Source organism: Bufo bufo, chromosome 2 (assembly GCF_905171765.1).
Source record: "Bufo bufo chromosome 2, aBufBuf1.1, whole genome shotgun sequence".
Taxonomy (NCBI): Eukaryota; Metazoa; Chordata; class Amphibia; order Anura; family Bufonidae; genus Bufo; species Bufo bufo.
This window is the reverse complement of record NC_053390.1, coordinates 247,013,239-247,157,417: the sequence shown is the minus strand read 5'-3', so window position 1 is coordinate 247,157,417 and position 144,179 is coordinate 247,013,239. Positions and strand designations below refer to the sequence as shown.

The window sequence follows — 144,179 nt, the reverse complement described above, 5'->3', positions numbered from 1 at the left end:
TTTTTAGGGTAACCGCTGCAGAGAAAGGAATTACAATAGCATGGTTAGGTAGAGCAGACACTAGCAGATCGCTAGTGTCTGACAGCTAATTAGGTCAAAATGTGGTGGTAGAAACCCTTTAAGCAGTTGGAGAACCATTTCTGAGGCCAGAATTCTGCAGACCTATTTTGAAAAATTACACCATAACCAACCGATCCTGCTGCATCTGAGAACAATTTTAATGCGTTAGAATGAATAAATTCCTGTTGCCATATAGTATGCCCATTAAAATTGTCCAAGAACATCAACCAGGTTTTGAGATCTTCTTTTAATTCATTATTTATACGTATGTGCGAGAATGGTGATGTTTTACCTTTAGTAGCCATATACAAATGTTTTCAAAAGACTCTACCTATTGGAATCACACTTGAAATGAAATTTAAAGAACCCAGTAAGGATTGAAGATCCTTCAGAGTAGTCTTCTTCTTAGTAATTAAAGTGGAAATAGCGATTCTAGTGTTTTAAATTTTTTCGGATGAAATGCTAAATTGCATGTTCCTTGTGTCAATATCGATACCTAAAAACGTTAGGTATTTTGTGGGAAGAACCGTTTTTTCTTCTGCAAGTGGGATATTAAATTCTTTTGACATGTTTAAAAAATATTTAAGTAGAAACATGCAATCCTCTGAATCGACTTTTCCAATAAATAGAAAATCATCGAGATAATGAATTGCTTTTCTTTTAGAGGGAGGTTGATATAAAAATCCAATTTAGGAAGGTGGAGAAGGCTTTGAAATAGAAGCATGATAGTGTGAAACCCATCGGTAGAGCTTTGTCAAGGAAAAATTAACTTTGGAAATGAAATCCGAGGGAATTAAAACCACTTGGGTGTATTGGCAATAATCTGAAAGGAGATTTTATGTCGGTCTTGGCTAATAATGCATCTTGACCCATATCGTTCAATATTCTTAGAGCTGAGTCAAAAGATGCATATGAGACAAAGGCAACATTTTTATCAATTTCCTCGTTTAATGAATAACTTTTTGGATAGGACAAGTGGTGAATTAAACGAAAAGAGTTAATTCATTTTTTAGGTACCAAACCAATAGGGGATAAACAAAAATTAAAGAAGGGGGGAGCGGAAAAAGGACCCGCTACCCTACCCTCTTCTATTTCTTTGAAAAAAAAAATCTTTAACCATTACCGGATTAATATTAACCGATTTTAGGTTCTTGACCCATTTACAACCTATGCCTTTGTATTTTGGAACAAAGAAACCTTCCGAAAAACCAAAACCTAACATCTCAGCCATGTGCTTGTCTGGATACAAGCTTAGTCATGGGATTAATTTTTGGATTTTCACCGGAGTCAATGCTTTTTCCGGGCATCTTTTGAGTTGGAGTTTTCAGCGAATCCTATCTTTTTAAAACATTTGAATACTGAATAGGTTCCATTACAGAAGGTGCACTCGTGACGATATTTGCACTTGTATGCCCAATTCCATTGGTTCTCATTAAAGGAGAAGCAGATGCCTCTTTTAGTATATAGTTGGCTGTTAGTTGGCTGTCGAAAAAGATGTGATCTATTAGGCAGCATGAGGTTAAGCCATAGGCCTACATCCTTATTGCCCCATTGAAGATGTGGGTAAACCGCCAGTTTCTGACAAAACATTTCGTCATATGAATTCCAGGCGTTACCACCGACATTTCGGTAGGCTTCCAAGACAGAATCCATATGGTAGAAAAGTCTACTGCAGAGTTCCGGATGCTTTTCACCAAGAACTGCTGAGTAGAAAATGCTTGAATCCAATTGAATATAGATCTGTTTTTTTAATTTTTGGGTTCTTTCTCATATTATGATTCTTTTTTGTCAGATTTACCCGAATCTTTATTTGACGGAAGGAGAGAATATAAATCCATATAATATCTCTTCCAAATTTTTTCTTTAGTGGATAAATGAAGATGAAAACCTATTGATGAAATGTGACACACCATAGCTTCCTTAAAACATGTGTCAGGAAGGCCTTCCAAAAGGTGTACTGGTTTGCCTGTTATGGGAACAAGGGGGGTTGAAGATTGCTGACTAGTCAACATCGATGAATTGTCATTATGTTGAATTCTAGGCTGTTCCCATATATTAACTATACTATCCTGCTTTTCTCTAAGAGATAAGAAATTTACGAAATCATTAAATAAATAGATTTTTTTCTGATGAAATGCTAGTGTTGGTGGTAACTGGTGGGGTGCGCAATGGCGCGATCCGATGGACGTTGATGGAGGGGGGTGGAGGAGGAAAGGTGATTCTTTTGGAAAGTGCTTTGTGGGGCTCCGGAGATCGCCTAAATTTTCAAGCTTTTTTTGGATGGTGGTGGCTGAGGTGAGTATATTACTCTATCCCTGCGATTTCTCTTTCCACCCTCCGATACGCTCGTCTCCTCACTGCGCGTGTCGGTGACGATTAAAGAATCCGTCAGCTCGGGGCTATCGCAGGGGACTGCGCTGAAGACAGCATCAGAGGATGCTGGAACGTCATCGGAGGGTAAGTAAGATAGGGATAAGCATTTTCTAAGCCACTCTTCGCCCCCATTAGATTCAGCTTTGTAAATTAGCTCTTTTAAAAGTTCTTCCATGGAGCTGAGTGTAGCAGGTCCTTACAGATGCTTCTCTGCACCGTGAATGCGCAACTAACGTTTAACTGTTTTTTTTACAGGTGTCCTCCCGCCTTGACTGTTAGGCTGCCATCCAATGATGGTGAAGTTGAAGATAACTGACCGAATTTGCAGTTGATCCTCGTGGATGACACCTATCACCAGGTAGGATAACTTTATTAACATTAATACAATGAACGGGACTAGGCCACCATGTGTTTCCTTCATTGTATTACACAATGATATAGGGCCCAGTGAGTATGTAGGAATAAATAACTTGCCTCCCTTTGAACAGTCTCAGTAATATTACCAGTAGTCAGCTCCTGGCCTTGGGCAATATGTGTCCCTGTCAGTTTAAGCAAATAAACTATTTTGACACCTTTGTCATAGAGGGTAAAATATTTTCCTACCATGCCAAGCAGCCCGCTCCTAATGTGCTAGGCTGCTATGTTTCTGTGTAGCAAAGCTAATGAGCTTTAAAATGACCACGCTTGGAAACGTTTAGATTTAATGTCACTCACCCCCTAAGCAACTGTTTTGTAATGTCCTGCTAGTGTTAAACCCAGATTAATACACAGCAACAGGCCCTGGCAGAAATATGGATGCAACAGCTGGCATTCAGCTGCCTGGCAAACAGACAACCATTTTCCGTTTCAGAGGTGGTCATAGTACGCTCTGCAAGACATCACCACAAAACTGACTGGATATGTACCTGTATAGGCTTCAAAGAATTCTTTTAGTGACATGGAGGATTGTTCTTGCATTTAAAGGAGCATTTCACCCACAATTGCCCAAGTTTCTATATTTGAGGTAACCATAGAAAGCTAAATATATTGTATGTTTATACATATCTAAAACAAGCCATTAGGCAATTTGTTCCATCCATGGGAAATTCCGCAGCATTTTTCACCCAGTGAAATGCTCTTGATTACTTAATGTTTGCAATAGTATCCTTTTTCAGGTCTAAACATTTATAACATATAATTAGAGTTGAGCGAACACCTGGATGTTCGGGTTCGAGAAGTTCGGCCGAACTTCCCGTAAATGTTCGGGTTCGGGATCCGAACCCGAACCGAACTTCGTCCCGAACCCCATTGAAGTCAATGGGGACCCGAACTTTTGGGCACTAAAAAGGCTGTAAAACAGCCCAGGAAAGAGCTAGAGGGCTGCAAAAGGCAGCAACATGTAGGTAAATCCCCTGCAAACAAATGTGGATAGGGAAATGAATTAAAATTAAAATAAAAAAAATAAAAATGAACCAATATCAATTGGACAGAGGTCCCATAGCAGAGAATCTGGCTTCACGTCAGCAGAGAATCAGTCTCTTCATGCCATAGCAGAGAATCTGGCTTCATGTCAGCGCAGAATCAGTCTTCATGTCATAGCAGAGAATCAGGCTTCACGTCACCCACCACTGGAACAGGCCACTGTCACATATTTAGGCCCCGGCACCCAGACAGAGGAGAGCGGTCCCGTAACAGAGAATCTGGCCTTATGTCAGCGCAGAATCTGTCTTCATGTCATAGCAGAGAATCAGGCTTCACGTCACCCACCACTGGAACAGGCCACTGTCACACATTTAGGCCCAGGCACCCAGGCAGAGGAGAGAGGTCCCGTAACAGAGAATCTGGCCTTATGTCAGCGCAGAATCTGTCTTCATGTCATAGCAGAGAATCAGGCTTCACGTCACCCACCACTGGAACAGGCCACTGTCACACATTTAGGCCCCGGCACCCAGACAGAGGAGAGCGGTCCCGTAACAGAGAATCTTGCCTTATGTCAGCGCAGAATCTGTATTCATGTCATAGCAGAGAATCAGGCTTCACGTCACCCACCACTGGAACAGGCCACTGTCACACATTTAGGCCCAGGCACCCAGGCAGAGGAGAGAGGTCCCGTAACAGAGAATCTGGCCTTATGTCAGCGCAGAATCTGTCTTCATGTCATAGCAGAGAATCAGGCTTCACGTCACCCACCACTGGAACAGGCCACTGTCACACATTTAGGCCCCGGCACCCAGACAGAGGAGAGAGGTCCCGTAACAGAGAATCTTGCCTTATGTCAGCGCAGAATCTGTATTCATGTCATAGCAGAGAATCAGGCTTCACGTCACCCACCACTGGAACAGGCCACTGTCACACATTTAGGCCCAGGCACCCAGGCAGAGGAGAGAGGTCCCGTAACAGAGAATCTGGCCTTATGTCAGCGCAGAATCTGTCTTCATGTCATAGCAGAGAATCAGGCTTCACGTCACCCACCACTGGAACAGGCCACTGTCACACATTTAGGCCCCGGCACCCAGACAGAGGAGAGCGGTCCCGTAACAGAGAATCTTGCCTTATGTCAGCGCAGAATCTGTATTCATGTCATAGCAGAGAATCAGGCTTCACGTCACCCACCACTGGAACAGGCCACTGTCACACATTTAGGCCCAGGCACCCAGGCAGAGGAGAGAGGTCCCGTAACAGAGAATCTGGCCTTATGTCAGCGCAGAATCTGTCTTCATGTCATAGCAGAGAATCAGGCTTCACGTCACCCACCACTGGAACAGGCCACTGTCACACATTTAGGCCCCGGCACCCAGACAGAGGAGAGAGGTTCCGTAACAGAGAATCTTGCCTTATGTCAGCGCAGAATCTGTATTCATGTCATAGCAGAGAATCAGGCTTCACGTCACCCACCACTGGAACAGGCCACTGTCACACATTTAGGCCCAGGCACCCAGGCAGAGGAGAGAGGTCCCGTAACAGAGAATCTGGCCTTATGTCAGCGCAGAATCTGTATTCATGTCATAGCAGAGAATCAGGCTTCACGTCACCCACCACTGGAACAGGCCACTGTCACACATTTAGGCCCCGGCACCCAGACAGAGGAGAGGTTCATTCAACTTTGGGTTGCCCCGCAATATAATGGTAAAATGAAATTAAAAATAGTATTGAATGAGGAAGTGCCCGGGAGTAGAATAATATATTGTTAAGGGGAGGTAGTTAATATCTAATCTGCACAAGGGATGGACAGGTCCTGTGGGATCCATGCCTGGTTCATTTTTATGAACGTCAGCTTGTCCACATTGGCTGTAGACAGGCGGCTGCGTTTGTCTGTAATGACGCCCCCTGCCATGCTGAATACACGTTCAGACAAAACGCTGGCCGCCGGGCAGGCCAGCACCTCCAAGGCATAAAAGGCTAGCTCTGGCCACGTGGACAATTTGGAGACCCAGAAGTTGAATGGGGCCGAACCATCAGTCAGTACGTGGAGGGGTGTGCACAGGTACTGTTCCACCATGTTAGTGAAATGTTGCCTCCTGCTAACACGTTCCGTATCAGGTGGTGGTGCACTTAGCTGTGGCGTGTTGACAAAACTTTTCCACATCTCTGCCATGCTAACCCTGCCCTCAGAGGAGCTGGGCGTGACACAGCTGCGTTGGCGACCTCTTGCTCCTCCTCTGCCTTCGCCTTGGGCTTCCACTGGTTCCCCTGTGACATTTGGGAATGCTCTCAGTAGCGCGTCTACCAATGTGCGCTTGTACTCGCGCATCTTCCTATCACGCTCCAGTGTAGGAAGTAAGGTGGGCACATTGTCTTTGTACCGGGGATCCAGCAGGGTGGCAACCCAGTAGTCCGCACACGTTAAAATGTGGGCAACTCTGCTGTCGTTGCGCAGGCACTGCAGCATGTAGTCGCTCATGTGTGCCAGGCTGCCCAGAGGTAAGGACAAGCTGTCCTCTGTGGGAGGCGTATCGTCATCGTCCTGTGTTTCCCCCCAGCCACGCACCAGTGATGGGCCCGAGCTGCTTTGGGTGCCACCCCGCTGTGAACATGCTTCATCCTCATCCTCCTCCACCTCCTCCTCATCCTCGTCCTCCTCGTCCTCCAGTAGTGGGCCCTGTCTGGCCACATTTGTACCTGGCCTCTGGTGTTGCAAAAAACCTCCCTCTGAGTCACTTCGAAGAGACTGGCCTGAAAGTGCTAAAAATGACCCCTCTTCCTCCTCTTCCTCCTGGGCCACCTCCTCTTCCATCATCGCCCTAAGTGTTTTCTCAAGGAGACATAGAAGTGGTATTGTAACGCTGATAACGGCGTCATCGCCACTGGCCATGTTGGTGGAGTACTCGAAACAGCGCAACAGGGCACACAGGTCTCGCATGGAGGCCCAGTCATTGGTGGTGAAGTGGGTCTGATCCGCAGTGCGACTGACCCATGCGTGCTGCAGCTGAAACTCCACTATGGCCTGCTGCTGCTCGCACAGTCTGTCCAGCATATGCAAGGTGGAGTTCCACCTGGTGGGCACGTCGCATATGAGGCGGTGAGCGGGAAGGCCGAAGTTACGCTGTAGCGCAGACAGGCGAGCAGCGGCAGGGTGTGAACGCCGGAAGCGCGAACAGACGGCCCGCACTTTATGCAGCAGCTCTGACATGTCGGGGTAGTTGCGAATGAACTTCTGCACCACCAAATTCAGCACATGCGCCAGGCAAGGGATGTGCGTCAAACCGGCTAGTCCCAGAGCTGCAACGAGATTTCGCCCATTATCGCACACCACCAGGCCGGGCTTGAGGCTCACCGGCAGCAACCACTCGTCGGTCTGTTGTTCTATACCCCGCCACAACTCCTGTGCGGTGTGGGGCCTGTCCCCCAAACATATGAGTTTCAGAATGGCCTGCTGACGTTTACCCCGTGCTGTGCTGAAGTTGGTGGTGAAGGTGTGTGGCTGACTGGATGAGCAGGTGGAAGAAGAGGAGGAGGAAGCTGAGGAGGAGGAGGAGGAGACAGGAGGCAAAGAATGTTGCCCTGCGATCCTTGGCGGTGGAAGGACGTGCGCCAAATAGCTCTCCGCCTGGGGCCCAGCCGCCACTACATTTACCCAGTGTGCAGTTAGGGAGATATAGCGTCCCTGGCCGTGCTTACTGGTCCACGTATCTGTGGTTAGGTGGACCTTGCCACAGATGGCGTTGCGCAGTGCACACTTGATTTTATCGGACACTTGGTTGTGCAGGGAAGGCACGGCTCTCTTGGAGAAGTAGTGGCGGCTGGGAACAACATACTGTGGGACAGCAAGTGACATGAGCTGTTTGAAGCTGTGTGTGTCCACCAGCCTAAATGACAGCATTTCATAGGCCAGTAGTTTAGAAATGCTGGCATTCAGGGCCAGGGATCGAGGGTGGCTAGGTGAGAATTTACGCTTTCTCTCAAATGTTTGTGAGATGGAGAGCTGAACGCTGCCGTGTGACATGGTTGAGATGCTTGGTGACGCAGGTGGTGGTGTTGGTGGTACATCCCATGTTTGCTGGGCGGCAGGTGCCAACGTTCCTCCAGAGGCGGAGGAAGAGGCCGAGGCGGCGGCAGCAGCAGCAGAAGAGGCCGAGGCGGCAGCAGCAGAAGAGGTAGCAGGGGGAGCCTGAGTGACTTCCTTGTTTTTAAGGTGTTTACTCCACTGCAGTTCATGCTTTGCATGCAGGTGCCTGGTCATGCAGGTTGTGCTAAGGTTCAGAACGTTAATTCCTCGCTTCAGGCTCTGATGGCACAGCGTGCAAACCACTCGGGTCTTGTAGTCAGCACATTGTTTGAAGAAGTGCCATGCCAGGGAACTCCTTGAAGCTGCCTTTGGGGTGCTCGGTCCCAGATGGCGGCGGTCAGTAGCAGGCGGAGTCTCTTGGCGGCAGGTGTTCTGATTTTGCCCACTGCTCCCTCTTTTGCTACGCTGTTGGCTCGGTCTCACCACTGCCTCTTCCTCCGAACTGTGAAAGTCAGTGGCACGACCTTCATTCCATGTGGGGTCTAGGACCTCATCGTCCCCTGCATCGTCTTCCACCCAGTCTTGATCCCTGACCTCCTGTTCAGTCTGCACACTGCAGAAAGACGCAGCAGTTGGCACCTGTGTTTCGTCATCATCAGAGACGTGCTGAGGTGGTATTCCCATGTCCTCATCATCAGGAAAAATAAGTGGTTGTGCGTTAGTGCATTCTATCTCTTCCACCCCTGGGGAAGGGCTAGGTGGATGCCCTTGGGAAACCCTGGCAGCAGAGTCTTCAAACAGCATAAGAGACTGCTGCATAACTTGAGGCTCAGACAGTTTCCCTGATATGCATGGGGGTGATGTGACAGACCGATGGGCTTGGTTTTCATGCGCCATCTGTGCGCTTTCTGCAGAAGACTGGGTGGGAGATAATGTGAATGTGCTGGATCCACTGTCGGCCACCCAATTGACTAATGCCTGTACCTGCTCAGGCCTTACCATCCTTAGAACGGCATTGGGCCCCACCAAATATCGCTGTAAATTCTGCTGGCTACTGGGACCTGAGGTAGTTGGTTCACTAGGACGTGTGGCTGTGGCAGAACGGCCACGTCCTCTCCCAGCACCAGAAGGTCCACTAACACCACCACGACCATGTCCACGTCCACGTCCGCGTCCCTTATTAGATGTTTTCCTCATTGTTCCCGTTCACCACAATTTTGAGAATGGCAAATTTGGGAATGCTTTTTCAACCCAGAACAAAAAGTCTGCTTTTACGGTCACTACAAATAACTTGACCAGCTAAAACTGTGCAGATTTGGTTGAATAGAGATGTGAGACCTGTTTTTTTTTTGCGCTGTGTGACAGTTATAGGTTTAATCACAGAATGACACTTCTATCAGCACGCTAGCGTGTGTCTTAGGTTTTTCTGAATGACACTATCAATACCTTCAATGTAAGATTTTCTTTTTGGGATAGATTTCAAGTAGGCCTCAAATACCACAAACTAGTTATTTTCAGAATGGCAAATTTGGGAATACTTTTTCAACCCAGAACAAAAAGTCTGCTTTTACGGTCACTACAAATAACTTGACCAGCTAAAACTGTGCAGATTTGGTTGAATAGAGATGTGAGACCTGTTTTTTTTTGCGCTGTGTGACAGTTATAGGTTTAATCACAGAATGACACTTCTATCAGCACGCTAGCGTGTGTCTTAGGTTTTTCTGAATGACACTATCAATACCTTCAATGTAAGATTTTCTTTTTGGGATAGATTTCAAGTAGGCCTCAAATACCACAAACTAGTTATTTTGAGAATGGCAAATTTGGGAATGCTTTTTCAACCCAGAACAAAAAGTCTGCTTTTACGGTCACTACAAATAACTTGACCAGCTAAAACTGTGCAGATTTGGTTGAATAGAGATGTGAGACCTGTTTTTTTTTGCGCTGTGTGACAGTTATAGGTTTAATCACAGAATGACACTTCTATCAGCACGCTAGCGTGTGTCTTAGGTTTTTCTGAATGACACTATCAATACCTTCAATGTAAGATTTTCTTTTTGGGATAGATTTCAAGTAGGCCTCAAATACCACAAACTAGTTATTTTGAGAATGGCAAATTTGGGAATGCTTTTTCAACCCAGAACAAAAAGTCTGCTTTTACGGTCACTACAAATAACTTGACCAGCTAAAACTGTGCAGATTTGGTTGAATAGAGATGTGAGACCTGTTTTTTTTTGCGCTGTGTGACAGTTATAGGTTTAATCACAGAATGACACTTCTATCAGCACGCTAGCGTGTGTCTTAGGTTTTTCTGAATGACACTATCAATACCTTCAATGTAAGATTTTCTTTTAGGGATAGATTTCAAGTAGGCCTCAAATACCACAAACTAGTTATTTTGAGAATGGCAAATTTGGGAATGCTTTTTCAACCCAGAACAAAAAGTCTGCTTTTACGGTCACTACAAATAACTTGACCAGCTAAAACTGTGCAGATTTGGTTGAATAGAAATGTCAGGTCTATTTTTAGGCTCTGGGTGACAGGCTCAACTTGCCCCTGATGTAATATATGGCCAAAAAATAATAAGACTGTTGATGGTTAAATGCACTTGGGTGACACAGGCTCAGCCTGCAGCTGATGTAGTATATGGCCAAAAAATAACCAGACTGTTGATGGTTAAATGCACTTCGGTGACACAGGCTCAGCCTGCAGCTGATGTAGGATATAGCACAAAATAACCACACTATCGATGGTTAAATACACTTGGTGATAGCTCGTGCTGGCGCACCACAAGTCACAAAATGGCCGCCGATCACCCCAGAAAAAAAGTGATCTAAAAACGCTCTGGGCAGCCTCAAAAAAGTGAGCAAGTCAATAATAGCACTTCAATGATCCACAGCTGCAGATCGATCACAGAATGAAGTCTTTTGGAGGAGTTAATCTGCCTAATCTCGCCCTAACGTCGCAGCTGCAACCTCTCCCTATACTGATCATAGCAGAGTGACGTGCGGCGCTACGTGACTCCAGCTTAAATAGAGGCTGGGTCACATGGTGCACTGGCCAATCACATCCATGCCAATAGTAGGCATGGCTGTGATGGCCTCTTGGGCCAAGTAGTATGACGCTTGTTGATTGGCTGCTTTGCAGCCTTTCAAAAAGCGACAAGAAAGCGCCGAACACCGAACCCGAAACCGGACTTTTACGAAAATGTTCGGGTTCGGGTCCGTGTCACGGACACCCCAAAATTCGGTACGAACCCGAACTATACAGTTCGGGTTCGCTCATCCCTACATATAATCTCTCTAGCACATTGTATGCAAATCGGCAGTAAATCTTACAAAAACGCAAGTATACAAACAGACCCTCAGCATCAATATCACAAGATAGTACACAAGATGTCTCTTTTAATTAGTGATGATCGGCATGGGCAATATTCGAATTCACAATATTTTGCTAATTTTTGGCCGAATAGTCGCCATAAATTCGCAAATTTAAGAATTTGTGATCTCCAGTCATTGTTTACTTGATTGCAAAAATCGACAATCTAATATATTCGCGATAAATTCGTGATTAGAATATTCAACACTATTCGTGAATACGAATATATAGCACTATATTCTAAATATTCATGAATTCTCGAAGTGGCGATATTTGCGATTAAAATTTGCGATTTGAATATTCGCGCTCAACACTACTTTTAATCTGTCACTTATTTAAATAAAAAACATTTCAGTTTATATAGTCTTGTTTGGGCAAAATTTACACTGGGGCAGATTTATTATTGAAAATGTGGCATTTTTGGAACAACTTGTAACTGTAACTGGGAAATGTAAGTCAATGTTCAACCTTTTAAACAGGCTTCAAGACATGACTTGGATAATAATTAAGCCAGCATCTCATCTGCAGACAGGCCTCAAGACATGACTTGGATAATAATTAAGCCAGCATCTCATCTGGCTCATCTGGGGTGATTGCCCCTCATTAGTGCAATGCAGAGAGTACTAGCTTAATTATTATCTATGTCATGTATCAAGGCCTAGTTAAAAGGTCAAACATTGACTTATAGGATAGCTACCTTACATCTGGTGGCATCAGAGGCAGAGCTTGCTAAGAGCTCATTTGCATACCCTCTTCCCAGAATTCCAGAGGAGCGCTGCCTGGCCTATAAGACTCCTTACTTCGTTTAGGCACTTTACATAGGGAGATATAGTTTCCCTCAAATCCTTACCTAGGCCTCTCCTCCAGTTAAGCCAGTACTCTCTGCACCGCAATGATGGCACAATCACCCCAAAACAGCTGTCTGCAGATGAAGTGCTGACTTAATTATTATCCAAGTCATTTATTAAAGAGGTTTTCCAGAATTTTAATATTGATGATCTATCCTCAAGAGCAGGTGTATTACAAGCCGTCTTATTCACTTCAATGGGATGGCTCCTTCCTATACAAGTGTATAAGAACAAGCCATCCCATAGAAGTGAGTGGGATGGCTTGTAATTACACCTGCTCACCACTGCGATGCTGATGGCGAGTAGGTAAACAATGAAGGGAAGGCAACGCTCACACAGAGCATGGCCGTCTTTTTAACCAGCTGATCGGCAGGGGTGACGGGTGTCAGACCCCTGCCGATCTGATATTGACGACCTATCCTGAGGATAGGTCATCAATAACAATATCTTGGAAAAACCCCTTAAAGTCCCTATTACACTGCATGATTTTCAGGCCAGTTATTGGGAATAAGTGTTCATATAGAAACGCTGGTTCCTCATAACTGACCCATATACAGTTGCAAGAAAAAGTATGTGAACCCTTTGGAATGATATGGATTTCTGTACTGTAACGGTCACGTCCACACTCACACAGGGGGAAGGATATTGACCACTGCGCTCCACCCTCACCCCTGGCCCTGCCTACTTGCCTCACGAGTCCTGATGACAGGGGACAACTGGACGACAGTCCCTAACTTAGGATACGTGCAGGGAAGACAGACAAGACAAAATACGGAACATGAACGGACCGGGTCAGAACCAAGTGAGCTACGCAGTACAAAGGGTTAAGCAAAGAATGGTCAGGAGAAGCCGGGGTCAAATACCAGGAGAGTAGAGAAGTACAAGAGGAGTCCTAGGAGAGTAGTCAGGTGGAAGCCGAGGTCACAATACCAGGACGGATGCGCAGTACAGGAGGAGCAGGCAAAAGGATCGTCAGGGAACGGAATCAGGTGTGTATTCAGTAGTCCAACAAATAGCCAGGAACCTAGAAATTAACAGGCAACCTGTGGCTAGCAGGCTGCCTGTATTTATAGTGGGGAGTGAGGGTCATGTGACGTGGCCAGCGTCACATGACCGACAGACCAACCAGTTGAGCACCGAGTGATCAGCTCGGCGCTCAAGGCAGACTTAGGAGCAGGGAGCTACCCAGCAGTAAAGCCGCCCTGGGAATGAGGTCAAACACAGATCCTCATTCCAAAAGCTTAGCAACAGTTCTGCGGGCAATGGGGGACCGAGTGCACCTTCGGAACCCCGTTACATGTACAAATTGGTCATAAAATGTGATCTGATCTTCATCTAAGTCACAACAATAGACAATCACAGTCTGCTTAAACTAATAACACACAAAGAATTAAATGTTACCATGTTTTTATTGAACACACCATGTAAACATTCACAGTGCATGTGGAAAAAGTATGTGAACCCCTAGACTAATGACATCTCCAAGAGCTAATTGGAGTGAGGTGTCAGCCAACTGGAGTCCAATCATTGAGATGAGATTGGAGGTGTTGGTTACATCTGCCCTGCCCTATAAAAAACACACACCAGTTCTGGGTTTGCTTTTCACAAGAAGCATTGCCTGATGTGAATGATACCTCGCACAAAAGAGCTCTCAGAAGACCTACGATTAAGAATTGTTGACTTGCATAAAGCTGGAAAGGGTTATAAAAGTATCTTCAAAAGCCTTGCTGTTCATCAGTCCACGGTAAGACAAATTGTCTATAAATGGATAAAGTTCAGCACTGCTGCTACTCTCCCTAGGAGTAGCCGTCCTGTAAAGATGACTGCAAGAGCACAATGCAGATTTCTCAATGAAGTGAAGAAGAATCCTAGAGTGTCAGCTAAAGACTTACAAAAGTCTCTGGCATAAGCTAACATCCCTGTTAGCGAATCTACAATATGTAAAACACTAAACAAGAATCGATTTCATGGGAAGATGCCACAGAGAAAGCCACTGCGGTCCAAAAAAACATTGCTGCACGTTGACAATTGAGATGCTGTGGCATGACCTCAAGAAAGCGATTCACACCAGACATCCCAAGAATATTGCTGTACTGAAACAGTTCTGTAAAGAGGAATGGTCAAGAATTACTCCTGACCGTTGTGCACTTCTGATCTGCAACTGCAGGAAACGTTTGGTTGAAGTTATTGCTGCCAAAAGAGGTTCAACCAGTTATTAAATCCAAGGGTTCACATACTTTTTCCACCTGCACTCTGAATATTTACATGGTGTGTTCAATAAACACATGGTAACATTTAATTCTTTGTGTGTTATTAGTTTAAGCAGACTGTGATTGTCTATTGTTGGGACTTAGATGAAGATCAGATCACATTTTATTACCAATTTGTGCAGAAATCCATATCATTCCAAAGGGTTCACATACTTTTTCTTGCAACTGTATCCTGAGTATAGGTCATCAATATTAAAATCCCAGAAAACATCTTTAAGGCTTGTTTAAAAGTTCAAACATTGACTTATTGGATAGCTACAGTACCTTACATCTGGTGGCATTAGAGGCCGAGCTTGTTAAAAGCTCATTTGCATATCCTTTTCTCAATACATGGATAATGCACACAGTGATCTCACAGTACATGGATAATGCCCATAGTAATGTCACACTACAGCAGAGCTTGCTAAGAGCTCATTCACATCCCCTCTTCCTAGCATTTCAGAGGAGCATTGCCTGGCCTATAAGACTCCTCAAGCCGTTTAGACACTTTCCATAAGGAGATATAATATCCCAAAAAAAACTGACATACAGACTCTGTGCAACATTTATCAACTGTTTTACACAGGGGTGTGGCTTTGTTGGAAATGGGTTCGGTTTAAATGCGCCTCAGTGAGCCAAAAAATGCATATAAATTTGTTGCATTTTTGCAATTAAACTCATCAATTTATAGGTGGCTTAAACTTAAGGTGGACTTGGGTGGATTTTCTGCCCATCTAAAGGTGTAGCCAATCACCTTATGAACAAATGAAGCACTTGTTCATCGGGTGAAACTGTCGTTAGTGCAGGCACGTAAATTATCGTTTCTGGCAAAGCAGATCGTGGGTCTAAACAGAGATCTGCTGCCCACAAACAATGCAGCTGTATGAGGACGAGGGATCACCTGTGGAGTTGGTCGCTGCATGTAAATGCAGCACTTCAACCCCACAGAACAAGCAGACGACTGTCGGGAAGGAACTCTTCCTTCCCAACAATCATCAGCTCCTCTGCCCCTCTAAATTCTTCTTTAGAATAGTCTAAAGATGTGGCAGATTTACTGTATCAGGCATCATCAGCTGCTGTATAAGTTTACACTGTCTTACTTACTGTCTCCTAGTAAGTGGCAAAAGTACCATAGTTCGAAAACTCTGACAAAATTTTGGTTCATGGACAATTTTAGTTTTTTGTCGCATGGACAGAATTCAGTTGTAGGAATTAGCATACTAAATATATAAAGGTCTATTTGTCAGAATAGCAAATTTGTCTAAAATTACTATTTATGATTGGTATTATTAGGGTACTTTCACATTAGCAGCAGGGGATCCGACAGGCTGTTCACCCGCCGGAACAGCCTGCCGGATCCGTTCTGCCGCTAGTTCACATGTGCCCCCGGACTGCCGCTCCGTCCCCACGGCGAGAGGCAGCCGACTAAAAGTACTGCATGCCCCCGGCCACTAGTGTGAAACTAGCCTAAGACAGTGCAAAGTGAGACTAATAGTAAATCTGCCGCACTGTGTCTGAACACCACATTCACGATATATACGTCCAGGCTTGGACTGGCCCACAGGGGTACAGGTGACTCTCCCTGTTGGCCCCTGAGCAATATGGGCCCCTAGTCACCCACCCCCTGCAAAAGTGGCACCTAACCCAGTAGACTTACTGCACTATATACAAACCGGATTCCAAAAAAGTTGGGACACTATACAAATCGTGAATAAAAACTGAATGCAATGATGTGGAGGTGCCAACTTCTAATATTTTATTCAGAATAGAACATAAATCACGGAACAAAAGTTTAAACTGAGAAAATCTTTCCCCATTTTAAGGGAAAAATATGTTGAATCAGAATTTCATGGTGTCAACAAATCCCCAAAAAGTTGGGACAAGGCCATTTTCACCACTGTGTGGCATCTCCCCTTCTTCTTACAACACTCAACAGACGTCTGGGGACCGAGGAGACCAGTTTCTCAAGTTTAGAAATAGGAATGCTCTCCCATTCTTGTCTAATACAGGCCTCTAACTGTTCAATCGTCTTGGGCCTTCTTTGTTGCACCTTCCTCTTTATGATGCGCCAAATGTTCTCTATAGGTGAAAGATCTGGACTGCAGACTGGCCATTTCAGTACCCGGATCCTTCTCCTACGCAGCCATGATGTTGTGATTGATGCAGACTGTGATCTGGCATTATCTTGTTGAAAAATGCAGGGTCTTCCCTGAAAGAGATGACGTCTGGATGGGAGCATATGTTGTTCTAGAACCTGAATATATTTTTCTGCATTCATGGTGCTTTTCCAGACATGCAAGCTGCCCATGCCACACGCACTCATGCAACCCCATACCATCAGAGATGCAGGCTTCTGAACTGAGCGTTGATAACAACTTGGGTTGTCCTTGTCCTCTTTGGTCCGGATGACATGGCGTCCAAGATTTCCAAAAAGAACTTCGAATCGTGACTCGTCTGACCACAGAACAGTCTTCCATTTTGCCACACTCCATTTTAAATGATCCCTGGCCCAGTGAAAACGCCTGAGCTTGTGGATCTTGCTTAGAAATGGCTTCTTCTTTGCACTGTAGAGTTTCAGCTGGCAACGGCGGATGGCACGGTGGATTGTGTTCACTGACAATGGTTTCTGGAAGTATTCCTGAGCCCATTCTGTGATTTCCTTTACAGTAGCATTCCTGTTTGTGGTGCAGTGTCGTTTAAGGGCCCGGAGATCACAGGCATCCAGTATGGTTTTGCGGTCTTGACCCTTACGCACAGAGATTGTTCCAGATTCTCTGAATCTTCGGATGATGTTATGCACAGTTGATGATGATAGATGCAAAGTCTTTGCAATTTTTCGCTGGGTAACACCTTTCTGATATTGCTCCACTATCTTTCTGCGCAACATTGTGGGAATTGGTGATCATCTACCCATCTTGGCTTCTGAGAGACACTGCCACTCTGAGAAGCTCTTTTTATACCCAATCATGTTGCCAATTGACCTAATTAGTGTTAATTGGTCTTCCAGCTCTTCGTTATGCTCAAATTTACTTTTTCCAGCCTCTTATTGCTACTTGTCCCAACTTTTTGGGGATTTGTTGAAAATTGGAATCAACGTATTTTTCCTTTAAAATGATACATTTACTCGGATTAAACATTGATCTGTCATCTACGTTCTATTACAAATAAAATATTGACATTTGCCATCTCCACATCATTGCATTCAGTTTTTATTCACAATTTGTTTAGTGTCCCAACTTTTTTGGAATCCGGTTTGTACATATATCCAATGTACAGCACCTCAACCAGCCTATGTTCATATAAAACACTTGATAGATTATTAAAGAAACTCCCCAGTTTATTATTATAGACACGATCAGAGCTGAGATGACTTCTAGGTGTAGAGGAAAGCTACCAGTGTCCTCTTCTCCCCAGGACCTACCTTCTCAAAGTTGCTGCAGGGACCCCCATATTCAATCATCTGGTAGCATCTTGCTGCTGTGTCAGCAGGTAATATTTGAATGTATCCGTATGGTGGGGCCCCAAAATAAATTTTACTGGTGGGCCATAGGCACCCCAGTCCGACACTGTATACTTCTAACTTGTCCATAGACTGTATCCATTGGCCACACAAAGGCATGTAGTGGTGGGTGTACCCCAATATGCATTTACCACAATTAAACTGAAAACGCAGTTCACTACATATATACAGCAAATATATACAGCAAGGGGGGTGTTCTGGCAGTGGCACACATATAGTCACATATTTCTTGGGAATAGGTTCGGCCAAACATTAAAAGAGGTTCAGACGAAAATAGTGTGAAAAGACATTGTAAAACTACCTTTAAATGTACATCTAGACCCTTTAGTAATGCCAGTGGCGTACCTCTAATAGAGGCATGCCACGCAGCTGCTATGGGGCCTGTGTGGAAAAGGGTCCCGCAGTGAACCAAAGGCCTTGTCCCCTGTCCAGCTCCAGTATAATATGCCTATCATCAGTGGAGAAAGCTAAAGGACCTGTCATGATGTCATCACAGGTCCTGTACATCTAGTAAAGGAACTGCATGATGAATGGTGTAGTTCTCAGGTTAGATAGGAACATCTGCCAGGACCTGTGATGACATCATCTTTAGGGTTCATTCACACATCCGCAAATGGGTCCGCATCCGTTCCGCAATTTTGCGGAACGGGTGCGGACCCATTCATTCTCTCTGGGGACGGAATGGATGCGGACAGCACACAGTGTGCTGTTCGCATCCGAATTTGCGGAGCACGGCCCCGATCTTCGGGTCCACAGCTCCGCAAAAGATAGAACATGTCCTATTCTTGTCCGCTGCTGCTATCAAGAATAGGCATTTCTTTAGGGGTGCCGGGCGGGTGTGTTGCGGATCCGCAATTTTTGGGTCCGCAACACACCACGGACGTGTGAACGGAGCCTTAGAATGACATGTCCTGTACATCTAGTAAAGGAACTGCACAGAGCATGGTGTAGTTCCCAGGTTATATAGGAGCATTTGCCAGGACCTGTGATGACATAATCTTCAGCATCACAGGTCATGTACATCTAGTAAAGGAACTGCACAGAGCATCATCACAGGTCCTTCAGCCCCCAACAGCATGGAGAAGAACAGCAGGATGAGCTCTCCACTGAGACTAGAATGGAGTGGTAAGAGGAGGTCCTCCTCCTTTCTCTTCATTTGCACCCCATTCCCTATTTTCTTATCTCTCATCTCAAATACAGTATATAGTGCTGCAGACAGTTACACCCACTATTACCTCATGTACCTCACACAATAACCATAATATATAACTGACCAAATATATCTGTACACACCGCACTATTATACCTTATACTTCTTCAGTACACTGCTCTCTCTCACTATATATATATATATATATATATACATACAATAGATGCAGTGTGTTAAGATATATAGTATATACAGCAGTGTACTGATTTGTGAGGTACGAGCTAGAATTTATACCTCATACCTCACATAAGCTGGAGCTTTTTCCTATAGTGTGCAAGCACAGCCACTGATGGTGGATAGCAAGGTGGTCGTAACCACCGTGTGCTGTCTGCATCTGTATGTCGGTTCCGTGGCACCCACAAAAATATACATGTCCTATTCTTCTCCGTATTACGGACAAAGATAGGACTGTTCTATTATGGGCCGGACATTTTACGCAGAATGCGAAATATAAACGCCTGGTATCCGTGTTTTCTGGATCGGCAATTTGCGGACCACAAGACAGACAACTGTCGTGTATATGAGCCCTTAAAGGGGTTTTGCCACTTCAGCAAATAGCATTTATTATGCCGAGAAAGTTTCCATGGTTATGACCACCCTGCAGTCCAGCAGCATGGCTGTACTTGTACACTCTAGAAAAAAGCACCAGCCTGCTGGATTGCAGGGTGGTTGTAACCATGGAAACGAGCTGTGTATAATGTGATAGAAAAATGAACCAAGCCAGCGAAGGAGGCAAAATGGATAATAAAATATATTAGTGCCTTGTATTAACTTCCTCTACATGATAAATGGATGCGGACCGCACACATATAACATTCGTGTGTTGTCCACATTTTTTTGCAACCCCATAGAAATGAATGGGTCCGCATTTGATCCATAAAAAAATGCATCCCTGCTATGCCCCCTTCATATTAATAATGCCTATTGTGCTCCCTTCACAGTAATAATGCCCATTGTGCCCCCTAATAGTAGTAACGCCCACTGTGCTAGTAATGCCCTCTGTGCCCCCTCCATAGCAGAAATCCCTATTGTGCCCCCTTCACAGTAATAATACCCACTGTTCCACTTTCACAGTAATAATGCCCTCTGTGCCCCCTTCATTGTAGTAATGCCGTCAGGCTCTGTGACCCCTCCATAGTAGAAATCATTGTGTGGATTCATTTTTCCATCACATTATACACTGCTTGTTTCCATGGTTACAACCATCCTGCAATCCATCAGGGGTGGTTGTGCTTGCACACAATAAGAAAAAATGCCCTGGTGGCCAGGACTGTGGGAGATCATGTAAGCTGGTACTTTTTTCTATAGTGTACAAGCACAGCCATGCTGCTGGACTGCAGGGTGGTCGTAACCATGGAAACTTTCTCTGCATAATAAATGCTATTTGCTGAAGTGGCAAAGCCCCTTTAAGCCAAGGGTGCATGTGATTTCAGTAGAGAGAGGAGAGTAAGCCTCTGCCAGACACCTCTGGCTACAATTTATTGTGCGCGAGACCAAAGTATGCTGAAGTTCAACATTCACAACATTCAAAATGCCCAATCCTTCCTTCCTTCCACAAAATTTATGATTTTATTACCGGCCCACTGACTTACAGTATGTGAATGGGTAACCTTTAGGCCCTCAAGGTCTCTCCATAACTTCGGCACATCCAGTGCCAGATCTAAATGTAAGATAGCTTCCGAGCTGTCTTACATTTAGATCATTTTCTAGGCCTAAAACAGGCGCAGAAAATGATGAATGAGATGGGCCTGCCTTCCTAACCATTGCACAGCCATCAGCACCAGAAATACAGTACGTCTAAGGCTACTTTCACACGAGCGTTCGGGTGTCCGCTCGTGCGCTCCGTTTGAAGGGGCTCAGGAGCGGCCCCGAACGCATCCGTCTGGCCCTAATGCATTCTCAGTGGAGGCGGATACACTGAGAATGCATCAGCCTGCCAGCGCTCAGCCTCCGCTCCGCTCAGTGAGCGGACACCTGAACGCTGCTTGCAGCGTTCGGGTGTCCGCCTGGCCGTGCGGAGGCGAGCGGATCCGTCCAGACTTATAATGGAAGTCAATGGGGACGGACCCGCTTGAAGATGACACCATATGGCTCAATCTTCAAGCGGATCCGTTCCCCATTGACTTTCAATGTAAAGTCTGAACGGATCCGCTCAGGCTACTTTCTGACTTAGAAAATTTTCTAAGTAATAATGCAGACGGATCCGTTCTGAACGGATGCAAACGTCTGCATTATCGGAGCGGATCCGTCTGATGAAACATCAGACGGATCCGCTCCGAACGCTCGTGTGAAAGTAGCCTAATTTAGGCGTATTTCAGAATAGTATATGACCCGCATAGTTTTCAAGTATTTCACAGAGTAGGCTTTTCCCAAAGGCTGTTTACAGGAGGTGGCTATGATGGTGGTCCTACCTGAGTCTCTATTTATAGATACTAGCAATCTTTCCAATCATCCCAGGGCTCCAGATGGCGACCAAAACGGTCACCAATGCGCCTTAAAATTTGCAGATGGCGACAAGACTTTTTAGTCTTGTCGCCATTTGCGACTGTACCGCCGCGATCCTGCGCAGCCTAAGTTCTCTTCACTAGCACACCGCACAGTGGAGAGGGAAGGAGTCCCTCCCTCTCCACTGTGATGCGGCTGCCACTACCACCAATGGGGAGATAGCAGGGGAGGAGGAGGGGAGGAGCTGTCGCCACTGCGCCACCAATGAATGTAAAACATAAGTATAGGCAGCGGTATCACAGACACGGCACCCGGCCTCAATAACAGGGCATGCGATCCGCGGCCATTAACCCCTCAGGTGCCCCAGATCGCATGCCCTGTTATTGAGGCCGGGTGTCGGGTCTGTGATACCGCTGCAGACAATTGTATGAAGGAGTCAAAGAGGACCTTTCATGGGTCCAAAGAATATGAACTTATCAGCAGGCTGCATAGAGCGGCGCCCAGGGATCTAAGTGCACTTACTACTATTCCTGGGCGCCGCTCCGTTCGTCCGCTGTGGCCCCCGGTATTTTCAGCATTCAGAGGAAGGAGGAGGAGACGCCAGTGTGTCTCCGTCTCCATAACAGCAGCGCTGTCCAATCACAGCACAGGACTCAGAGCCAGGGAGAAAAAAAACCTCCCTGGCTCTGCTCTGTGATTGGACAGCGCTGCTGTCAGGGAGAAGGAGAGACACTGGCGTCTCCTCCTCCCTCCTCTGAATGCTGAAAATACCGGGGGCCACAGCGGACGAACGGAGCGGCACCCAGGAATAGTAGTAAGTGCACTTAGATCCCTGGGCGCCGCTCTATGCAGCCTGCTGATAAGTTCATATTCTTTGGACCCACGAAAGGTCCTCTTTAAACATTCATTGGTGGTGCAGTGCGCTCTCCCAAAGCCTCCCCCCCCCCCCCATTATCACTGGCCACAAGTCGTCCCCGTCTCCCCCCCCCCCTCATTGTTATATGGTGGCCACAGGGTTCCCATCCCCTTCATTGGTGGCAGTGGCAGATTACACTGCTGGGGCTCAGATCGTTACCATGGCAGCCAGGACGCTACTGAAGCCCTGGCTGCCATGGTCAGCTCCCTGCTGCTGTATGCACAGAGCACCAGGGAGAGTGTGAGCTCCTATTCACCCTGATAGATCTCTATCAGGATGAATAGCACAAGGGATGAAACGACCCAGGTTCTGGTCCCTAAGGGAAGAAATGGTTATTAAATAAAAAGTTAAAAAAAACAAAAAAAAACACCAAAATACTAAAAGTTTAAATGGCCCCCTTCCCAGTTTTACATATAAAATTTACAAACAATAAAGAACATATTACATATCGCCACGTCCCAAAAAGTGTGAGCTATTAAAATATTTAAAAATATTTCCGCTCGGTGAAGGCAGTAACAGAAAAAAAAACTATAAACCACGCAATTCGCCATTTTTAGTCATCTTGTTCCCCAGAAAATGTCCCTGGATGTGAGAGGTATGTGGTGCTGTTTTCTCCTATATGTAGTGCACCTGCGTCTCATCTTCTCAAAGTCTTTTTTTTTTTAATTATATGCATTTTAAATTTGGCGACTAAAAAATGTAATTTGGCTCCTACACTTTTTAGTTTAGGAGCCAATGGCTCCTGGTCATTTTTTTTTGTCTGGAGCACTGCATCCAAAGGAGTGCAATCACTCTCAATATTTCTCCTCAATGCCCAGCTGCTGGGTGCAGTGATAGATTGGATGGCCAGTCTTCAGGGCCAGCGTCAGAACCCGGCATTCCCGGGCAAGTGCCGGGGGCCACTGTAAGTTAGGGGGCACACTCGTTTCCGCGGCGCGGCTCCTTTAACATTTTTACATACTGTCTTGTGCATCACTGATGTCACGAGGGTGTCAAGAGCCACGCCTGACTCCGTTATACCCGGGGTCAGGAAGTCGCAGCGGGTGGCTGCACGCTCTATGTATAAAGATAGGGCTGATTCTTAATGGTAGCTTTCTGGGTTTGCCTTGCAACCCTTTTTGGCTCACTCAGGGATCCATAGCTCCTTCTCCTCAGCTGCTTCTTTTCCAGCAATCCCAACCTCCTTATATTCCCCTCTCCCACTTCTCTGGTTGCCAGATATAGAGCTTCCTGCCTGGACTTCTATGCTGACCCACTGGAGCTGTGTAGCTGTGTTCCCTGGTTGTTGTTCCAGAACATTACCCTCCGGATCCCTGTTGGACTTTTGTTGTCTGCTGTTGTCGTCCACCTGGGATTTTATGTTTTGTCTGTGTTGTCTGTCCTCTCCTTGGTGTTTTCCTTTATTGTCAGTGGTGCAGACTAGTGTTCCCACCGCCCCGTTCACTACGTAGTGCTCATCTTAGGGAAAGCCAGGGTTTAGGCACGTGATCAGCGTACGGGTGAGGAACCCGTCTAGGGACGTCAGGGCAGTCAGGTGCCAGCCTCAAGGTGAGTCAGGGGTCACCACCTTTCCCTCTCCCATGGACAGGGCCTTCCCATTTCCCTCCCTTTGCGTACGCCGGTCATGACATTATATCTGGCCCTTATTTTGTGTAGGCAAAAAAAAATTATTATTTTTCTTTCTGCCTATCTAGAATCCAGCATGAATCCTATTGCTGCTTTGACAAGACAACTTCAAGGCCTGTCTATGGAGGTGGCAGGATTGAAGGCGTCGGTCCTCCAGCAACAGCAGCAATTGCAGCAGACCGCAAGCCCAGCGGTTGCTATAGGTAACCAGGTTGCTGCGGAACCCAAGGTTGTTCTTCCTGACAGATTTTCTGGGGGAAGGGACAAATTTGTGATGTTCCGTGAGGCCTGTAAGTTATATTTTAAGCTGCGCCCGCACTCCTCTGGTAATGAGGAACAGCGGGTGGGGATTGTTACTTCCCTGCTTCAGGGGGACCCGCAATCCTGGGCGTTCTCTTTACCCACTGATTCCCAGGCTCTCCGGTCAGTGGATGAGTTTTTTGGGGCCTTGGGTCTCATATATGATGACCCTGACCGACTCGCCCTGGCTGAGTCGAAATTACGGAGACTCAGACAGGGAGAGCGGCCAGCAGAGGAGTATTGCTCAGAGTTTCGTAGGTGGGCTACGGATACCCAGTGGATCGACCCGGCTCTCAGGAGTCAGTTCTGCTCTGGGTTATCCGAAAGGGTTAAGAATGCGCTTGCGCTGTATGAGGCCCCCTTTTCCCTTGATGCTGTTATGTCCCTTTCTATCAGAATAGATAGACGTCTTAGGGACAGATTGAAAAATCCTGAGCAATTGGTAACCCCTCCGAAGCAGCAGTTAGTCTGTACGGACCTAGAAGAGCCTATGCAGAGCCTATGCAGCTAGGAGGAACTACTCGTCAGGTCCGTCCTCCTGAGGCTCGCCGTTGTTTTTTCTGTGGGGGGAGGGGTCATTTTATTAATGTCTGTCCTTCCTTTCTAAAAAAACAAAAGACCATCGGAACTACTAACCCCAGGCTATGTGGAGGATGTCAGCCGGGGGGTATACGTTTCCTCCATTCTTACCTCTCAATTTGTGTTGCCAGCAGCTGTTGTTTCCGGTGTTAAGAAGGAGACTATTTCTTTCTTTCTAGACAGTGGAGCAGGGGTAAATTTGATAGATGCCCATTTTGCCCGCACTATGGGTTTGTCTCTCTGTACGCTACAGAGACCTATTCCCATATTCGCTATTGATTCTGCTCCTCTGTCTCAGAGAAACCTCACTCACATTGTCCATAACTTACACCTTCGGGTAGGGGACCACCATAACAAGTGTCTTTCATGTTATGTTCTGGAGGGGCTTCCCACTCCTGTGGTATTGGGTCTTCCCTGGTTGGTAGCGCACAATCCAGTGGTGGATTGGCAGGCCAGGGAGATATTGGAGTGGAGTGAGCATTGCAGAGAAAATTAAATAGCAATTGCTTAGTTGCTTCCATAGCTACTCTACCTACATTTGTCTCGGACTTTGAGGACGTTTTTTCTGAAAAGGGTTGCCAGAAGTTACCACCTCACCGTCCTTATGATTGCCCGGTTAACCTGATTCCCGGTGCAAATTTACCCAAGACCAGGTTATATAATCTTTCGGGTCCCGAGAGACAAGCCATGAAAGATTATATCTCCGAGAGCTTGGCTAAGGGACACATCAGACCCACTTCTTCACCCGTGGCTGCAGGGTTTTTCTTCGTTAAAAAGAAAGATGGGGGCCTGCGTCCTTGCCTAGATTTCCGCGAACTAAACCGGATAACCATCCGAGACCCATACCCTCTTCCTCTCATTCCTGACCTGTTCAATCAGATTGCGGGTGCTAGGTGGTTCTCCAAACTTGATCTTAGGGGGGCCTACAATCTGATTCGTATCAAGGAAGGGGATAAGTGGAAGACAGCTTTTAACACCCCTGAGGGGCATTATGAAAATCTAGTCATGCCTTTCGGTCTGACCAATGCTCCTGCCGTCTTTCAACATTTCATTAATGACATTTTTAGTCATCTTATCGGCAGGTTTGTGGTGATATACCTAGATGATATTTTAATTTATTCGTCTGATCTGAAAACACATGAGGTGCATGTCAGACAGGTACTGCAGGTCCTACGGACGAATAAATTATATGCGAAAATTGAAAAGTGTGTCTTCGCCGTTCAGGAAATACAGTTCCTAGGTTATTTATTATCTGCTTCAGGTTTCCGTATGGGTCCTGGGAAGGTCCAGGCAATTTTAGATTGGGATCTTCCTGAGAACCTCAAAGCACTGCAACGGTTTTTTGGCTTCGCAAATTTCTATAGAAAGTTCATTAAAAATTATTTGGTGATTGTCAAACCCCTTACTGACATGACTAGGAAGGGGACTGATTTTTCTAAATGGTCTGACGCCGCTAAAATTGCTTTCTCCTCGCTAAAAGAGAGGTTTACCTCGGCACCTGTACTAATCCAACCTGATGTCTCCCAGCCTTTTATTGTTGAAGTAGATGCGTCAGAGGTGGGAGTGGGGGCTGTACTGTCTCAGGGTCCGTCTCCTGGCAAATGGCATCCTTGTGCTTTCTTTTCTAAAAGACTATCTGCAGCGGAGAAGAACTATGATATTGGCAATAGAGAACTATTGGCTATTAAACTAGCGTTTGAAGAATGGCGTCACTTTTTAGAGGGGGCAGTCCACCCCGTCACGGTGATTACAGACCACAAAAACCTTCTGTATCTCGAATCAGCTAAGCGTCTCACCCCTAGACAAGCTAGGTGGTCTCTATTTTTTACCAGGTTTAACTTTTTTATTACCTATCGTCCTGGGGCAAAAAATACTAAGGCGGATGCATTATCTCGTAGTTTCCCTGGAGGGGGTAATGTGAGTGATCCGGTACCCATTCTACAAAGAGGAGTGGTTGTCTCTGCTGTACACTCTGTTCTGGAGGGGAAGGTGTTAGAGGCCCATGGGGACGCCCCGGTCTCTTGCCCCTCAGAGAAATTGTTTGTACCGTTGAACCTGCGTCTCGAATTATTAAAGGAACATCATAATTCGGCACTTGCTGGGCACCCGGGTAGTAAAGCAACCTTGGAGCTATTGTCTCGTCGTTTTTGGTGGCCAAGGTTGCGTCAGGAGGTAATGGATTTTGTGTCTACTTGTTCTACTTGTGCACGCGCGAAAGTCTCTCATACACGTCCTGCAGGGTCTTTATTGCCACTTGTCATTACCAATAGGCCATGGACACATCTGTCAATGGATTTTATCACTGACTTACCTTTGTCTGCGGGTAAAACAGTTATCTTGGTAGTAGTGGACAGGTTTAGCAAAATGGTACACTTCATTGCGTTACCCGCACTACCTAATGCTAAGACTCTTGCTCAGGTATTCATCAGTGAAATCGTGAAGCTTCACGGGGTCCCTTCCGATGTTGTTTCGGATCGGGGAACCCAGTTTATTTCTAAGTTTTGGAAAGCTTTTTGTTCCCGTTTGGGGGTACACTTGTCTTTTTCCTCAGCTTTTCATCCTCAGTCGAATGGACAGACTGAGCGTACCAACCAAAACCTTGAGACATATCTAAGGTGTTTTGTGTCTGAGAACCAGGAGGTGTGGTCATCATATTTACCGTTAGCCGAGTTTGCCATAAATAATCGCCGTCAGGAATCCACTGGTAAGTCACCATTTCTTGGTGCATATGGTTTTCATCCCCAATTCTGTACTTTCAAAGAGGGGGGGTCTTCTGGGGTTCCTGAAGAGGAACGGTTTTCGTCATCTCTTTCATCTGTATGGCAGAAGGTGCAAGCTAACTTGAAAAATATGGGAGGTAAATATAAATGCATGGCTGATAAGAGACGGTCGCCAGGTCCGGACCTAGGAGTGAATGACTATGTGTGGTTGTTTCCTAGGAATATTAAATTAAAGGTTCCCTCTTGGAAACTGGGTCCTAGGTTCATTGGCCCTTACAAAATAGTAGCCATCATTAACCCCGTGGCTTTTCACCTGGAGCTACCTCAGACTTTTAAAATCCATAACGTCTTCCATAAGTCGTTACTCAAGAAGTATGTTCCACCTCTGGAACCGTCACCGCTGCCGCCCCCTCCTGTTGTTGTGGATGGTAATCTAGAGTTTCAAATATCCAAAATTGCTGATTCTCGTCGGGTCCGCCGCTCTCTTCAATATCTGGTGCATTGGAGGGGTTACGGTCCCGAGGAAAGAATGTGGGTTCCAGCGTCTGAGGTAAATGCCGACAGGTTAGTTCGGGCTTTTCATGCCTCTCATCCTGAGAGACCTAGTCCTGAGTGTCCGGAGGCCCCTCGTAGAGAGGGGGGTACTGTCACGAGGGTGTCAAGAGCCACGCCTGACTCCGTTATACCCGGGGTCAGGAAGTCGCAGCCGGTGGCTGCACGCTCTATGTATAAAGATAGGGCTGATTCTTAATGGTAGCTTTCTGGGTTTGCCTTGCAACCCTTTTTGGCTCACTCAGGGATCCGTAGCTCCTTCTCCTCAGCTGCTTCTTGTCCAGCAATCCCAACCTCCGTATATTCCCCTCTCCCACTTCTCTGGTTGCCAGATATAGAGCTTCCTGCCTGGACTTCTATACTGACCCACTGGAGCTGTGTTGCTGTGTTCCCTGGTTGTTGTTCCAGAACGTTACACTCCGGATCCCTGTTGGACTTTTGTTGTCTGCTGTTGTCGTCCACCTGGGATTTTATGTTTTGTCTGTGTTGTCTGTCCTCTCCTTGGTGTTTTCCTTTTAGTGTCAGTGGTGCGGACTAGTGTTCCCACCGCCCCGTTCACTACGTAGGGCTCATCTTAGGGAAAGCCAGGGTTTAGGCATGTGATCGGCGTACGGGTGAGGAACCCGTCTAGGGACGTCAAGGCAGTCAGGTGCCAGCCTTAAGGTGAGTCAGGGGTCACCACCTTTCCCTCTCCCTTGGACAGGGTCTTCCCATTTCCCTCCCTTTGCGTACGCCGGTCATGACAGCTGCTGCTTGCTGCCCTCTCACGGTCTCTCCAGGCTGAGCTTTTGTGCGCGTACGCACCGTGCGGCACGTGAGTACAGTTGGGCACAACAGGCAGCGCACAGACTGTCAGCCTCACAGCCAGGACTCGTCTCGGAGGGAACAGGGGGCGGAGCTGATCAGCAGGAGCAGCTGCAGCCTGCAGAAGAAGATTCAGGACATCATAGCCTCCAGCACAAGAGGAAACCTGGAGGCTGGAGCAGCAGCTGGAGTTGTTTTATTAGAATTCAGGTCTCAGGTGAACTACAGTCTACACAGTAATGTGGGGCTACATGTGTAAAACACCAAAATAAAGGAGCAAGCCAAGCCAATAATTGAATAGAGAACAATTACCATGTATTGCAACTTGCTCAGCTCAATAAGCACACATGCCTGTAAAACACAATAAACTCCTATAAGAAAATACCAGAACGCATGAAATCAATTATACAGTTTATTGGCAAAAATGTAAAAGAGGAACTTTTCCTCTTATGAATTTTTGCCAATAAAGTGTATTATTGATTATTATTTTCTTAAAGGAGTTTATGTTTTAGGCCTCATGCACACGGCCGTTGTGTGCCCATGGCCACACGGCCCATGTGCACTCCACATCACAGATGCGGACCCATTCACTTGAATAGGTCCGCAATCACAGAGATGCGGAACGAAAGCATGGATCGGAACCCCACGGAAGCACTATGGAGTGCTTCCTTGGTGTTTCTGGCCGTGCCTCTGCACCGCAAATAAAATAGAATATGTTCTATTTTTTGCAGTGCGGACGGATCACGGACCCATTGAAGTTGAATGGATATTGCCCATGCATTGGGGACCACAAATTGCGGTCTCTAATGCACGGAATGGATGCAAAACGGCAGTGTGCAAGAGACCTAAGGCATTGCTTAGACTCCATCCCACAGTCTAGACAGTGCCTAATTGGTTACAGTTTAGACCACTTTCTGGTACATGTTGATAATTCCCTTTTAAACCCCAGTCCATGTCCCCTCAGTACTGGGAATCAGTGGGAGTCATATTAGAAGGCAACAAAAGGTTGGAGCACAACTAAAGGTGAAATTCCCTTTTAATGTCCCCTAAAGGTGGCCACACATTAGATAGAAGTTGGTTGATATGTATGTCTCTGTGTGTGTGTGTGTGTGTCTGTCCCTGTGTGTGTGTGTCTGTCCCTGTGTGTGTCGGTCCCTGTGTGTGTGTGTGTGTGTCCGTCCCTGTGTGTGTGTCCGTCCCTGTGTGTGTGTCCGTCCCTGTGTGTGTGTCCGTCCCTGTGTGTGTATCTGTTCCTGTGTGTATTTGACTGTCCCAGTGTGTGTATCCTTGTGTATATGTGTCATTCCCTCTGTGTATTTCTCTCTCCCTCTGTGTGTGTGTGTCTCTCCCTCTGTGTGTGTGTGTGTCTCTCCCTGTGTGTGTGTGTGTGTGTGTGTGTGTGTGTGTCTGCGTGTGTGTGTCTCCCTGTGTGTGTCTCTCCCTGTGTGTGTGTGTCTCTCCCTCTGTGGGTGTGTCTCTCCGTGTGTGTGTCTCTCCGTGTGTGTGTGTGTCTCTACCTGTGTGTCACCATCACCATGCCCACAGTGTTCCTTTCTCTTGACGCAGCTGCATCAGGACGTTCTGTGCGGGGCAAGAAGAAAATAAGGAGGCAGCGCCGCCAGCATGGAGTCCGTGGGAGAGACATAGGAAGGCACACTAAGGACGTAGGTAACACTACCACATAATCTACACTAGTGTTATCTGTGGTTTTACATAGGAATGCAGGTAACACTACCACATTATTAGCACTAGTGTCATCTGTGGTTTTACATAGGACTGTAGGTAACACTACTACCTTTTCTGTACTCAGCCATGACTGTGTTATCTGTGCTGTTACATAGGACTGCAGGTGATATCTACAATATTATCTGTACTCAGAGAGTTATCACTGTTTAAGGGGGCCCACTGAGACTTTATCGCCCAAGGGCCCACATGAACCTGAAGCCGGCCCTGCCAGTCTTTCTCAGTAGTGTGGCAGGTGCCAGAAGCAATATTACCCAAACCATGTGCAATAAAATCTAAAGCCATATCCACGTGTTACCTTTACTGACTTTGTCCAAGCACAGCCCTTAACTGGTCCTCACCCTTCTGCAAAAATTCAGTTATTCTTTCCTCAGAGGTTAGTTCCCAGCAAAGTTGTCTCACAGGAATGGTGTCTTCCCGGAGAAGAGTTCTATCTTGGCTGAATTTTCTGATTTAGTGTACACCGAAAGGTCTTTTCTCTGGCTTGCTTACCATAAGACTCTCTAACCCAGGGAAGTATGATCAGCCCACTACCAGGCAACTATTACTATGGACTACCAGTTAACAATTTCCTACCCACATTCAGCTTTTAGGAATACACTGCACATAGCAGTCATTTAAACTACATGTATCACTAACGGTGCATAGTTAACCCTTTCAGTAAATATTTTAACAACTTTAACAGTGAACCATTCGATAACTTTAGCATTGAACCATAGCATTAACCCTTTAGAAGTGAACCAGCAGGTCGCTGCACAGTAGTCACAAAAATGTATTTCAGTGTAGCTTTAAATGCTCCCACCACCTCTAGAGAAGTATTATTCTTTAAAAACTGCATCAGGAACCTTGAATGTGTGGTCATGCCCTAAGACTTCATTCACAGCTGCATTGGAGGCTCTGTTAGGAGACTGCACACAAATTCTGTTACTAAAGTCAGACAAAATTTTGCACCATGCTGTACTATTTTGTCCAGCACAATGCCCATGACAGAAACATAACAGAGCCTATTATGGTCAAAAGAATTCAACGCTTCTTATTTGTGTTGTTCTACAACAGAGCAGAATAATGAAAATAGCAACATACACTGACCACAAATATAAATATAACACTTTCAGTTTTGCTCCCATTTTGCATAATGAATTCAAAGATCTGAAACATTTTCTACATACACAAAAGACCCATTACTCTCAAATATTGTTCACAAATCTGTCTAAATCAGCTGTCCTTGACGTCCTGAAGAATGTAGGTAGAAGCACCTTGTTTTGCAATGTCATTAGGGAGGCAATTTTTTATTTTGACCAACAACGTTTTTAAGTTTGGCAATCAGTGGTACCGGCAAAGATGTGGTACCGCTATGGGTATTCCTGTATCATGTACTTTTGTCAATTTTTATCTAGCTAGGTTGGAGGACCGTTATATATTTTTCATTAGTAATCCACATCATCATATTTAATTATTTTTATGCTATGTGGACAACATCTTCATGGTGTGGTCGGGTACTAAGGCTGAATGTGCTGATTTTGTTGCCTTCTTGAATGAGGGTAATGATATGGGCATGTTCTTCACTCTTAATTATGGAGGTGGGCGCCTTGAATTTCTGGGTGTGTCTGTGGAGGTGGTGGGTGGGAAGTTGGTCACTAGAGGTTTTCGTAAGCCCACGGCGACCAGTTACCTACTACACCACAACAGTTTTCATCCAGCAAGTGTAAAAAGATCTGTCCCATATGGACAATATGTTAGGTTGAGGCGCATTAACAGCACAAAAGAGGGTTTTGATGAGCAGGCCACCCAATTAAAAGAACGCCTTATAAAGAGAGGCTACCTCATGAGCATGTTGGACACTGCGATGCAGAAGACTCTGAGTTTTTCCCAGATTGATCTACTTTCTCACAGTATTAAAGGTAAAGATAAAAAAAGGACGGAGGGGGACTGCTGGTGAGAAATGCCAAAAGAGATTTGTGTTTTCTTTTAGATTTAGTCCCATGGCCAATGATATATGGAGAGCTGTTTATAAACACTGGGATATCCTGAGAAGGGATGCCTGTTTTGCCGAATACAGGGATAAACCGTTGGTGACATTCAGGAAGAGTCACATCATTAGAGATAAATTGGTCAGGAGCCGCTTCACAGGAGCACTAAAGAGCAATTGGCTATATGAGAATAGACTGAAGGGGAATTTTTAATGTGGAAATTGCTCTTTCTGCTCGTTTAACTCTCAGGGTGAAATACTGGATTTTGGAGGTGTATAGCACAGGGTTAAGGATTTCATCACTTGTAGGAGTACATTTGTAGTTTATTTACTTACATGTAGTTGTGGACACTTTTACATAGGGAAAACTATTAGATGCCTATTTGAGAGAGTGAGGGAACATATTAATTCTGTACAATCAGGAAAAGGCTGCTCTAGATTTATTAAACACATGAAGGAAGTGCATGGCGGTAGCTGTAAAACAGTGAAGTTTGCTGGCATTGAATTAGTCCCTAATCCATTTGTAGGGGGGACAGACATCGCTTATTGCTGCAAAAGGAAGCTAGATGGATTCTACAGACAGAGGCATTAGGGAGGTTAGGTCTGAACGATAGAAATGATTTGAGCGTTTTTCTGTGAATCTTGCATTCTATTATTGATCTAGAATTACCACAATTGGTTGGTTTTATATATGTGCACCGGGGAATGTTTGTTGATATGTATCTATGGCAACCACGCCCAGGTTGTTTAAAAGACAGCGCGATAGTGCGTGCTGACGTCAGTGGCCTGAGGAAGCGTGAACTAGCGCGAAACTACCGTCGCCGCTAAGATGTGTGAGATGTGTACACACCGCCCCTGCCTGTTATCTTGAACATTGTTTCTGATAAATAAAGTTGCTGATTAGACAGCATCAATATTGCACAGGTGTGCCTTAGACTGCCTTAGACTTCCCACAATAAAAGACCACTCTGAAATGTGCAGTTTGATCACACAGCACAATGCCACAGATGTTGCAACGTTTGAGGGAGCGTGCAATTGGCATGCTGACTGCAGGAATGTCTACCAGAGTTGTTGCCAGTGCAATGAATGTTCATTTCTCTACCATAAGCAATCTCCAAAGGCATTTCAGAGAATTTGGCAGTACATCCAACCGGCCTCACAACCGCAGACCACGTGTAACCACACCAGCCCAGGACCTCCACATCCACCATGTTCACCTCCATGATCGTCTGAGACCAGCCACCTGGACAGCTGCAGCAACAATCGGTTTCCATAACCAAAGAATTTTTGTACAAACTGTCAGAAACCGTCTCAGGGAAGCTCATCTGCATGCTCGTCGTCCTCATCAGGGTCTGGACCTGACTGCAGTTTGTCATCGTAACCGACTTGAGTGGGCAAATGCTCACATTCAACGGCATCTGGCACATTGGAGAGGCGTTCTGTTCACGGATGAGTCCCGGTTTTCACTGTTTAGGGCAAATGGCAGACAGCGTGTGTGGCATCGTGTGGGTGAGCGGTTTGCTGATGTCAACATTATGGATCGAGTGGCCCATGGTGGCGGTGGAGTTATGGTATGGGCAGGCGTATGTTATGGAAAATGAACACAGGTGCATTTTATTGATGGCATTTTGAATGCACAGAGATACCGTGATGAGATCCTGAGGCCCATTGTTGTGCCATTCATCCACAACCATGACCTCATGTTGCAGCATGATAATGCACGTCCCCATATTGCAAGGATCTGTACACAATTCCTGGAAGCTGAAAACATCTCAGTTCTTGCACGGCCAGCATACTCACCAGACATGTCACCCACTGAGCATGTTTGGGATGCTCTGGATCGGCGTACAGGGAGTGCAGAATTATTAGGCAAGTTGTATTTTTGAGGATTCATTTTATTATTGAACAACAACCATGTTCTCAATGAACCCAAAAAACTCATTAATATCAAAGCTGAATATTTTTGGAAGTAGTTTTTAGTTTGTTTTTAGTTTTAGCTATTTTAGGGGGATATCTGTGTGTGCAGGTGACTATTACTGTGCATAATTATTAGGCAACTTAACAAAAAACAAATATATACCCATTTCAATTATTTATTTTTACCAGTGAAACCAATATAACATCTCAACATTCACAAATATACATTTCTGACATTCAAAAACAAAACAAAAACAAATCAGTGACCAATATAGCCACCTTTCTTTGCAAGGACACTCAAAAGCCTGCCATCCATGGATTCTGTCAGTGTTTTGATCTGTTCACCATCAACATTGCGTGCAGCAGCAACCACAGCCTCCCAGACACTGTTCAGAGAGGTGTACTGTTTTCCCTCCTTGTAAATCTCACATTTGATGATGGACCACAGGTTCTCAATGGGGTTCAGATCAGGTGAACAAGGAGGCCATGTCATTAGATTTTCTTCTTTTATACCCTTTCTTGCCAGCCACGCTGTGGAGTACTTGGACGCGTGTGATGGAGCATTGTCCTGCATGAAAATCATGTTTTTCTTGAAGGATGCATACTTCTTCCTGTACCACTGCTTGAAGAAGGTGTCTTCCAGAAACTGGCAGTAGGACTGGGAGTTGAGCTTGACTCCATCCTCAACCCGAAAAGGCCCCACAAGCTCATCTTTGATGATACCAGCCCAAACCAGTACTCCACCTCCACCTTGCTGGCGTCTGAGTTGGACTGGAGCTCTCTGCCCTTTACCAATCCAGCCACGGGCCCATCCATCTGGCCCATCAAGACTCACTCTCATTTCATCAGTCCATAAAACCTTAGAAAAATCAGTCTTGAGATATTTCTTGGCCCAGTCTTGACGTTTCAGCTTGCGTGTCTTGTTCAGTGGTGGTCGTCTTTCAGCCTTTCTTACCTTGGCCATGTCTCTGAGTATTGCACACCTTGTGCTTTTGGGCACTCCAGTGATGTTGCAGCTCTGAAATATGGCCAAACTGGTGGCAAGTGGCATCTTGGCAGCTGCACGCTTGACTTTTCTCAGTTCATGGGCAGTTATTTTGCGCCTTGGTTTTTACACACGCTTCTTGCGACCCTGTTGACTATTTTGAATGAAACGCTTAATTGTTCGATGATCACGCTTCAGAAGCTTTGCAATTTTAAGAGTGCTGCATCCCTCTGCAAGATATCTCACTATTTTTTACTTTTCTGAGCCTGTCAAGTCCTTCTTTTGACCCATTTTGCCAAAGGAAAGGAAGTTGCCTAATAATTATGCACACCTAATATAGGGTGTTGATGTCATTAGACCACACCCCTTCTCATTACAGAGATGCACATCACCTAATATGCTTAATTGGTAGTAGGCTTTCGAGCCTATACAGCTTGGAGTAAGACAACATGCATAAAGAGGATGATGTGGTCAAAATACTCATTTGCCTAATAATTCTGCACGCAGTGTATACAACAGCGTGTTCTAGTTCCTGCCAATATTCTGCAACTTTATACAGCTATTGAAGAGGAGCCTGATCAACTCTATGCGACGGAAATGTGTTGCACTGCGTGAAGCAAATGGTTTCCACACCAGATACTGACTGGTTTTCTGACACACACCCCCAGTAAGACAAAACTGTGCACATTTCAGAGTGGCTATTTATTGTGGGCAGTCTAAGGCACGCTTGTGCAATATTTATGCTGTCTAATCAGCACCTTGATATGCCACACCTGTGAGTTGGGATGGATTATCTCAGCAAAGGAGAAGTGCTCACTAACACAGATTTAGACAGATTTGTGAACAATATTTGAGAGTAATGGGTCTTTTGTGTATGTAGAAAATGTTTCAGATCTTTGAGTTCAGCTCATACAAAATGGGAGCAAAACTAAAAGTGTTGCGTTCATATTTTTGGTCAGTGTAAATAAAGGAGAATATGGAACCTCACTAGGCCCAAAAATGAAGCACATAGGGGCATAGTTAGCACTATGGGACACATTTATTAAGACTGGCGTTTTAGACCGCATCCACCAAAGTTTTGAAGAGGCGCAGGTTGCTCCGTCACTTATAAATATAAGACAGCTTCTGAGCTGTCTTACATTTAGACCTTTTTCATTGAAAATGCCAGCCCCTCCCCTTCCTCACCCACGCCACGCCCACTTTTTTTAGACCTGAGAGGGGAGAAGTCGCAGATTACAGTGCAACAGAGGGTTGTAGTCAATGGAGTATATTCAGACCATGGTCTTGTTACCAGTGGGGTACCTTAGGGATCTGTTCTAGAACCCATATTGTTTAATATCTTTATCAGCGAAATTGCAGAAGGCCTCGATGGTAAGGTGTGTCTTTTTGCTGATTACACAAAGATTTGTAACAGGGTTGATGTTCCTGGAGGGATACACCAAATGGAAAATGAGTTAGGAAAACTAGAGGAATGGTCAAAAATCTGGCAACTAAAATTTTATGTTAAGTGCAAGATAATGCACCTGGGGCGTAAAAACCCAAGAGCAGAATATAAAATCAGTGATACAGTCCTAACCTCAGTATCTGAGGAAAGGTTTAGGGGTCATTATTTCAGAAGACTTAAAGGTAGGCAGACAATGTCATAGAGCAGCAGGAAATGCTAGCAGAATGCTTGGGTGTATAGGGAGAGGCATTACCAGTAGAAAGAGGGAGGTGCTCATGCCGCTCTACAGAGCACTAGTGAGACCTCATTTGGAGTATTGTGCTCAGTACTGGAGACCATATCTCCAGAATGATATTGATACTTTGGAGAGAGTTCAGAGAAGAGCTACTAAACTAGTACATGGATTGCAGGATAAAACTTACCAGGAAAGATTAAAGGACCTTAACATGTATAGCTTGGAAGAAAGACGAGACAGAGGGGATATGATAGAAACTTTTAGATACATAAAGGGAATCAACAAGGTAAAAGAGGAGAGAATATTTTAGAGAAGAAAAACTGCTACAAGAGGACATAGTTTTAAATTAGAGGGGCAAAGGTTTTAAAGTAATATCAGGAAGTATTACTTTACTGAGAGAGTAGTGGATGCATGGAATAGCCTTCCTGCAGAAGTGGTAGCTGCAAATACAGTGAAGGAGTTTAAGCATGCATGGGATAGGCATAAGGCCATCCTTCATATAAGATAGGGCCATAGTATTCAGTATATTGGGCAGACTAGATGGGCCAAATGGTTCTTATCTGCCGACACATTCTATGTTTCTATGTTTCTATGTTACTCTGATTACAATGGAAACCATAATTTGCTTGTTTTGGTCATATCCAGATACAGTTCACACAGGTTTGGGAGGACTGAATGTAGAACTTACTGATCTGTTGCTCTGATGCATTCTTTAAACCAGTAAAATATTTTGCACACATATCATTATGGACCTTCTGTATGCTGTGGTATACCTACATTATGCTTATTATAGTATATATTCCAAGAGGGTCATTTATTATTTTGAAATGCAGATGGTGGCGCAACAGTTAGTTGCGCCGCCATCTGCGACTTTGCCCTGCTCACGCCAGTTCTAAAATTGTGGGCGTGGAAGGGGTTGGGCCAGCAGACCCATCTCATTTACCATTTTCTATGCTTGTTTTAGGTGTAGAAAATGGTCTAAATGTAAGACAGCTCGGAAGCTGTCTTACACTTAGAACTGGCGCTGGATGCGCCAAAGTTATGGAGAGGCCTGTGCCTCTTCATAACTTCGGCGGAACCACTGCCAACTATGGGCCTTTATTAAGACCGACGTCTAAAACGCTGGTCTTAATAAATGTGCCTCTAAATGTCTTGGCAAAGGAAGGTGAACTAAATAAGGTGCGTAGCTTTACATAATGATTACAGAATAATTATAACAGTCCCTAGGTAAGAAATTCAAGAGCAGGCAGTGAAAGAGCAGAGAGTCAACTTGCTTTCTAGATCCAGGGGAGCATGACTAATATAATATTGGTGTGTAGGCATCTTTGCTTTTATCATTTTGATAAATGATTGTTTAGAATACCTGTTTGTCTGTATAAGCTCCCAAAGCAACGTTCTACTTTCTACTAAGACATTTCTAATTTGGCCAGGATAGTCAAATGTTACTATTGAAATGAACACTTTACGCAGATGGTCGGTATGACATAGAACTATAATATAGTGATTGCTTCCCTGAGTGAAGTCTTGACAGGATTGATGCTTCTGACTGGCTATCCATGTAACTCTGCCCCTGGGAGTTCATGCTGTTCCCGTGGCCCTGCAATACTAGACATCCCCAACACTAACAATTCTTCACACCCACTTTTGCCCAACACAATCGTTCTCCAGTTGGAATTGCTGAGCATTAACACCACCTTTCAGCAGTGTATTTCAATCTTCATTTTAGATATTGAAAGATGGGCACCATGAGCCTGTTTCAGATGTTTTCTTGCTGGCCGTCTTCCAACTTATCCCGCTGATAGGCCTTTAACGACTGCGAATAGGACCACCATGTACAGGGGTGGGGTATTGCAGCTGCACATGATGCTTGATGGACACACAGGACCTTTTATGGTGATTTTGTACATGTTGGCATTTTCACTATGGGAATCATCTGGTGGCACTAAAACTACATTTGCAGCAAAGCTCTGTTATTGGGGGTTAACACATTTTTAGATAATCCTAAGGTTATTCAGCAAAGAGATTAGGCAGTCGTTCAATTCCATAAAATAGCTTCCTGATGGAAATAGAAATGTAGCTGAAACAAACATAGCAGCAAACATGCAGCTCAAGCCAGATACACAAGAAGAAATTAATCACGTTATCATGCGTACGGACCAATAAAGACTATAAGATGGTTGTCAGGAGAACTGCACAATATCTGTGAGTTAGGACAAGTGTTCATAGAAGGAAAGGTTATATCTTCCTAGATCTTATGCCGTCATTTCTAAGTAAAAGTTTTGTATTAATGATCTTCTCAGTATAGTGTAGTTGAAAGAAAACATCCGTGCGCTGGCTGCTACGTTTTTGCAGTTTTTAACAGTTTCCTGAAAATTCGTGATTAGCAGAGATATCTCTGGCGTAACCCTGGATAGCTAGCCAGCTATGTGATCTGCACAAGGTTAGTATATAAAATTGTTAGGAGATGTGTGGATGGACATTAGTTAAGTTACTGATGATGATGATGATGATGAAGATGAAGAAAAGAAAAGCAAAATAAATTATCAATACGGTCATGGAAAGTTATACAATTTATATTCACCATAGAGTATATTCTTATTCAAAACAGAGAGATTCTCAGAATAGCAACAATTTAGACAAATGTCGGAATGATCAGGTCTTATTTGTGTATCTTACACATATGGTATCCTGTGTCCATGTAATATGCAACAGGCGTCATACCTCACAAACAGGTAATGTGATAGTAAAAGTGAGAAATTTTATAACAATATTAATACCAGTGACTTTATTGATAAGCGCAAGGAAATAAACAGTAACATCTATATAAAAAGTCTGCGTCTTGTACAAATTTGATTAGGAAATTAAAGATTTTAAAAATGTGTTTCTTTTTTATTTCCATTAAATTATAGCTTACCCATCTTTTTTGGAGTGTCACATTATAAAACATTTAGGTGAAATATTTGTACAACTTGTACATAAATACTATTCACAAAAATTAAAACACAGTGAAAAACTGGGTAACTGGTCCGTGTGACTTTACATTTATATATCTGTGTTGTGTGTTTTGTCTTGTTTGCACTTTTACCTTTGTTAGATCATTTAGATTTTTCTTTATAAGTTGACATGTATTAGGTTTTCTCAGCATATTTCATTCTAGCCGCACAGCAGACCTGCAAAAGAGCTCATGTATCTATCTGTCTATGTGAGAAAATCAGGGCAAGGATATATGATATTTATCAAATATTTATATAACTTTGCTCCAAATCCCTGCAGCTCTTCTAGTCATTTATTACACAAAAACAGATATTTGCCATCTCATTACTTCTGTTACATTAAAACCTGTTGTACATAACCCTCTTATCACATATGACTGTGACACATTTATGAAGTGCTGCATTACATTACAAAAATGTGTTGCCTATATGGCCATGTTTGACTACAATGCAATAAAAATATATGCTTCATATAAAAGCTACTACTTTTACATCACAGTGTATTCGCTTATCTACTGACATAATGAGTTCAGGGCAGAAAACACTGAGCAACTCATACTGTTTAGTTGACATTTTTATTTTGATATTTACTGCATATATCAAAATAAATTCTAAAATGGACTATAAAACAATTATATTCTATTATTTTAGGTATGATTTGCCTAAATGGATATACAAGATGAATGTAGTAAAGCTCAATTAAATAGTGGAGCATTATTATTATAATATTATAATATCTCACCTACTGTGTCCTTCCCCCATACCCTGTAGATTGTAAGCCTTCGCGGGCAGGGCCCTCTCTCCTTCTGTACCAGTCTGTAAGGCTTCTTTCACACGGCCGTTTTTTTTTCCCGTTTACTGGCCGTTTTTTGCGGTCCGTATACGGTCCGTATACGGAACCATTGATTTCAATGGGTCCGCAAAAAAAACGGAATGTACTCCGTATGCATTCCGTTTCCGTTTTTCCGTTCCGTTTTAACATAGAACATGTCCTATATTTGGCCGCAAATCACGTTCCGTGGCTCCATTAAAGTCTATGGGTCCGCAAAAAAACAGAATGCATACGGAAGTGCATCTGTATGTCTTCCGTATCCGTTCCGTTTTTTGCGGATCCATCTATTGAAAATGTTATGCCCAGCCCAATTTTTTCTATGAAATTACTGTATACTGTATTTGCCATACGGAAAAACGGAACGGAAAAACGGAACGGAAACGGAAACACAACGGAAACAAAAAACGGAACAACGGATCCGTTTAAAACGGACCGCAAAACACTGAAAAAGACATACGGTCGTGTGCAATAGGCCTAACTCGTCTTGTTCATGCTTAGTTCAATTGTCTGTGTTATGTATGTAAACCCCTTATATCTACAGCGCCATGGAATGAATGACGCTTTAATAATAAATAAAAATAATTATGTTACTTAGAACATATTACATATGAAAGACTTGAAATGAAAAAAGTCAAAAAGCATTTAGCCATATAAAAAAAAATCCAAATACTTTTTTAATTACATTTTGTATTGCTGAATAACTAATCCAATATCAATATGTACAAAAAACATGCTTAGACCTTTAATTACAGTCAGGCTGCATCTACGTGAATTCCTTTGATCTGACAAGCATTTCAATATCTTTCACATTCAGTATGTTGGTTGGTAAAAATGTACATGACAAAATATTTGCAGTGATGAGATGATTGTCCACATGGAAATTCATTTTCATTCTTGCAGATATTGTTTGCTGCCTGTATAGTTTATCATATCAGAGCTGGCTTTAAAAAGCAATGAAAACTTTTAGGCTGGGTTTTACACTTTTTTTTACTGTGTCACCTCCTTTTTTTAATCCACTCCTAGTTTTGGCTTCAAATACTGCAGCAGAAATCCTGGGGGGAAAAATGGAAACCCAGTGTTAAACAAGTTCTCAAATTTTCAATCAGGATCATTTTAGTAAGACATAATACAAAAGAAGTGCTAACCGTTATCCTTTCAGGTCATTTTATTATTAATTGCTGCTGTGTGTATGAAATACTGTTGTGTGAACCTTAAACTGTAAGGATATAAAGAGAACAGAGATCAGTACATCATATAGGAGAGAGATAATGTGTCCCATAGGTAAAGTGGACAGGTCCTCATCTGCCCAAAGTGTAACTATTCGTAAGATAATAGGAAAATGAAAATAATTCAATGAGTGAATGCAGCAACATCAAAATAACAGATGATGTCAAAATTGAATTTCCAGTGTTTTGCCCAACCATGGAAGACGTGAAATGTGTTGTCATATGTTCCTGTTGTTCCTTTACTTTTTCATTTGTTCTGATAATGTAAAGTTTTCAAACTTTCCTGGCCAGATTCGATGATTCCGATTCGATGAGCAACTCAACTATTGTTGAGCTGAGGTCATCATTTAGGTTGGTCACCAATCAATAGTCTTTAGTACTTTTAAGGCCCCCTTCCCATATACCTGGTGATCTGGTTCAGTTCCCCACCAGCGTGAAGTAGAAAAAGCCAAAGGGGAACTGAGCCAGAACTGATCCCATATTTTCCTACGGGATTATTCTCATACATCCAGTGCATCAGTTGTGATGCTGGATGCCAAATAGTGCCGTAGCAAAAAATACTGCATGCTCAGTTTTTCTGTCCATGCTTTCAGTGAATAGATGCAGAATCTGTGCACTGAAGTGCTGAGTACATAGATTAGTTTTGTCCGGCCCCCACCTAAAATAGCTGACCAGACACAACTCATATATGTGAAGTGGGCTTAATATCACCTTAAACATACAGATTTTTGTTGAAAGTATTTTTTTATTAATGTGTGATAGTTTCAAACCTCTTGCCCTGTAGTACTGAGGCATAACATTAATTGTCTAGTATGCTCAACATGCCTCATAGTCAATGCTCAGCCACCACTTCCTCATGCTGCAAATATTGGTCGCTATTATATCAAGTATTAAACCATGGCCTAACAACGCAAATATATGAAATTCATTATTTTCCCCTTTATATCCGTACAACATCCAAAGCAAAGGACTCACTATTGGTTGCATTGTACACCTTTGTATTGGGCCTTCATAGACATGAGGTGTAGAGATGAGCGAATTATTCAAAAATTCTATTTTGCTGCTTCGCCAAATAGGCTACTTCACAGAATCGTTACAAAGCACATTTCTTTGTAAGTAGTGGGTGCAATGACAGGGAGCAGGATTGCGCCCCCCTCCCTCGTCATTGTACCCCTCAGATGGCACACTCATACATGATCGCGACATCTGATATAAATAACAGAGTGTAAAATTCTCCCTTGCTTGAAGATCTGCCCCATGATGACATCATACATCACCGCGCACAGGATTTTGTGCGAGATCTTCAAGCAAGATTGCAGTGGTCGGCCCGTCGCGACCAAATGGATGAGGTAAGTAGGATTTTTTTGTTTGTTTTTTACACAATTTCAGGTAAAAAAAATTCCACGAAGCACGAGGAAATTCGGCTTCACGGTGAATCGAATTTATTCAGAAATTCGGATCAAAGTGGACTTCGATTCGCTCAACACTAATGAGGTTATCAGTATATCCTACCAAATTTGTCTGAACCTACCAACAAATATCTAACGTCTACAGACATGTTAACACTCACCCCCTTAAACCATGGTACTCTGCATGGGAAGAAAGTATTCTAGCAAAAAATGTAGCGTCATACAGATCACATTTAATACTGAGGGTAGCCGGAGTGGACGTTTTTGTGCAGGCAATAGAAATGTACAAGGGATTGACAGAGTAACCTGAAGACATCTTAATGCTTATACTAATAAGCCCATAAATCACCATGCGGCTCAGAAAGCCTTCTTAATAGATGTATTGTTTTTCGCTAAATCAGCAAACCTATTTATACAAGTTTGTGATAAAAATATATGCATTATAGTGAGGCCTGCTATGTTTATTTATGGAGGCAAGACAGGAAAAAATGCCATCTATGCCCCCTCCCTTTGGGACATATTAGTCCCGTCAGTCAATGAACTGATAAATATTACTGTGTCAGAACTTGCTGTGTGATCTCGAAGAAATGCACTCGTTCTTATTGATCATTTGTCTGGCCGAGAGGGGGTTAACTGACTCTCTCTCCCTCTCAGTGTTTTCTTTTCTTCCTTCAATCAGTAAATCTCTCTTTCTCCTCCTCTGTGTTTCTCTTTCCCTTCTCTATGTATTCCCTCTGCAGCTCAGTGTGTGTTCTGCTGGAAAGAAAAATTACATTGGAACCCTTTCCAGCCCATACCAGCTGGGGAAAAAAATGAGCCCAGGCAGAGAGGGCCTAGCGTAACTCTTGCTATGCAAATGTATATTTTCCTTCCTATATTAACTGCCTGTGCATTATTAGCAGAATTTATAGGGAAATGATGATAACTTCTGTTTATTTGCTGAAAAAACTCCAGAGGAATAACATTTGGTCCGTCCGGCTGTTTCTGTCATACTATTCAGTGCGTTTTTCCACTGTCAAGTGGAGACCAGTTTCATACCTATGCTATGTACTAACATTTACCCCTGGATAAGAATAGAACTGTTGTTGCTTACTTTAATTCCAACATTCACTTGTACAAGTTGATTATGCATCAATACAAAGCATTCGGTAGCAGGGATGGACTGGGAGCTTAAAGTGGCCCTGGAAAAAGCCCTAAAAGAGACCCGATGTTGTAGGTGGGTCCAAATTGACAGAAGACAACACAAGTAGATAGGGCCAGCAATACCATAACGCAACACAAAATACCCCCCTAGCAGAACCAAATGCCACAGTGCGGCACAAAATACTCCCACCCAGGGGTGCACCTGTATGTACCTGATGAGCATTGCATTAATTAATTCTGAGAGCATCAGATCATTATGTATCAGCCAACAGCCCCCTGGGCATTGGCATAGGACATTTGCCTGTAGGGTCGATGGCCAGTTTGCCCCTGTTCCGTAGTAGCAGTGTAGGATATATTCATCTTCATAAAGAATAACTATGTAAACCAGACTTAGGGAAAGTTCACATACAGGGGAAGTTTTAAGGGGTTATCCTATGATTAATGTAAAAAAAAAAAAAAGAAAGTTAGACATCATATAGTACCTGACAATTCCTTACTAACAAAGCAAAAACCAGCCCTGTACCTCACATGGATCCAGGGATTTCGACATTCATTACTCCAACCGCTCTGCTAGATTCATTCTAAGCTGGCAGTGCAGGGGGCATGTCCTTTCACAAGGGGGCATGTCCTTTCTCCTGCAGCTCAGGGACTGTATACTTTTTCTCAAGAGGTGTGTTCTTTCTGCTGTAGTTCTCTCCCTGTAATGCCTCATGCACATGACCATATCTATTTTGCAGATAACGGCCAAATGCACACATTTTTCTAATAGAACTGACTATTCTTGTCCACAAAACGGACAGAAAGTAGGGCATGTTCTATAGTTGCAGAATGGCCACACGTATGCGTACAACAAGCAGATGACATCCGTGTGCTATCTGCATTTTTTACAGACCCATAGAAATAAATAGGACCAGGTGCAGTCTGCTGTCCAAGCTTCTAACAGTAGATAGGACTGGTGACAGTTGGAGGATGGAACTGAGCATGTAAGCCCCCCACAGTGAGGTGGACAGAGTAATCAGAAAAAGAACAAACAGCAGGTGGCGATCTACAGATATATTTTTATTAAATAACTCAATGGCTATGTAACATTTTTAACTACATACAAATACAAAAGTATTCAAAATCAAGTGCTGGTTTAAAAAATGTAGAATATTTTTGTGGGACAACTCCTTTAACACTTTATACTTGGAGGAGTTTAACTCTTTGTAATTGGTTGCATTATCCCACTGTCCTATCTAGATGTGCAGTAAGGTAGTAGGGGGCTCAGTGGAAGAATAGTATAGGGGCACCTTGGTCAACAACTGCAAAAAAGTGCTTATCATAGATAAGTGTTGTTCACTTTGGGCTATTCTGACTTGTTAGCAGGGTCCCTTGGCAATAAGGAATGTGTAAGGAATCCTGGTAGTAAGTGCTCAATATCCCTGCAGCACCACCACAGGGGAAAGTAAGCATTACATCGGTGCCCATAGTGATCAGTGAGTTTTCTCTGTACTGCAGAACAGATAACCAGAAACATTCTTTGTAACATTTCTCCACTAATAGCTCATGCACACGACCGTTGGCTGTTTTGTGGTCCACAAATTGCGGATCCACAAAACATGGATACCAGACACTGGAACAGAAGGGCTGGCCCCTAATAGAACAGTCCTATCCTTGTCTGGAATGCGGACAGGATAGGTCCTCTGTATCTGATCGGTGGGGGTCCGACTGCTGAGACCCCTGCCGATCAGCCGCTTGAAGAGGATCCAGCACTTTGTGAGTGCTGTGGCCCCTTCCTAGGGCAATAACGTCACGTTCATTGGTCACATGGCCTAGGCACAGCTCAGATCCATTCAAGTTAATGGGGCCGATTTGCAATACTAAGCACACGCGCCATCCAATGGACAGTTCTGTGCTTGTTAAGCTGCGAGAATGCCACGACAATCACCGAAGCGCCGCAGCCTCTTCAAACGCCTGATAAGCAGGGGTGCTGGGCATCGGACCCCCACCGATCACACACTGATTACCTATCCTGAGAATAGGTAATCATTATTAAATACTTGGACAATCCCTTTAAATAAAAATTACCTATATGATATTATTTTTCTAAACTTTAAAGAGTAGCTAAACCTTTGTAACAAATGTTAATATTATGTCCCTAATGCCCTAAAAAAAACATTTTTTAATATACTTTATTAATCAATTTAGTATTTTTCATAGACTTTTCCCTACCTAAAGCGCACCATTCACTGTGCGCTTAAAACTCAGTTCTTTGTATACTGCTGAAAGCCCTGTGCCCATGTAATATATCAGGATTAGCTGAGCGGAGCGGGCTCCTGCTTCTGCCTGCTCCGAGCTACAAGCTGACATGCAGGACTCTTAGCGGAGCAGGCAGAAGCAGGAGCCCACTCTGCTCAGCTAATCCTGCTATGCCAGGAGTTAGTCATCTTCTGGGGAGCACGGGCAGGAGCAGCAATGTGCACTCCTGCCCGTACTCGCAGCGCTACTACGGCCCCATTCATAAATTTCCTAGCCCGTACTCCGTACACAGCTGAGCTATCAGCGGTGTACAGAGAACTGAGTTTTAAGCGCACAGTGAATGGTGCGCTTTAGGTAGGGAAAAGTCTAATAAAAATACAAAATTAATTAATAAAGTATATTAGGAAAAGTTTTATTAGGGACATCATATAAAAATTAGTTACAAAGGTTCAGTTACTTTTTAAGTCATTTCCCAAGTTCTTTCAGGGATTAAAATCACCACCAGTAGACAATGGGAAAATTTCATGGAATCCAGTAGACAGTTGGTTGAGTAGTACTGTAATCTCCTATTTATTGGCGGGGGGGCCTCTTGTCTACAAGGCCGCTACCAGTTGCATAGATTGCAAATGTGACATGAGTAGACTGGCCTTTTTCACAGCTATACAAAAGAAATGAGTGAACCAGCACACAATTTACTTTTTGACCAAGCTTACACTATGAAATTTATTGCAATAATGTTTGACACTGTAGCATCTTAAGATGTCATATCTGTCTACGGGAAAAGATCTGTATGGATAACCTTTATCCCTGCAATAGTCACCCAAACTATTTGTGACAAGTCACCCGGTAGAAAATAATGAAGTCATATGCGACTTTGATGCAATATGTCATGTGCAACATTCCATTATTTTCTATGGGAGAACATTACAAGTGAAAAAATAAACAGGGCTCAGCCGTTGCTGCAAGTCATATGTAGTCATATGTTGCAGTTTTGTCACAGCAAATTTTCAGCTGTGACAATTATTGAACAAAATGTCACCAATGTAGCCCCTGTTTTATTTAAAGAGAACCTTTGACCATGAAATGCAGTGCAATCTGCAGATACCATGTTATAGAGTAGTAAGAGCTGAACAGATTGATGTATAGTTTTGTGGGAAAAGATTCAGTAAAACATAAATCAGTTGTACATACGGAAAGTGTTATCAGTGATCGATAGCATTCTCTGTATAAGTGTGTATACATAGATAGCTGTCAGTTACTGATAGTTGTACACTGGGGGGGTGCTATTGGTGATTTATAGCATTCTCTGTGTAAGTGTGTATACATAGATAGCTGTCAGTCACTGATAGTTGTACATGAGAAAGGTGTTATCAGTGATTGATTGCATTCTATGTGTAAGTGTGTATAGATAGATGGCTGTCAGTCACTGATAGCTGTACAAATGGGAGTTGTTGTCAGTGATAGCATTCTCTGTGTAAATGTGTATACATAAATAGCTGTCAGTCACTGATAGCTGAACACAGGGGAAGTGTTATCAGTGATTGATTGCATTCTATGTGTAAGTGTGTATACATAGATAGCTGTCAGTCACTGATAGCTGTACATATGGGAGGTGTTATCAGTGATAGCATTCTCTGTGTAAATGTGTATACATAGATAGCTGTCAGTCACTGATAGCTGTACACTGGGGAGGTGTTATCAGTGATTGATCGCATTCTCTATGTAAGGGTGTATACATAGATAGCTGTCAGTCACTGATAGCTGTACACAGGGGAGTTGTTATCAGTAATTGATTGCATTCTATGTGTAAGTGTGTATACATAGATGGCTGTCAGTCACTGATAGCTGTATACGGGGAGGTGTCATCAGTGATTGATAACATTCACTTCCCCCATGTAAAATTGAACTCAGAAAAAGCAGTGACTTAAATGTATAAATTAGAAGTTTTAATAAAGATTGCATCGTATTTTGTGGTGATAGGTTCTCTTTAACATAAAAATATTGTACTAATTGCACAGAATACCAGCTTAAAATTTAGCATCTAGTTTTTAATACTGGGGACATGTAAAAATCATTATTCATATCTATTTTCTTACCACAAAAACATAAGATAAGGACTTTTCAAAATGCCACATACAAAATGTGTGCCACATTTATGAATTTCTCAGAAACTGACAGGTTCAAGGTCTTTCTTGAAGGACCATAGTAAAGGAATCAATATGTAACTTACACTAACAGTTAGGGTCCATTCAAACACATATTTTTTTTAACCTGTCTAGGTGCCAAAGATGGACAGAGAACTGTTGGTTCAGTGTCACAACTGATGCCACTAGACACAAAGCTGATCATATTCCCCGTTATACAGGGTGGGCCATTTATATGGATACACCTTAATAAAATGGGAATGGTTGGTGATATTAACTTCCTGTTTGTGGCACATTAGTATATGTGAGGGGGGAAACTTTTCAAGATGGGTGGTGACCATGGCGGCCATTTTGAAGTTGGCCATTTTGAATCCAACTTTTGTTTTTTCAATAGGAGGAGGGTCATGTGACACATCAAACGTATTGTGAATTTCACAAGAAAAACAATGGTGTGCTTGGTTTTAACGTAACTTTATTTTTTCATGAGTTATTTACAAGATTCCGACCACTTATAAAATGTGTTCAATGTGCTGCCCATTGTGTTGGATTGTCAATGCAACCCTTTTCTCCCACTCTTCACACACTGATAGCAACACCGCAGGAGAAATGCTAGCACAGGCTTCCAGTATCCGTAGTTCCAGGTGCTGCACATCTCGTATCATCTGAAGGCAATCGTCTATGCTGTGAAGATACGAGATGTGCAGCCCCTGAAACTATCAGTGTGCTATCAGTGTGTGAAGAGTGGGAGAAGAGGGTTGCATTGACAATCCAACACAATGGGCAGCACATTAGACACATTTTATAAGTGGTCAGAAACTTGTAAATAACTCATGAAAGAATAAAGTTACGTTAAAACCAAGCACACCATTGTTTTTCTTGTGGAATTCCCAATAAGTTTGATGTGTCACATGACCCTCTTCCTATTGAAAAAACAAAAGTTGGATTCAAAATGGCCGCCTTTAAAATGGCCGCCATGGTCACCACCCATCTTGAAAAGTTTCCCCCCTCACATATACTAATGTGCCACAAACAGGAAGTTAATATCACCAACCATTCCCATTTTATTAAGGTGTATCCATATAAATGGCCCACCCTGTACAATTGAAAACTGTGGGATCCGTTTGTCTTCGATTTTCCTCTGGTATCCTTTTGGCAAAGTATGAAGCCTTACCAAAGGATGCCCATACTCCTTAATGGTAGTGTGACTTGCTGGTTCTACTGGCAGCTTTAAACTACATTTTTAGGAGGAGGAAATATATGCTTTGCAAAATTTCAGGTAAAGAACTAACTTTAACCATATCACAGCCAAGCCATTTACCTGTGGTGTGGGCTAGGGGTGGTGTTTATCTTTATTTATTTTTTATTATATAGTGGCAGTTTTTTTAACAATTTTTTTTGTTTTGTTTTGTCATTATGTATTTTGCTTATTTTACACTTTATGCTTCCTATTCGGTTTTGCAGGACATTTAACATTACTTTTTTATTTGTCACGTTCTGATCTGAGCTTATTGCGCGCCATGTATACAGCAGTGAGGAAGTGAGGCATGGCAAAAACACATCTCTGCCATTTCAATGGGGAGGCCAGCTGTCACTCATAGTGGGCACACTGTTCTTTCAGCTGCATAAAATCTGTGCAGCTGCTAACTCTGTAAATTGCAGACTTATTTTTTGAGAGATTTTCTTATGTAGGGGCTCATTTTTTGCGGGATGAGGTGACGGTTTTATTGGTACCATTTTGTGGGACATACGCCTTTTTGATCACTTGGTGTTGCACTTTTTGTGATGTAAGGTGACAAAAATTGCTTGTTTTGACACAGTTTTTATTTTTTATTTTTTACGATGTTCTCCCGAGGGGTTAGGTCATCTGATGTTTTTATAGAGCTGGTTTTTACGGATGCGGCAATACCTAATATGTATACTTTCTTTTATTTATTTCACTTTAACACAATAATATCATTTTTGAAACCAAAAAAATGATGTTTTAGTGTCTCCATGTTCTAAGAGCTATAGTTTTTTTTATGTTTTGAGAGATTTTCTTATGTAGGGGCTCATTTTTTGCGGGATGAGGTGACGGTCTTATTGGTACCATTTTGTGGGACATAGGCCTTTTTGATCACTTGGTGTTCCACTTTTTGTGATGTAACGTGACAAAAATGGCTTTTTTTGACAGTTATTTTTTATTTTTTTTATGGTGTTTATTGGACTGGGTCAATTATGTGATATATTTATAGAGCCGACTGTCACTGACGCGGCAATACCAAATATGTCTATTTTATTTTATTTTTTCTATTTTTAACATTTTTTTTTATTCCTTACTTGGGGAATTTTTTTTTTTTACATGTGAAAACATAATTATTATTTTTTTTAACATTTTATTATTATTTTTTTTATTTTACACTTTGCGTCCCCCATAAGGTCATACAAGACCTCTGGGGGACATTTAACTTCACTTTTTTTTTTTTTCGTTTCACTGTTGATTTCTCCTGTAACTGGGGCTGACATAGTAGCCCCAGTTACAGGAGAAATGCACCCCCCAGAGAGGCTGTACAGCGCAATGCAGCGCTGTACAGCCTCAGTGCAGGGCTGATCGAGGTCTCTGAAAGACCTCACAGCCAGTGGCGTACACACAATCAATGGGGCCCCGGTGCGAAACTGATCCATGGGCCCCCCCCCCCCCCCCCCGGTCTCGGGAGGGGCATTTTCCCGGGCAATAGGAGATTATGGGGCCCCTGTGTCAACCACACACACACACAGCCCCACACATAAATCGCGCCCGTACCTCTTACATCCAGTGATGTCTCCTTCGATGTAGATGTTCTCTGTCCTCGTCTTCTCCTTTCAGACCAGACCACCATTTTTACGCCATTTTTAATCTCTGCAGTTTGACAAAAAAGAAAATCTTAGTTTACTACTTTTCCATCATCCTACCATCTTCTGGACAAAACATCCTACTACCCCAATACTGTGCCCTGTGGTCCCCAATATTGTGTCAGTATCAAGTGCCAACCGCCCCGTGTGCCAGTATCAAGTGCCAACCCCCCCCCCTCATTTTCCAGTATCGAGTGCCAACTCCCCCCCCCTCATTTTCCAGTATCAAGTGCCAACCTTCCCCCCCCATTTTCCAGTATTAAGTGCCAACCTTCCCCCCCCCCCCATTTTCCAGTATCAAGTGCCAACCTTCCCCCCCCATCTTTTTCCAGTATCAAGTGCCAATCTTCCTTCCCCCCCCCCCCCATTTTCCAGTATCAAGTTCCAACCTTCCTTCCCTCCCCCCTCCCCATTTTCCAATATCAAGTGCCAACTCCCCCCCCCCCTCATTTTCCAGTATCAAGTACCAACCTTCCCCCCCCCCCCCCATTTTCCAGTATCAAGTGCCAACCTTCCCCCCCCCCCCATTTTCCAGTATCAAGTTTCTCCTCATGTCCCAAGTAAAGTCCGGTATTAAAAAAAATAAAATAAACCCTTATACTTACCTCCTTAGCAGCGATGCGATGCAGGCCTCTTCTTTCCTGTGTCCCGCTCTGTACTGCTCAAGCGGCGCAATGACATCATCGCGCATCGGCGCAATGAAATCATTGCGCCGCCTGCACTGCTCTGATAGGCTGCGGGCCTTGTGCCGGCAGCCTATCAGAGGAACAGGGAAGGGAGACGCCTCCCTCCCCTGCCCGGCTGCAGCACAGCAATCTGTATCGCTGTCCTGAGGACGGCGATACAGATCACTATGGAGATGAACGCTTCCACAATGGAAACGTTCATCTCCCTGTCACCTGCGGCTGCCGCAGGCCCACCTGAGTCGCACACGCACTACTGCAGAGGCCAGGGGTCCACAGGCGGCCAGACCCCCTGGAGTGCCGGGCCCAGTCGCAACTGCGACCCCTGCGACCCCTGTATGTACGCCACTGCTCACAGCTCCTGCACTCACCCTTCTCTGGCGATCACATGTCCTGGAGATCATGCTCATTGGTCTCCAGGTGAAAACCAGCTACTGGGGGATCGCTGGTGGAGTGTAATGTACCGATCTCCCTCTCCTGCCAGCGCTAATGAGAGGGAGACGGTACAAGCATTTCTGTGTGCTGTAACTGCAAATTACAGCGCTCACAACACATGCTCTGGAGACTATGCTGATTTGTCTCCAGGTGAAAACCAGCTACTGGGGGATCGCTGGTGGAGTGTAATGTACCGATCTCCCTCTCCTGCCAGCGCTAATGAGAGGGAGACGGTACAAGCATTTCTGTGTGCTGTAACTGCAAATTACAGCGCTCACAACACATGCTCTGGAGACTATGCTGATTTGTCTCCAGGTGAAAACCAGCTACTGGTGGATCGCTGGTGGAGTGTAATGTACCGATCTCCCTCTCCTGCCAGCGCTACAGAGAGGGAGACAGTACAAGTATTTCTGAGCGCTGTAACTGGAAATTATAGCGCTCACATGCCCCGGAGACCATGCTGATCAGTCTCCAGGGCTTACAGTTTAGCATTGCGATCGCGATGCCTAGTTTAAATACTGATCTCCCTCTCTGACTGGCAGTAATGAGAGGGAGATGGTACATGCATTTGTGATCGCTCTGACTGCTTGTCAGAGCGATCAAAAGCCCGGAGACCATCAAAAAAGGTCTCAGGGTAAAGCTCCATGTTCTTGGTTGTCAGGAGGGAGCTCAGTCACAGAGTTTCTATGTACAGGGGCGGAGCACAGGGGGGAAAGCTGCAGGACGTTTTAGAACGTGCTTTCAGAAATAGAGATCCGCCTCCCGGACGTTTATAGTCAATGGGCAGACGGGAGGTGGTTAAGATGATGACTACCTTCCTACCATCTATATGCTACCAAAAATGCACAGAGATATGATCAAAGCACTTGGACATCCTGTTGTTGTGGAACTGGGTGACTGTTTACAAGCTTGTGTGTATATTACGTTTTATATTCAGCCCCCTGGTCCTGGTCTTTGCTCTTACTTCAGAAATTCTATGGGAATCACAGAAACTAAGCCCCTCCCTAGAATTTAACCTTTATTAAAATACCTATTGACTACCAGAAAAATGAAACCCAAATAACACAGTCCTACCTAATGCGGAACTCTGACTAGGGAGTTCTGGAGACTCATTCAAAGACAGTCTAATCCTAACAGGATTGGAGATCTCATATTAACTTATATGCACATGCATTGTATTGCTTTGCAGAACATAGGTATATGTTGGTATGGTTATACACTTTATATTGATTGATACTCACCTAGTGCGCTTGATTGCACTTCCTATGACATCACTTCGCATGGGTGTAAATGTGTTTGTATCACTAATGTACTGTATGTATGCTTGATGAAGGCTTAAGTATAGCCAAAACATTGCATGTACTTGGATTGCCACTACATGACTTAAGACCACAACTTGTTTTCACCACTGCAAATAAGAGTGCTGCCTCTCCTTTTTCCTTTAGGCTGGGTTCACACGGGCGTGACGGATTGGCTCAGGATGCGTTCAGGGTGCGTTCAGTGAAACTCGCACTATTTTGCAAGCAAGTTCAGTCAGTTTTGTCTGCGATTGCGTTTAGTTGTTCAGTTTTTTCCGCGCGGGTGCAATGCATTTTGATGCGTTTTTCACGCGCGTGATAAAAAACTGAAGGTTTACAAACAACATCTCTTAGCAACCATCAGTGAAAAACGCATCGCACCCGCACTTGCTTGCGGATGCAATGCGTTTTTCACGCAGCCCCATTCACTTCTATGGGGCCAGGGCTGCGTTACAAACATTTGCATTTTCAGAATATAGAACATGCTGCGATTTTAAAGCATTGCAGAAGTGATGCGTGGAAAACAACGCTCATGTACACAGACCCATTGAAATGAATGGTGCCGGATTCAGTGCGGGTGCAATACGTTCACCTACCGCATTGCACCCGCGCGGAAATCTCGCCCGTGTGAACTCAGCCTTAGGGTTGGAGTTCTTATTTTTAATAGGGGTAGGTATTTCTACCAATTTTATTATAACCTGAGGGTCGTTCCTTATGGATTTTTATGGGGTGACAATTTTCATATTATAGTATATTTACTTTGGTCACAGTTTGCATATTACATGTAGTATTTCAGAAGTATTATTGGTGTTTTTAAAGTCTTACTAGTCAATTTTCCAAATGACCATCTATGAATGTTTTGAATATACCATCTTCCTAGTGCTTTGTACTACCTATGTACTACTTATGTTTCAAGTGCATGCGCTACTACATTTACTCAGAGAAATGTAATTTCAGTAAACATGTCTGGCGTGTTTTACTTTGTATCGATCAGAGATTTATCTTTGTACTAGCAGTGTGTATGCCCAGGTTTGGTGGTGCATGTGCTGGTTGAACATATAGGGGCTCTTCTGATATGTCTGATTTATTAACTACTTTATTCCCTATAATATAACAATTCTGGGGCATCTATTCTTATGACTATATGTTGTACATTCCACTATTACTCCTACTAGAAGTTTATAGATACATTGTCAGTAGTTTACAATAAAGGTCCAGCCGGGTGTGACTGACATGCACTGATTGAATAATGACAGACTGTGCAGGGACACATCCCCATCTGGTATCATCCAGTTGGACTCTATCACAAACTGCTGGCAATTAATCCATAAACATGCAGTAAGAATAATAGAGTGATAAGAATAGAGTTTCCATAATTGATATTACATGGGGGAATGCAAGTAGTTACTAAATCAGACATGTTAGGAGCGGTCAAAGCTCCTCTTTAAGGCTGGGTGCACATATATCAGTCACATCTGGCCAGCCGGCCACTTGTTTTTTTTTGCTTTCAGAGTCGGACATAACTAATATATGTGCATGGTGAGTTTAATGCACAGTCCAGCATCCATAACCTGATATCATCAGACAGCATTTTTTTTTTTTGTGGCGCTATTTGACATTGAGCCTTAAAACTGATGCACCAGGTGCCATAAGTAATTCCAAAGAAAAACTATGGAATGAGTTATGGCATAAGTTTCTTTATTGCGTTTCTGTACTATGACAGAGGGATAGTGAGACAGATAGCCACGTATCTGTAAATCCGACCTTAATAAGATGTTAAAATAGGGAAAGGTGCAGGTGAGAAGCATATACTGTGCTACACTATTGGTGCGCTTTTCCTACAGGAGCTGTAGTGGAAAGAGGAATATTTGGAGTATACGGCATCCGACTAGTGCTTGCATAACCGGAGGATCTTTGAGAGAGGAGGAAGTAGTGAATAATCGCGCGGACTGATATTGTGAATTGAGCCCACTTCACTCCTGGGACCCGCAGCGGTAGAACCATTGTGAAACCACGATTTGGAACTTTTGTGACTTTTTATCAAGTGACGGCGTAGCCAAGTACAGGTCAAGATGGACATGGGGAAGGTTAACCACCCAATGGGATCAACAGCTCTAGTGTGGCTCACTGACAGGACCCAACTGCATCTTTACAGACCAGGCGGCGGAGCTATTCACAGCTACACCTGGCACTTACTGTACTCTTCACAGCTCAATGCTTCACAATAATACATGAGGTGCTCAAAGCACCTAAACCCTGTATGGCACCCATGTGCCTCCATGCTCTAGTATCCATATCCACTACCAGTGAGCTGTACAACCCAAGTGTCTACCTGCTAAAGAACACATGTACCATAACAAGCAGTAAAATGTTCACAAAGGACCTGCAGAGGAAGAGAGCTTATACCTCACAATGGCAAACTATGCAGAACGCAGCCAAACCGTATAATGATGCATCTCCAGTCCCAGGTAATCTCATCAGAACAGCAATAATATAGTTCAGTTTAGACATATGCTTGGTAAGGGGGTGCGGTTGAGGGTTGCAGGCAGTTTGTCAAACGTACCCCCTTGCATACAGCTTTACAGATACACCCAGGGGGGCTGTTCCAGTTTTCCATATATAACTTCCAGTACCGCACTGGGGATATTGCAAGTCAGCGGCGCTACTTGGAAATAAATTCTAGAAATAAATAAAGAAATGATGTTGTTGCAGGAATGTTATTGCTCCATAGCTGCGGGATGATGTAAGTGAGGAGAACCTATATGTGAGAATGAAGCGCACACACGCAATATGTATTACATTTTGTGTTTATTTGACTTGAGCTAATAATAGAGTTTGTGTGATCTTGCTGATAAACTGGTATGAGCACACAGATATACATATCCTGTCAGGGGAGGCTAACCCCTGGTGTCTGTTTTATGAATGAGAGACCTCCGCCAGTGCAGATCACGAATAATAACAGCCTGGAAAATACAAACACAATCCGACACTGCTGGGGGAAAGTTTCAGAAAAGGGATCCCAGAGGGTCAACGCCAGCATCCGAAGTGAAGGGAAAGCAGGAAGCAGCCCTTGAATATGCAAGCACTGGGAGCACAGGCCTGGACTCTGGCATCCGGGCCACACCATTCAGCGAGCCTGTGCCCTCCAGCTGTGGGAGGTTTGGGAAGAGGGAACTTACCCCGCTCTTTAAACACTGTGCATGTGTTACTGACTAATGAGTACAGAACACGGACCTTAAAATCAGGAACATTCACTGCTGTATATCTAAAGGGTAAACACATCATATACAGATGCAGCCGAGCTAAACTTCATGGTTAACGCGTTAAGTAAAGAACGGCAAGAAAAAGATAACTAACTTTCAATGGATTTTGTCACTGTGCCATGTGTTATCAGAGTCAAGTTTAGCTCAGCTACATCTGCACCTGGACATCTTGTGCAGAGGTAATGCAAATACTGCCTTTGAGAACTATTACTCTTTTTTATGGTTAGGTATTATAGCCATGAACAGTACAATTACTTGAATTTTAAAGTGAAGCCTCATCTTTACTAACATTAGCTATATATTCATATATCTAATACATATTTTGTTCTTTCACTTGTCCCCATCATTTTATTCCAATCAAGCCCTGCGTAGATAACCAGGATATTTGAATATCCAAGTAGTGTATTTAATAGTTACTTAATATTTAATGCAGGGGAAAAAATTCCTTCAGAAGGTCCCATAGGTCAGACCCCCACAAACAAACATTAAAGTTTAATGTTAATGGCCTATTCTCAGGATAGATCATCAATATCCTTTCAGTTGGGGTCTGACTCCTAGCACCCCTCATCAATCAGCTGCTTGAAAAGGCCGCGGTGCTCTGGCAAGTGCTGCAGCCTCTTCATAAGCTGGTGACATCACGTTCATCAGTCATATGGCCTAGGCACAGTTCAGCCCCATTCAGGAGGACCAGAGCTGCAATACCAAGCACAGCCGCTATACAATGAACAGCACTGTGCTGGATGTGCTGTAAAGAGGCCGTGGCATTCCGATCAAACAGATCAGATATTGATGACTTATCCTGAGTATAGTCGTCAATATTTTCCACCCAGTAAACCCTTTAATGGCATATCCTAAGGATGGGCTATTATTACAGAGCCAATCGCGTTCTCTTTTCATACATTGTTAAAGGGTTTCTATCACTTCGTATGACATATTTAGGTGTCAGACACTAGCGATCCGCTAGTGTCTGCTCTAACAAACCATCCTAATATGATAGGTTTTGGGGCAGCCGTTTTGCTAAAATAACAACTTATATCTATATGCTAATGAGCCTCTAGGTGCTATGGGGGCGTCATTAGCACCTAGAGGCTCCGTCTACCTTCCTAAACTGCCGCCGCCCAGTGCGTCCCTCCAGCCCGCCCATCTCCTGCTGAAGCGATCCTCTCCGTGCGCGTCTCTGTTCTGCGCATGCGCAGTGAATGTCTGACCGCTTCCCTGCTCAGACATCTCCACTGCGCCTGCGCCGATGACATCATAGTGCTCCGAGGAACAGGCGCAGTGGAGTTGTCTGAGCAGGGAAGCGGTCAGACATTCACTGCGCATGCGCAGAACAGAGACGCGCACGGAGAGGATCGCTTCAGCAGGAGATGGGCGGGCTGGAGGGACGCACTGGGCGGCGGCAGTTTAGGAAGGTAGACGGAGCCTCTAGGTGCTAATGACACCCCCATAGCACCTAGAGGCTCATTAGCATATAGATATAAGTTGTTATTTTAGCAAAACGGCTGCCCCAAAACCTATCATATTAGGATGGTTGGCCAGAGCAGACACTAGCGGATCGCTAGTGTCTGACACCTAAATATGTGATATGAAGTGATAGAAACCCTTTAAGCACACAAGGTACAACATAGAGACGTATAATAATCTGTCAGCAGATGAAGACAAAAACAGAAAATTCTGTGAATGGCGATGAAGATATTTAGCCAAGATTTTACTGTAGATGTTACATTTGCTGATTGTGTGGCCAATATTATCCAAAGGAAAGGCCAATATTCTTTTAGTTAGGTCAGGAGATCAGTAGACTCGTTGCCAAGAGCTCCTTTCCAAAACAAACCAACAAAACTCTTATCCTACTAAGATTACAAAAACACATTTTAGCAAGGTTTAAGAAAATGATAAGGTTCATATATATATATATATATATATATATATATATAATCACAAAATACTGGCAATAAATTTTTGGCACAAGCTGTAATTATTATTCTCATTATTATTGGTCAGGTCAGGAAAATGCTCCTGCTGTATGCGCTGTAGTCAGAGTGCACTATTTAAAATTAGCAAATGTTTGATTTTCATTTCCCGGGTGGCACAATTACATTTAATAAGATATAGGCTCCATTCACACGACCGCAAAATGGGTCCGCATCCGTTCCGCAATTTTGCGGAACGGGTGCGGACCCATTCATTCTCTATGGGGACGGAATGGATGCGGACGGCACACAGTGTGCTGTCCGCATCCGCATTTGCGGTGTGCGTCCCCGATTTTGGGTCCGCAGCTCCGCAAAAAGATAGAGCATGTCCTATTCCTGTCCGCAGCTTGCGGACAAGAATAGGCATTTCAATGGGGGTGCCGGGCTGGTGTGTTGCGGACCCGCAATTTGCGGACCGCAAAACACATACGGTCGTGTGAATGTAGCCATATTCAAACAATTGTAAGGAAGAAGATAGCAAGGCATTGCAGATTTGTGTGCCTGATAATATGACTTTTGACCTGTGGCCACATTCACCCGTAGTGAAAAACAGTGTTAGGCTACATTCACACGACTGTATAAATGAGTCCACATCCGTTCCTCAATTTTGCGGACCCATTCATTCTTGTCCTATTGTCCTATTCTTGTCCGCAAAACATAACGTTCGTGTGAATGTAGCCTTAGTGTGGTGTATTGCTTTGTCTCTGGATACTTGGCAACTCTGTTCATTCATTTATAAAATGTCCTCTCGTACGTTAAGTCTACTTTTACACTCGCATTTTGGCTTTTCGTTTGTGAGATCCGTTCAGGGCTCTCACAAGCGGTCCAAAACGGATCAGTTTGCATTCTAATGCATTCTGAATAGAAAAGGATCCGCTCAGAATGCATCAGTTTGCCTCCGTTCAGTCTCCATTCCGCTTTGGAGATGGACCCCAAAACGCTGCTTGCAGCATTTTGGTGTCCGTCTGATGAAACTGAGCTGACACAATCTAGAACAATAGAAAACGGATCCGTCCTCCATTGACTTTCAATGGTGTTCAAGATGGTGTCCGTCTTGGCTATGTTAAAGATAATACAAACGGATACATTCTGAACGGATGCAGGTTTTTATTATCTGAACGAATCCGTACATGACGGATCCGCACAAAACGCGAGTGTGAAAGTAGCCTTAGCTTCTCCTCAAAGTGTAGAAACGTTTGTTCAGCCAATCATTGGCCCATCTAATCACTCCACTGATGAGCCAACAAATGAGCTGGAAAAATCATTGTTAGTCAGCGCAACATCTACCCTTGTCAGATGTGCTGCTGACAACACGCAAACTATATGGGGGATGAACGATCTTCCTAGTGATCGTTCATCGTCGCATGCAGTTTGTATTGGCCATGTTAAAGAGCAAAAGCCGAGCAGATAGTTTTGTGGCAAAGGATTCAGTAAAACTTGTAATGTATACATTTATATATTTGCTTTTTCTACCTTGTCACGAGTTGGAGGTCCCAGGAGAGACCACCGCGTCGTCATGCAATAAACAAACGGAAATCAGGTACAGACACATAAGAGTTTATTGCACAAACAAAAACATGAAAGGCAGCACAGAGAAAACATGAGCTCTATGTACCGTCAGCACAGTGGGAGAAAACCCCCACTGCGCCACTGTCTAGTAATACTCCAGAGGGGCGTGACTAAGCAACTCCTGGTGTTCACTAGAGCTCTAGATGGTAGAATTAGACTTTGCCGCAGGAAGTTGCCAGGGTCCACTCTGGAGCGTGAACTAGACAGTGACAGCAGGAACGAATGACAACAGGTACCAGAAGGTACCGACGGCACATAGGCAAACATAACAGACAGGCAAATACAAAACAGGGCAAATAATAACACAAGCAGGAGTTCATGCAAGGGAGCAGGAGTGGCAATGAGCAGAGAAGGACTTGCTCCACCAGTAGTAAACTGCATGGCCTTGTCATGCCACTCTGCTGCAAAGGCTTGCTGAACACAGACATATGAATACAAAACAGGACAACTAATAATACAAACAGGAGTTCATGCAAGGGAGCAGGAGTGGCAATAAGCAGAGAAGGACTTGCTCCACCAGTAGTAAACTGCATGGCCTTGTCATGCCACTCTGCTACAAAGGCTTGCTGAACACAGACATCAGAATAAACACAAAGTAACTAAAACATAACAGGCAGAACAGATAACAGACAGACGACGTTAATGAACAAGTAGGGAAACCCACAGAGCACAGACAGACAGACACGGATCCCATGGGTCAGCAGCATGGGAGAGAGAGTACAAACCAGGAGCAGGACAAGACAACACACACCAGGAGAGCTGACACAGAACTGAGGAAACTTCAGCCTTATATACAGGTTCCATGGGTGCAGCAGAGAGACCACACCCATGGAGCAGACAGAGGATTAACTCCTAATAGAAACACAGGGGAGTTAACCCATACAGAACCACAAATAGCACACAGAAACTGAGCTGCAGCAAGAGCATAGACAGAAGGTCACAGCCAGAGGTAACGACTGTGACATACCTCCTGTGAACAGCTATCGGTACAGGGAGGAGTTATTATCAGTGATTGATTGCAGTGTGTGTATAAGTATGCATACAGAGATAGCCATCAGTCACTGATAACTCCTCCTCCTGTACCAATAGCTCTTCACAGGAAGTGGAAAAGAAAAGCTATACTGTAAATGTATAAATTCCAAGCTTTACTGAATCTTTTTTCCACAAATCTATATATCAGTCTGTTCAGTGTCCCCTGCTCTATAACATGGCACTTTCAGATTGCATTGCATTTTGTGGTGACAGGTCCTCTTTTAGACCCTTTAAATGAGCGCCATTTAGCTTGTTATATCATCGACTGGTGCTTATGATGGCCTTGCATTAGGCCATTTAAAAGGACCCTTAAAGGAGTTCTCCAGGAATCATATAAAATGACTGCCAGCAACCTGTCCTAGAATGTGAGCAGTATTGGTTGCTTTGGCGTGCAGAGTTGCCTAGGGGGAGGCAAGGGGACAGGGCCTCACTGCACTGTTCTCTTTCACTTGCCTATACTACATATTTGTGAGTTTTACTGTCAGGCTGCTCAGCCATGATGGCATATTGTAGGCAGGATCACATCATTACCATCTATTGTAGAGCAGCAGTGAGACCCTGTCCCCTCACACCTCTAGGCAGGTCTGCAAGTGGAAGCAACCAGTCCAGCTTACATTCAAGGACAGGTTGCTGGGGGTTGTTTCAAATCATTCCTTAAAAAACACTTTAAGCATGCAATATACATTAGATAAATGTTGGCCAAACAAACCTGCTGATTTCAGAGGCATCAGCTGGCCATCTAATGTGTATGGAAACCTCCTGATTTTTTGACAATGGCTGAACCCCATTCAGGAACATACATGTGTATGGGAAGTTGGAAGAGATACATCTGTGCATGGCCAACCTTAGAACAGCAAATTATATTCTGATTAACGGGGTTGTCCTAGATTTTGATATTGATGACCTACTCTCAGGATAGGTCATCAATATCAGATTGGTGGGGGTCTGACTCCCGGCAACATCACCGATCTGCTAAATAAAAACACATTTTCAGACACAGAGCTGAATGTCTACACTCTCTGATCAGCGGTTTCAAGAGACCACGGCTCTTCTGTGAGTGCTGCAGTTTCTTCTTAGGCCAGTGATGTCACATTCATCGGTTGCATGGCCTATACACAGATCAGTCCCAGTCAAGTAAATGGGGCTGAGATGCAATACCAAGCACAGCCACTATCCAATGGATGGCACAGTACTTGGCGAGCTGCGAAAGGCCCTTCGCACTCAACGGAGCTCCACAGCCTCTTCAAACAGCTGATCAGCGGCGATGCCATTGTCAAACCCTTGCTATCGTGATATTGATGACCTATCCTGAGGATAGGTCATCAATATTAAACACCAGGAAAACCCCTTTTAAATGTTTTTTTATATTGTTATACTTCCACAATACACTGTACATTTATAATAAAACTATCACTTGCATGTAACAGCTGAGCTTGTCTAACTGTGCTTTTTTATCTAGGCCAGACCTGTATATTTACATCACATATTTCTTGAGAATCAATTACTATCTTTAATATTATCTCCATTCAGAAGCATTGTGCTGGCTTCCATCCCATTAACATGCTATTATCAGTGATCTGCATCTATTAGCATGTGCACAGCATGGTGTCATAAAGCTGCAACTTAGAAATAATGTTGACAGGATATTTTTTCTCAACAGTGACATGTCAAAGGGACCTTTCAATGTGTTGGAGGATCTGAGTGAAATACAGAGCTAGATAAGCACTGGAGCAGAGGACTTCATTCTCCCCCAGGCCCTGTTGGTGGCAGTAAGAGGAAGGTATTGACAAGTTCCCCCCTTTACAGTAGAGCTAACTCTCCAGATAAGACCTGGTAAAGATAACATTGCTGTCAGTGGAGATTTAAATCAGCTCTAGTTCTTTCTTTAACTACTTTTCAGAAAGGAGTTCTTCCTTTAGCAATGCATGCACTGAACTACGAAGGAATTACTGAGAGTCTTTCGCATTACAACGATGCGATACAGCACTGAGAAAGTGAATACACTCTTCTAGGTGAAGGTTTTGTGTATGCCTGTTGCTTAAATAAATTATATATAGAGAACATGATACATTTATAGGGAAATGTGTGACAACGATTTACTTTCATCATGTCTTTTTTGACTTTTCATTAACTTGATTATAATAGGAAAAATACAATAAAAATATACATTTTACTGCAATGAATTTAGTTGAGTTTACACCACACTTGTGCCTTTTATTTTTTAGAAGCAAAAAAATGGCCCTCACCAACATTAGTTATGCAGCGGGCAAACTTTTGACAGAACTTTTCTTTCTTTGCCTTATGAAAATGAACTATCTGGTCAGACTTGTTCCGCTACCCAACAACATTTATTATTTTCATTGTTTCTCTTCCTCTTCGCCCAGCAAATTTCTCATCCGCCTTGGTTAACTTGCTTGTGAAGGTTTTATAATTCCCAATTCACACCATTACTTTTATGTATACAAAAATAATCCAAGGACTTTTAGGGGTTAGCCATATTCCAAAATGGCCATGGAAGGTTTATAACAGGATTAATTTTTCGCCTGTACTAAAAAATGACAGAAGTATCCAAATTTATAGAGGAGAGCTATAGAAGCAGACAAAGCTCATGGACAAGAGTAGCACTGAAAGAAAACAGCAAGGTTTTTTTTTTTTATTCCATATATTCTTTTTAAAGTAAAAAGTAAACTGACTTATCATCCTCTATTGTGGCGATACAAATATTTGTCAGTGACTTGAAAGATTCTTTCTTCAGTTAAATGAATGTGTAAATGACCCTAAATTGGAGTATAGTGCTATATCATATATAATAAATAAATAATAATAATATTAGCACTCTTAAAATGATAATAATGTGGTCAGTATTTGGCCGTGGAATGAAAGTAGCACTAGAAACTGTTGATGCTATTAAAATACATTTTTTAAGTGTCAGTATGCCAGCTGTCCACCGACCAGAAACACTAGACCATTTGCAATCAGGACATTCAGTGTTCTCATTATACATGTGACCACCCTAAACACAGATATGGGACAATGCTTTAAATTCACAAAATCAGGACGCTTAGCCCTCTTTCAGACGGGCGTTGCGGGAAAAGGTGCGGGTACGTTGCGGGAACATGCACAATTTTTCAGCGCGAGTGCAAAACATTGTAATGCGTTTTGCACGCGCGTGAGAAAAATCGCGCATGTTTGGTACCCAAACCCGAACTTCTTCACAGAAGTTCGGGCTTGGGATCGGTGTTCTGTAGATTGTATTATTTCCCCTTATAACATGGTTATAAGGGAAAATAATGGCATTCTGAATACAGAATGCATAGTAAAATAGTGCTGGAGGGGTTAAAAAAAAATTATAATAATTTAACTCACCTTAATCCACTTGCTCGCGCAGCCCGGCATCTCTCCTGTCTTCATCTTAGCTGTGTGCAGGAACAGGACCTGTGGTGACGTCACTCCGGTCATTACATGGTCCATCACATGGTCCATCACCATAGTAAAAGATCATGTGATCGATCATGTGATGACCGGAGTGACGTCATCAAAGGTCCTGTTCCTGCACACAGCTAAGATGAAGACAGAAGAGATGCCGGGCTGCGCGAGCAAGTGGATTAAGGTGAGTTAAATTATTTTTTATTTTTTTAACCCCTCCAGCGCTATTTTACTATGCATTCTGTATTCAGAATGCCATTATTTTCCCTTATAACCATGTTATAAGGGAAAATAATAATGATCGGGTCTCCATCCCGATCGTCTCCTAGCAACCGTGCGTGAAAAACGCACCGCATCCGCACTTGCTTGCGGATGCTTGCGATTTTCACGGAACCCCATTCATTTCTATGGGGCCTGCGTTACGTGAAAAACGTACAAAATAGAGCATGCTGCGATTTTCACGCAACGCACAAGTGATGCGTGAAAATCACCGCTCATGTGAACAGCCCCATAGAAATGAATGGGTCGGGATTCAGTGCGGGTGCAATGCGTTCAACTCACGCATCGCATCCGCGCGGAATACTCGCCCGTGTGAAAGGGGCCTTAGGGGTACGGCCACACAGTCAGGTTTCTGCATGCAGTTTTGGAAGCCAAAACAGGGAGTGAAATAAAAAAAGAGAAGTTGTATCAGTCCTTTATATTTTCTCTCCTTTTATGATCCATTCTTGATTTTGGCTTCCAGAACTGCATGCAGAAGCCTGATGGTGTGGTTGTACCCTTAGACTTAGGGCTCATGCACACGACAGTATTTTGTGTTCCGTATACGGACCGTATTTTGATTCCGTATACGGAACCATTCATTTCAATGGGTCCACAAAAGATGCGGACAGCACTCTGTGTGCTGTCCGCATCCGTTGCTCCGTTCCGTGACCCCGCAAAAATGATAAGACATGTCCTATTCTTGTCCGTTTTGCGGACAAGAATTGGCATCTCTATAATGGGCCTCCTGTTCCGTACTTCAAATTGCGGAAGCCACACGGGCGGCATCCGTTTTTTGCAGATACGCAATTTGCGGACCGCAAAAAATGGCACGGTCATGTGCATGAGCCCTTAATGTGAGAACTTGTGGAAGTCCAGCTAGTAATAAGCATGTGCGTATGTTTTTGGTGCTCATCTATATATCCAGTATGTTGGAAAAGATTAATAAAATAATAAAATGAACTTAGATATGAATCCATTGATGTGCCTTTTAGGAAATAGCAATGTTTCTGGATTTCAACTTGGCCTTAAGATGTGAGAGAATGTGGGAATTTAATAGTACACTAAAGAGAAAAAAAAACATCTGCAGTGTTGAATCATATTATGCATAGACATCAAAGGATTTGGGACATGTGGTCCAAGGACAAAACCAAAGCTCGTAGCTAATGAATGTTAGGTAATATTTTTTGTGTTTCTTCTCATTCTCCTCCTCAGAATTGGGCTTCTTCAGGAGAAGTGTAGTATAAACTTATACAAATAGTTTTTAAGTGTTTTAAGTGTTTGTTTTTAATCAATCTCACCTCAATACCCCATATTGAGAGAGTGAAAACTGAATAGAAATATGTGCACATTTATTAAAAAGGAAAAATAAAAAAATTGCATGGACATAATATTCACACCCTTTGCTATGACATGCCTACAACATAACAAAATGTGAAAGTGTCTAAAGACTTTCCGAATGCACTGTATGTGGGAATACAGGAAGCTGTGTGTATATGTAGATGTTGGTGTGTGTGTGTGTGTGTGTGTGTGTGTGTGTGTATCACTTGTAATGTTTATTGTGCGGGTTATAAGTAATATAGTGATATGTTTAGTGGGGAATGGATGACAGCTGGGACATAAGACAGCTGTCATCTCATTCCTCTCTTTATTATATAGAGACAATCTCACAGGAAAGCAACCCATCCCTGCACTTTAATCTGTCAATGCCTTGGGAGTGTGTGGATAGTTTAGAGATGGCTGTAGCATGATGCAGTGCTGACGCCTTGTAAGGGTTATGAATACTAACCATCTACCCAGTGCATTGATGTCTATATTTCACAAGCCTAAGTAATCTGAGATTGTGTAGAAAATTACAAACAGATAATAAAGTGATTCTCAGATCTGATAATAATGCACATGAGCAGTCACCAAAGTATTTTCTTTCTACAACTTGTTGAAAACATACACACTTCTGCAATTCTTTAAGATTAAAGGGGTTGTCCAAGATCATAAAAAAAAATCTGATATACTGATATATGTGTATGTGCACTTAGGACACAGGTCAGGCATCATAGTGCCTAATTTATCATCTACGACTTTTCAACACCAAAATTTTTTGTGCAGGTGGCGTTTCTCCACTACCTTTGCCACCTTCCCAGAAAAGGGGGCATGGTGAGGGCGGGTAGGGGCGTAGGGCACAGGACCACATTTATGTTCTTTTATGGAAGTTTTCTGGTGTATGAGAAGAGTGCCCAGATGGCTGTCATTTCTGGACTGAGTTTAAATAGCATGATGCTACCTTCGAAGTTCATAAAACTCTAATGGACTTTAAGACAGTGGGGATGAAAAGGGTAATTAGGTGACAAGGGCTTTACTGCTACTGTAGTACATTTTACCAAGCATTGTTGATTAGAGTGCCCCATGAAACCCAGGAAACTCAACTTCTTGCTCAACTGCTGAAGGAATGATTTTTTCATATATAAAGTTTAACTTTTGAGATACCTTTATCATATATTCAAGGAATTACTTTTTATTTTATTCATTTATATAGCACTAACATATTCTACAGCTCTGTACTGAGATTGTCATCAATCATATTGGTCCCTGGTCCCCTTGGGGCTTGCAATATAAGTTCCAATCAACCTGTTAATATGTTTTGGTGGGTGTGGGACGAAACTGGAGTACTCGGAGGAAGCCCATACAAACACAGGGGAGAAAATACAAACTCCATACAGGATTCATACCCATTAAAGGGGTTGTCCGCTTTTGTTATATTGATGACCTATCCTCATCAGTATCAGATTGGCAGGGGGCCGACACCCTCAGTGATCAGCTGTTTGAATAGACCACAGCGCCGGAAGGAGCACTGTGTTCTCTTTTCTGTTTACTGCTGCAATGGCGATGGCGAGCAAGTGTAAGTACAACTTCGCCATCCAAATTCGACGATGAGCTGGTAAACAGAAAAGAGAACACAGCGCTCATACGAGTGTTGCGTTCTCTTCAAACAGCCGATCTGATATTGATGACCTACCCTGAAGATAGGACATCAATATAACAAAAGCAGAAAACCCTTTTAACCCTACTATCTACTAAGGCAGTTGAGGGATTTACAAGTTCATAGGGGCGCATGTACTACACCTCCTTCACCAGCTTTCTAGCATCAGAAAGTATCACAATTTGGTGCAAACATATGTGACTTTGTGGGGTTTTGCACCACACTCACAACTTTTCCAAAAATGCAATGTGGGGCCAAGTTGGACTAGCATATTTATTACAATTTACTACTCCAGAAAACCGCTATAAATTATACCTGCAATCTACTCCAGCTCTGAGCTGGCATAGATTTCAGTTCTAAGGCATGGATGGCCTCGGGATATGCCACTCTTATTAGACCAGGGGGCTACAGATGCCAGTCTTAATAGAGAAAAATGCCCAGACACTAAAACATTCTACTATAGGCCTACATTAAATTTTGGAGAGCCAATTTTGATATGCACTTAAAGTAACCCTGCCAGGTCCTAAAAGATATGACAAAGTTTTAGCACGGCAGTCTCGCTTAGCTCAGACCATGAATGCAGCCAGGGAAAACCCCTGAAGCAACGCAATTAGAGCGTCACACATTGCACTAATCAATGCAAGGTTCTTCTGTGGGCATCTTTATCTGGGCCTATCAAGAGAACAATAAAGCTGTCATACTGTCATCCCGATTCTACAGCTACTATTATAATGAAGATTACCCAGCAGATAACATCTTCTAAGAATGTACTGCCTATCTACTTTAGGAGGTCTTATAATTTGTGTGGACTGCTACAGAAGAACAATATTTAGCATTTCATTTTCAGTAGCATAGTACTGTAAAATAGATAAAGAAAAACAAGTGAAAATGCCAAAAGTTGTTTTTTATATTGAATTTAAAAATAAGTGTACCTTTAAACCCTTAAGGACTTAGGACATACCGGTATGCCATGTTTGCCGAGTCCTTAAGGACCCAGGACGTACCGGTAGGTCCTAACTTTAAAACTACATAGCAGCGCGGCGGAGGTTAATCGGAACAGGATGTCCGCTGAAATCATTCAGCGGGCCTCCTGTCACAACGCCGGGGGGGTCATGTGACCCCCCCGCATCGGCGATCGCAGTGAACCGCAGGTCAATTTAGACCTGCGGTTTGCTGCGTTTCCGGTCCATTCGGGTCTCCGGTGACCCGATGAACCGGAAAAGGACGGTGATTGGTTGTGTGATTACACACCACCAATCACAGTCCGAGCATTTGGGGGCGGCGGTGCTGTCCTTGGTGCTGGCGGTGCTGTCCTTGGTGATGATTGGTGCGGGGAGAGAGACGGGAGATTCAAACTCCCGGCGCTCCTCTCTCCCCTCCTCTTCCTGCTGCTGCACCTGCACTGTCCTGCACCGTTCTGCACCAGCTCCTGTGAACCCCCCGTCGGCACCCATCACCCTCCTGCACCCATCACCCTCCAGGCTATCAGCAAGGCATGGTGGGAATTGTAGTTTTACAACATCTGGAGGGCCGCAGATTGAGGATGCCTGCTTAGTGTCTCCAAAGTCTGAGAGCCATACATATTGGGCATCGCCACGTTCGTAAAAAAGCAATTTTTTGTCACATAACATCACAAAAAGTGTAATAGCGAGCGATCAAAATGTCATATGCACCCCCAATTAGTGCCAATAAAACTGCCATCTCATCCCGCAAAAAATGACCCCCTACATTAGATAGTCGCCCAACAAAAAAAAAAACAAAACTGTAGCTCCCAGGCTATGGAGATACTAAAATAATTTATTTTTTGTTCCTAAAATGATAATATAGTGTAAAATCTAAACAAATTTTAAAATGTAGAAATATTAGGTATTGCCGCGTCCGTAAGTATCTGTCCTATAAAAATAACATTTGACCAAACCCCTCGAATGAACAGCGTTAAAAATATAAAATAAAAACGGTGCCAAAACACGAATTTTTTGGCAAAATTTCCATTTGAATCCTTTTTTTCCGGTAATAAAGCAAGGGTCTAACAACCAAACAAAACTAAATATTTATTGCCCTGATTCTGTAGTTTGCAGAAACACCCCATATGTGGTCGTAAATGGCTATATAGCCACACGGCAGTGCATAGAACGAAGGGAACGCCATATGGTTTCTGGAAGGCAGATTTTGATGGACTCGTTTATTTACACCATGTCCCATTAGAAGCCCCCCTGATTAAGCCTAGACTAGAAACTCCAAAAAAGTGACCCCATCTAAGAAACTACACCCCTCAAGGTATTCAAAAGTTACTTTACAAACTTTGTTAACCCTTTAGGTGTTCCACAAAACTAAATAGCGAATGTTGAAACAATTTTAGAATTAAAAATTTTTGTTACCTTGCCTCAAAAAAGTGTAATATAGAGCAACCAAAAATCATATTTACCATAATATAGTCCCAAAACAACAACCACCTTATCCCATAGTTTCCTAGATGGGGTCACTTTTTTGGAATTTCTATTCTAGGGCTGCAACGGGGGGCTTGAAATGGGACATGGTATAAACAAAACCAGTCCTGCAAAATCTGCCTTCCAAAACCCATATGGCGTTCCCCTCCTTCTATGTCCTCCCGTTTAGCCAAATAGTAGTTTACGACCACATATGGGGTGTTTCTGCAAACTACAGAATCAGGGCAACCCATATTGAGTTTTGTTTGGCTGTTAACCCTTACTTTATTGCTGGAAAAAATGGATTAAAATGGAAAATGTTCCAAAAAATTGAAATTCTAAAATTGTTTCTCCATCTGCCATTAACTCTTGTGGAACACCTAAAGGGTTAACAAAGTTTGTAAACCCAGTTTTGAATACCTTGAGGGGTGTACTTTCTTAGATGGAGTCACTTTTTTGGAATTTCTATTCTAGGGGTGCAACGGAGGGCTTGAAATGGGACATGGTATAAACATAACCAGTCCTTGCAAAAACCATATGGCGTTCCCCTCCTTCTATGTCCTCCCGTTTGGCCAAAGAGTAGTTTAGGACCACATATGGGGTGTTTCTGCAAACTACAGAATCAGGGCAACCCCTATTGAGTTTTGTTTGTCAGTTAACCCTTGCTTTGTTACTAGAAAAAATGGATTATATTGGAAAATTTTCCAAAAAATCGAAATTCTGAAATTTGATGTCCATTTGCCATGAAGTCTTGTGGAAGACCTAAAGGGTTAACAAAGTTTATCAAATCAAATTCTAAACTTCTAAGCTATGTAACATCCCCAAAAAATAAAATGGCATTCCCAAAATTATACAAACATGAAGTAGACATATGGGGAATGTAAAGTCATTACAATTTTTGGGGGTATTACTATGTATTACAGAAGTAGAGAAACTGAAACTTTGAAATTTGCAAATCTTTCCAAATGTTTGGTAAATTTGGTATTATTTTATGCAAAACAATTTACTTTTTCGACCCAATTTTAGCAGTGTCATGAAGTACAATATGTGACGAAAAAACAATCTCAGAATGGCCTGGGTAAGTCAAAGCGTTTTAAAGTTATCAGCACTTAAAGTGACATTGGTCAGATTTGCAAAAAAAGGCCAAGTCCTTAAAGTGAAATAGGGCTGAGTCCTTAAGGGGTTAACAGCATTCTACCCAATATAATTTGGACTTGTAGTACTCAGGAATCTAAAACTGAAGGCACTAAACCTTACAACCTCTAAAGGTGGATTTACACTGCACAATTGTCAGCCTGATTATCGGGAACGAACATTACTATGAACGCTCATTCCCGATAATAGACCCATGTAAATGTGCTGCTGATCACCTGATGAACAAGCAAAATGTTCTTCAGGTGAAAAGATTGTTCACACCTAAAGGCCCCTTTACACTGTCCGAGCATTGGGCAAATAATCAGTAATGAGCGTTCATAGGCTTTAGCAATTGCTCCTCCCTATACTGTGGAGGAGATCGCGGCATGTAAATGCAGGGGTCTCTTTCAGGGACGAGCAGGTGATTGTCAGGAATATTGTGCTATATTGTGCAGTGTAAAGGGGCCTTTGATCATAGTTTCTGGGCAGCAGATTGTGCTGTGTAAGCAGGGATCTGCCACCCAGTAACAATGAATCTGTATGAGGATGGGTGATTGCAGTAGCCATCACTCATTTCCACTAACAATCAGGCAATTATTGGGAAGGAACTGTATCTTCCTGATAATTTCCTGCTCAGTGTAAATCCAGCTAGTTAAAGATTCAGATACATCATCTCTTCAGGTGATGATTTTGCAATTTTGCTTGATTTTTCAGTGTATATGAAAGTTGGTCCATAGGTTATCAACATTATAATAAAGAGACTCTTTGTATTGTATAAGATATTATTACAATATTTTTCCAAAGGGAAATGCATCAAATAAAAGCATATACTGATCACCTGGAAGGCTCATCTTATAAATAATATGGACTGCTGAAATAATTCTTATGCAAGTGTCTGAGGATGAATTTACCCTAGATATGTAAGAATTGAGATGTTCCTGTGCCTGGAAAGTCTCAAGAAGAAATACTACTAGTCAAATGGAAGTTAAACACTGTAATTGTCAAGTGATGTCAGATCAGTTACAAAAACAACAAAATATATAAGTTTTCACTGTATTGGGCGAATTATCTCTCCATGTATAGCTAGCTTATCCCTTTCATGTCTAGACGGATGTTGGTCCTTAAATTTTAGCATGTGCAATGATACATTAGAAAGGTAATGTTTTTTGGGTCAGTCTTCCAAATCCTGTTTTTGTTTTATTTTGTAGAGTACATGATACTTTCTCTGGTACATGGGAACCAATGTATTTCCATTTCATGGGCCATGACAGCCACATAAAATCCAGGGAATGCAGGTCAGCATGCAAGCCAAGTACACTTTGCTTGTAACCCCGTCCGGTGCCATTACAGCTTTCATCGGATCCAGGGATGCAAGTACCAACATGCATGCTGAACCCACCATATACTTCTCCTGGAGCCAAATGGCTAATGGTAGGTTCTATACAAGCAGACTCAGTTTTATACTGACTTTAAAACCAGCCTCAAGGACAGATTAACTGGTCAGGTGTGCAATGACTCCAAGGAGATCGCCACGCCTCCAATATATACTACAAAGAAAAAAATAAGGGGTTGGGTCAGCACAACCTGCCTGTAGGTGCAGATCGCTATGGCGAAATACATATACAAACGGAAAATGCAAATGTGATCGCACACTACATCCAGCACTCTGCCCTCCATGCTGGATGAGACATTGGTTTATATTTTGGCCAAAGCATAGTAAGCCACTCACCGCGTCAAGGCTGTCTCATGAGTGGTCCCTAACTCTTGTTCCTACCTGTTCATGGGCCATGACAGCCACATAAAATCCAGGGAATGCAGGTCAGCATGCAAGCCAAAGTGTACTTGGCTTGCATGCTGACCTGCATTCCCTGGATTTTATGTGGCTGTCATGGCCCATGAACAGGTAGGAACAAGAGTTAGGGACCACTCATGAGACAGCCTTGACGCGGTGAGTGGCTTACTATGCTTTGGCCAAAATATAAACCAATGTCTCATCCAGCATGGAGGGCAGAGTGCTGGATGTAGTGTGCGATCACATTTGCATTTTCCGTTTGTATATGTATTTCGCCATAGCGATCTGCACCTACAGGCAGGTTGTGCTGACCCAACCCCTTATTTTTTTCTTTGTAGTATATATTGGAGGCGTGGCGATCTCCTTGGAGTCATTGCACACCTGACCAGTTAATCTGTCCTTGAGGCTGGTTTTAAAGTCAGTATAAAACTGAGTCTGCTTGTATAGAACCTACCATTAGCCATTTGGCTCCAGGATAAGTATATGGTGGGTTCAGCATGCATGTTGGTACTTGCATCCCTGGATCCGATGAAAGCTGTAATGGCACCGGACGGGGTTACAAGCAAAGTGTACTTGGCTTGCATGCTGACCTGCATTCCCTGGATTTTATGTGGCTGTCATGGCCCATGAACAGGTAGGAACAAGAGTTAGGGACCACTCATGAGACAGCCTTGACGCGGTGAGTGGCTTACTATGCTTTGGCCAAAATATAAACCAATGTCTCATCCAGCATGGAGGGCAGAGTGCTGGATGTAGTGTGCGATCACATTTGCATTTTCCGTTTGTATTTCCATTTGTATGCCAACTCTAAGCTAAGGGTACGTCACCCTAGCGTTAAAGTTTTCCTATATTGAGTTCCGTCATAGGGGCTCAGTACCAGAAAAAAACGTATCAGTTTTGTCCTAATGCATTCTGAATGGAAAGCAATCCATTCAGTATGCATCAGGATGTCTTCTGTTCCGTCCCTTTTACGGTATTTGGCCAGAGAAAATACTGCATCATGCTGCGTTTTTTTTCTCCTGCCAAAATCCGGAACACTTGCCGGATTGCCGGATCCGGCATAAATTTCCATTGAAATATATTAATGCGGTACCAAGTGTTCAGGAAATGCATGCGCAGACCTTTAAAAATGGGGGGGGGGAAATACTGGATCCGTTTTTCCGGATGACACAGGAGAGACGGATCCAGTATTTCAATGCATTTGTCAGACGGATTCACATCTGGATCCGGAAACAAATGATATCCGTTTGCATACGGAATTCCGGATCCGGCAAGTTCCAGCAACGGAAAGTACCCTAAAATAGGCAAGAAAACTCAAACACACACACTAAGGATCATTTTATAGAAAGTTAATAAAGCTACCAGTATGGGTTTGAAGTGTGGGAGGAAATGCATGCAAGCACATACTGACTCCATGCAGACAGCAGCCTTGGAGAGATTTGAACCAAGGCCTCTAGCGCTACAAGATAAGGGTAAGACTACTCGGCGCACTCGTTTCATGGTTGTGATATGGCTGCACTGCGTTTGAACACTGAGCTGAGCGGGCCATAGCAGGCTCTAATTAAACTAATGAAGACCACACTATTCATTTGGTCTGGGGCCTGTATTGTTAATGGCCGCGCACTATTCAAGGTGCCACGCGGCCATTAACAATACAGACTCACTGAACAGTGAGGTCTTAATTAGTTTAATTAGAGCCTGTGACAACCGTGCCATGTGGTCGTACCCTTACAGTGCAAAATATTTAGGATAGGTGCACATACATCAGTCTGCCCACTGCCAGACACAACTGATATATGTGCATGTGCACATAGAGTACAGGACAGAAAAATGAAGTATGCAGTACATCCAGCATGACAAGTGATGCACCTGACATATGACAATAGAAAAACTACAGTATCAGTTCTTACTTCAGTTTCACTCCGCCGTTTTCTGCACTAAACCAGAGGGAAACAGAGCCAGATCATCGGAACCCACCGGGAACAGAACCCGAGTTCGGGAAAAAAATTTTACAGTACAGATTGATTTATGAAGTTATTATGCGAAGTCTCGTGAGACTTCACGAAGTAATAACTTAGGCTCATCGGAGCCAATTGGCTCGCTCCGTACAATATTCAAACAAAGTATTATGCGAATCGACTTCAGATGTTTCATCCGAAGTCGATAAACTCATCCCTAGATATGAGCAACGATGGGGGTTATAGTACTCTTGTCTATCTTTCCAAAGTCTTTCTCTGCCGAATCTAAAGCAGCCAATAAGGTTCTTACAAACTTGTCTGTAACCCCCCAGGCTGAGGAGTACAAGATTAAGATACTGCTGGCCAGGACTGTGTTAAAGTGCGGATGTACTGTATTAGCAATGTCCCTCTCACTGCAGTAAAGTCTTTATCAGCCTTAAACAGCAAATACCTTACTGACTGACTCCAATGCTGGGCCACGCAGATTCTGAACCTTCTAGTTCTTTCTTTCTGTCTCTGGAGTACTGTAAAGTAGAGATGGCTTTCTTGATATGAATGTTTTAGGTCTAGTCTTCACAGGAGCAAGCACATGTAGCTCCTCTCTCTTCCTCAGCCAACTCTAGAACTCACTGACTGAACCTGGGGCAGACCTAAGTCCATCTCCTAGACTTAGGATTGTTAACTCTGACTTATCCATACCAAACAATACAGGTAATATAAGACATCAAAACATTAAATGACCAACATTTTTAACTATTTTGGGGTACTGCATTGAGAGGGGTAGTGTGTCCAAGAACATCCCCCTCATTCTCTGTGTTCCTTCCAAAGCATGTTTTAGGGAACAGTTCTGTTAAGGTCTGTCCTAGAGGGTCACTGAAAAGGCGAATAAACAATGTTGTTCTATCTCTGGAACAACACCACTGTACCAAGTAATTATCCAATAAATATGAGGGTGGAGTTCTATTCTTTAAAAAGTTGTGTCACTTCAGCAAGTGACATTTATCATGTACAGAAAGTTAATACAAGACACTTACTAATGTATTGTTATTATCTATATTGCTCCTTTGGCTCACATTATACACTGCTCGTTTCTATGGTTATGACCACCATGCAATCCATCAGTGGTGGCGATGATTGCACACTACAGGAAAAAGTGCTGGTCTCTCCGGTGGGAGCTCACATAGGCTGGTGCTTTTTTTCTATAGTGTGCAAGTACTACCACCGCCATGGAAGCTAGCAGTGTACAATGTGAAGGAAACATGAACCAAACCAGCAAAGGAAGCAATATGGATAATAACAATACATTAGTAACTGCCTTGTATTCACTTTCCCTACATAATACATACAATTTGCTGAAGTGACACGTCCCCTTTAAATTGTCTCTTCATGTGAGTATATACAATATGTAGACAGGGTCATTGCTGAATGTATAGATGGTTCCGTTCACTTTCTAAAAATCTCACGATTATAATTCCTGTAACTCAAATGTTAAGTCTCCACATAAAGACATGTGAAAGGGAATTACACAAGTTCTCTGGACAACATGCATGTTTCGGAAACCAGAAATGCTAAAAGTAGATGGCCAGGAAGAAACATGCTTAAAATGTTTTATTTCCAAATGAGTCCTAATTAGGAGTCTTAGGAAAAATAATTAGTGAAAGCTGACTCCCCCCTTCCTGTCTCCAGATAGCAATTACCCAGCAGGAGGGGGTGTTCACTCAATCTCCTTGGCTCAGAAAAGCCTTGGAAATCTATATGTTTAAGAACAAACTATTTCTGAGGCATGATTGGCATAGTTAGAGAGGAAAGCCATGTCATATGGCAGAACAGTGGTCACCTGACCAGGCATTATTATTTTTACTGTACATGAAAAGATTGTCACATTGCTAAACTACCAACGCCTTGTTTAATCATTGGTGATTCAGATCTTTAATGGACAAACATTCAATTGTGCTCCAACTTAGAGGGTTTTTTTATATTTTTGTTTTGTTTTAAATCAACCAGTTTCAGATAAATATTGAAGGCACTGTAATATTCATAGAGCTATGAATACCACCAAAAAGTTAGAATTCTGTTTAATGATCTTATTACATGCCAATTCATTAATAAAAATGGACTATGTGGCAGATTTTATACAGGCTCATCATATTCCTCACATTCATAAAATAACAGTGTAATCTAGACTACACTACATTGGAGAATCTCTGCAGATAGATGAAAGATAGATATGGATAGATAGATAGATAGATAGATAGATAGATAGATAGATAGATAGATAGATAGATAGATAGATAGATAGATAGATAGATATAGACAAGCAAACAGATGATAGATAGATAGATAGATAGATAGATAGATAGATAGATAGATAGATAGATAGATAGATAGATAGATAGATAGATAGATAGATATAGACAAGCAAACAGATGATAGATAGATAGATAGATAGATAGATAGATAGATAGATAGACAGACAGACAAGCAAACAGATGATTGATTGATAGATAGATAGATAGATAGATAGATAGATAGATAGATAGATAGATATAGACAAGCAAACAGATGATTGATAGATAGATAGATAGATAGATAGATAGATAGATAGATAGATAGATAGACAGACAGACAAGCAAACAGATGATTGATTGATAGATAGATAGATAGATAGATAGATAGATAGATAGATAGATAGATAGATAGACAAGCAAACAGATGATAGATAGATAGATAGATAGATAGATAGATAGATAGATAGATAGATAGATAGATACAGTGGAGGAAATAATTATTTGACCCCTCACTGATTTTGTAAGTTTGTCCAATGACAAAGAAATGAAAAGTCTCAGAACAGTATCATTTCAATGGTAGGTTTATTGTAACAGTGGCAGATAGCACATCAAAAGGAAAATCGAAAAAATAACTTTAAATAAAAGATAGCAACTGATTTGCATTTCATTGAGTGAAATAAGTATTTGAACCCTCTAACAAAAAAAGACTTAATACTTGGTGGAAAAACCCTTGTTTGCAAGCACAGAGGTCAAACGTTTCTTGTAATTGATGACCAAGTTTGCGCACATTTTAGGAGGAATGTTGGTCCACTCCTCTTGGCAGATCATCTCTAAATCCCTAAGGTTTTGAGGCTGTCTCTGTGCAACTCTTAGCTTGAGCTCCCTCCATAGGTTTTCGATTGGATTAAGGTCCGGAGACTGACTAGGCCACTCCATGACCTTAATGTGCTTCTTCTTGAGCCACTCCTTTGTTGCCTTTGCTGTATTTTTTTGGTCATTGTCGTGCTGGAACACCCATCCACGACCCATTTTCAGTTTCCTGGCAGAGGGAAGGAGGTTGTCGCTCAGGATTTCACGATACATGGCTCCGTCCATTTTCCCGTTTATGCGAATAAGTTGTCCTGTGCCCTTAGCAGAAAAACACCCCCAAAGCAAAATGTTTCCACCCCCATGCTTGACGGTGGGGACGGTGTTTTGGGGGTCATAGGCAGCATTTTTCTTCCTCCAAACACAGCGAGTTGAGTTAATGCCAAAGAGCTCTATTTTGGTCTCATCAGACCACAGCACCTTCTCCCAGTCACTCTCTGAATCATTCAGGTGTTCATTGGCAAACTTCAGACGGGCCTGCACATGTGCCTTCCTGAGCAGGGGGACCTTGCGAGCCCTGCAGGATTTTAATCCATTGCGGTGTAATGTGTTTCCAATAGTTTTCTTGGTGACTGTGGTCCCTGCTAATTTGAGGTCATTAACTAACTCCTCCCGTGTAGTTCTAGGATGCTTTTTCACCTTTCTCAGAACCATTGACACCCCACGAGGTGAGATCTTGCGTGGAGCCCCAGAGCGAGGTCGATTGATGGTCATTTTGTGCTCCTTCCATTTTCGAACAATCGCACCAACAGTTGTCACCTTCTCTCCCAGCTTCTTGCTAATGGTTTTGTAGCCCATTCCAGCCTTGTGCAGGTCTACAATTTTGTCTCTGACATCCTTGGACAGCTCTTTGGTCTTTCCCATGTTGGAGAGTTTGGAGTCTGCTTGATTGATTGATTCTGTGGACAGGTGTCTTTTATACAGGTGACTAGTTAAGACAGGTGTCCTTAATGAGGGTGACTAATTGAGTAGAAGTGTCTAACCACTCTGTGGGAGCCAGAACTCTTAATGGTTGGTAGGGGTTCAAATACTTATTTCACTCAATGAAATGCAAATCAGTTGCTATCTTTTATTTAAAGTTATTTTTTCGATTTTCCTTTTGATGTGCTATCTGCCACTGTTACAATAAACCTACCATTGAAATGATACTGTTCTGAGACTTTTCATTTCTTTGTCATTGGACAAACTTACAAAATCAGTGAGGGGTCAAATAATTATTTCCTCCACTGTAGACCCCACCCTTCTTCAGTCATGATAGATAGATAGATAGATAGATAGATAGATAGATAGATAGATAGATAGATAGATAGATAGATAGATAGATAGATAGATAGATAGATAGATATAGACAAGCAAACAGATGATAGATAGATAGATAGATAGATAGATAGATAGATAGATAGATAGATAGATAGATAGATAGACAGACAAGCAAACAGATGATTGATTGATAGATAGATAGATAGATAGATAGATAGATAGATAGATAGATAGATAGATAGATATAGACAAGCAAACAGATGATTGATAGATAGATAGATAGATAGATAGATAGATAGATAGACAGACAGACAAGCAAACAGATGATTGATTGATAGATAGATAGATAGATAGATAGATAGATAGATAGATAGATAGACAAGCAAACAGATGATAGATAGATAGATAGATAGATAGATAGACCCCACCCTTCTTCAGTCATGATAGATAGATAGATAGATAGATAGATAGATAGATAGATAGACAGATAGATATAAGATAAATCAATAGATATGAGAGATGATAGCTAGTTTATTAGCATTTTAAAATCTACACATATAGGTACAACATTTTGAAATCTTTATATATTCTCTGTATTAACCCCTTCCCTGGTACCCACTTCTCTGTCTTTCTTGAGCCTTTCAAACTATGATTGCTGTTCCTCATAATACACTAGCAGTATGATGTCCATTATTCCTGTGCTTGTTTCCTTCCAGATCATGTTGTCTCTGCTTCCATGTTTATGTTAATTAGTGTGGGTAAAACAAATAAAATGCATAAACTGATTAAAAAATAACGTAATTTTACAAGCATAGCAATAGCTTGATATCCAGCAATTTATAACTTAAATTATCCAAGAGGATTGTCTATATTATTTGAACTTTCTTTCTAGCAATCTATCTTCACGCTTCACAAATCATACCCCTGATGTTACTGTATGTGGGACACAAGCCTTCAGTATAACCCCCATCAGCCAGTCTACACGATGTAGGTTAGAGTTTTCACCTCAGTGTGAAAAATACCAAGATATTCCATAGGAGAGATTACAGGGAGGAAAGTCCTTATCATTAGGAACTGCCTTATGATTTCGATCTAGTCTATTCTTCCAGATTGTTAATGCGCTTTGATAATGTATTTACTAGTCAGAAATTAGCAAAAGTTATGTATGGAATATTTTTTTAATTATTATTATTTACATTATATTTATGATGTATCTTCCGTGGTATAATCTGAAGTTACTAATTAGCGTATTTATATTAACAAAAATAAATTAAGACAACTAAAGTATTATTATCATTATTATTATTATCAGGTAGAGTTCAGATTAAGATTAGGTTATCTATTCATTTTCTCTAGAATTATTAGAGATTTCCAGTCCAGACTTTTAATTTTTCATAGTTTTCAAGTAAGGAACAATAAAGGTTTGAAAGAAAGCTCATAAATCAGGTTTCACGAAATGTATCGGATTTGTTATTGTGATTGACCTATATTTTATTTTTATAGATAGATAGATAGATAGATAGATAGATAGATAGATATGTATGTGTGTGTGTGTGTGTGTGTGTGTGTGTGTGTGTGTGTGTGTGTTAGTGCATTTGTGAAGATAGATTCAATTGATAATATTCTGTTTTAGTACTTAGCACTGATTATGTGTATTCTTTGCATTGCAGGCCGCTGTGAACACTACTTCTTCCAAGACCCATAATTCTATCATTACTATGTTCCATATTAAATACAGCGATTAAAACTGAGAATGCCACCCTGGAACAGTTTGTATTCAATCTGCTTGTAAATTATAGTCGCAATATCCCCATCGTTATAATGAATCATTGCTGTACTCATCGTCATAGTTCAGACGGATCTGGTTACCTGATTTTCCACTTAGCCCTCATAGAATATTGTTTCATTCTTCAACCCTACTTTAAATTTTCTTTTATGATACATGGGAGGAGGACCTCCTGGGTGCAGACTAAAAATACAAAAATATATTTATAGATAGATAGATAGATAGATAGATAGATAGATAGATAGATAGATAGATAGAAGAGAGATAAGTAGATAGATAGATAGATAGATAGATAGATAGATAGATAGAAAGATAGATAGATAGATAGATAGATAGATAGATAGATAGATAGAAGAGAGATAAGTAGATAGATAGATAGATAGATAGATAGATAGATAGATAATATGTAGAAGATAGATAAGTAGATAATAGATAGAAGAGAGATAAGTAGATAGATAGATAGATAGATAGATAGATAGATAGATAGATAGATAGAAAGATAGATAGATAGATAGATAGATAGATAGATAGATAGATAGAAGAGAGATAAGTAGATAGATAGATAGATAGATAGATAGATAATATGTAGAAGATAGATAAGTAGATAATAGATAGAAGAGAGATAAGTAGATAGATAGATAGATAGATAGATAGATAGATAGATAGATAGAAGAGAGATAAGTAGATAGATAGATAGATAGATAGATAATAGGTAGAAGAGAGATAAGTAGATAGATAGATAGATAGATAGATAGATAGATAGATAGATAGATAGATAGATAGATAGATAAATACCTGGATTCCCCTGGACCACTGCATTGCATGGCTTGCACACTGGCATCCCTAGTGGTCCTCCTGACCACTGTCCTTGTGGAGATCTGGAGGAGCCTCAGTCAGTCTGGGTCCTTGAACCTTGACAGCTCTGAGAAGATTATTGCTTCTTCAAACAGCGGCGGGATGTTATCTGTGGCTGTGTTTAAACTGAGCCACTGCTGGGGCGAGGGGTGAGGAGGTTAATGTAATTCTTCCAATTTCTGGAGAGGTGTTTGCAGGATGTGGATTCATTGTGACCCCCTGGGCAGGGGCAGATGACAGAGGCTCACCCTCAGCCGCTGGAGCTGTAAGCAGCCTCCGATTTCTAGCATCCTTTATGATGCTGATAGCTTATTATTATATTGCCAGCTCTAATACTTCAGTTGAGATGTGACAACCTTGTCTCAGTATCAACACATTAGCAGTCACTGTGACAATGGCATGCTTTAGACATAATGGTGGAAATGACTACAACCATCAGCATGCACATTACCTCAGAGTATATTCTGCAATGGCAGGGAAGCTGTACAGTCCATAATGTTATTACATGGAAGTGACTTTGTCCCCATGTTTTCTATCATAGGAAATGTGTTCAAATGGCAGACCCCAAAGAAAAACATGATATATGACTAAAATAAATGGTTCCCTTGTGTTTATAGCGCTATTTTTCCTGTCAAACCCACTAAATAAACAGTGTATACGCTCTACCAGTCTATAGGACATGTACAAGTGGAATTCCACTGGACGTGCCTACAAGGTGTCCTTCTATTACCAGGGACATCAGGCATTGTATACTGTGCCAGCTGCCTTCACATGCTCCACACTCTGCCTTGTAGATGTGCTGGGACTATAACTACCAGCATGTCTTGGAGGTCTAGATGGAAAACCTGGGAACATTATTGACAGGCCAACCCTGAATAATACCCAGTAGAGTCAAGAAATCCAGCAATTGTTCAGACCTCCAGCTGGGAGGATTTATCATTATCTTTTAATGCTTGTCTGTGTATCAGAAATGATTGATTCTATGGAAACACTATACTGAGACATGGACTACTGCCATTCATATAAGTGTATCTAGAGGAATGGAAAGCACATTCATAGATGAATGCTGTTGTGGGCACCAGGTAGTAATCCTGGGCTCTATTTATAAGGATATCGGGAGGACTGGTCAGCAACTTGCCATGAAATCAGTCTATTGTGTGATCATCATGTACCAGAAGCATGAATATGGTAGTGTGTCAGCATGTGCTCATAAGAGGAAGGGTATAGAGGAGGCAGAAGCCCACTTGTATATCATGGCAGAGGGGCTTGTGCTTTAACAGCTCCCAAAGGATCAGCTTTCCTGCCTCTGGCTTCTCTTGGTTCCTGGTGCTGTCTGCTCTGGAGACAGGGCATGAAAGTTCAGCCACCACTTCAGCTGTCCTTAGTAGATTTTTGCAACAAGGCACTAAAATATTCATTCTGTACTGCAGTTGAGAATAGTTTGTCCAGAAACTGCTGGATGGTAGAATAAGGGGCATATAAAAGTGATAATTACAAATGGAGCAGGTTCATCTATGGGAGCGATCAATAGAAAGATTGAGAGATTGCTGAATGAATGAAGAAAGTGTGTGAGAGAGAGGGAGATGGATCAATGGAGAGATAAAGGGAGAGAGAGAGAAGATAGCAGGGGCGTCTCTAGGTCAAAACATTCGGGGCTTGAGCCCCAGATGTTTTGTCCAGGGCCCCGAATGTTAAGGCTGGTAGCTATACAACTGCCTTGCCGACCTAAGTACGGTGATACAATTTAATTACTGTGGCCGCTTGCTTGTAGAACGGCGCAGGCGGTCTCCGCGCAACTGCCTGTGCGGGTCTCAGGCGCTTGATGATGTCATCGTGCACGCCTGCGCCGAGACACAGACGGCGCAGTGACTTCAACATACCCGTCTGAATCCAGAAGCCTGCAACTTGGACCTCCGGTGGTGTTAAGTCAGGTGAGTATTTTTTATATCTTGTCCACAGTGGGGGCTTTGTGAAGGCTATGGGCACTAAATGTTGGCATTATACCTGCTGGAGCCACTGGGAGATTGGTTATAAGTACAGGGGCCCTTGCAAGTACTGGGGACACTGAAGAGGTCATTTTACATGCGGGCACTAGGTGGGGGCCATTATAACTGTTGGGGGGAACTATAAGTATTGCAGGGGGCATTATACCTTCTGGGTCACTATAACACTAGGGGGGACCATGGGAGGGCCTTTTAACTACTTGGGCACTATATGAGGATATTATACCTATTGGGGGCAGAACAGGAGAGACTTATTACTACTGGAAATAGTGGCAATAAGAAGAGAAAGGCGCTCATAGGGTGAGTATGTCAAGTGAACATTAAATCCACAGATAGTGGGAATTGGTTTGCTCACCTGTTTGGGTTGCACCAAATTGGGCGCAACCACAATAAAGGCTAAATGGGAAGGGTTAATGGTTGATGCAGCCTAAACTTCTCCAATTACCTTGGGTGGGAGCCACACCACGAGTCGGGTAGACAGTAGAAATAGAAGAATGCCAGCCCATAGGAGTCAAGCGTGTGGACAACAAGGGGCGCACTTTTACAACCGGTTATATTATATGCTGGGTGCACTATGGTGGCCATTATTGGGCACAATATGGAGGGCACTATCACTAACAGGGGCACTCTTGGGGAATAGTATCATTATTGGGGGCATTGTAGGGGTCACTATTACTAAGAAGGCTACTCTGGGAGGGAATTATTGCTATAAGTAGGAATTTTATATTATTATAGGTGGACTAATCTGTATAGCAGTATAATTTCTGTGGTAAAGTATTTAGGGGCATTGGGGAGCACAGTAGGCAGAGTATTCTGGGCAGCACCAGGATAATACTGTTGGGGTAGCAGGGTGGGGAGGAGGATGATATTAGAAAAGTGAGGGACCTAAGATGACTGTTTGATAAACTCTGTAGAGACTAGATGCGTTGAAACATTAGTGTAACATTAAAATAGGTTAATGTATTTTCTACTTATTCAAATTGCCTCTAAATTATTATTAAGACAATTAGGGATAGAAAAATAGACAGATATAGATCAATAGATAGACAGATAGATCTGTATCGATATACACAGACACAGAAGGCTGTAAATACAAAACTATTTAGCGACCGAGGTTAAATAATATATTTCAAATGGTAGATAATAGATATATTTTATTCTGTATAAATATTCAGTTCTGTATAAACAGGTCTACAGTATATACTCACCTTCATGGTAGAGATCTCAATGTATGGAGCACTAAACCTGGGCTATGGATGTATACATTCATATTCACATCCAGTTGGTCTCTAAAATGCACAACACAGTACAATGGAGATCTGAGCACATGATTATTCTTTATCTCCATAATTCCCTTTTTAAGTTCTGTTAGTTATATTCAATAAATAAAGTAATATGCTTTATAAAATATTCTATGAAAATACGAATAAACAGTAATTGATGTGATTATTATTTGTGCTTGATGGCAGTCTGATAATAGTGTTTTTAGATCTCTCCGGAATACATATTTCTATACAACATATAGGGTTCAGGCTCCTGGTTTTACTGATCCACGAAGTTCCTACAGAAAGAGTACATAAACACAGCGGCTCTTATGCTGTTTTACCGTTATTTAATATTTTTCTGATTTTGATTTGACGTTCAGCATTTTTAATGCTTGCATCAATGTCTGAAGAAGGTCCTGATGAAGTCTACACGAGGCCCACATCACCAATGACTGTATTGGCAGATTTGACAATTTCTTTGCATATGAACTCCTGCGCCACAGAGTTCAATGTTTTATTATTCATGTCTTGTCCCTTGGACGTGGATTCAATTAATTTTAAGGGATGTTTGCAGAGATCAACTTTTTGAGAAAAAAAATCCAAGCTGAGATAGTGAATGGCTGTCCAATCAGTTTACATCAGCAGCACAAAACGGTAGACAACAACAAAAACGTGCAGCAAAGCAAAGCTGATGTGAAACCGCACAATACAAAAGCATAGGTATCCTTACATTAGTAACCTGCAACCTGTTGCCTGCTGTTGAAGAACTACAACTCCCTGCTATCTGCAGTGTTCATGGTATACTGTTCTTTTTTTTCTTTTTTTTTTTAAACAGCTGGTTGCAGTCAAAAAGCTCCTGCAGTATTAAGTGACATATACCCCCAAGACCAAAGCAAGCTGGTGCTTTAATTGGAGAATATTACCACTAAATGCTACTTTACACTGGTACAAGAAGGAAAACATATAGTCCTGTTTTTTATCATTCAAACGTTTTATTAAATTTCAAAATATAACAGCTCATAACAAGGTTACTGGAGTACAACAGGATCGTATACATGTTTTATCACCTTGTGCTACACATGGAAATATGGATATTATTGAGAAATGCCACAACTTTTTAAACTGCACTGTCCAGGTACATGAAGAGCACATCCATGTGTCCCCAGTTGTCTAGCCTCCTCTAGCAGACTCCATGTTGCCTTTTAGCTTGTTATACTTTGACTGTACATATGATTAGTATATGAAGATCATGATTGAGGCTGGAGCATCAGTTTGGTAGATAGCAGAGCAAGTAATAACTTCAATAGTCCCAACCATACTAAATATATTATAGTCAGGGAATGAACTAGAACAATAGCTGCCTTGTTATATGAGATAATGGCCCATTTGCATGTGTTCACACATGTTGCAGATGCCAGCAGGAGCACCAGGGTATTCCCACTCCAGCCATTCTGCTGTCCTTCTTATGTCAATATTTTCCCCATGTAACATTATGGAATCCCCTCTCCAATCCCTATGGACCTTTCCTTTACAAATCATATTTTCTCTTCTGAACTGTGACTTCATAAAGCTTTCTAGGATTGGGCTCGTTTTCATTCTGAAAGCTGAGAAAAATGCAAACAGACAGAGCTGAGGCTTTCAAGTCCCTTTCATTAGTGGCAGGAATTTCGCCCTGTGTATTGTACTGGCTCCTCCAATTAATGAGTTACTGATGGAGAAAGCATTAACTGGAAAACGAGGCCTTTTCCATTGCTCTCCCATATATGCAATAGTGGTCTGATGAGAGCATGTCCCAAAATATACAATGTTACCAAACAAGTGCTGAGTGACATTCAGCTTTAATGTGTCATCAAAACACCTTTCTAGACCATAGACACAGCTCTAGCCCTGCTCTGGGTATGAAGGGGTTAAAGCCACCCAAGGCCATCGTCGGTATAGGTTTCCAAAATCCATGCATTAATGTATTGCTAGCATTACTTTATGCATTTTCTGGTCCCCTGCTTCTTGGGGACTTCTAGGCTTTACCACACAAGTGGCATATTTAGCATTCTCTTCCCACCAAAAGCCAGGTGTGAACTGTGTTTTCATCACAATAACAGATAACAAGGTATAGGGATCGCAGCCCCCTCTCTGCGAGCTGAGAGCTATGTGCAAGTGTTGTGCCCCTGGCCCCAGCACCAGCATTCACCAAACATACACACCTCCATGGGGTGCATTGTAAAGTTAAAAAAAAGAACATGGAGTGTTGTGTTTCCAGGTCTGGAGAATGGAGGGGTTCTTCCTGAAATCTAAAAGTGAGGTATGTACTGCACAGGGAACACTGCACTGTACTGGGACTGGAGGACTGACTATTACTACCAGACAGCCACAGACCAAAAACATAGATACTTAGAGACATTGTCATAGAGAGAGACACTAATATAACATATACATGAACTCTATATGTATATATGCATTTATGTGCGTTTAGCTGTATAGACAGGTAGACAGATGACATTTTAATACAAACGTATTTAGAGATAGATTTATTTAGAGATTAGATAGAAAAGAAAGACTAGATAGATAGATAGATAGATAGATAGATAGATAGATAGATAGATAGATAGATAGATAGATAGATAAATAATAGATAGATAAATAGATAGATATTGCTTCAGATAAATAATATATAGTGAAGATATGTATGCATATTTCATTGAGAATAGACTGATCATTGAATATGCATTCATGGATAAGTTTGTCTATAGACATTTATATAGAGAGGCAAATAGATAATTGGTGTATATATGTATGGATAGATTTAAAAATTGTTAAAATATACGGTACCTATATACATAGACAGAAAAGGCTGTAATTAAGCAAAACTATTTAAATATAGAGGTAACTTAATATATTTAAAAGGAAAGAGATAGATAGATAGATAGATAGATAGATAGATAGATAGATAGATAGATAGATGATTAGATAGCGATAGATAGATAGATGCTTAGATAGCGATAGATAGATAGATAGATAGATAGATAGATAGATAGATAGATAGATAGATAGATAGATAGATAGATAGATCAGATACAGATATTTGAATCATTGTTGGTTTCAGACTGTACACAGGGTCGGGGATATTTCAGAAGACTGACGGCTGACTATGCAGATAGAAAGGTAAATAGCGTTTTGCTTAGGAAATCCTTCAGTGACTGAGCAAGAGAAACCTGTCATCTTGTGGGTAAAGTGACCATCTCCTGAGAAATGATCTATTGATCGCCTCACAGGAGGACAGAGAACAGATAGATACCTGTGATTTACACTGAACCAGTCCATGATAAGATGTCACCTGCCGAACATATATATATATATATAGGATGATGGGTGTGCTGAAGCTCTCCTCGTCTGATATAATATAGCTGCATGATAGAAATATCTACATGGGGAGTCATGTCCCTGCTCAGATACTAAGCCACAGATCCCATCCACTAAGAGAAAAAATATTTTAAAATTCTTATATAAAATTGCAATCATCCAATCTGTTTTCTGGTATCCATATTCCCAGATCATTCCCGCTCCCCACACATTATTCTCCACTCTCTGCAGAAAAGTGGAGCTGGGACAAGTGATCACCTACTGGTGTCCTGGTCAGAAAAATACCTGCCCGGGCTAACTTACCTGTGTGGACGAGCTGATCCCACAGAGCATTACTAGCAGTGAGGAGCAGAGAACAAGGGCCACCAAGGCTAGCAATCATCTTCATAGCATAATAATAGTATAGTAAAGACTTTAGGTTCTCTTCTGTAGGGTGACCGTGATTCTGTAGGGTGACCGTGAGTATTGTTGTAATTGTATACTGTCATATATGTATTCTGTGATCTAAAGCTAACGAATTGATATATATATATATATATATACAATTATTTTAAATATATTATTTTAATTGTATCCATTAAACTATCAATACCTTTGCATTTACTGCTTTCTATACATCTATCTAGATGGGTATAAAAAGTAAATGCATTATATATATATATATATATATGTTTCTAGCCTTCTATCCATGTATGTATATATATATATATATATATATATATATATATATATATATACATACATAATGTAACTATCTCTATATGTTTTCTTTTATATATATATATATGTGTATATATATATATATATATATTTATTTTTTTCAAAATCTCTCTCTATATCTTTCTAATATCTATGTATCTATCTCTATATCTTTCTAATTATCTATCTATCTCTATATCTTTCTAATATCTATCCATCCATCCTTGAATTTGGTTTGTTCTGGGTCAGAGAACACTTCCCACCAAGTGTATGTGCCCAGTGACAGATTTATCAGATGCGATGTGAAAAAAGGAAGAATTGGAATAACAGGATCCTGAGACATCTATATTCCTATGTGCTGTATACATATAAGGGTCGGGCGAGGAAAGCTGAGTTCTTACTTATTGTTGGTAAATTGCGAGAAAACCATTTCTAGCTAATCATATAAGTTGTACTATAGGACTTGGGAAGGTGATGAGTGATATTAGACAGACAGGCAGATAGACATATGCACAGGAGCAGCCATAAATATTAGGAACAATGAATAGCTCTGATTCTTAGATAGGTGAAGGGTTTTGTCTCATGGGCAGGGTTTTAATGCTGTTTTTGAAGCCAGAACCAGGAGTGGATACATAGAAAAGTTGAAGTCGTATTTGCTTTTAATACTTTTATGATCCACTACTAATATTGGCTTCAAAAGTGCATAAAAAAAAACATGCTGTAAAAACAAGTGTGCCCATGCTGTAACCAGGGGCTGTGCCCAGGAGCAGACACCTACACCTAGGGATAGCTGGGGGAGGTCTTCCTATATTTCCCCATACTGACTGCCATCCGGGTACATTACAGGGCACTGCGCAGTAAATTAAGGAAGAGGCAATCCGCTGGATTCACTTGTTCCCCTCTAAACGTTCTGGAAAGAAGCAGCCGGATGCCAGACATGGTGGTTGGCTGGTGAGTGCCATAAGAAATCCTGCGCTGGATTTATAGGGCAGAGAAAACGGAGCCAGGACTGCATGCTGTGATGGGGACAGTATAAATAAATCCGGGACTACTGCTGCCACATCCCAGCGCCAAGGCTCCTCTGAGGACAAGTGAATGTTTTCACACTGGAAGCTAAGACGTAAGTAGAGGTTTTCTTCTTTCTGTGATGGGGGTTCAGTATATTGGGGAGCTCAGCAGTACATACCCTCTGTCAGGTGTCTCTATGTGTACACACTATAGCCAGAGAGACCCAGCTAGGGACCACAAATCAGACACTAGTGCCACATTAAACAGGTACATGTATTTTCTACATATTCCAATTGTCTCTTTATTATGATAGAGACAATTAGATAATAATGATGGTAGATAGATAGATAGATAGATAGATAGATAGATAAATAGATAAATAGATATAGATAGATAGATAGATAGATAGATAGATAGATAATAGACTAATAATTAGTAAATAAATAGATGATAGATAACAAGTAGATAAATAAACCGATAGATAGATAGATAGATAGATAGATAGATAGATAGATAGATAATAGATAAATAGATAGATAGATAATAGATAAATAGATAGTAAGTAAATAAATAGATGATAGATAATAGATAGATAGATAGATAGATAGATAGATAGATAGATAGATTTTATTGTATGTAAATATTCAGTTCTGTATAAACAGTTCTTGAATATATACTCAGCTTGAGATTGGTATTATATTGGTAATGTATTATGATCAGCACATGTTTTCCTATAAAGAGTTTTATTCTAGAAGGAAGCTAAGATCCTTCCTGGAAGATACAGGGGTATTTGTAACCCCAGCAGGTCTAGATTTGCGGATTTCACCCCATTTCTGGGCACATTCCTTGGAGCTGTGAGGTAAAGCAGGCTGAGCTGGTGACCTTGTCATTTCCCCTGTACTGTCAGGAGAGATGTGACACATTCACCATTGTTAGCAGGACTCAGGTCTGTAGAGGGGATGTAATCAGAATATTTGGGGGTATTTTCCAGCCCCACCGTAGTGATCTCTTGTTTCGTGCAATGTAATAAGTGTCAGCAAATATGTTAAGACTTGGTCTGCTTTCCATCTAGGGGGAAACAAATAAATAAGGAATGCAATGAGGAAAGTGGAAGGTTGTAGCACATAAGTCATCTGATCTGTTGATGTGAGGATTAAGTGATGGTTAAACACAATATGGTAACTGGGGCTGGACAGGAAATTTGCCTGGTGCTCAGGATCTCATTACTGCAGCATAATAAACAGGCAGATTGATGTCTCCTGTACAATATGCAGGGACTGAGCGGCTCCTCCTTTACTGTCCACATCCCATGGACCAGCACTTTTCCTCACTCATGAAATATGCTAACAATGTCGCAGAGTCTGGATAGAACTGTATTATTTAATCAGAGTGCGGTTTCCTGCCCTGGTTGGTCAATTCAGTATAACAGCAACAGGAAAAAATAACAAAAGACACAACGGTGGGTGTTGACGGTCCTTTAACCCTTGAAAGCCGAGGCATAGGCCACTGTCTGTTGTGTGATGACATCGCCTGGTGCCAGCCCTGTGTTATCTGCAGGTAGAGATAGAACTGGTAGGAAGATGCTGCGGAAATGATTCTGTATCCGGAGTCCTAGCTGTCTCACGCTCCTTTGGAGTCATCTGTAGATAATAATAATAATTCTGCAGCAGTATAAAAGGTTCTTTAAAATAGAAGGACAAATATTACACTAAGACATGTCATGGTGACTTTCTACCTTTGGGATAAACAGAAGAATCTCGTTGTGGCTGCGCTAATGCACTGGATGCCAGGCCTGTCCCTGGGCCCCTTTAAATGACTGCAGCCAGGAAGTGCCGACTTACCTCTGCCTGTCTACCTGTCATACACAGGAGTAAGTACAACTGTCACCACAAAACACAACTCACAAGACCTGTTCTCCAGTGCTGTACAACAGCAATACGGCAATATTTACTGATTGCCTGGAGTTCTAGATAGAGAAAGAAAGAAAGAAAGAAAGAAAGAAAGAAAGAAAGAAAGAAAGAAAGAAAGAAAGAAAGAAAGAAAGAAAGAAAGAAAGAAAGAAAGAATATCTTAATAGATAGATAGATAGATAGATAGGAGATGGATAAATAGATATTCGATTAAACATTATTTTCAATTCATCATGATGTACAGTATACATTCTAGTATATATTGGATAGGATATATAAGCACATGCAATTATATAGGGTTTTGCGACTCCGCTTTTAGAGGCATCAAACACATAATATAATGTTATGTAAAAAATAATAAATATATATATATATATATATATATATATATACATAGATTTAACAACAAAATAATTCATATAAAGCACAGACATTACTTCTGAGTCCAGAATGCTAGATAGGTGGATCAATATTTTACTTCTACATATAACATGTAATTATTATAGTATTTTCTGCTTTAGTCCTAAATAAAGTGTATTATCTGAGAACATTACATGTTGGAAGAATACTGCGCATGCTATACTGTATGCAGAAAGAAGAGTAATGATGGTCGTGACTTGTAGGTTCTGATTAGACATTCAATGAAATGAGAGGAGGTGAGGAAAAATGATAGGTTACAGGAGAGCTTATCTGATTATGTGATTTATTCGACTTTTAACTGTAAATCAGTGAGGACAGGGGTGTGTGAGAGGTGCATTGCTATAGCCGCCATGTACATTCCTGATGGAGAATAGATGCAAGCACAAGCTGGAATATAACCATCACCCAGCATGTGCCTCGAGGGCTTTAGTTCCATGACACATGATATATATACTGTATTCCCTGCCACTCCAGAAACCCATCAATAAATACCGGTCCATCCTAGGACTCCAATTATTATAATAATAAAAGATCAGGAGCGGGAACAAGAGAACAAACCATACAGAGTTCATCATCTGGATGCGTGTAATCCTGACATTGTGCGTGAAATAATAATATAAATTAATAATGATGATAATAATAATAAAAGTAATAATAATAATTGTAATAATAATTGTAATAAAAATTATACTAAAATAATAATAATAATAATAATAATAATAATATAGTAGAAGTATTATTATACAGACACGCAGCAGGCACTTCTTCTATGGAGATTGCAGTACTCAATGACTTATGAATGCGATCTCAGCTCTACCAGTTAGTTGGCAAATGGTAGTAATATCGACAATGAAATCTGTAGCCACTACATTATGCATCTCATCCTCATACACTGCTTTCGGACTATGCTGTGCACTACCTGCTTTTTTGCCACCAGTTCTTCTAGGCAAGGTATATTTGTGAGGACACATGGAATGCATATCCCTAAAAGCTGGTAATTCTCAGGAAGCATCATGTTTGTGAGAGAGCTTGTGAAAGGGCTATTTCATCAGGTAATATGAGGAGGATACATCCCAAAATCCTCTGCTAATGAGATCTGCCACTATTCTGCACCAAGGCCTCCTTTCTTTCCCACACTGATATCTGGGATCTATCTGCACAATATATATATATATATATATATATATATATATATATATATATATATATATATATTGGTACATGAGTTCTCCGGACATCCTGGCTGCAGTGACCTGCACATAGTCTCCAGTTGGCACTTAGGCTTGTGATTGACAGGACTCTATTTAAATCCCAATCCTGCAGAACGTGCAGCTCCAGGAGGCGGGCAGCTCTCTGCACTCACACTGGTGACATCACCCAGCTACTGGCTGCCACTGGGCACAGATAAGGGCTACACAATCACATCATACCGATGAATCAGGGGAGGAGGGGGTGATCCTAGAGCAGACAATGGAAGTTACCGATCCACGGGACAGAAGGGGTTGAAGTGACTGTTGGCACCCTGCTGTTGTAAGGAGCACTTCTCTATGTTTGGGTGACAGTTTCCTTCCCTTGAATGGTGTCACAGAGGGACTATCTGGAAGGGGCGCTGCTATTTTTGCTCCCCTATGGAAGAGAGCAGCCCTCTCTCCCCTAAAGCCAATGCTTTCAGTATCGCCTCTCTGATTTCAGCCTCAGAACAAGTGGACACAGAGGAGCCCAGCGCTGCCCTGGAGAAGCTCTGCAGGTTCCAGTGCCACCCCATGAGCATGCACTTCAGTGCTGTTACCAGGGATATGGAGGGTAAGTGTCCCTGTCACTAATCATTCCCATAAGTAGCTCTCATCATCACATTTTCTCAGGTATCTCTTTTGTCACAATGCCTCAGCCTGTCTATGCCAACAAGTGCCCTCGGTAATGCCCTGGATCAGTAATGTGTCACGCAGATCCCTAATAATAAACTCCTCAAATGCCTTAATTTGTTCTTGTCCTCATCTTACCCTCTGCTGGCCACATGAAAGGCTTCTTGTGCAAATGTACACAGCACACTACTACCCATGTACAGGAACCGCTCATATACAATATCCATGTGCAAGAAGCGCTCATATACAATATCCATGTGCAAGAACCGCTCATATACAATATCCATGTGCAAGAACCGCTCATATGCAATATCCATGTGCAAGAACCGCTCATAAACAATATCCATGTGCAAGAACCTCTCATATACAATATCCATGTGCAAGAACCGCTCATATACAATATCCATGTGCAAGAACCGCTCATAAACAATATCCATGTGCAAGAACCGCTCATATACAATATCCATGTGCAAGAACCGCTCATAAACAATATCCATGTGCAAGAACCGCTCATATACAATACCCATGTGCAAGAACTGTTCATATACCATACTCGTATGTAAAAATAAATGCTCATATACAACATCAATGTACAAAAACTGCTTACATACAGTATCCATGTGTAAAAACTGCTCATATACAATATCCATGTACAAGAACTGCTTATATACAGTGTTCATATGCAAGAACCGCTCATATACAATACCCATGTACAAGAACTGCAATTATACATATATACTACCCATGTGCAAAAACTGCTAATATACAATTCCCCTGTGGAAAAACTACTCATATACAATAACCATGGACAAGAACTGCTCATATACAATATCCATGTGCAAGAACCGCTCATAAACAATATCCATGTGCAAGAACCGCTCATATACAATATCCATGTGCAAGAACCGCTCATATACAATATCCATGTGCAAGAACCGCTCATATGCAATATCCATGTGCAAGAACCGCTCATAAACAATATCCATGTGCAAGAACCTCTCATATACAATATCCATGTGCAAGAACCGCTCATATACAATATCCATGTGCAAGAACCGCTCATAAACAATATCCATGTGCAAGAACCGCTCATATACAATACCCATGTGCAAGAACCGCTCCTATACAATACCCATGTGCAAGAACCGCTCATATACAATACCCATGTGCAAGAACCGCTCCTATACAATACCCATGTGCAAGAACTTTTCATATACCATACTCGTATGTAAAAAAAAATGCTCATATACAACATCAATGTACAAAAACTGCTTACATACAGTATCCATGTGTAAAAACTGCTCATATACAATATCCATGTACAAGAACTGCTTATATACAGTGTTCATATGCAAGAACCGCTCATATACAATACCCATGTACAAGAACTGCAATTATACATATATACTACCCATGTGCAAAAACTGCTAATATACAATTCCCCTGTGGAAAAACTACTCATATACAATAACCATGGACAAGAACTGCTCATATACAATATCCATGTGCAAGAACTGCTCATATACAAAACCCATGTGCAAGAACTGTTCACATACAATATCCATGTGCAAGAACCGCTCATATACAATACCCATGTACAAGAACTGCTCACATACAATACCCATGTGTATGAACTGTTCATATACATTATACCTATGCAAGAACCGCTCATATACAATATCCATGTGCAAAAACCGCTCATATACTATATCCATGTGCAAGAACCGCTCATATACAATATCCATGTGCAATAACTGCTTATATACAATATCCATGTGCAAGAACCGCTCATATACAATATCCATATGCAAGAAGCGCTCATATACAATACCCATGTACAAGAACTGCAATTATACATATATACTACCCATGTGCAAAAACTGCTAATATACATTTCCCCTGTGCAAAAACTACTCATATACAATATCCATGGGCAATAAGTGCTCCTATACAATATCCATGTGCACGAACTGCTCATATACAACATGTATGTTCAAGAATTGCATATGTACATATATAGTACCCATGTGCAAAAACTGCTAATATACAATTCCCATGTGCATAAACTGCTCATATATTATAACCATGTTCAAGAACTGCTCATATGCAATATCCATCTGTAAGTACTGCATATCTACATTATCCATGTACAAAACTTCTCATATACAACATCCATGTACAAGAACTGCACATATATACTACCCCTGTACAAAAATTGTTCATACATTACAACTATATGTAAAAACTGCTTATATCCAACATTCATGTACAAGAACTGCTCATATACAACACCCAACCATATACTGCTCATATACAACACCCAACCATATACTGCTCATATACAACAGCCTATGTATCTGGCGAAGTCAAGAGTATTGTTCCAAGCAAATCCGAATTTCAGGTTCACCAAAGAAAATACAAGTTTTCCCCGCACACATTTGTATCTATTGCATAACATTAGTCCGTTACTATATAGAAATGTAGCCGAAAACAGGGAGAAATATGAGATAATAGCATTCATGTGAGCAGCCATCACGGGCGCACAGGTCATAAACAGGTCGCATCTAGCCTGAAATCCACTGATGCAAGAAAACCAGGTAGAATATCAGTACCCCAAGGGATCAGCAGATTATTACCAGCGGCTACTTATTAACACTGCTTAATTATGACAGCCTTAGACAATACTGCACATGGTGAGAGGCGCTGCTACAATATTACCAAAACAGATAACAGATAAAAAAAGAATTCAGTCATGGAGTCAATGCAACATGACAGATGTTTAGCAATGTGGGAGTTTGTGACAGAAAAAATAACCACACAAATTAATTCAATGAATACATACCAGTAAAAAAGGAAAAAAACGAATGATATTTATTTGTATTTTATTTTGTCATAAACATATAAAAGCATATTTAAAAAAAATAATACCTATTGTAATAATAAACATCACCATATAGTTCCCAACAAGGATAGTTCCTACATTACCCAATGTCAGCAGGCTTTACATATTTACAGTTAAGTGCACTGGATCATCTGCAGGATTTCTGGGCATCCATATATGTTTCTCCTGTGCTTACCATAGTCATTATCACAAATATGTCACACATATGGGCAGGAAGAAAAGGATCCATTCATTGTGAGTACAATCCCTGTCCTAGCAGGCAGATATAGGGCAGGTACAGAGGAGGGTATGTGGCACCTCATTGGTGCTGGATGTTTGCTTTTAGTGGCAGTAAAAATGCCCTGTTTGTTTAGTTGAGGATGGAGGTCTACACAAGTGTGTATATCTATTGTTCAAACAATAGGAAGGGGAGGGCAGTAGTGGGAGAGAGGAGGGGGTGTAGCAAGGGTGACGCCTTATATAACTGCTCTGAAAAGTGGGTGTCATGAGGAGGAAGCTCTGGTAAGAAGAGGCACTTGTGTGTCAATCATCCCATCAGGGTCCCACAAGCGAGGACAGGGCGCATTACCTGCGAGCCCAAGCTTCTGCTTCTCCAAATAGCAATAGGAACCGGTTCTCCAGCAGAAGGGGGAGGCCCTGCCTTTCTGAGCAGGCGAGGAGATAAGACACAAGACTCAGGGCTGAAGCCCAGCACACAACCAGGAGCTCTGCTGCTCTTCCCAGAGCCACTCGACCCAGTCCAGTGCCAAGGACAGGAAGGATCTGACTGGCCCCAGCAATCCAGGAATGTTGTCCACAGACAGGTTACTCCAGGCAGCCGGGGGACTATAGCTGCTCGTAGATCATCTGGGCTGAGCAAACACCAGGAAGGGAGCAGCCTCCAGATCACCTACATTGTTCTCCCAAATTCCTGCATGCAGCAGTGTTAGCCTGGACTCAGGTAGCCGCAGCCCTGCTTGGAATAGCTTTGTCCTCTGCTTTATTCTTTTTGCTTTTCTTTTTCATTATTATTTTTGGGTATGATCTCAGCAATCTCCAGTCCTTGGCTCACTCAGCTCTCGCATTTCTGCGATGTTGCAGCTTTCACAGCCAACAGCCTGAGTAGCCTGAACGCTTCTGGGGGCTACCACCTCTCCCCATCTCCGGGGGACCCCTACAGCCAGCACGAACCTCACTACGAACCTTGCTCTGCGGCTCAGCATTCCTACAGCTTCGGCCCTGGCTCCAGCCATGCCTGCCCGGAATCGGAAAGTGCTGGAGCCTCGTCCTCCAGCTGCTCATCCTCCTCCACTCCTGGGAGCAACAGCAGCAACAGCAGCAAAGCCCCGGTCAAGAAGAACCCAAAGGTGGCCAACATCACCGTGCAGCTGGAGATGAAGGCCCTCTGGGATGAGTTTAACCAGCTGGGCACAGAGATGATCGTAACCAAGGCTGGAAGGTAAGGAGAGACTCCTCTGTGCGACTTTTAGCCCCCATCCAAATGGTAGGATGCATTGTGTGTTGCATTGCTAAAATTAGGACACATGTGTAGCTGGGTTTTAAAGGGATCATATGTATTGCAGACCATAAGACGCGTCCTGTCACTGGGAATATACTGGGAGACATTATGTTCTGCTAGAATTTCCTTCACAATCTGTCAGGAGCTGGTGACCAGGGTGAACTTCTCCAGGCCTGAAAACAATCCACCGGGGAAGTTGGATGCTGGCAGTGGAAACTGTGACCCTTTTAGAAAGATGATTTCATAGTGGGAATATTTCTTGGTGTAATTACAATAATTGGCATAGCCCATGTGGAGGGAAAACCTGAATAATTTACAGTGAGCGGTTATGAAAACATGGTCACTCACCACCTGCTAGGATCCATTATGTAGTGTCATCATATAACATGCTATATTATAGCATTACACACTGAAAGGTTGATCCCAGCAGGTACATTTACTGACACCAAGACATTCATTTCATTAATTCCCCTCCAAGACTCCATAGCACGGAGGCATAAACACCACTGGGATTATAGGAAAAAAGGGGAGATTTGTGCCTTGTAAAAACCTGGAGGCCCTAGGGTGCTGACTGCACAATCTGGAGCTGAACCATCAGGAGGATTCCCACGTCAGGTAGACAATGGAGGAGATCAGGAGATCCCACAAATGATTTCTCCAGAAACCCTGAATATATGGTGTGAAAAGAGGCCTGCAATCCCCCTGTGAATAATAATAATAATAATAATAATAATAATAATAATAATAATAATAATATAAATACTACTACCACTAATAATAATAATAATAATAATAATAATAATAATAGGAAAAAAAATACTAATAATATTAAAATAAATACTAATAATATTAAAATAAATATTAATAATATAATTATAAATAATGATAATAATAATAATAATGATAGTAATAATAATAATTAACTTGGAATAATGATCGGAGTGGGAGATGCAGGATTCTACTTCAGCGATGTATTCCCCATTAAGCTCCACGTTATCCTGGCTTTAGTAAATACAGAATACTTTACATTTATGTTTTATTAAGTATCTGTGTTATATTCAGGGCATTAGTGCACACATTGTGGAGGGCCCTGGCCTTATCTGTATTGTCCCCAGGCTTCCTCTAGACCTGACCTCCTGTATCTCCTCTATCTCCTAGGTGTTTGCTCCTTTTCCTCTCGGAGTTCAGAGCAAATATTATCCCAATTACTGAATCCAATTACATCTCAACAGGTGATTGTGCAGAATAGATAGGACGAGCAGAGAAATGTCAGCTCCAGGGCAAAGACTGAAACGCAGGTTCTTCCTGTCCAGTTCTGGGTGCTACATGGCCTGACACCCCCTGCTGCTGCCGCTGCTGCATATCACCGGGTGAAAATCGATTTAAATCAATTTCAAGGACAAATAAATACCATCACTCTCACTTATATCACACTGAGGACCCCCGGGGCCAAACCTTTTGTCAAAGTCTGGACTTCATGGTATTAAACTGTATATTCTACTCACTTCATATCCCAATAATATTTCTTTTGTATATCTATTCCCCATTATACAAAATGCCGTGCCCCCTAAAACTAGAGAAAATGACTGTTTCCGAAATATCGCAGAAATAGCCTAAAAACTATAAGTACATCTGGGCACAATATTTACTGAACTGTATGAGAGATGATAAGATATACACTGATTTACTTAGCTAATTTTAATAAAAAAATAAATAAACATTTACTGAATGCTATGAACGATTATAAGATATATAGGTATGAACTAATTGAAATTTAATACATAATATTTTAAGAAATCGCCTTATTCAATTATAATACATCTCTAATGCCATGAGAGATTATACCATATACACATATTGCCTTGTTCCATTTTAATACTACACATTTCCAGAATAACATCAGGGATTATAACATATACAAATATAGATTTATTCCATTTAATGCTACATATTTACTGAATTCTATGAGATATTATAACATGTAGAAATATTGATTTATTCGACTACTATGAGGTTATGAGAGATTTATTGATGTATTTCATCTTAATACTATGAGAGATGCTACCTATATACATACTGACTTATACCATGCTGTAGGTGATGAGGGAGTAAGATGGCAGGTTTTCCTTCTGTAGGGCACAATCTGAGAAGAAAGTCCTGAATTAGTCCCACGGGTCACCGGCGCTGACATCTCCAGTAGGTGCAATGGATGAGGTGACATCTCCTTACATTAAGAGGCTATTGGAAACCAGTTCAGGAGTAAAATGAGTTACAAACGCCTTTGAGCAGTGGAAGTGATGGGGAAAATCAGTGATGTGTGTGTCAGCTACCTGTTTGTCCCCGCATTGTCCTGGTGACACCGCCACCGTCCGCACCGCATCCCGCACAGTCCTCATTATGCAAGTTCACATTTCAAGAACTCAAGGAATGGACAAATCCTGAAAGAGGTTTTTTTTCTGTGTGCAAATCATAGGCAGGAAAAAAATTAAACACCGGGGTCTCATTAATCACATAAGCTGGATGGGTATAAATGTAACAAATATAGATAAAAGTGATAGATATAAAAGTAACACATAATAGATACAAGTAATAAATAGATGTGTATATATATATATATATATATATATATATATATAATATATATATATTATATATAGATAGATACATAGATATAAAAGTAAAAAATATAGATAAAAGTAATAGCTTGAATGACTACCAGTCAATTCAAAGATCTTCTGTGTCTGATCTATATATTAATCTATATCTATATATCTCATATCTATATTTCTATTATCTATCTATCTATCTATCTATCTATCTATCTATCTATCTCATATCTATATTTCTATTGTCTATCTATTATCTACCTGTCTATCTATCGATCAGCTTTCTATATAGCAATGTAATAAAGTGAATTTGGAGGGATGTGGTCAGGGATGAGGCCCTGCTATCAGCAGGGGGGCAGTAGCCTCAGGGGCTTGGGATAGGCAGGGAATAGAGGTAACATTATAGGCTCATCAATCAGGAGAGGGGACTAGGTCTGCTGATCAGATAGGGGGCATCATCTCTCCTCTCCCTCCCCCATCAGGCGCATGTTCCCCACCTTCCAGGTGAAGATATTCGGGATGGACCCCATGGCTGACTACATGCTGTTAATGGACTTTGTACCAGTGGACGATAAACGCTATCGGTAAGAGATCCTTCTAGAGTATTGGCTTCTCCTCATGTACATGTCCTCTCTGGGTGACTCCATGACACATGTGTGGGGCATTACATATGTGTATATCATAGGAGGTCTGCATGCCGGCCAATGGAATGAATGTATATCTGTCTGTATCACTGCTGTTGTACTATACATACTTTCAAAACCAGTATTACAAGTGTCTTGGACTCCTTACAGTACTTTTAGTGCCAGTGCAATGACCTGCTGTGTACATTAACCTTGCACTGTGCACACTATTGCGATATCCGTGTGCATGTATGAGAGGTGCTGAGAAGATTATGTAGAGATCCTATCCATGATATAGCTGCCCATAGTATATACATTACAGGAGTATATACCGCCTCTGTGTCCTAGAGAGGTCCCTTATACACTACAAATAGTAATAGTATACACATAGTATACACATTATACACATAATATACTATACAATATACACATTATACAATAGTACACACATAGTATACACATTACAGGAGTATATACCACTTCTGTGTCCTAGAGAGGTCCCCTATACACCACAAATAGTAATAGTATACACATTATACACATAATACACTATACAATATACACATTATACAATAGTACACACATAGTATACACATTACAGGAGTATATACCACTTCTGTGTCCTAGAGAGGTCCCCCATACACCACAAATAGTAATAGTATACACATAGTATACACATTATACACTATACACATTATACAATAGTACACACATAGTATACACATTACAGGAGTATATACCACTTCTGTGTCCTAGAGAGGTCCCCCATACACCACAAATAGTAATAGTATACACATCGTATACACATTATACACATAATACACTATACAATATAAATTATACACATAATACACTATACAATATACATTATACAATAGTACACACATAGTATACACATTACAGGAGTATATACCGCCTCTGTGTCCTAGAGAGGTCCCCTATACACCACAAATAGTAATAGTATACACATTATACACATAATACACTATACAATATACACATTATACAATAGTACACACATAGTATACACATTACAGGAGTATATACCGCCTCTGTGTCCTAGAGAGGTCCCCTATACACCACAAATAGTAATAGTATACACATAGTATACACATTATACACTATACATTATTCACATAGTATACACATAATACACTATACAATACACACTATACAATATACATTATACAGATAGTATACACATTATACACTATACAATAGTATACACATAGTATATACTACCTGTGGTGTCCTAGAGAGGTCCCCCATACACCACAAATAATAATAGTATACACACAGTATACACATTACAGGAGTATATACTACCTGTGGTGTCCTAGAGAGGTCCCCCATACACCACAAATAATAATAGTATACACACAGTATACACATTACAGGGGTATATACTACCTGTGGTGTCCTAGAGAGGTCCCCCATACACCACAAATAATAATAGTATACACACAGTATACACATTACAGGGGTATATACTACCTGTGGTGTCCTAGAGAGGTCCCCCATACACCACAAATAATAATAGTATACACACAGTATACACATTACAGGAGTATATACTACCTGTGGTGTCCTAGAGAGGTCCCCCATACACCACAAATAATAATAGTATACACATTACAGGAGTATATACTACCTGTGGTGTCCTAGAGAGGTCCCCCATACACCACAAATAATAATAGTATACACACAGTATACACATTACAGGAGTATATACTACCTGTGGTGTCCTAGAGAGGTCCCCCATGCACCACAAATATTTACTCAATACCACAAATCCCATAGAACCTCACCTATATACACACTGCATATGTACACGGTACATACTATGGAAGACGCACTAAGAAACGTTCATACACACAGTATATAATAGAAATACATATCGCATATCACTATAGAGGTACGTCCAGACGGTCAGGATTCCTGATGAAGTTTTGGAAGCTAAAATCAGGAGTGAATCATAAAAGGAGAGAAAGCATAAAAGACAGATACAGCTTCTGTTTCATTCACACCTGGTCTTCTCTTTCAAAATGCCACCAGGTAACCAGAGTGGCCGTGCCCTCACTTCACCTGAGGGGCACATACAGACATATATGTGCATGTACACACGGCTATACATCACACCAGGCCTATGTACACACCGAGGTCGGACATGTGTGTGTCAGATATGTGGTGCAGTGATGGTGACCACCAGTGATGAGGTGTCCTGTGCCTTCCCCCCAGATATGCCTTCCACAGCTCGTCCTGGTTAGTGGCCGGCAAGGCTGACCCCGCCACCCCCGGCAGGGTTCACTACCACCCCGACTCTCCAGCCAAGGGCGCCCAGTGGATGAAGCAGATCGTTTCCTTTGACAAACTGAAACTCACCAATAACTTACTGGACGACAACGGCCATGTGAGTGCGAGCCGAACATATCTGTGATGCCACCATAGACTGGGGCTGCTGTCTGTTATCTATTCATTCTATCTATCTATCTATCTATCTATCTAGAGAAGACAATTCCAGGGCACTCCCAGGGTTATGTTCAAAATAGTGTTCTTTATTCACCAACCTGAAGTTTCAGTCCTCTCACTGGGACTTATCTATCTATCTATCTATCTATCTATCTATCTATCTATCTGTCTGTCTGTCTGTCTGTCTGTCTGTCCGTCTATCTATCTATCTATCTATCTATCCGTCTATCTATCTATCTGTCCGTCTATCTATCTATCTGTCCGTCTATCTATCTATCTGTCCGTCTATCTATCTATCCGTCTATCTATCTATCTATCTATCTATCTATCTACCCGTCTATCTATCTATCTATCTATCCGTCTATCTATCTATCTGTCCATCTATCTATCTATCTATCTATCTATCTATCTATCCGTCTATCTGTCTATATATCTATCATTTCTCTCTTTATCTATCGACTGTTATCTATAATTGTCTTTTCCATTATATATTTAATAATCTATTTATTTTGTTGTATTCTGGTCATTTTATTATATTATATGTTATTTATATCTATGTTTGTATCTATCTGGTATAATATCATATCTATCTACATCTATCATCTAAAATTAATATCATCTATTTATTCGTTTTTTTTATTCTTATCTATCATTGTTTTTTTTAATCATATATATATACAATCATCTATTTTCGATCTATGTATATCTGATCTTTTTTTATTATATATTAACTTATTTTTTTATGTTAGCTCTATTTTATATCTCTATTTTTCTATTAGTTGTCTGTTTGTTTACAGATTTATATCTACACATATCTTTCTGCTATTACACAATTATCTCTATTATCGGAATACAATCTATAGTCTATTATTTTCTGCCTACTGTATTATACCTTTTATGTCTATCGATCTTTATATATTTATGCTCTAATGTGCCCCACTGATTTCTACTGGCCGTGTACTCCTTTACCTCCCATTATTGATTCCAGCCATTATTAGATTTCTTTATATTGCACACGGGGGAATGGATACAATAGTTTGCTGGTGACTTGTGGTAAAGATTCGGGCTTCTTCCCTGTCCTGCAGATCATCCTGAACTCCATGCACCGGTACCAGCCGCGCTTCCATGTGGTGTATGTGGACCCCCGGAAGGACAGTGAGAAGTACGCAGAGGAGAACTTCAAGACCTTCGTGTTTGAGGAGACCCGCTTCACAGCCGTCACCGCCTATCAGAACCACCGGGTGAGTGTGCGCCCGCCCCCGAGTATCTTCTATCTACGCTGCCCCAGTGATGGCGGAGAGGCCGTGGGCTCCGCTCAGGACACCAATGCCAAAATAGGATTTATAGTGATAGTTTATTGTCATATTGTATGGCCCCGAGGAGACAGTATAACGCACACATGTCTATAGGAATCTATAGCTGGAAGGGAAATAGGACTGCACATAATGGAGTTCTGACTGAGGAGACTGGCTCCGCTTCCTTCAGTGCTTCCGCACTGCAGCAGTTTCATGACTGAGAATTTCCCGCCAAATATCTGAAGTGTAGCCCAGGGGCCCCACAGACAGTGTGACGTTTCTTAATTCATATTATCGTTTCCTTATCGTGAGAGTCACCAAATCTCACGATATTTCCTCTCCCCTATCACATAACATAGAGGAAGGGCTGCTTATTGTGCTTTACTGTTATCTTATGTTCTTATTTTTACTATGGATATTTCTTAATAGGCAGCATGACTAGTAATCTACTGCCAGGGCTATAGGAAATGTGTCTGCAATAGGATTATTATTATTATTTTTTTTTAACCTGGCTAACTTACATAAAAAATGGAAATCATATGAACATTCACTGGGAAATATAAAATTATGATAATTACAATAATAATAATAATTACAAGCTCCTCCAGCTTAGAAAAATCATAGACACATCAATTATTTTTTATGACAGTAGAATTTCCCCCCCCCCCCCCCTACTTTTACAAGCTGTCCAGGAACTTTAATGACATGCTAATAAGGACATATAGATCAGCTATTATAATGGCCCCCCATCTTCTCCAGTGCCATCTGCTCAAGGCATTGTCCAGCAGCTCCTCCAGCTCTGGCCAGTAATGCAAGTGATGGACATCAGGAGGCAAAGAAAACAAGCCTGAACCCCACAGGGATACCATTACCTATGTAAACCCAGAGCCGCTGCACTCTGACTCCATATTACTTCCCCACTGTGACATGTCAATCAGGTTGTGTTTGGACAAAGCTACTTCTCTGTTTTCCTAGATGTGCCAGGCCTGCTGTGCTAAGGAAGTGCCTGCCACTGCTCCATAGCCTCCAATATACCCATGTAAACTAGACAGATAGATATAGATGACTACAGCAGGATATGCAGTGCACTATGTGGTACTATAACTACAGCAGACTATGCAGTGCACTATGTGCTACTATAAGTGTACCAGACTATGCAGTGCACTATGTGGTACTATAACTACAGCAGGATATGCAGTGCACTATGTGGTACTATAACTACAGCAGACTATACAGTGCACTATGTGGTACTATAACTACAGCAGGATATGCAGTGCACTATGTGGTACTATAACTACAGCAGGATATGCAGTGCACTATGTGGTACTATAACTACAGCAGACTATACAGTGCACTATGTGGTGTTATAACTACAGCAGACTATGCAGTGCACTATGTGGTACTATAACTACAGCAGACTATGCAGTGCACTATGTGGTACTATAACTACAGCAGACTATGCAGTGCACTATGTGGTACTATAACTACAGCAGGATATGCAGTGCACTATGTGGTACTATAACTACAGCAGACTATGCAGTGCACTATGTGGTACTATAACTACAGCAGACTATGCAGTGCACTATGTGGTACTATAACTACAGCAGGATATGCAGTGCACTATGTGGTACTATAACTACAGCAGACTATGCAGTGCACTATGTGGTACTATAACTACAGCAGACTATGCAGTGCACTATGTGGTACTATAACTACAGCAGACTATAACTACAGCAGACTATGCAGTGCACTATGTGGTACTATAACTACAGCAGGATATGCAGTGCACTATGTGGTACTATAACTACAGCAGACTATGCAGTGCACTATGTGGTACTATAACTACAGCAGACTATGCAGTGCACTATGTGGTACTATAACTACAGCAGACTATACAATGCACTATGTGGTATTATAAGTACACCTGCCCATACAGTGCACTATGTGGTACTATAACTACAGAAGACTATACAGTGCACTATGTGGTACTATAACTACAGCAGACTATACAGTGCACTATGTGGTACTATAACTACAGCAGACTATGCAGTGCACTATGTGGTACTATAACTACAGCAGACTATACAGTGCACTATGTGGTACTATAACTACAGCAGACTATACAGTGCACTATGTGGTACTATAACTACAGCAGACTATACAGTGCACTATGTGGTACTATAACTACAGCAGGCTATACAGTGCACTATGTGGTATTATAAGTGTACCAGACTATGCAGTGCACTATGTGGTACTATAACTACAGCAGACTATGCAGTGCACTATGTGGTACTATAACTACAGCAGACTATACAGTGCACTATGTGGTATTATAAGTGTACCAGACTATGCAGTGCACTACGTGGTGTTATAACTACAGCAGACTATGCAGTGCACTATGTGGTACTATAAGTGTACCAGACTATGCAGTGCACTATGTGGTACTATAACTACAGCAGACTATGCAGTGCACTATGTGGTACTATAACTACAGCAGGATATGCAGTGCACTATGTGGTACTATAAGTGTATCAGACTATGCAGTGCACTATGTGGTACTATAACTACAGCAGACTATGCAGTGCACTATGTGCTACTATAAGTGTACCAGACTATGCAGTGCACTATGTGGTACTATAACTACAGCAGGATATACAGTGCACTATGTGGTATTATAACTACAGCAGACTATACAGTGCACTATGTGGTATTATAAGTGTACCAGACGATGCAGTGCACTATGTGGTACTATAACTACAGCAGACTATACAATGCACTATGTGGTACTATAACTACAGCAGGCTATACAGTGCACTATGTGGTGTTATAACTTCAGCAGGCTATGCAGTGCACCATGTGGTACTATAACTACAGCAGGATATGCAGTGCACTATGTGGTGTTATAACTTCCGCAGGCTATGCAGTGGACTATGTGGTATTATAACTTCAGCAGGCTATGCAGTGGACTATGTATTATCAATATTATTATAAGATCATGCAGGTTTTTGTTGTTCTTTAAATTATTATACAGTCATGCAGTTTTGTTTTCTCCTACTTATTATTAGCAGGCCACGCAGTGTGTTGTTTATTATTGTTTTCAGGCCATGCAGTGCACCCTGTGTTGTTTATTATTATGGTATTACTATCAGTGCAGCCTTTGTTATTATTACTTATTATCAGGCAATGCCATTTGTTGTTTATGATCAATTATTGCCATTATCAGGCCATGCAGTGTGTCGTTGTTCTTTTTATCATTATTATTAGGCCATTCAGTGTGTTGTTCTTATTATAAGGCCATTCAGTGTGTTGTTGGTTCTTATTATTATTATCATCATCAGGCCATGCAGTGTGTCGTTGTTCTTTTTATCATTATTATTAGGCCATGCAGTGTGCAGTTGTTCTTTTATTATTATAAGGCCATTCAGTGTGTTGTTCTTATTATAAGGCCATTCAGTGTGTTGTTCTTATTATAAGGCCATTCAGTGTGTTGTTGGTTCTTATTATTATCATCATCATCAGGCCATACAGCGTGCTGTTGTTCTTTTATTATTATCGGGACATGCAATGTGTTGTTCTCATTGTTATTTTCAGGCCATGCAGTGTGTTGTTGTTTTTATTATCAGGCCATGCAGTGTGCTGTTCATCTTATTATTATCATCAGGCCATGCAGTGTGCTGTTCATCTTATTATTATCATGAGGCCATGCAGCGTGATGTTGTTCTTTTATTATTATCAGGACATGCAATGTGTTGTTCTTATTGTTATTTTCGGGCCATGCAGTGTGATTTTCATCTTATTATTATCAGGCCATGCACTGTGTTGTTCATCTTATTATTATCAGGCCATGCACTGTGTTATTATTATTATTATTATCAGGCCATGCAGTGTGTTATTATTATTATTATTATTATTATTATTATTATTATTATTATCAGGCCATGCAGTGTGTTGTTATTTTTATTATTATTATTATTATTTTTATTATTATTATCAGGCCATGCAGTGTGTTGTTATTTTTATTATTATTATTATTATCAGGCCATGCAGTGTGTTTTTGTTCTTAGGCCAGTTATTTCAATCAGTTATTGTGAGCCAACACCAGGTGTAGGTCAAACGCACAGAACAAGTGCAAATCTTTCCATTATACATGATCTTTGTGGAGGCTTCATTACAGGTTTTGGCTCACCGTAAGGCCTCATGCACACAACCGTATGTATTTTGCGGTCCGCAAAAAACACGGATGACGTCCGTGTGCATTCCGTATTTTGCGGAATGGAACAGCTGGCCCCTAATAGAACAGTCCTATCCTTGTCCATAATGCGGACAATAATAGGACATGTTCTGTTTTTTTGCGGAACGGAAATACGGAAACGTAATGCAAACGGAGTACCTTCCATTTTTTTGCGGACCCATTGAAATGAATGGTTCTGCATATGGTCCGCAAAAAAAATGGAACAGACGCGGAAAGAAAATACGCTCATGTGCATGAGTCCTAACTGTTGGAAATAACTGACCAAATAACTGGAGTGTGAACTCCACCTTATTATCAGGCCATGCAGTGTGTTGTTATTATTATTATCAGGCCATGCAGTGTGTTGTTGTTATTATTATCAGGCCATGCAGTGTCTTGTTATTATTATCAGGACATGCAGTGTCTTGTTATTATTATTATTATCAGGCCATGCAGTGTCTTGTTATTATTATCAGGACATGCAGTGTCTTGTTATTATTATTATTATCAGGCCATGCAGTGCACTGTGTTGTCATTATTACCACTAGTTTGTTATTAATAGAGCATGCTATGCAGTGCACTGTGTATTGTGGGTACTGTAGGTGATGTACTGCCCCGTGTCTTACTATGGGTACAATAGGCCAAGCAGTGCACTGTGTGTCGTTTAGGGTAGAGAAAACCATGCAGTGCATGCACATCATCACCTATGACTGACACAGGGAGAAGGAAGCAGTAGTCCCCGGCACTCTTGTGAGCTTGGCATTTTCCTGATGACCCGGGACAGCTGCTCTGTCTCTCTCTCCCCCTCTCATTGCCTCTCTCCTGGTTTCTATCACTTTGACCTCTAAGTCTGAAACTGTCACAGAAAGGGCTTAAAGTTTGTTTTTCAACCCATTCCGGAAACTCACAATCACATACTTTATCCACTGATTTACTTAAATTTAGAGAATGCCCAGCCTTGTCCCAGATGAGCCAAATAAATACACACCAGTGATCTGTCTTGCTGCTCTGCTGGTGACCCATCTCTATAATGTGCCATGTTCTTACAAGTGCATGCTACACCCCCTCCTATTCTCCCAGTAACCTCAATCTGCTAGAACTGAGGTTTTTGAATGGCTCTGCTTAGTTCTGTGGAGAAAAACCCATATGTTCATTTACAGACCCTAAGGCCTCTTTCACACGAACGATACGGATTGGCTCCGGCTGCGTTCAGTAAAACTCGCACCATTTTGCAAGCAAGTTTAGTCAGTTTGGTCTGCGATTGCGTTCAGTTGTTTCCGCTGCGCGGGTGCAATGTGTTTTGATGCGTTTTTCACGCGCGTGATAAAAAACTGAAGGTTTACAAACAACATCTCTTAGTAACCATCAGTGAAAAACGCATCACATCCGCACTTGCTTCCGGATGCAATGCGTTTTTCATTGAAGCCCCATTCACTTTTATGGGGCCAGGGCTGCGTGAAAAAAAAAAAAAAACGCTCATGTACACAGACCTATTGAAATGTATGGGTCATGATTCAGTGTGGGTGCTATGCGTTCACATCAGGCATTGCACCCACGTGGAAAACTCACTCGTGTCAAAGGGGCTAATGGTTGTTTCTCTACCTCTTACACCTAGAGGGATGTGGTATGAACAGAAGAAAGGTTCAGCTCTGTAGAAGGCTTCTCTGTCCAGCAACACACTCAGAAAAATATATTTCACGCTAAAAGGGCCTATGGAGGTTGAGCGATTATTACTTGAATTCTTGTATAATTGTTGGATTGTCGCATGTAACAGTGTGCTGTGATCAAATGACAAACGAGAAATCATTTTCCATGGATCGGACAAATCTGCCTGACTAAAAGATTACTGTTAGTCGCCACCGAATCCTCTCGTCTGGTCAGAAATCTGCCGGTCATTAGCAGTGTAAATGAAAGAAAAACAATTGTGATGAGCAAACAGCAAAAAATATTTAACGTGTATTTCACGTAATTGAACTTCTTCTGAAAGCAAACAACTCGCTAAATCATCGATCGCTGCGCGTTAATGAAAAAATATTTTTCTGACTAATAGGACCCCGAGAGCTCGATCCAGACAGTAATCTTAATGCATTAAATCTGCCCTAAAGGAAAACTGTACGAGAACAATAATCTCCCACATTTATCTATTTCCCTCATATGACAATATTACATATAAAAGAAAATATACTTATGACGTCAATGAATAAAACACGTTATTATTACGGATTTGCATCTTTGCACTTTATCACTGAAAGTGTTACTAAAATGTAGTAAATTTATAAAATAAATGCTGACACTAAATAATAATACATTTATGTATATTTGATGCACACTTTCCTATTTCTGGTTGATACTTTATTTCATCTAGAATATAATCAAACTGAACGTTTTTTATTTACCTTTTTATTTTTTTGTAATGTGAATCAATCCGTTATATATTATATTTTTTCCCCACTTTTTGACTTATGTTCCGAATTTTTAATAATAGCTCAACCTTGCTGAATATATTCAATACATTTAAAAAGTCTCCCTTTTCCTGCCAGCTGACAAAATAGTTTTCTCTTATGTCGCATGGCCATTTTAGTACTTGCAGGTTTAGCTCAGACCAACAGGTTATTGCACATTGTTCACATATTTTATATTTTTGCATGGTTGTTGTTTTGCCATGAGTCTTTAAAAAAATATGGATATCACTGATCTGTTAAGCTCAAGTTCTCTTTTGATTAAATAGATATTTTTTTTTTATTAGAAAAATCCAGCTGCTTTGTAGTCGTTTTAATACTTCATATCACAAGCACTGAAGCACTGCATTACGTTTGGTGCCTTTACTTACACTTAGGCCTTGTTCACAATACAACTGTGAAAGGAAAGCTAAAATACAGAGCTAAGATATGAAGGATTAACTCATCAAATCAGTATTATTTTTAAGCTTTGCTATGTTTCAGGGCTTTTAATTTGTATCTTGATATATTTTTTTTAACTGTATTTTCTCTCATGTGAAAGCTATAAATATTGATCTGTAATACAGATGTCATAGAAATGGCTACATCAATCCCTATTATGGACACCTTTTCCCCCAGCTCCACTCTCTTCTAATACGACATGTGATGGAATATAACTGTATTGAGTTATGCATGCTCTGTATGGAAATACAGCTGTGAAAACATATGGATGTGTACACTGTCTCCTCCACTAAATTTGGCTCTGTATTACAAATCAAAACAAAATGAACTGCAAGCAAATTTTGTTGTGCATAAGACCTTCAACAATTATTAATTTGATGATAAAAGGGGTTGTATGAGCGAACTAAAAATTCTAGCAATGTCCCCAAATCCTGTCAACATAAAAAATAAATGACATACTGTGCTCTTCTCTGTGATGAATGTAGCTAAGGACAGTGATTGGCTGCAGCAGTGATGTGCCGTATACCTGCATGTCACCACTGCAGTCAGTCTAGAGACCGAAGCAACAGCACGGAGAATGGCGCAAGAGAATGAGGCGAGTATGCAATCCGTTTTTACAGCATTTGGAAGCATTCCTTTAAGATTAATTATCTCAGACAACTCCTTTAAGAGCAGGTGTCAGAGAAGCATCTTTCATTAGAATTTTCAGAATTGCGCATGTGTTCGCAATTCTCATGATAAATCACGTATGTCAATCGGTATTTGCACAGCTCGTCCTGTGATAATGTGAGGAAAATTGGCTTCTACCTCACAGGTTTTTTTTGCCTTCCTCTGGATCAACTTGCAGGATGACAGGCCGAACTGGATGGACAAATGTCTTTTTTCGGCCTTATGTACTATGTTACTATGTTACTATGTAGATACATCCTCATCTGTAGTCCTTAAAAACGACAGCCTCAGATGTGCCAGTATAAACGAGCTTAATGCTCTCTAAATTGTTAAACTGTGCTAAATGTAAGCTAATTGGGTACAAGCTATATAGTTAGCAAAAAACATGAAATGATATATCATGTATAATTTATATATGGCCATTGAAAAAAAATCTAGATTTGGAAGAAATATGTTTTCCTCTAGTTTGAGCAAACAAGAGAGTAATTTTCTACATTGTGATATGTTGTATTTTTGCATAGTTTTATGTCCTGTGATAGGTCATCATTTTAGTAACTTTTTTTTTTTTAGATAACACAACTTAAAATCGCTAGTAACCCATTTGCCAAGGGCTTCAGAGATTGCGATCCAGAGGACTGGTGAGTAAAATAGAATTACCGCAAATGTTATTTATGGAGAAGAACACATACAGTATGTAGTTACCCTATCAACCAATTAAACGCCACCGTATTTTATTATACTTTTTATCAATACAACTCAGATTAAAACGATTAATACCTAATATTCATAGCAGGTCACTGACATACCCTTACATTTGTAGTTTTATAAACTGGGTTAACTTGCAACAAGCAAATCTTTACAAAACAGACACTTGCATCATATTTTCATAGAACAAGTGCCTGCTTGTTTCAGGCCTCAGTTCAGTGTGTTTACACAAGGATATTACAAATTCACCACACAGTGGATAGGAGTAAAGTGAGGGTAAGAGGCTACCAGAGGAAAACAGTGTTATTAAAATAGCTACTGACTAATTTATCACTAGATTTACTACTAATTAAAAAAAAACGCAAAACACTTGTGTAGGTCGTGTCCTTCATATGAAATCTTCTTATCTTGAATATAAGACAAAAGAGCTGTATAATAAAATGATACGATTCTGCTTAATGGAGCACACATGCTGGCACAAAATATAAAGCTTTATTAGATAGGTTAGAATTGTGTGGGGACAAATGTTCTGAAATGTTTATGATGTGTGTCACCTTCAGGCCCAGAAACCATAGACCCGGATCCCTCCCACTCATGAGCGCATTTGCAAGGTCCAGGAATCTGGTTTCATCACCTCCACAGAATGGAAGTGACAAAGGTCAGTAAAATGGCAGCCTAGGCAATCGTGAACTTGTTCAATGTGGGGGTGGGGTGGAAATCGGAATCTTACAATTGTGTTGTCATATTGATACAGTCTGACATTATATGTTATGTATTTTATATACATTTTGGGGGGAATTTATTAAGACAGTAAGGCAGTTTGTATACCTCTTGCGCACACTTCTTTATAATTATGGCGCAGAACACAACGGAAATCTACACCAGTAGGAGCTGGCATAAATTTTAGTTTTGTGGTGTAATTGATAATAAATGTTCTGGGCTGACTAGGCTGGCCCCCCACTGCCAACCTCATTCCCTGCCTCACTTTGTGGAAAATGGCTTGTGTCAAAGTTTTCAACTTTCTGACACCTGAAAGCTTGTCAAATATGTCTCACTTTGTTTGACCACCACAGCACTAATACACCTTCATAGTCAGAATGAGTAATACTTATATGATAAAAACAAGCTTTTTTTTTTTTTTTTAATGTTGCTTATACATACCCAACACATCCGTATCAATCACATTTGGACTTTCAGGTCCTGAGTGGTGATAGGCTTTAAATGTAATTATCTACAACTTTAAATTTTTCACCAACTTGTAGACCTGTTTATTCACATTCTTAGATGGCTTTTATTTTAGATTCATCTGCTGGCTGACTGTAGAAAAAAAAATCACAACATTTGGCATCTTTTGGGCATTTTATCTATTTCGTTCCTTATTTTTAGCGGAACGCGAACAACAACAGTAGTCCTCATTCCCCTCCATATGCTGTATTTTCAAAGCAGGAAACGATTGGCAGACTATGGGCCATATACCACACACAATCACACACAGTAGGAGTTTTTCCTGCTTCTTACACTCTAAATTTCAAAAATGTCACATACTGGTACATTTTGCATGCATTTATTTTCCATTATGCAGTGCAAACATTTCTAGAGACACCAAGAGGGCCCATCCTCTAGAGCACACTTTGGGTCTGGTCAAACAAAATGCAGTCTGTGTTTGTTTAGGGTTACACAACATTAAGAAATTTCAAGCGTGCACATACTTGTCAGTCATTTCTTTCAGATTTCATCCCTATAAGAATGTCTTGTCAGGAGGACACAGCTTTCAATTCAGCACAATGATTAGGATTGGAGGGGTTTTCCGCACAACGGTTCTGTTGCTTTTCTTCCCCACCCTGCACTTAGACTGTGGAGTGCTGGAAAATAGACAGCTTACTTTTTAGATAGATTCGCTTGCATTGATAGCAGCTTTTGCTCAGAACAATTGCAAAGCCCCCTGTTTATTTTACTAACAGGGTGAAAGAACATCTGATCCACTGAATACAAAACAGCAATAACAAACACTTTTTTTTTGTATTAATCCATGAATTTAATTTTAGCTTTGTGCTTTCCTGTTCAGTGCCAGATATGAACATGTCAGGCCTGCAGGATGCCAATTGGAATGAATGATAAAATAAATTAACTAGAAGAAAGTGCTGAGCTGTTTAGAGATTCAGAGCTCTTTGACACGTTTTCCGCACTGATGCGATGCATTTATTGAATGCGAGGCATCATCTTTGTGTTCAGGAAAAATCTTGCATGTTCTATATTGTGCATTTTTCTTGCAACTCTGGCTTCATAGGAGGAAACAGGGCTTGTGTGAAAAACAAAACATCCGGATGTAATCAAAATGCAATGCATTTTTTACTGATGGTTGCTAGGAGATGTAGATTGTTATCTTTCAATTTTTGTTCACGCGTGTGAAAAAAACATGCAATCTGGACGGAAATAACGGACAAAAACACAGTTGCAGAGCTGATTCAACCTAAATGCAAAACCATCACTTTTCTCCTAGACACTTGTGTGAAAGAAGCCTTAAAGTGGCCTTTTAATTGTAATTTTCAGACCATACAACCATGGTCCTAGTGTGTACAAATGCTCCTTCAATAGTTTTGGACAGGTACATATTAAAAATGTTGCTTGTTAGACGAGACAATTGTTATGATTAGAAAAATCTATAAAAAATATCACTGTGTGTAACCGCAAGCTAAACTATCACATATATATGGTCTATGCACAGAATATCTTCCAATATCATACAGATTTCTAGGGATGAGCCTACATACACCACCAACAAACATATATGCGAAATACATCTCCACAAACAAGAGTATAGAATGCTCCAATCATAACCACAATCAAATATAACATATCTGTACAAAAATAAAAAAAGTGTGCAATTATTGAATAAGACACGAGTGGTAATAATACAGGTCAGACTGATTTCCTACATTCCTACAGCCCAGATTTCTTTCAAAAGTGTCTAATGTTTTCTTTCCCAGTGCAGTTAGATACAGTTTATATCTGTAGAGCACAGAATATAATTTAATGTTAATTCAATTGTTTTGCAGATGGAGACAGGAGAGATTACGAAAGGGACACCAGTGGCACTCCATTACACGGGGATGCAGCCCATCAACAACTAATGTCCAGAGTTCTCAGCCCATCACTTCCTGTGCCCGGTGGACTTGTATCTCTTAGTACTGGCAGACCCAGTCCTCCCCATGAACTCCGATTGGACCCTCATTCTCAGGGTTCAGAACCTCTCCATCACCACCCATACAAGTACCCAACAAGCTATGATCACTATCTAGGAGCAAAAACCAGACCAAGTCCCTATCCTTTACCAGGCATCAGAGGACATGGTTATCACCATCATCATATGAACCCAGCAGCCGCCAATATGTATTCTGCAGCTGGTGCACCTAGCAGTTATGAATATGGACCAAGATAACGGGAGTGAATAATCTTATTGAACAACTATTTAAACTTATTAGACAATGGATGTTTTATGCATGATTTTAATTGTCCAGTAGTGTATGCTTTGGATTACATTACTGCTGAAATTAAAGTTGCTCTCACCCTAAATTCATTAGGGTAGACATAGTTACCATTGTGACTGGGACAGCAACCAACAAGCACGCTGGATCTTCCACCTAATCCTGCTGATGACGCTGAGTCACTAGAAAGGACATGCTTTGCCAACAAAGGCACTTTGAGATGTGTCAGTGCAATGCTGTGCTGGGGGAGGGTGATGAGCACAGAGACTAAGGAGGAGCAGTAAATTGGACTTTTATACAAGTTCAGCTTTACCAATGCTACTGGAAAAGAAAGTGCAGTATCGGCCCCCACAGCTGCTCTGTTCGTGAACCAGTGATCCCGACCTATTCACACAGGGCATTGACTTCTGCAGGGTCAAGTGCACTATTCTTGCTTTAAAGAAGCCATATGCTTTTGTTGTGCTGTTTTCTTGTATTTCCTGGAAATAAATGTACAGTATGGTGGGCTCAGTTGCAGATGAGCCTTGAGGTATTAAAATAACTTTTCTTTTTTTTTTTTTACCTTTGGAGAGTGAAGTTTTGGCTGCACTATTTGTGAATTAAATGCACATTATGTGCTATTAAACTATAACTATGCAAGTCTTTTACTGTGTAGCCTATGTTCCTTCACGAAGTCATCAAGTAATTTAATAAAACTGCTTTACAAATGAGCACACTTGAGTAGACAGTAAATGTATAGTGGTGCATCAAGCAGCTATGTCCTTATTCGCTTGTTCCCAACCACCTAACAGTGGAACGCAATGAGACACTACAAGATGTGTGCTGTGTAAACCCAACTTTTATTCATTTGCTGTGTATTTTCGAGATGTAAGTTTAGTTACCGTGCAATTATTCATTTCAATATGATGCCACCTTGTCAACACTTATTTATCGGGTGATAACTAATGTTTGAACTGCGTTAGTCTTACATCCGTTTGGCTCAACTCATAGGTTTGTGCAAAAACTTCTGATCAACCCAGTGGTTTAAAGGAAGCACTGCTCTACTACACTGGCTAGACTAGAAGCGCCCATGAAGTTTTATTTATTTAGTTAATAAACAGAATAAAGCTACTCTTATTTATTTTCCAGATGAGATTGTATGATAGCATGCCTACGTTACCAGATGCCCTTGTGCAACTAACAATTCATTTCTGCAAGCACTGTAAACACAAGTGTAGATACATTTGTAGATATGTATGTAGAAAAACAACCTGTTAAACTGAAAAAAGAATGGTTTCCTATAAATGTTATTTTTGTCTTCTTTTGGAATGTTCCCTTGTGTTCTTTGTGTGTACAGTGGGAGACTGATGGTTAGTAACAGCAGAACGGCATTATATCATTTATAAAGGTATAAAAATATTGCCTTGCAAAGCATATGGCAATGTATGCAGCTGCGTGTAGCTGCTTTACAAAAGTGTGCGTTCTCCTTATAAGGGCTCAGGCACATGACCGTATGTATTTTGCGGACCGCATGCGGAACTATTCATTTCAATGGGTCTGCAAAAAAAACGGAAGTTACACCGTCTGCATTCTGTTTACGTATGTCCGTTCCGCAAACCAGTAGAACATGCCCTATTATTGTCCGCATTACTGACAAGGATAGTACTGCTCTATTAGGGGCCAGCTTTTCTGCAAAATACAAAATGCACACGGACGTCATCGGTGTGTTTTACGGACCGCAAAATTCATACGGTCGTGTGCATGAGCCCTAACAGGGAAGAGGACATTTGTTCAGTATGTACTTACCCTCATGTCAAGTCCAAAAATTATATATAGATATTATATATTTTCCATACAACATGGTTTGTACCGTCCGTGTACTGCTTCACTGTATATGTAGTCGTAGGACCAGTATCACATTCTGCAAAACAAAATAGTTATCAACAGTGTTTGAAAATTCTGTTTTTTGTCTAAATTCAAATTCCCCCCGCCCCCCCCCCCCCAAAATCTTAATATATTATTGTACCTGAAGACACTGACCTTCTGTTTCCTTTAAAACAAATGGCTATTTACAGAACCCAAGCGGGCTGAAATACAAACAGTACTCTGATGGTTGGTCACCGCTTCCAGAGATTGTAGGGTAAAACTCAGCTTGCTGAACAGAGCTTAAAATATATAAAAGAATCAGAATGTAAAAATAGAAAGGACTTGTTAACTCCCCTGACATGTCTGTTTTTTTTTTGTAAATTATTGTATTCCTCTTGAAATGACCATTCTGGAGTATCTTTTCTCAGACCTCTCTGTTGACGTTGCTTTGATATTTTTTAGAAGTTTATGAGTAAACTGGATGTTACCAATTGGGGAGTGCCCCTATGTATATACATATGTATATAATACATTACTGAGTGCAGGTAGTTGACACTCAGTGCCATAATAGTACATCGTAGCAATAGAGTGGGCTCACGATTTATGCCCGTACCATTGCTTACAGGTGTCAAATGTATTGTACAGCAGTCACCCTGCTCTCACTGAAGGCAGATAACTAGATAGCAACCACTCAGTAGTGACCACAACATAAACATTTTTAAAAATATGTAAAAAATAAAATAAAAGCCCCAATATATATATATAAAATACATTTTCCCATTTCTCACACACACACACACACATACACACACACACAGGTAAACACAGATGGTATTGCTGCGTTTGTATTGACGCAATCTATTAAATTATCCCAATAAAGGGGTTATCCAAAGTCTAAAATATTCCCCCAACTGCTCGGGCCCCTGGTGTACGTTATACTTACCTGCTACCTGTCACCCACGTCGCTCCGGATCCTTGCGCCGCTGCATCTCCCCATCCCGTGGTTCAAAACATCCGACGATGGGGTGGAGTAGCCAATAGCAGGCTGCAAAAAGGATGAGCCTCCCTAGATGCTAACCCGCACAGTGAACGCTGTACACAAAAACCCCAATGCCAGAATTACAGTTTTTTTTTGTTACCCTGCATCTCCCAAAAATGAATAAAAATGATGAAAAGGTCAAATGTTCCCATATTGGTATTAATAAGAAGGACAGACCACCTCACAAAAAATGAGTCTTCACGCAGCTCAATCGGTAGAAAAAAAAAAGTTACGGGTGTCAGATTCTGGTAACACAAAGCAATCTTTTTTCTAAAAGCACTTTTTAGTTTTTTTTAAAAGTATTAAAACATAACAAAAACCATATAAATAATCATAATGACCCTCAGAACGTAGTAACGCCAGCTTAACATATATGTAGCAGTCCAGCTCAGTTCCCCTCTGACGAGACACAGAAAACGCTAGAGGAAAACTAAAACTAGAACTTATCCCATGGTTTTCTATGGGATCGTTCATATTTATCCAGCGCAACACTGATGATGTCGAATGTCAAAAAACCCTGCATGCAGCATTTTCCTGTCAGGCACCATCAGTGTACAGATGCTGGATGTGTGCACTGAAGTGCAGCACGCATACAACTGATATATGTGAAGGGCACCCTAACATGTCATTTTTTTCTGCCAAGGGAAAATCGTACAAAACAACTGGCATAAGTGCATTGTTTTTCACACTGTTTCCCCCCACACACTTTTTTAAGTTATACAATGCAGTAGCGGTACCCCTAAATGGTGGCATTAAAAATACAGCTTAAACCAGATAAAACAAACCTTCATATGGCTGTCAGGAAAAAAATAATAATATTATGGTTTTTGAAATGTGGTGATGAAAAAACTTAACAAGAAAATTGTTGGTGCCTTAAAGTTTTTTTCTGGGAATTATTAACTATTTATATAAAGATCCTAGCATGGCTCACTTAATGAAATCTCCACTACTCCGGTCCTGCCCCTGGTTCCTGTTCTGCCATCTTCCAGTGCCTCGCTTGTTTACTTACAGCAAAGTATGAACATGGCCCAAGGAGTAGATTCAGTGGTGATGTGTCCCCAAGTGGCAGTGACTTGCTGCTTGGGGACTGTCTTCTCTGAAATCAGTAATTGACTTTAGTGGTAAATTTGACCATATCAATACCTTGGCTGAAGTAAACAAGCTGGGGAAAGAAGATGGCGGAATGAGACTCAGGGCTAAGGACTGGAGTGGGTGGGGGGCAGGTAAGTATAAATCATTCATGAGGTGATAGGGGCCATAAGGTAACAGTTAATAATTCCTGCAAAACCCCTTTAGGTACCAAACTAGGCTATGTCCTTAAGGGGTTAAAAGGGTTCTCCGGGAAAACAACAAAAATAATTAGAAACGTCATTATAAATATATGAATGCTTTTAATTAGGAAAAAATGCTTTTCCTGGGGAACTAACCACTTTGGTAAATGAAAATAGCCACTGTCCTGCTAAACAGTCAGGAACTCATCCTAAATTGTAACTAGGAAGGATGCTTGAGATCTTTGTGGGGCAGTATCTGTCCCACAATTAGCTACGGAGGCTGCAGTCCATGACTTCAAAATCCTGGTAGGCTGACTGAGCAGAAGATTCACCTCAAGGCGCCCTGAAAAGGAACAAGATATAGGGTGGCCCACGAAAAAGTAGCTCATCTCCAGTGGCAGTATGATAGGATGAACGAGCAAATTGATATATATATTTTTTTTAATTACCCACAAGTCACAAAATGCTAAAAGTGGTCCCCGTTGAGGTCCATGCATCTTTAGGCCGGTCGGATTATGCTAGTTGATACTGCCTGCTTGTTCATCTTTTTGTGGGACACCCTGTAGTATTGCTTCTCCACACCTCCACAGATAATTCTAGACAGACCCCCCCTCCTCCCAATGCAAGTAAGCGCCTGTCCTAGTTTCATTCTAGGACAGGTTCTTGACCGTATAACAGGATGGTTGTCATATTAATTTACTACAATGAGTACCCCACTAATTAAGAGTATTTTCACACTAGCGTTAAAGGTTTCTGGTATTGAGTTCCGTCATAGGGGCTCAATACCGGAAAAAACGCTTCAGCTTTGTCCCCATTGATTGTCAATGGAGACAAAAAACTGAACAGAACGGAATGCTCTAAAATGCATTCTGTTCCGTTTAGTTTCGTTCCCAGACCGCAGAGCAAACCGCAACATGTTGTATTTTGCTTTCCATCCTGGGAAAAACCGATCCAGCATTACCCCTAATCCAAGTCAATGGGGACTATGTTTTCTCTGCCACAATAGAAAACGAATCCATCCTCCATTGACTTTCAATGGAGTTCAAAACTGATCCGTTTATCTAGAATATGTGGCTGCAGTGGTGCTTGGATGTTTTTAATTAGCTAAATCTAGCAATTATGTAACTCTGGTAACTTGAGGAAGTCACTTTCCCACATGGGTGAAACGGACACTGTATAACTTGTTCCTTTGCCAGCGATGCCAGTTTTTTTGTGGGGGGCTGTCCATGTCCAGCCATGCACTGCCCACTCTCCGTCCCACTTTATCCAATTTTTAAATAAGTGGCGAGCAGGGATGAAAACCACTAAGAAGTTGCATATTTTTGCTCAAGCTTGTCGTGTGCCAAAGTTTGCGCCTATTTGATGCCAGTTTTGTGCCCTCAGCATGTCTAACCCTTTCAATCAAGGGGAGGCGGGAGTGTTCAGAGCACAGGGGGTGTTACAAGGCAGTGCTCAAAGGATTCAGGCCCGCCTCCTGGTGCTCAAACTTCTCATTTGCATATGAATAAAAAGGCAGATATCTCTGCAGCAGACAAAAGAAAGGAATTATTTTAATCAGCATTATGAGCCCTACCAGTATTTCTGGTTTAATAGGGTTGATCCTAGTGACAGAGCCTGTTTAAAGGGAAGCTGTCACCTATTCTTACCATTTGTAACACGTGCCAATGCAATGTAGTGCCTTCATACATCATTCCAACCATACTTTTAATATGCTTAGGCCTCGTTCCATTGCCATGTCAGTGTCACGTCCGTAACAAAAAAGGGTACGTGTTTCATCCGTGACGTATCCGTGGTTGGTCCGTGTGTCAGCCGTAACTTACGGAAGTTGCGCAGCTGAAAATTAAATTCCAAAGAATCTCCTATTAGTCTTTAGTGAAAAACAGACGCAACACGGACATAACACGGATGCCATAGACTTCAATGGGCATGCTTGGTCTGCATCACAGATCAAAGTAGTGCATGTCTTTTACTGTCCCACAGTCAGTAAAAAAATACTGAAATGTGAACAGACACATTTAAATCAATGGGTACGTGTACTGTTCGGAGAAAAAGCAGACAGTACACGTTGGTGAAAAACAGAAATGGCAACGAGGACTTATCCACGTTTCTTATCCCCCAGAAAATTAGCTTTTATCAATATGCAAATGAGTCTCAGGGCATCATCAATTGTTCAAAGTGCCCAACCACCTCCCACCGCTTCACTTTGTACTAGTATCTCCCCTTGGAATTACAACTCTGTCCCCTCTGCTGCAACGCCAATACTTCCACTCCCTTCCGCCCACTTCATCAGCTTCTCTGTCTTTGAAATCTTGCGCAGGTACAGACCAGGAATCGGCCAGCACTTGCACACTGACTTACCTACAGTGGTCGTCTGACTCACTGAATTTATAGCGCATGCCCCTGGAAGTACTGATGTCGCAGCAGAGGGGACAGAGTTGTAATCACAAGGGAAGGTGCTGGCACAAAGTGAGGAGGCGGTCTGGAGCTCTTGGGGGTGGTGGGCTTAGGCTCTTTAACCAATTGATGAGAGGCCTGCTGGGCACTTTGAGACTCATTTGCATATCGATAAAAGCTAATTTTCTGAGGGTGAGAAATGTGAATAAAAACATCAAAAAGTACGGTTGGAATGATGTTTGAGAGCACTACAGTGCATTGACATGTGTAACAAATGGTAAAAATAGGTGACAGTTTTCCTTTAACTCTCCTTTTATCAAGATTTCTCAAGCATAAAACGCCAACACATAAAAAGCGAGGGAATCTTATAAGGCAGAGTAACAGAAAAGTACTGAATAAAAGCCTGTAACTAGGCCAAATATAACATGCACTGTAACATAGTATCAATCAAATTAGTACACTGTTACTGTCTACGGAATGTGCAGAAACCTATGTTGTACAGAGAATCAACAAATTGCAGAAATTATTTGGTTCTGTAGGGAATAATTAATGAAATATCAAGCATAAAACAAAGTATCTAAAATGCAAGCCAAAATGCACTGAATGTTTTTCTTTGTTTAGTTGGGTATAGTATTTCTCTACCAGTTGCTCAAGCCAGGGGAAAGATTTATTACTCACATACATGTGTAAAGCAGCATGACCATTTTATTTTGTTCTAGAGATTCTCTAATGTAATGTAGAGAATGAACACAATGTTTTTTATTCTTTGCCTAATATCTTCCAAGGTAACTCACTTCTCAATGATGACACTGGCCCAGATATACTAATGTGTCTGTGCCAAAAATCTGTCTAAAAAGTGGTGCAAAATGGCACATCAGGGTTTTTCCTCTTATGCTTACAGAAAAGGGGCAACACTTAGCTGAAAGTGAGCAAAGTTTAGCGGGGAAGAGGCGGGGCCTAAGATGTGCCACTTTGGTGCAATACTAGCATAAGAATCTAGAGCATACAAAGGTAGCAGCGCTCACCTAAAAAACGACTCCCAGAAGCACGGACGCAGCCTGGATCAGCTGCTAACTTGTATTATGAAGAAAAAACGGAAGGTCCCGCTTCTAAAAATCCAATTTCTTTATTCCAGCGGTTTAAAAGTTTTCCATACACAGGACAGTAGTATACAATCTACGCGTTTCGGACTCACAAATTACAGTCCTTACTCATAACAGAGTATGGCATAAGAATCTGTCTCAAAGTAAGCCAACCAGTAGTTGGTATAGAGTCAGAGAATAGTGTCTATCCCTGCACTACATGTATCACCCAGCCACTGTGATGATGATGAAACTGGTGCAGGTCTAAACAGTCTGTCTAAAGGTGGATTTACACGGCCCGATAATCTGGCAGATTATCAGGAACGAAAGTTCCTGCGAACGCTCGTTCCGGGCAATCTGCCCGTCTAAATGTGCCACCGATCACCCGATGAACGAGCGAAATAGCAAACCTGGGTCACTTTGTGTAATAAAGCATTTTGCTTAGGTATGTTTTTTTAATCAATTCTCATTTTATTGAGTTTATAAACATAACATACATACAAGCATTGTTCAGTGCTCTCTACAAAAATCGGTGGGTTACAAATCACTGGATTGGAAACAACGTAACTAAAGTTCCACAGAAATTCGTCCTACAATAAAGAGGTCTTCAGGGGCTAGTCTGCCCTACATCACAAGTGTCGTGAAACCTATAACGCTGTATAAAAAGTAAGTTACTGGTTGCACCAGAGAGTATATTAAAGTAGGCACAAACATAAACTTAAAGGGGGAGGGAAGGGGGAAGAACAGGGAGTAGGGGAAGTGTCGACCTGGGTCTCTCATCCAAAAAAATATCATATGTAGTCATCATATAGTCTGGCTTTAACTTAATATCTCAGAAACGCAGCCGTGATTATTTCACAGAGTCTAGTTCCATCATCTCTCTCATGTGTGTCACCCAAGGTTGCCATATATCCAAAAATGCTTTCCTATTGTTCTCCCAACCTGTCAGTTCCTCCATACGGCACAACATGGTCATTTTGTCATACCACATAGTGATAGTCGGGGGGTTAACATCTCTCCACTTCAATGGGATGAGAAGTTTCGCCGCCGTGATCATGTGTGTCGCTTAATTTGACTTATCTGGTCTAAAACCACCTTCAGGGAGCCAGAGGAGCACGAGCGGGGCAGATCATTTTAAATGAGTGGAGCATAATTTATTAATCACAGTTTCCACCTCTGTCCAGAATGTTCTCAGTTTGGGACATGACCACCAAATATGTGAGAGGCTACCAGTACCCGATGAGCACCTCCAGCATTGATCCGAAGGTGACAATTTTATCCGGTGAAGGTACTCAGGGGTACAATACCACCTAGAAAGTTTTAAAGGAGTTTTCCTGAACTTTAACACATCTAGAAAACCAGTGAGAATGGGTTTATATAAATGATCTACTGGGGCCATCCAGTTTCATGTTCAACTCTCGTTCCGACTCTGTCAAATAGCTAGGGTCTTGGAGGTCGCAAGATGACAACAGTTGTTTATAAATTAGTGAGAGGCATTTAGTTGGCAATGAAGGAATTAAGACATAGTTTTCTAACAAGCAGGGGTCAGGCAGAGGTAGATGCCTGGATTTTTTGAACTTATTGCAGGACAGTTCAAAGTCCCATTTTTGCAATATGTTTCCTACTCCAAAAGGTGCTCCAGTGATAGCTAAATAGTATTCCTTATCTGCTTTAGAACGAGACAGGTCCCCTAATCTATACTGAGAAACGGGCGCCCAAGTTTTAGTAACTTCCAAGGGTCGTTCCACAAGGATCTGTGGTAATATGTGAAGTGGAGTTAATGGAGACAGGCGTTTGCTACTTATGTTTAACGTACTGGAAATCTGGAAATGGTGCTTTTGGTAAACTCACTCACTAATTCCAGTCTGTTTGGCAAAGGTGTGTTGTACCATAGTAGGTATTCTCTATCGTTCCCCAGCACAGCCTTTTCCATGTCCATATGTATAGGAACCGGGTCAGGGTGTGATAGTGTAACGGTCGCGTACACACACACACAGGGGGGAGGGAAGTGACCACTGTGCTCCACCCTTACCCCTGGCCCTGCCTACTTGCCTCGCGAGTCCTAATGACAGGGGACAACTGTACGGCAATCCCTAACTTGGAGTAAGTGCAGGGATGACAGACAGACAAACAACAGGACGTGAACGGACCGAGTCAATACCAGGAAAGCTGCAAAGTACAAATGGAGCAAGCAGAGAATTGTCAGGAGAAGCCGGGGTCAAAAATACCAGGAGAGCAGAGAAGTACAAGAGGAGTCCTAAGAGAGTAGTCAGGTGGGAGCCGAGGTCACAATACCAGGACGGAAGCGCAGTACAGGAGGAGCAGGCAAAAGGATGGTCAGGGAACAGGATCAGGTAAGTATTCAGCAGTCCAACAAATAGCCAGGAACCTAGAAATTAACAGGCAACCTGTAGCCAGCAGGCTGCCTGTATTTATAGTGGGGAGTGAGGGTCATGTGACGTGGCCAGCGTCACATGACCGACAGACCAACCAGTCGAGCACCGAGTGATCAGCTCGGCGCTCAAGGCAGACTAGGAGCAGGGAGCCACCCAGCTAGTAAAGCCGCCCTGAGAATGAGGTCAAACACAGAACCTCATTCCAAAAGCTAAGCAACAGTTCTGCGGGCAATGGGGGACCGAGTGCACCTTCGGAACCCCGTGACAGATAGTGTCAACTAGAGGTGGGACGAATCCAATTTTTTTAGAATCAGAATCCAAAAAGGTTCTCGAATCTTCAGAATCTCGAATCCTGTACATAAGAATTGTGTGAACGGTGTAAGAAACAAAGTGATCCAAACTCAATATTCTTTTAATATGAAAAAATAAAGAGTCCTTACTTTTTTAACAAAGTATTCGGATTTGAAAAAAATTGGAAATACAGGGTAATACAGTGCACATACCTCTTACATCCAGTGATGTCTATTTGACGTAGATGTTCTCTTTCCTCATCTTCTCCTTTTAGACCTTCAGATCAGACCTCCAGTTTTCAGCCATTTTTCGTCTCTGCAGTTTGACAAAAAAAAAAATCTTAGTTTACTACTTTTCCATCATTCTCGCATCTTTTGGACAAATCATCCTACCACAATACTGTGCCGCTGTGCTCCCCAATACAATACTGCAGGAACAGATAAACCCCCTGATAATGCTAGTACCACACAGAGCCCCCCCCCATATAAAATACCCCTTCTTTGTGGCCTCAGTAGATGCCCCCATAGTGTCCCCAATAATGTGCCAGTAAGTGTCCCCATAGATGCCCCTCATGTGCCAGTATCAAGTGCCAACCCCCCCATGTGCCAGTTTCAAGTGCCTCTCTCCTTCCCCCCCATGTCCCAGTATCATAGTGCCATCTCACCCCCCACCAAAGTGCCAGAGCTGAGTGTGCTGGGGCAGCTGTCATATAGAGATTATAGCAGAGCTGGGTGTGTTGGGGCAGCTGTCATGTGTATAGATGTACACTGGCTAGAACAGCTAGAACAGAGTCTAGAGTAGAAGTCTCATATTTGTTCAGTCAGTAGCTATACAGCTCTTATAGCTGTGTGGGTAAGTGCCTTGCCTCTGATACAGAAGGTCGTGGGTTTGAGTCCCAGCCGACACTCATCTCCCTCTCCTGCTGAAGCACAGGCAAGGCATCTGTATCGCTGTCCTGAGGATGACTATGCCCGTGATTTGTCCGATTCGAATTTTGTAAATGAGGTCGGGATTCGAGTTTACGAATCCTTCGAATCCAGCAAGATTTGAGGGATTCGTGGATTCAACGGATTCGTCGTCCCCCCTCTAGTGTCAACCATCTTTCCAAGTGTATAGCATGTAAATATGCATTTATGTTTGGCAACGCCATGTTTCTTTTTCTTGATAAGGAGGGAGATTTTTTTGTTAGCCCAGAGGAAATTGCTGAAGATAGTCTTCAGTTTAGCAAGAAATGTACTAGGTATGGAGATTGGGAGAGAACGAAATGTATATAGCAGTTGTGGTAGAATATATGTAACTAACACATTCTTCCTGCCCAGCCAGTACAACATGGGCATTGAGATGCCCGAAAGAAAGGCCTGAATTATATTTAGTAAGGGAGTGTAGTTAAGTTGGAAAAGCAGGTTTGGATTGGCAGGAACCATGATCCCCAAGTACTTGATCGCATTAGGGGGCCATTTAAATGGGGTCATGTCTTTAATTCTCTGCAATTGAGAAGGGGATAGTGAGGTCCCCAGGGCTTCAGATTTATCCAAAATAAAGGGGTTGTCCAGGATTGGGGATATTGCTCTAATAGTACAAGTGTGGCATACACATTACATACAGAAGACTTAAAGGTAGGCAGACAATGTCATGGAGCAGCAGGAAATGCTAGCAGAATGCTTGGGTGTATAGGGAGAGGCATTACCAGTAGAAAGAGGGAGGTGCTCATGCCGCTCTACAGAGCACTAGAGAGACCTCATTTGGAGTATTGTGCGCAGTACTGGAGACCATATCTCCAGAAGGATATTGATACTTTGGAGAGAGTTCAGAGAAGAGCTACTAAACTAGTACATGGATTGCAGGACAAAACTTACCAGGAAAGATTAAAGGACCTTAACATGTATAGCTTGGAAGAAAGACGAGACAGAGGGGATATGATAGAAACTTTTAAATACATAAAGGGAATCAACAAGGTAAAAGAGGAAAGAATATTTAAAAGAAGAAAAACTGCTACAAGAGGACATAGTTTTAAATTAGAGGGGCAAAGGTTTAAAAGTAATATCAGGAAGTATTACTTTACTGAGAGAGTAGTGGATGCATGGAATAGCCTTCCTGCAGAAGTGGTAGCTGCGAATACAGTGAAAGAGTTTAAGCATGCATGGGATAGGCATAAAGCCATCCTTCATATAAGATAGGGCCAGGGGCTATTCATAGTATTCAGTATATTGGGCCGACTAGATGGGCCAAATGGTTCTTATCTGCCGACACATTCTATGTTTCTATGTTTCTAAGCATGTAGTACCTTTGGCACAGATTTCTGCAGCCCCGTTTTCATCTTTGAAATTCATGGCCGGAAGTTACTGTTTTCTTCTCCTCATTGACGTACCGGGTCCCTTGCAGGCAAGCAAAGCTTCCTCTTACGCTGCTCAGGGAGCCCGGTGATGTCACTGGCAGCATAAGTAATTTATGCAGAGTGGATGGAGGGGCGGTAACTTGGCTGGCCAACATCGCACTAAGCCCCGCCCCTCCAGTCCGGTGACATCACAGGGCAAGGAGCTTTAGAATTAATGGAGGTGAATATTGATGAGGGGGTGAAGTTACAGCGGAGCAGAGAGACAGCTGTAACCACCTGATGCCGCGCTGCCCCAGGACCCACAGGGCAGTGCAGCCGGAAGTTAGGGAAAGATGAACAGATATATGAACAATGAGTGGAGCCACATAGAAGTGGCGAAAATAGCTGAAAATATATGGAGGCACCTTTCTTTAGATGTACATTGTGAGTAAACATGTTTTTTTTTAAAAACATTTGGTCCCGGACAATCCCTTTAATTTTAAAATTAGAAGCCTTGCCAAATGCCTCAAATATGTCCATCACAAACGGCATGGCTGTCTCCGAGGTTTGAAATCAGCAAAAGTAGGTCGTCTATGAACGCTGCCATCTTGTGGACATAGTTGTTTAATCGCAGACCTCTAATGCTGGCAGTTTGCCTGAACTTCAGAAGCAGTGTTTTCAATGTTAGGATAAAGAGCATTTCGAATGACAAAAGTTTCTGACATAGAAACATAGAATGTGTCGGCAGATAAGAACCATTTGGCCCATCTAGTCTGCCCAATAGTTCCGTTTACTAGTATACGAGTTGAAGGGGAGGAGTATAGTGTGAAGATGGCATTTATAAACCTGTCTGGAAACCCAAAGGATTCAAGGGTTCTACACATAAATTTCCAGTTCACCCTATCAAACACTTTTTCTGCGTCGGTTCCTAGCAGGACCAGGGGTGTTTTTTTAGTTTTAGCATAAAAAAATGCATGTAAGACTCTACTGACGTTGTGTCTGCCCTCTCTGCCTGGGACAAATCCCATCTGTTCCTCACCAACAAGACCAGGGAGCAAGGCAGCAATCCTGTGGCTCAGCAGTTTGGACCACCACTTCAAATCTGTATTAAGAAGAGAAATGGGTCTGTAACTGCCACATAATTCCTGATCCTTCCCCTCTTTGTGAATGATAGTGATATGCACTTCCTGGGCTTGGGCAGGAAGGGCAGAGCCCCCCAGCAGGTCGTTACATAGCCTCATAAAAATATGGGGTAAAAAAAGTTCTGAACTTCTTATAATAATATATAAGGTATCCATCTGGGCCTGGGCTTTTGCCGGAAGGTATAGTGCACAGGATCTTGTCTACCTCCTCTATTGTAAAGGGCTGTAGGAGTTTGGATTTATTGTCTGAAGATAAGTTAGGTATTGTAATAGAGTGGAGGAAGGAGTCAATGCAAGTATTTAAATGTTGTTGGTTCGGGCCTAACTTTGGGTCCCCATTCTCTAAATTGTATGGAGTTGTGTAAAAATTACCTTCTTTAGTTTTAGTTGCATGGTTAAAGGTTTTGTTTCTTTGTGAGCATAACATTAGACATCAGTTTAGATCCTTTATCCTCATGGGAGCAGTACTTGAAGCGTAGTGATTGCATATTTTAGCCGATTTAATGTTTAAGAGATCTTCAACCTGTAATCGTAGAGATTTGTGTGTTTTGTATCTCAGCGGTTTGTTTTGTCTTGTGCAAAGTTTCTAAGGTAGCAATTTGTAGTAACAAGGAGTCTAATGGGTTCTTTGCTTCTTAATTCTGGTTCCTAAACTAATTAATTCCCCTCTAATAATTGCTTTATGAGCTTTCCATATTATGGGCATGGGGGTTTAAGGACTATCATTTCCATAAATAATCTTTGATCTTTCTTTTTGGCCTCATCTTCCAAAAGAGTAGTATTTAGGCGCCATGTCCATACTCTAGGCGGAAGATCCTGCAATTTCAATTGTATTGTAACTGGTGCATGATCAGAGATTGAGGAGGTACCTATGTTTGCACTAACTATAGAATATAGTGAACTATTAGAAATATACATATAATCCAAATGCTGGTAAGAACCATGGACATGTGAGAAAAATGTGTAGTCTTTCTCATCCGGATTGAGGACCCTCCAGACATCCAAGATCCGCAGGTCTGATAATGCTAATTGTAGTTTATGTACCTGCTTTTTAGAGATAAATGAGGTTTTGGAGGTGGAATCCATGGTATGGTCTCCACCAAGTATCAACATACCTTCTGCGAACGTCTGGAGGGTATTCAATGTCCGAAGAAGCCACTGAACCTGTTTAACGTTTGGAGCATAGATGTTAGCCATAGTGATCATTTTATTTAAGACATTACCCTTGACAAACAAGTAACGTCCATGTGGGTCCACTAGCTTGGCTGTCAGAGCAAACAGTATATTTTTACTAATGCCAATAAAGACTCCCCTAGCTGCAGAGGAATAAGTGGAGTGGTACCAGAGAGGGAAGCACTTACTCATCATATTAGGGACATGAAGGTGTCTGATATGAGTGTCTTGCAAGAAGACCACCTGAGCACCTTCTCTTTTGAGGATATGATACGCTTGACTACTTTTTTGAGGGATATTAAACCCGTTGACATTCAATGAGTAAAATGTGACCTTAGCCATGGTACCTATCAATCAGGAAGCTATCTAGCCACAACCAGAACTTAAGATTCCAAGTCGACATAAGGTGAAAAACAAGGGTAAGTATAAGTATAAACAAAAAAGAAGGGCTCATAGACCCCAACAATGCAAACCTGCGCAAATTTGCTTTGAAGATCAAAGTGTATGAGGCGGGGACGGGGGGACATAGGCAATAGAGCCTATTTAGTACCAGAGACTCCTCACACCCGACCTATGTGGAATAAAACAGAACCTATTCACTTACACAGCCAGCTGAGGGACCAGAAAGGTGGAAACTCTTGGCTGTAGGTGGAACCAAATGGCCCAAACGGATGTATCTCTACTGTATGGGCATTATCCACATCTCCCAACTGGACTCCCAGCTGAAATAAATGGCTCATATATAACTGTAAATGGAGTAAACTTAATCACAACCTGCTACCAGTTTTAACTTTGTCAAAGATAAAAACAACTCTGCAAGACATCTTTCTGCTAGTATATAACAGTAATCCTGCAACCTATGGTGTGGTTACGTATCAAACCCTTGTCTCCTTATAGGGCAACGCGTCAGTTCATAGGTGCCAACTTCTTCCTTGGGGATATGAATTTAGACGTTAGTTGCCACGATGGAGGCGAGGGCAGCTTGGGGAGATCTTCTGAAGCAGCCGCCGGCAGCCACGAGGGTACGGTATGTCCAAAGGTGCCATCGCTAAAGCTTCCCAAATCTTAGGTAGGTCGTCCAGATGTCTCACAGTTATTTGTCGGCCCTTGACTGTGGTGCTTAGGCCAAAGGGGAACAGCCATCTCATAGGTAACTTCTTTGCTAGCAGTTCTGCTGTTAAGGGGTGCAGGATCCACAGGATCCTGTGTTTTGCAAGAGTGCTGGCTGCCAAGTCCTGTCATCCTTTTCTCTTGCTTTTTTGAGGATTTCCACGGTATCAAGGTAATTTAATAGAGTGCAGACCGTATCTCTTGGTGGATTCCCCGTTGGAGGTTTAGGTCTAAGAGCTCTGTGTGCCCTTTCGATAGTAATGGCGGCTGCACGTGTCTGACCCACCAGCAGGGAGAAGATCCGGCATACAGTGTCTGTTAGCTCTTCAACGGGTACAGACTCTAAGTCTCACATTCTTCCGGTGTCTTCTATTTTCTTGGTCCTCCAGGTAGAGATAAGCATTATTTATCTGTGAGCGTAGGGTTTGTAACTGAGTTTGTATCTCCCTGTTGTGGTGCACAATTTCAGATTAAGAGTTTTCAAGTGTTTCAACTCTATGCCCCATCTGTTGTACCTCCATCTTTATATCAGCTAACTCTTTCATCACCGGAGATAGGGCTTGCGACAAGGAGTGTTTTAGAAAGGACCTTGTTATGGGTATCGGGTAAGCTTCTCCTTGAGTCTCTGAGTAAGCGCAAGAGCTGCCGCCATCTGAGTCCTCCTCATGCGCTTCAGAGCGTGTATCAGCTGCCGCCATTTTCTTCCTTCCAGCCGGAGAGGACAACTTCTTATTTAGGAACCTTGACAGGTCCCCTTGTGGTTTCTGGGCTTTCGGCGTGCAGTCCATCTCTTTGCCCCTCTCCTTAGTTAATTTGCCCATGCTTGAACAGGGTTGTTCGGATGTAAAGTTATATGGCCGGTGTGGTGAAGAGATCAAGCCTTAAGCGTCCACGACCATGCTAGACTAGCTCCGCCCCCGCTTAGGTATGTTTTAACACCTATAAATTCAGCAAAATTCCAAGCACACTGAAAAGTTTGATGAAAAGTTGCAAGTTGCTTTATTACACATGAAGAATTTGGATGTGGTGTTCCATCTTTTCCAATATCAAAGACTTCTTCATGAGGGAACTGTTTTCTGTAGCAGAGCTATTTATGCTATACTATAGTTCTTCAATGCTGGAATTTCTTAAAACAAATCTAGACCATTCAGAGTAGTTATTGAGCACCTTCTCTAGAGTAGCACCATCTGCATGGGTGTAGCAGGTTACCATGGGACCCCACAGAAAAAAATGGGAATGGGGCCACATTCCATAATGACCACTTTCAGCAACATTTTCAGAAAAGCTTATGATTGGTCTCCTTAATGTACAGGGCTAAGGTACATATTTATATTATAGTACAGGGCAGGGATAAAGCACATAGTGATGGAATAATGTGTACAATGAAGTCACAATACAGGAATAGTGCTCACATTGATGTTATAATATTGGCATAATCTAAAATGATACGAACAGCGACATCACATGCGAGTATATATGATGTCACAGCACACAAAAAATGCAAAACTTAATGGCACACAGAAGGAAAAATGGCAATTTTATATATAATAAAGCAACTTGCAACGCTTCATCAAGCCTTGGAGTGGGCTTAAAATTCTGTTGAATTGGAACTTAGGAGTATGCAATCCCTCTACCTATAAGCACCTCCCCTATGTACCCAGAGTGCTCACCCCCCTTGATTGTTGACAACCATCAATGTCATTATTCTTTTTCATAATAATGCAGCTGAATGAGTGAGCATTGATCAGGAATGAACAGTTTGTTCTCGATCAATGAACTGTGCATTGGCCCATGTACTTAAAAGGGTTTTCTGAAATTTTTATACTGATGAACTATCTGGGGACCCCCGCCGATCATCTGTTTAAGAAGGCACTGCCACTCCTGTGAGTGCCACGGCCTTCCCCGTGCTCACCAAATACGCCGCCATACTATGTACATCAACTGTGCTTAGTATCGCAGCTCAGCCCCATTCACTTCAATGGGGCTGAGCTGCTCCTAGGCCAAGTGACAGATGAATGTTTTGTCACTGGCCTAAGAAACTCTGAGAGAAGGCAGAGGCGCTACTGCAAGTGCCAGTGTCTTCTTAAACAGCTGATCGATGGGGGTCCTTAGGATAGGTCATCAGTATAAATCTCGTAAAAAATCTCTTTAAAGCCTATTCACATGGGCTGTCTGAGAGGGCAATTATTGGGAATGAACCATTCACTACCAATAATTGCTGGCTCATCAGAGGAAGTGAGAAGTGAATTTAAATGCAGCAATCCCTTCCGCTGTATGGGGATAAGAAATTGCTGCTGCTGCAGTCGCTTGTCCCCATACACATTTGTTGCTATTGGGCAGCAGATTGCTACTTACACAAGATGATCTGCTGCCCACAAACAAAGGTTATAATGTCCACATCAACGATGCGTTCACCCATTGAACAAGTGCATGTTCGTTCATTGCGTAAATGGCAGCACCTTTAAATGGGCCGATTATCATCCTCAGTAAAGAGACCTTTATAGAGGCCCTCTAAATGAGCTCAATATTTATCTTATGTAAAGGGACCTTGAGAGTGGCTACATATTTGTATCTATAAGAATCGAAGGACATGTAGTAGTTAAGGAGATAGTGAGTGATTTAAGAGAGGAAATTAATACCAGGAACACAGCAAAGTTTAGAGAATATAGCAGCATGGGCTGCTACCTATCAATGTAGCGAGTAGATTGAAAAAGTAGTATAGTGAAGGTAATCGAGAAGAGATTAAAAGCTGAAATGACAAAGGTTAACTGGAATCATTGGGGATGTTGTTGTCATCCATAGTGAAAGAAGGTATTTCACTGCATAGCTAATAATTGCATATTTTAATTAAAGAATGATTAATTACACCCAAGGTGCACCCAAACCTTGTAAAATTAATAGTATACATTATTAAAGATGATTATGCCGAGAATTACCCTTGGGATTATGCCATGATTGATGTAAAAAATTAAAATCAGACATCATCTGGTACATGACAATCTCTTTCTAACAAAGCTAGAACCAGCCCTGTACCTCACATGGATCTAGAGATCTCCCCATTCATTGCTTAAATTACTCTGCTAGATAATCATCAGCCTGACAGATCAGGGATGTGTCCTTTCTGCTGCAGCTCTTTCCCTTTACCTGCCACAGCTTCTAACAGAACATATGGCTGGTGGCAGTTGAAGATTTAGGCCGAGTTCACACGAGTGTGACCCGTGCCTGTGCTGCGGCCCGCAAATAGCGGGCCGCAATGCACGATCGCCGGCCATAGGTCAGCCGCATCGGATCGCGGACCCATTCACTTTAATGGGTCCGCGATCCGCCTGTTCTGCTAAAAGATAGGGCATGTTCTATCTTTTTGCGGAATGGAAGTACGGGACGTAACCCCACAGAAGCACTCCATAGTGCTTCCGAGGGGTCCCGTCCCGTGCGGCCGTTCCGCGATTCCGGATTTGCGGACCCATTGAAGTGAATACAGCCACGGATCACACACGTTCGTGTGAACTTAGCCTTAAACTGAGCAAATTTGACCATCTCAGTGGGATGGACATAAAAAAAACTAATTAAAAAACAAGCAGCTGGTGGCACTATTCAGATACATTTTATTGAATAGCTTAGTGGCTAGTCTAACTTTTTTATTACATGCAACTACAAAAATATCCAGGTGGTGGTTTGAAAAATGTAGAATTTGTTTCATGACACAACCCCTTTAAAAGGGTTTGTTAGTTGTGGAATCCCTTTTTACTTTGATAACCCATCAATGAGATAGGACATACTTGGCCAGAAATGAAGACAATCATATGCCATCAGTCTTCAAGGAGATTAATGAGAGCACAACCTAGTTTACGCTTTCCATCTGTCACAGTCTCCATTAAGAGTGATACTCTCTAGAAAGAATTTAAAAATGGATGGAGAAGAAAAATGATTGTTATAGTTATTGACACAAAACTTTAAAAAGGGGAGTAAGGAGAGCTTATAACTAATTCTTAGTTATTAAACCCTCGCTGTTGATAATTTTGGGGATGGTAAGCAATAAACCTGAATGTATAATTTGTTGAGGGGCTTGACGATAGGTTATCAATATCCAAATTGGGCTTTGGTACCAAGGTACCAGCCAGTACAAAGCCCACCTTGGATTTCTATTTTAAACTGTTTTAAAATATGTAGATATGAATAGAGTAGTAATTCAATGAAGTCTTGCACGACTTTGGGCGATAAGAACTTTGCTTACACTGACCCAATACATTTTAATGCTGTATGGAAACAGCATTAAAAACAAAGGTTTTGAACAAATTGACTTTGGATCTATGATTCAAAGCTCGATTTGCTCAAGCCTCGATTTGCTCAGGAAGAAGGTGTTTCTTCCCAACAATCGCCTGATCATAAGGGAAGGATGAAACTTCTTCATATAAGAAGAAGCCTGTAGCAGGGAAGTTTTAGTCTCTTGTCAGATATGGAAGTAGTTACTCACAGTGGATTTGATTGCCGGAACTCCAGAGGAGACAGGGACTGGAAGAGGAACCTGTAACTGGGGGCCAAACAGAACAAAGCCATTTTAGAAAATCCACATCCAAATTGACTTTGGATCTATGATTCAAAGCTCGATTTGCTCAAGCCTCGATTTGCTCAGGAAGAAGGTGTTTCATCCCAACAATCGCCTGATCATAAGGGAAGGACGAAACTTCTTCATATAAGAAGAAGCCTGTAGCAGGGAAACGCAAAATACAAATGCAATAGCACTCTGCAACCAGCACTCCGCCCTGCCTCCATGCTGGATGTTGAATGAGGCATTGGTGTACATTTTGGCCAAAGCGTAATAAGCCACTCACCACGTCAAGGTCGCCTCTATGAGTGGTCCCTAACACTAGTTCCTACCTGTTTAGGGGCCATGATAGCCACACAAAGTCCAGGAAGTGCAGGTACAGCAAGCACGCCAAGCACACTCTGCTTTTAACCCCGTCCGGTGCCATTACAGCTTTCATCGGATCCAGGGATGCAAGTCCCAACATGCATGCTGAGCCCACTATATACTTCTGGAGCCAAATGGCTACTGGTAGGTGCTATATAAGCAGACTCAGTTTTATACTGACTTTAAAACCAGCCTCCAGGGCAGACTAGTTACTCACAGTGGATTTGACTTTGGATCTATGATTCAAAGCTCGATTTGCTCAAGCCTCGATTTGCTCAGGAAGAAGGTGTTTCTTCCCAACAATCGCCTGATCATAAGGATGAAACTTCTTCATATAGGAAGAAGCCTGTAGCAGGGAAGTTTTAGTCTCTTGTCAGATATGGAAGTAGTTACTCACAGTGGATTTGATTGCCGGAACTCCAGAGGAGACAGGGACTGGAAGAGGAACCTGTAACTGGGGGCCAAATACAACAAAGCCATTTTAGAAAATCAGTCGACCACTACACAGACTACAGTGCATTTCAAGTAAAGAGGAATCTCAATGATAAACTCCATGATGACATGTTGCCAAGAGACATCAGGCACTACCAAGGGAAGTAAAAGTCCTGTTTTGGAGTGTTTTCTGGGCACAAGTGTAACAGCCGGCTACATAATCCCAGACATCCTTAGAAAGCATAGGCCATCAGTAAAGTCGGGTAATCAAGCTAGCAGTTTTGCAGAGACCTGAGTGACAAGCGAATTTAGAGCGGCGAGACCGACCAAGTTAGGACCTGACTCCTCTTGGCCACAGGAACATGTCTTTCTGGGTGTAATTTTTCTTAGCTTGGTTTGAAATGCAGAACAAAATCAAATGAAGCAAAGACCAGCGACCACTGGACTTGATGAGCATTGAGACACTGAGCTGACTGAAGTTAACTACTTGTATTCAGTGTAGATAATGGGATGACAGGCGCTCTCCAGAAGATGACGTCACTTCTCTAGGGCCATCTGAATGGCGACCAGTTTTCTATCTACTATACAATAGTATTTCTCTGCAGATGATAAGCTGCAGGTAACCATCATACTGGAAGAACCCTTCTGAGTAAGGACAGCTCTGGCTCCTACGGAGGATGCGTCCACTTCTAGAACTGTCTGGAAGAGTCTGAGTGCTGAAGAATCAAGGCAGAAAAAAAGGACTGCTTGAGGGACAGAAGTGAGAAATTAATTACTGGTAATACATGGCAAAGTCTAACAACTGTTAGATGGCTCTCAGGCCTGTCGGACGAGGCCAATCCAGAACCACAGTCAGCTTTTTTTTTGGTCTATCTGAATAACATAATCAGAAATTATATAACTCAGGAAGGGATGTTCTGTTGTAAAGGCACATCTCAAACTTTAGTAAATAAAATCTGTTCTACCAAAGGTGATGGAGGACTGTATGGACATGTTTTAAATATGTAGTCAGATTTGGTGAACCTACCAAGATATCATCCAGGTAAACCATGACACAGGTAATCAGCAGGTCATGGGAAAAATTCTTAACAAATTCTTGGAAGGCAGCAGAAACATTGCACAGGCCAAAGAACATAACAAGGTTCACATAATGGCTGTAACAGGTGGTCTTCCACAATTTTCCCTCTCATATATGGATCAAGCTATAAACCCCTTTGAGATCCAACACTGAACACTCTGACGTTCTTCACCTTATTCAGACCACGTTAATCAATATATGGCTACATGCACACAACCGTGGAGTGTTTTGCGATCCACAAATCGCGGATCCGCAAAACACGGATGGCCTTTAATATAACTGCCTATTCTTGTCCGCAAAGCGCGGACAATAATAGGACAGGTAGTATTTTTTTTGCGGGGCCACGAAATGGAGCAACGGATGCAGACAGCACACGGAGTGCTGTCCGCATCTTTTGCGGCCCCATTGAAGTGAATGGGTCCGCACCCGAGGCGCAAAAACTGCGGCTTGGATGCGGACCTGAGCTACGGTCGTGTGCATGAGGCCTATGGCTGAAGAGAAGTATCTAGATCCGCAGGAAAGGAGGACTTCCGGATTAATCCTTTTTCAAGGTTCTCCTCAACATAATGAGAAATGGTCTTAGTCTCAGACAGAGACAGTGGGTAGACACAGCCATATGGTAGAGTGGTTCCAGGCATAAAGTCGATGGGAAATTTTTAAGGCTGTTGTGGCAGAAGAGTCTCAACCTTTTTGTTGAACACATATGAGTAGCTGGCATGAGAGGGAGGCACACCTTGCAAACTGGGCACAATCTGTCTGTTGTCCCAGTTGATTAAAGGTGCATGAAGGCAGAGCAATGGTAACCCCAACAGCAGGGGAATTATAGATTCAGGCAGAACGTAGAATGAGGTCTTCTCATAGTTAAGAAGTCCCACCTAGAGATCCATGGCCACAGTGGCATACTGAATGTGTTCTATAAGAGGTACTCTGTTAACTGGCGCCACCAGAAAAGATTTCTCCAGGCACACAGTATACGGTGCCAGGTCAAAAAGGCCTAATGCAGGAAGTTACTTTCCGAACTGGAATCCAAGAAGGCCTGTTCAGTAAACCGAATGTCACAGTATGACAAGGTCAGGGGAACGGTTAATTTTGGAGATAGAGTACCTTTACAAGGTCATCTCTCCAATCAGCCCTAGTCACTGGAATTTCCCAGTGTAGTGGCCTTTGCCACCACAGTACAAATGCAAATTGTTACTATGTCTGGGTTGACACTCCTTCTCAGATAGTTTGACTTTTATAGGTTTCAGAGCAGAAGTCGAAGGAACAAGGGTACGGGAATTGGACTGCCTTTCACATTCAGTGGACTGATGTTCTCTTTTACTGAAAACATCCTATCCACTCTTGCTCTGCATAGGAGTCCCGTGTCTGGCTCCATATATGGCTATTTCCATATATAGAGTGATCGTTTACAGTGTGGTAAAATCTTTGGAACAGTTTTATTTATCCAAGCTATTCTGAGATTGTTTTCTCGTGACACATTGTACTTCATGACAGTCATAGATTTAAGTCAATATATTTCACCTTTATTTATGAAAAAATCCCAAATTTACCAAATATTTAGAAAAATTAGCAATTTTCAAAATTTCAGTTTCTCTGCTTTTAAAACAGAAAGTGATACCTCAAAATATTTATTACTTAACATTTCCCATATGTCTACTTTATGTTTGCATCATTTTGAAATGTCATTTTGTTTTTTTTAGGACGTTAGAAGGCTTGGAAGTTTAGAAGCAATTCTTCAAATTTTTAAGAAAATTTCCAAAACCCACTTTTTAAGGACCAGTTCAGGTCTGAAGTCACTTTGCGTGGCTTACATAGAGGAAACCCCCCATAAATTACCCCATTGTAGAAACTAAACCCCTCAAGTTACTCAAAACTGATTTTACAAACTTTGTTAACCCTTTAGGTGTTCCACAAGAATTAAAGGAAAATGGAGATTACATTTCTAAATGTCACTTTTTTGGCAGATTTTCCATTTGAATACATTTTATTTTTTACAAGATTCATCTGACAGGGTAGATCATGTGCTATTTTTTTTTATAGAGCAGGTTGTTACGGACACAATGATATCAAATATGTCTACTTTCTTTGTTTGTTTCAGTTTTACATAATAAAGCATTTTTGAAAAAAATTATGTTTTTGTGTTTCCATTTTCTGAACGCCATATTTTTTTACATTTTGTGCCAATTGTCTTGTGCAGAGGCTCGTTTTTTTGCAGAAAGAGTTGAGGTTTTTATTGGTACCATTTTTGGGTACATAGGATTTTTTGATCATTCATTATTACACTTTATGGGGCAAGGCGACCAAAAAATTGGTTGTTTTGGAACAGTTTTTATTTATTTATTTTTACAGCGTTTATCTGAGGGGT

The 144,179-nt window shown here is 41.8% G+C and overlaps 1 protein-coding gene and 1 long non-coding RNA gene across 2 annotated transcripts; one reads left to right on the top strand and one right to left on the bottom strand.

The window, feature by feature from the left end:
• Positions 1-41,895: 41,895 nt before the first annotated feature.
• On the bottom strand, positions 41,896-83,733 carry LOC120988689. The gene is made up of 3 exons (XR_005776165.1): positions 83,369-83,733; positions 82,657-82,756; positions 41,896-42,175 (listed from the first exon to the last, which is right to left on the bottom strand). It is a non-coding gene; the product is annotated as an uncharacterized LOC120988689 (long non-coding RNA).
• A 15,617-nt stretch (positions 83,734-99,350) lies between these two features.
• Positions 99,351-120,664, top strand: TBX1 (T-box transcription factor 1). The gene is made up of 7 exons (XM_040416329.1): positions 99,351-100,292; positions 103,441-103,542; positions 105,820-105,991; positions 107,136-107,291; positions 115,716-115,783; positions 116,411-116,508; positions 118,907-120,664. The coding sequence occupies exons 1-7, from the start codon at positions 99,874-99,876 to the stop codon at positions 119,287-119,289; spliced, it is 1,398 nt and encodes a 465-aa protein (XP_040272263.1). The 5' UTR covers positions 99,351-99,873; the 3' UTR covers positions 119,290-120,664.
• The last annotated feature ends 23,515 nt before the right edge of the window (positions 120,665-144,179 follow it).

What these genes read in the sequence shown, in the direction of transcription:
- TBX1 (XM_040416329.1), top strand. Translation starts at nt 99,874, where the DNA reads ATGATCTCAGCAATCTCCAGTCCTTGGCTCACTCAGCTCTCGCATTTC. An exon ending in TACTGGACGACAACGGCCAT is followed by an intron (nt 105,992 to 107,135) that starts GTGAGTGCGAGC and finishes CCTGTCCTGCAG; the next exon opens with ATCATCCTGAACTCCATGCA. An exon ending in GATTGCGATCCAGAGGACTG is followed by an intron (nt 115,784 to 116,410) that starts GTGAGTAAAATA and finishes TGTCACCTTCAG; the next exon opens with GCCCAGAAACCATAGACCCG.